This window comes from Botrytis byssoidea, assembly GCF_014898295.1.
Source record: "Botrytis byssoidea strain MUCL 94 chromosome Unknown BBYS_002, whole genome shotgun sequence".
NCBI classification, from domain to species: domain Eukaryota; kingdom Fungi; phylum Ascomycota; class Leotiomycetes; order Helotiales; family Sclerotiniaceae; genus Botrytis; species Botrytis byssoidea.
In genome coordinates, this window is record NW_024065843.1 from 1,532,662 (window position 1) to 1,673,564 (window position 140,903).

Sequence of the window (140,903 nt, forward strand, 5' to 3'; positions counted from 1 at the left end):
AAATCTTTATTTGATATTTAGTTTGCGCGGTTGGAATAGAGATATAAATGGAATGGAATGGAATGGAATCGACAGATAGATAGATAGGGGTAATTATTTTCTGGGTTCTTGGTCACGGATTGCTAGGTGCATTGTAGATTAGGCAGGGTGTCTGGGGTGGTAGGCGGCTTGTCTCTTGATTTTCGTGGATTCTCTTTGTGGTACGGAATCAGATGAGTGTTTCTGGTGTGTTGTGTTTGCTTGGTTTGGGGATTGTGGGGATGGGGAATGATAGCTGGATCTGTGAACTTGCATACGAGGTTTTCGAAATCGTTTTTGGGGGACGCCAAAGATTTGGCTGTGTGGAGTTTGCTTGCGCTTCAGTGGGATTCCTCAATACGTGGTTATGGTTTTTCTTTAACGCTTGTCCGTACTAGATAGATTGCTACCGGTTTCTTGAAGGATGCTTTGCATTCTTATGTTCTACTTAAAACGAATTGTGAAGATTAAGTATGCTGGCATGTAATTTATAGGACCTAGTTCATCGTAATTTTGACGTGGGCTGCGCGGCCAGATTTCTACGCTTGTAATCACTACTTGTCGGGGTTGGAATGGGTACGTAGTGGTGAGCTTAAATGTCGTGGAGTAGCTATAGCTTGGATGTTTCAATGTACAACCGAGATGTACTGTGCTAAATGGGTGCGTAGACTTATATGGTTGTGTGTACTAGATCATTCCGAATGATGGATATAGATCTTCGATGAATGATTGTAAGTTTTGAGGGGTAGTGAGGGGGGCTTATGTCTTTAATGTAGGGGGATGTCTTTTGTAGGGGAATCTGAATCAAGTTTATGTGCTTTGATATTATGTTACTGATACAAATAACTCGCTTTATTTTGATATTGTAATTACTCGCCGAAGCATGCAGTCTCGTTTGCGCGTGTTGGTATAGAATGGCTTATTAAATGACACATGGCAGATAATTACTCCAAATAGAGCATGGAGCGAGCCATCTCGTTGGTAGATGAACTTCATCTGTAACGAGCCATGGACCGCGTTTAAAACATAGGTTATGTCTGCTATTGAGCCTCGTACTCAAGACTGCGCAGATAGTGGACGTAGACTCTAGTACTAAATAGTCATGTAACTCACCCTCCATAGACTTTGTGGGCTTCATGATCGCTGAGCGACCATTCTTACTTTTGATGCCCCTTATGGTTGGATCTTTTTATTGTGTAGCGTGTATTGAGAGGTCTTCATTGGGCTATACTATGTCGACTAACTATCCCTATCTGGTTTATATGGACTGGCCCCTGGGCTTAAACGCCAGCTAGAGTATGCAACATACCACATCCGGAAGAGGAGGATTGAGTAAGTATATTCCTCGCATCCCTCTGAACTCCCAGCATCGTGAGGGGAGAAAGTACATTTGAGCATATAGATGGATGGTTGAATTGGATTGATTGATCGATGTCTCGCTGCCGCTCCGGTATATCTGCATACCTATTATGGGTGGACTACCAATACCGCATTGGTCTAGAGTACGTCAGTCGGATTTAAGTAGCGAGTTCAATATTGTGGGTAATGGTACATATTGTTTTGTTGATTGGATTTGAAGGATACTCTACTAGTAGTCGAGATTCGGAATTGTATAGGAATGATTGCTTGTTAAAATTCTCTAGTTGATGTAGGTAAATGTGAGGAAATCTTGGCCCAGGTAAATAGACCTTAGATACTTTAATAGTCCTGCTTCGCTCCCATCGAAACTCGCAAAAAGTGATTGATGGTAGATGGCTCTTACCAATGGATATTTGAAACATGAATTCATTTTTACTCGTCAGACAGTAACTTCTAGCTAATAGCGTCCAGATTTAGATCTAAACAAACGTAGATGTGAATATCAAGATTCCAAGGAGTTGGCCGAGTGTCGTCCAAGGCTCTAAGTTCTTCACTTCACTCTGTGTTCACATCTCGGGACCCCTACCATTTCAAACCCAATAGACCAGGAATTTGAGGTGTTCTTGTTCGAGGAAACGTGATGCAATGAAGTAATAAAGCGTTGTCGAATGGTATGAATTTCCCCGTTCCAATATAGCTTTGGATAAATATGGACTTCATTCATGAAAGGTTGGAGTTATCTTAGTGCTTCTTTCCCCAGAATGCACGACTGTAGTGCAGATTTTAGACGAGTCTCTATATATAGTACCAGGCTACTGAACTTGCAAAGCCCGCGGAAAATGAAGCATTGAAGGGCTACTGCCTGAGATAAACATTAAATAGAAGACTACAAGACTACTGAACGCTTGCATTTTCAATACTTTCTACTTGACAATGACACTTGTGGGGGAGAGCCCCAGTCAACCACTCAACGCATGTCAGAATAGATCCATTGACATACAAACCATGATAATATATGCCAATAAGATCACGCTATACAGGTCACCAATGTCATTGTCTCGTGCCATTCACAAGTTAATCTATTCGCGAATTGCTCACAGCCTGCTCAGCTGGTCAATGCTAGTCATCTACCAACAAAACTGCAAGAACGGCCTTAATTTGATTCACTTGTACTGAAAAGCCCTCTTTACCTCGATTATCCAAGAGCCATGCCTTTCCATTTTGGGACTGTCAGTGGAAAGATCGAATCCTCGACTTTGGAACACGAAGCAAGAAGGTCATTGGATCGAATGTTGTTTGTGGGTGCGAGGCATTAGCATCTACAAGAGTTTTGACACCCGCCACGTCAACATTCATAGAGGCGTTGTCTTGTAGCAGAGTACGCGCAAACTATTGATTTGTATATTGAGCAGAGTGTAGGTAGCTAAGTAGATTGTGCAAGGTTGCGAACATTGTGGCACTGCTGAGAGTGTAAATAGTCACAAATAACAGAACCGCATTTGGCCTCCATACCGAATGATCGCCGAACTTATGTAGCTTATGGATAGTTCCTCAATAGCGAAACTTGACGGCATTGAATGTACTTCACTAATGCCGTCGATTTCTTGATCTCTGCTGCTCTTTTCGGCCTCGGGAACTCGCTTGAATTCTTTCTCCCTTCCGAGTTTAGATTCAACAATAACGATCAAGCATTACAATATTATTGTATGCATATTTGAATACAGGCAGATGGTACCACTGGCTTCTTTCACGCTGTAGCTTGTACCGGTATATGCAAGCTCGATAAAATTATGGATATGATGTGAGGAGGGCCCTTTCCCCGCCCCACTTTCTGGAAAATTTCTTCTTCCCTAAGACCCTCTTTCCTCAATCCCAGGTCAGATTTTAGATATATATCTAAAACTCTGACTTACCTACATCGATAACTAATCATCTACAAGCGTTTGTGGTTTAGTGGTAAAATCCATCGTTGCCATCAAACTCCTTCTTCTCATCTGAGAACTAGGGTTGAAACAACCTCGATGGGCCCCGGGTTCGATTCCCGGCGAACGCATCTTGCTTTTTCGCTTTGCTTGTGATCGCTCTGCTCGTACTCTTTTTGATATTTGAATGGCGGTAAAATAATGAGTCGTTATTTCGTAGTGAATTTTTGTAGTTGTGATTGGTACTGAGTGGAGAGAAGGGGAGTTGAGAGGTAGGCGAGTCTTGCTCGCTTCTTCGGAGGAATTGTGATGTATGCTTGAACTATGCTTGTATCCAAATGCAGTATGCTCAATTAGACAATATATCTGTTTGAATGTGAGTATTAAATGAAAAAGAATTTTGGTACGCCTTACTTTTGGCTTTTTGTAAGCCTCGATTTAAAATGTATACGTAAGAGGCGCAGATTAGATTAGATCTTCTAACTGTTTGGAGCAGTGCTGAATAGGAAGGCGGAATAGACAAATATACGCGCTCTGATCGGAAATTCGAGAGTTCATGATTCACGATTAAAAAACGTGTGTCGGTGAAATTTATCTTTTGTCCAGCGTTGAATGGAAGTCTCGTTCAAATCGAGGCATTTATTGAGCCTCATCATGAAGTAGTTATGTCCTCTACTGACTTGCAGCCAATTTTTTTGGGATCCATTGACGTCTTGTGGTTCAAGAACATGCTGAGCATGAGTAAGTTTCTAGATCAGCTATCACATCTTACAGCAGTGCCAAACTCTTAGTCCAAATGTTCATGGAGAAGTCTTGCAACCACATAAGGTGTCAATATTGACAGTATCGAAGCTGATAAATAGAATTCGAAGAGTTTCTCAAAGAAGCCCGAGGCTTGCTATTTGCACATGACCGATATTAGTTCATTCCACCATCTTCAGTACCTACTTGAAAGCTTCGACCACATCCAAGTCGATCGATCATGCATGATCTGCACCACAAACGCCATTCCAAAGCCTCACAATATTAACTACCCGATTCGTTGTGTTGTGCACTTATTGTTAGTGCCGAGAAGGAGAATTTACTATTAGAAGCTGAAGACATAAGATTAAGAACTCGGTCCAAATTGAGATATCGGTACATTGTCTTCCGTGAAAATGCTTTGACCTCTTTTGGGTATTAATCAGATCATTGCAAACCCGGATAGATTGCCCCGAGAGATATCACAGACAAGAAGCCAGGCCCGAGTCTACTGCTGACGTGAGAGAAGGTAGGAGGAAATAGAGTTCCGAATTGCACGGGTGGACACATGAGCCGACGCGACGAGAACATTCGAGGAAACTGGTCGGGTTGGGCTGAGAGAAGCTGGAAGAATTGTGATGGTGATATGTAGCGTCGATAGATGTGATACGACATCTGGGGAGATAAGTCTAACAAGAACAAGGGGTGGTCCCAAATCCACGATTCACAATCTCTTGGAAAATGAGGCAGTACTAGAAAAGTGTAAGTAGAAACGCTATGAATTCAAGACACAAATGGAAAGGAGTCGGCGATCGCGGCTGGTTGAAATGAAGTATTTGAGTACTGTAAATATGAATAGAGAAAGAGAGTTGAGGTCCAGGTTCACTTTTGGTGCTTTACTTGAGTCTAGATCTATGAAACCGCGCGGAATAATTGAACCTTATGAGGAAGGAAACAAGGCGAACGGATCAACAATTATACAAAAGCAACCTATAACAGGGCGATCGCATCAATCTAGACTGCGATAATGATGCTTGGAAGTTTGAATCTCTGAAATGCTTTTCTTGATACAATCACGTCGCGACTACGGTTAGACCTTTTGGTGTCTAATTAGAGTTTAGATAAGAAGACATTGTCGAATTCTTGTCTTACAGTAGTCATGTGTCTACTCGCATATACCTATGTATGTAATGTACAGACTGCATGCAGTGACGAGACAAGGTAACATCACCATTACAAAGCGGCTAGTTCTGCGGGGTGCAGGAGATCACGAAGCAAGAGGGGCAAATAAGCAAGACGATTTGAGTGAGGAAAAGTCCCGAATCATAATCAAGTGAAAAAAGGGAGTTGTGGGGCTGAACCCTTACCGAGTACGTATGTAGACAAGTATCGTTCTACCACAGAGCTGGATGCCAAGGCATTAAATGCAAGGCTGTGTGAGACAGAAATGAATATTGCGCGGTGGATATAGTGTAACCCTATGAAAAAGTTACAAATTAGTTACTGACTCGGGATCCTTGTATTGCGTGGCCATTGGCCTCTGGTGGGTTGGACCGTATTGCTATCGGAGCTGAACGTTGATATAGTTTGGTTTGAAGAAAGTTTCCTTTTCTCTCTTTTAGTGATTACTGAATTGATTCAACACGGACTGCCGGCCAGTAAACCTATAAGATGATTTTGTGTGCAAAAATAGCAACAACAGAAAACAGGACCCCTCCCACCAACCAAGATTATTAACATCACGGCCTCAAGACTATCTTACAATTCTCATTCTACCCAACCCGATTGAGCCGATATTATTCATAGGCGGAAGAAGAGGATCATGGGATTGTTCGAACTGAGAGGATAGGAGCAAATTCTAACTTGCAGATTCCGAATACCAAATTCAAGAACTCTTTTGCCATCTCCTACTCCGTGCAACAATTGTGGAGACAATGATTTACTTACCTCTGGAGATGGGGCGGGTCTTTACAGTGCAAAGATCATGCTATCGAACGATCTTATTGTTCCTTCGGATTCCGTGATATTCCTCTAGTTCTATATTGTGATTTTGTGTCGTTGTCTCTTGTTGATAAAGCGCGACTATTTCCCACGTGGTTGTTTATGTGTGCAATTCTGCCTACGTACTCAGCGCCTAAATCCGAAGCGTCTACGGGCTAGAACAACATCATCACACTTTCAGGCAGATGCTTCTTGATGACATATCATACCTTGAGAATATTGCCACTGTCTAATCTCCGGAGAAATTTGATATTGAGACGGCGGCAATCAGGTTTTGTCGCTCCACCTAGGGCGGTAGTTGACCGCAAGCTATCCTTCGTTGATCTTGTTGAAGGGTTCTGTTGTGTAACTGTGAACCTGGGTAGATTTCCTATGATCTCCACACCGGTTCCTCGTATTGCATCTGAAAGATTGGTACTGAGTGCGAGTCGGTGGTTCATTTCTGGAGGGGTATAGACAGACGCGTCTTTGCCAGATCAACGGGTTCATCTCTGAGCTTTTCAAGGAATGCGGGAATTATTGGCTCTGTTTCATATGCTTCTAAAGCAGTATTAGGAACGAAATTTTCCTATTGATAATAGGACCAGAGAAGTGGAAATCCTGTTTTTTGCCATCGCTCTGAGTGTCTGACGTGTCTGTACTCGGTCATGTCTGTGATCAGAGTTTGGTTTCTGGTACAGTACAATGCAGGGCGAATCGTAAGATACAGGAGGTGGGAAAACTCCAGGCAAACCCGAATCTTAAGAACCGCATGGTTCAAGCTTCATGAAATGTCCGAGTTTATTTGATTGTATTGTTTGTGTTACATCGGCGGTAGATTGTGATACCAGTGCCACGGTGATACTTTTAGAATCGGGATCAAAATGAAACCCGAAAGTCAACTCCGCTGTCATAAGGTTCAGTCACTAGTAGGGTTCAGGCTCATTGACTTTAGGTTTTGTAGCTGATTAAGGGATGTAGATGCCAACTTAGGCATTTAGCTGCGTGTATGATAAGGTTAACCGATAGCTATTCATTTTTGGATGAGGCCAACTCAGCTAAAATTGCTTCCAAGGAAACTCAAAATCTACCTAGATGACTAAGTACAGTGTGTTAATTTGTGTTTTAGTTGGTCTGTCCTAGCTCACACATATTTTTGAGGTATACTGCCATACCGGTGATACCGTATGGCAAGCATCCCCACTCTGATTCTTCTAGCTTGAATCACCCCTTGCAGGTTTATGAAATGCTCCGAATTCAAAACTATGCCGTCGGAGACGGCATATGATTTTCGCCAATATTTCGATTTTAATGTGTAAAAAAAGAAATACGAAGCATACATAATCTAGAAACAATGCTGGACCCTCCCATGGAACAATAGAATCTTCTATATGCCCTATGAGGTTTCGATGACGGCTGGATAGAAATGAGAAAAAGAATACCCGTGACGCTAATTTCCTTAGCTTGATGCCGCTACAATAAAGCGGTGGAGCAATGCGCTGATCGACTTACAAGTTCCATCAGTGCCTGACCTCAACACCTCTGTGAATTCGTAGTTGTGTCTTCAATAGAAGATCCCTTTCAGCAAGCCTAGTAGAGCATGCAACGCTACGGATACTGTACATGTAAGCGCTTGACCAACTTGTAATATTATGAGCATTTGATCTACGATCAGCATCTAACTACCGACAGGAAAGTACTTGGCTACGTCAAGACTGTGCCGCTGCTCAGACTCCCAAACTAATGTGGACTTCCTACCTGAACAAGATGTTGTTAGTCGGGCACATTCCTCACGCGTATCGGTGATAGCGATGCGAAGGTGTAAATTATCAACATCTCCTGAGAAAAGAGATTATGGTTGGTTTCCTCACTGGAACCCTCATTTGTTTGTGTCTCTAGGTTTAGAAGCCCGGTCCTTTCACGGGGTCTAAACTCTAAAGACCCAGCAACGTGGTAATGGTCCGACATATCCTCCACACCCCCCTAGCAACTTAGCAACTCACTTCGCAAGTCATTCATCACGCCAGTTCTGATAGCGCTTCATACCCTTGCGACACTTTCTTGAAAACAGCAATTTTCCAACATGAATGCCGCCAAACTACTGAGCTGGAACTTCTGAGCATCATACCTCTAAAGGGTTTGTTTGGTTGCTTTTTGAGATAGTAGGCGACACAATTTTCGCAACAATATCCAGAACAAATCTTAGGCTATATTTGTCTTTTAGAGGATTCTTGACTCCTGCCGTGAGATTTCTGTTTGCTAAAGTATCCACTTCCACTGGCCAAGCAAGCGACTTTGAATTCTACTGACCCCGTCTTTCAACGTTCACTTGCCATTTTTCAACACTGTTTTATAATTTTTGTAACAGGTACTCGGCGCTTGCAGAATCTGTCACCGAAAATCTCTGAAATGGGCCCTGAAGCCCTTGATGCCAAATGAGATATCCACTTACTATTCTGAGACAAAGCCAAAGAGGATTCTCAAAAGCACCTTTAGCATTGTTCGGTTAGCACCGCAAATCCATGCTGCTGTTAGTTAATTAATAGTTAAGGATTCCACGTGTTATGAAAATCGCTAGAATGGCCTGCTAGAAGAGTTGACCAGTAAGTTGACCTTGTTCTTTCATCCAGTTGACTCTTCTACCCCCTGAAATCTGATTGTCGACCCGGCATTCGCTCGTCCCCTGCACACCTACACTGTACCAATGGTTCTGAAACCTTGTTCTACTCTTTTGAAAGTCTTGAAAAAGTTGAAAAGCCACTTGTATTACCTTGTCAATTTTGATTAATTAACCGTCATTTTAAAAATAAAAAATGAGGCTTTTCCAGAATTATACTCGATCGAGTTAAGAGCTAAATGGTAGGAAAAAGCTAAAAATTCATTATAACATAGAATGTACCCAGGTATCCTACAATATCGAATCTACCCCGGAGGACCACACCGTGAATCTTTTGATCCTAAATGGACCGAATCAACCGGGTGGAACCTTAGATCGAGGGGTGCATGTTCTGGTGAGCTTTTTGTACATATGTAGTCGCTCATCGTTCTCGATCTTGACCTCGAAACTTTTCTTGAAAGAAGGAAAAAAAGAAACATCAGACTTTCTTCTACTTCAACCCAACTACTTCCCCTCTTCGACCCGATCTCCACAACTATAACTACATAACAAACAAGATCGACTTCTACTTTCACACTTTATCCATTCATAAAAAGAGAACCTCGTGCACCCGAACCTTTTCCGTCATTCGTTTTCTTTCTGACTTCGGTTCACAATATAAGATAAGAGAAAACGCATATCCCAGTCCGAGGCTGAGATAAATCTTTCAACTACCCCCTCGTCTCCTCTAAGCACTTTCACTTTCTGAACGTTGGAAATGTGCGATTATACTCAAGTTGAGTTTCGGTGTGGTTAGTGATTCTTTTCCCTTTCACGGTTGGAAGTCTGTTTGTGATCTATTTACGTATTGACAAATTAGACTAACAAAGGTTTTATTTGCTTTATAGGTCACGTTCGGTATACTGTGCGGGCATGGTGCATCAATTATGAGACGACACATCGCCGGTGCCCACCTAATGTTGTGGCCGTCGAGTTTAGGTACTTCCATTTCAGCTCTTTCAACATATACCGTGTACCAATTTTTCCCGAATCAAATGTACTAATTGTGGATTTTTATAGGTTAGGTGAATCGGAAATGTGCGGTTAGTAGAACCCCTCCTTCACTTCCGTCGAATCTAGACCGTTCGGACCGAACACGAAATAATATGATATTTCTAACATTTGCTAACATGTCATTAGGCGACTGTAAACATGTGGGAGAAATGCCAGAATGGTATTCTCGAATCACCAAAAAGACGGCTCGCATTCACCTATGATAAATAATTTGACTCGCTCATGTCCGGGACTTGTGCTCATTCATCTATTATATATGACGACGAAACTCGGGAACGACACCAGGAACAAACGAAAAAGGAAGAGACTAAAAGAACGAAAAGAAGAAGAACGACATCGGATCAATTGGAACCAGGATGAAGGAGGCGAAGACTTTCCTGGACCATCACTGGCCTGGCATACTTCTTACTTTACCACATGTTTGTATAGTATACTGGACATAAACGTTTCCAACACAAGGATTTTTGGGCAAAGCAAAGAATAACACTGGGATGGAGCAAGGGAATGGATGGCTTATGTTATGGGTATGGATATGGGTATGGGTATGGAGTAGGAAATCTTTTTTATACATTACATATCCAGCAACGGACGGGGAATTGGGAAATTATCAAGAAGGACAGACCAGGCAAGGAATGGAATGGAATGGGACGGCGTTCTCTCTATGAATCGTGTGGTGCATTTGGGAAGGGTGTCACTTTTTCACTGGAAATTTACTCGTTGGATAAGGGACTTTCATTTTTTCTACGAGTATCAAGATTCATATGAATGATAATGGATCATTGAGAATGAGATGTATGTATTCCACATACAACATTTTTACAAACCAAACAAAAGCGCATTCGCAAACCAAAGATGTATTCCTCTCTTCTTTTTTGTTTTCGCTCTACCACTTCCAGGACTCGGGAATGATCCAGGCCCGAAATTTTGCCAGAAACTAGAGCAATCCGTATTTCACGCCCCAAAAACACAAGAAAGAAAGACATTCGTTAGGCATCCAAGATCTTCCAATATCTCGGGGAAGACAATCCCATCCACTGGCCATGGTAACACACACATCTCACATCTTATGTCCAGCTCTTAGCTTCTAGCTTTCCTCCTCTCATCTCCCAAGACCCGGAAAAAAAGAGTCATGATAAAAGTCAACTTGCCGCAAAAACCGGCCGTAAACCTTCCTCTCCCCTTTTCCCCAGACCTGGAACTTCACTACCGGCCCGCGTTCAAGACAGGGGAAACCCTCAGCATCACTCCTCGAAAAGTATTGGATGATGGGGAAGTACAGATTATGCAGCCAGGGGCCCTCTACATGTATTTTTCTTATTATTAAAGTTTTTCACATGAACGCTTGGACGAGTGGAGCGGCTTGCGAGGACGGGAGATTCGATGCAGAAGATGGTTATCGACAGGTAGAGATACCTGTGCATAGCCGTCGCGTCCGCTTTGATCTGTTTCGTTTCGTCTCAGGGAGTCATGTCATTTTATGCATGGGTCATGACGGTGGTGGTGCGGGATGAAAATTCATTGCATGTGGATAGTTGGAGGGGTATATCGAATATTCAACAATTTGATGCATTATTTCTACTATCACTTCTCGAAAGGTCTCTAATTCGACTCGGTATATTCTTTTCGTATCAGACTCTGATGAAAAAGGTGGTGTGGTGACCGACTGGCTAAGGAAGTGAGAGATCTAGGTGTGTTTCGGAAGGCAATTTGCATACTTAGATATGTGGACTTGTGTACCCTTTGGTTGCTGAGTCGATATACTGTGCATCATTATGCACGAAAAAAGATCAAATGTAACTACAGAAAAGACATTGGATCAAATATATTCTATGGATATCATTTGTCTAATCGATTATTTACCATCATTTCTGGGCGATAATAGATGGAATGGGATTGCAGTACAATGTGTAGCTTATGTAGCGCGCCAAGAAGCTGGGGAGAAGATTTTGAAAGTTTGCAAAAATTTAGAAGAGGGGTTGAAAATAAGATTTGGTCGGTGGTTAGTCGTGTGTACAGACAAATTTGTATGTATGTATGTATGTATATCTGTACGTATGTGCTGGCTACCGGCGTAGTACGCAGATCTAAAGGGTGTTGTGTTGATCATTATGATTTGGGGATTCCCAGTATCCGGGTTAAAGGACGGTGTGGGGGTTTTGAGTGTAGGATTGAGATTTGCACGCAAGATAGATACATATCTGAAAGAAAAAGGAAAAGCAAAGGAACGATCAAAAAAGCGAGAAGTGATAAAAATAAGGAGGTGAGGCAAGAAAAGTGTCATCGACGGTGAAGAGCGTCGGGATTATTTTACGATATCATTAGATCAAGTAGGCATCTAGGTAAGGTAAGTGATTTGTGCCGAGATCCAGCTGTGACAGGTGAATAATTACCGAGTTCGGGTACACGTTTGCACGGAGAGATATATACGGATGGGATTCTAGCACATAAAGGAAAAGGAAACGAAGAGATGAGATGTTTATACCCTATGTGATGATACGTGAAAGATGCGGTCCAATACCATGGTTAACCTAGATGCGATGCGTTGTTGTGTGCGGGGTCTAGGATCGTAGAGTGTGGGATGTAGAATGTGGGATGTTTGTGGACGTGTGAGGTTAGGAATATGATAGATGATAGCTAATTGATGGTTTGATGTTTGAGCTTGTTGAATATGATAGTCGTGGTGGTTGCGTACAACATGTGGTGAATTATTTTCGTATGTAGTGTTACTGTATGGATGTCTATTAGTTGACCTCTTTCTTGGTACTGGTCAGCTAGGTTAGAGAGGTTGGTTGGTTTTTTGTTGAGTATGCGGTGAAGGTTATGATTGATGTAATCGATGTATTAATGATATGATGTAACATAGAAATCAAGATTTGAATATCGCTTCGCTTCGTTGCTATCAACAGTGAGAATGTACTTCCGGATGATTCTTCGTGTGTTTACCCCCCTTTTTGGTTGAAAATTTCTGCGCAATACAGTCATCTTGCAACCAATTGTTCTCATCAGCATCATTTGTACAATGCGTTCGCTCACAGAGGCTGATTTACTGTATCATTTAGTGAAATAATCGCAAACACTTCCTATTTTTGAATACGAACATGTTTTGTTATCCTTACTCCGAGGTATTTTTTAGCCACTTCAGTACATTCTTCGTAATCAATACTAATTTCGCTTCTTGTAATTTCTCATTGCGTCAATCACAATAAGACAACTTCTATCTGGGTAGCCTTCCTTGCTTATTGTATCATTTATAATACTTCCGTAGACCTCGATGAGCACGATTACATAGCTTTTAGACGCTATTGTTACAAGCGAGCAAAAAACTACTCAGCATACAAGAAGATGTGTTGCACTGCAGAGACTCCAGTTTTTTAATTCTGTAATTCAACATACTAACCAGTTCTTCGGGCTCTCTGGATCCCTTTTATATATAGAAAAAGAGCGGGGTGTGTTTTGATTTTGGTACCGAGACGATTGAATTTTGGACTATTTGATCTATCACATTTTTCTGTTGTCTGTTTTGTTTTTATTCCCATCTGTTTGGGACGATCAGCCCTTGGCCACGCGAAATGGATAACTAATTTTCCATATGTAATGTACTAGTGACTTACTGTAAGCAAAATTTGCCATGTATTTGACTGGGTACCCGCGTGGGAATGTACCGAGTAGAAATTCTAGAATTCACATCGCCTAGGTCTAGACAGGGTATTACATCCTGTCATTCTTCCAAACGGTCGTAGAAGACGTGGGGTTTGGTGGGGGTGAACTGCGGGATGCAGCTGTCGTTCAATCATGGTCGGAAAAAGGATAAGAATCCATGAAGAGGTCATCTCATATGAGAACTAGGAGATATTGTATGTTGAATAAATACCCGATTAGGCAAGGCACTATCAATCACCTCATGTCGCAATATCTTCAATGATCCTGATATACTTTCATACTTACTAGGGATGTTGATGTGGACGGATATCGGTACTCAATTCTATTAGAATACGATGTGGATAGATGTGATTAGAAACCCGGGTAAGCAAAGAGATTCGTAACGGCGTCGGAGGTAAGCATTGTTTTCCAGATAGCAGCAATACGTGCCCAATACCCAAGACATATAATACCGGCTCTCACCGGAGCCACTCATAAAGAAGCGCCTCGTTCACGTGCGGAGTATATTATATTACAAACTTCCTTTTCTCCTATTACAACCGTATTCATTCCGTCCGAGACGAGACAAGATAAGACATGGAAAGTTAGCAAACGGCTGCAACTGCAATGGCAAATACCGATGAGAATCAATATACAAGAAAAGAGCCGATGAACCGGATGCGAGCAGTCGAAGCAGTAAAAGACAAGGGTTAAAGAGAGTTTGGATGGATGGTTGGTGGCTTGCGGGAAATAATCCTGCTTGTAGCACCTTACGGGGATTCGGAAGTATGGATTTGTAGATGAGCGAGATTGGAGAGAATTCGAGAGCTGATAGATATTGACGTACACAAGCCATGTCGTGCCAGGTTAACATTTCTATGGTGTTTCGAGTGATTGATTCTTAACGGGCTAGAAAGATTGAACGGAGATGCAGATACCTGAGGTCCTGAGCAGACGGGATCGAAAGAGGAGAGGAGTAATCTCGGCAGATGGTAAAGGGGTATTTTGGCTTTTGGTCAAGACTTCACTAGCAATTCATCAGCCGGTGTTGCATCTGTAAAGTCTTGATTTCCACTTAGATGTCAACTAATGAAAGGTGTTAGGTTATAGTGAGAAAGACATAAGCGGAAAACTCATCGTATCACATTGGATATATTGTGATCACAGCATACGCTGGTTTTGAGTACAGCATGGAGATCTTCCCCATAGACCTCGGACATCCTTCTACCGAATTAGTTCAGTATGCCCATATCCCTTGATTGCCATTGCCATTGCAGTGACAGACTCGAGAACAAAATACAAAGAAGAATGGATAATTACAGCCGATCCCGTCCTTCCACAACATATGTACGCACTATCATTATCTTTACCTGCCCGTCAAGCCCGTTTTAACGGTTTTTCTTTCGAAACCTGGTTTATCAATTGGGAGAAAAATACAATGATATCCAATATATAGCTGCAGTCAGGGTGCTATAACATGTTTACCGGATTCTGATTTATTGCAGTATACATACATATAGTCGTCCAGCATGAAAGATGGTCAAATTTTACAAATCTATTCCCATTAACCTGGCCATATCTGATCATATGGTTCCTGCATATCGTATGTAGCTGTAGATTCATGTCTACTACGTGTACGACAGCCCAAGAAAGGCATTGAGGCAGTGGTTGTAAATTAATAGCAAGATCAATAATTTTTTCGCGACTTTTATTTATTTTAGCTTTCAACGGATTACCCTCAACACACCTGAGTAGTGCAATTCCAACAGAGGAGCTCGTTAGACATTTGTTTCTCCGCTCACTCCGAAGCCAGCCATATTCTATGAAGTTGTATGGATGATATGCTAGAGTCCTTCAACGATTATTCATTACTCATCATCATCAGCGTCATTTGCTACGAAGTTCTTACTCGGCGCGCGCGACTTCATCCATTTACTACTCGCTATAGATATACGATAGAAGGTGTATCATTCGTGTAACCCCCACCTGCCTTATTCATCCTTTCGACCACTGAAGATGATCTTCTCGATAGTCTGACTTCCATATCATCAATCAATTAATAACAAATTCAAAGCCATGTATCTCAAAAGAAGTCACAAGCTCACCATTTTCCTTATCCATCATTGAATGATAAGTAAAGCTGCCCAAATTCTCACCCCATCTCTAGTTCCATCCGAGTCCGACCTCTCATCTTAGCAATACCGGTTTGTTTACAAGCAAATGAATAATCAATCTAATCTCACTCGTCTTCACTCACATATTTTCTTACCAATGAAACAAGGGCATACCCCTCACCCACATATCCCCTTTGAATACTACCCCGAATATGCAGCGCTCATCATCTATTCCCTTCTCAGCTGCGCATACATTCGCTACCAAACTTGCTTGGACCACCTGTTCAACGTCTTCCATGTTCTCATTCCCATTCCCAGGTACCCACGGTATCCAATTCCCTTTTGCTATTTTTGCTGTATCGGATTGTTATGGTGCAGATTGTTTGGTTATTTTCAATCCATCACATAGATCGTATGATCACGAAACCAAATTCTGCGTAGCTAAAGATATTCGTGAGTATATGTGTATGCATGCTGGTAAGGCTTGGTGTGGATATCAATAGCGATATACATACCTACATCAAGTAATACCCCTTCATTTTCGTTTACCATAATTAATCAACAACATTGCAAAGCCCACTGCTCGGCACGGTACCGTAGCTCACGTGCCTCAAAGCACTCCAATGTAAGCACCCCAACGCAACCATCTATTCTCCCTCCTCCGACATCAAATCCATCCAATGCCCATACAAACACCCAATACAACACCGTTATAACATTTGAAATAATATCCGTGCCGCATCATACCATCCACCATCCATCACCACTCATATCTCTCCACCCCACCCGTATCTCATCTGACAAGCATAGGTATACAGGATATCATGTGCGCGCGTCCAATTCAACCCCAGCGTCCCATTCATCCATCCCAAACCCATCTTGGGAAATGTAAGAAGACCCCTTGGCTCACCCTTAACCCTACCAATGTCATGTCCGACCGTTGTGATATGATGTGATGTGACGTCCTGCACATCACTCACACAGACCGGTCTACCTTACCTAAATTAGAACTTCTGGAAGACCAAAAGATTAGATTAAATTTTTTCTGCCCCCAAAAAAAAATCAAAAATTTAATCACTGCTGTTAAATCTCCTTTGGGAAATTATCCAACGTTTTCAAAGTGGTGAGAATTGTTGTTTGGGAAAATGATATGTCACCCAAGCTATTTTCTTCTCCCTTTGAGGAGAAAGAAGTGGACGAGAAGATTCATCATACGTAAATCGCAAACTCAGGTCTCCAACATCGCGTGCCAACCATCTCGAAGGATTCACTTCTCCAAAGCTTCTAGAACACGTCTCCATCCCATCTGCCCCCATCTCGGCATCCCACTCTTTCCTACCTGTTCTTCAAAGGATTTTATATTCCGAGATAATTCAATTCGAGTGATCTTTTGTGACGTAGAACCTAAATACTCAATTTCATATCACTTCTTTCTCATAGGTAGGTAGGTATTCTCTCGCCAATTAGCGAGCTCGGAACTTGTAGTCGCTTGATGGGAAAGGAAGTCGCATAATATACAACTAATACACTAAATTCTTTTATACACTTAATTTACTCTCAATCTACCAATCCAATCGTCAAAATTTAAGATTCCCATAAACACTGATCCCGCTTCGACAATCCAAGAATCAAGCAATTTCTCCTCTCCCCTCGATAGATATCGAAAAAATGCAAGATTTTCCTCCCATGCCATGCCATGCGATGCTTCAACACAATGCAATACACTAAATACTCCATCCATATTTCTCCCACGATCCATCGCGTGCCCGTCCATTCACGCACTCCCAATATATAGCAAATACTCATCAAGCAAACCCATCTCCATCTATCTATCTTCATTCCTCACTCCTCACATATGAACTATCCATCGAACCCCCATCCCGCGCCCCCATATTCAATATTCCACATGCCAATTCCGCATGCACCATCCAATCTCAACACTCCCCTCTCCCGACCCCTATTCCCTATCCACCCTCCCAACCTCCGGCACGGATAATATTTCAACTCCCAGCATCACATACATGATACATGATACATAAAACCTAGCACCTACATGTGTCAAAATCTTTCCTTTCCTTCCTTCCCGCCTGCCTGATTGCCTTCCCGTTTATTTTGGTACGAAAAAAAAAAATCTCCGATGCAAGAGGACCCGGACCTAGACATAGGGGTCATTTTCTCAATAGCTATTGTGACCTCGTTTCTTTCGTAGATGTACATGCAAATATGCATATATACATGCATACAAGATAGAAATACATTGTCCCATTCCACATTCTACTTCCCTATGAAAGAAACATTTCCTTAACAAAACAATAAAAACTTCAATCCGTACCCAAATCAAGCATCTTACATAAAACGTACATCTCACTACCATCTCCAACCTCCCATACAAGCACATGCGCACATAAAGAAAAACATTGAAAAAGCAATGTATCACCAAAGCAGACCCTTGAAACACAAAAAGCATCATCCATACCTCTCCATAAACCTGACATCGTCATCCACATGCCGTGTAATCCATTACCGTCGCACAACAGCTCACCCCCTACTCACCACCACCATTAATTTCAGGGGTCCTTCTCCCTCTCCCTTCTCCGCATCCCAAATATCAACATAAACATATAGGTACATAAACGGCACGATGGACTGATTTCAAATACTCGTAACGATAAGCGTAGATTTTCATTTCCATGGTATCATTAAAGAAAGAGAAATACAATACCCCTACGCAGCTACGCGATTACGCATCAAGCAAGCGGGCATCCATCCCTAACCTATACTTCGTAAACATGTGTATATCCCTACGCACATGACATCCTTTCCCCTCAAACAAATGTGTTGCGCTCGTACAATAAAGTACAATATAGTACAATCAACGCCAGCCACGACCACATACGCATATCGAACACGGCATGTGAGCATAATCATCGTCTCATTTCGCCTCACATTCATTTGCATTCGCCTCGCCCTCGTCTACGACGACGAATAAAACCCCTTATATGCACCAAGACAGAAGATGCTACCTCAAACCACAAGGGAAAAAAATACCAAGCACGACCGCAACACCGTTTGATCGGTGCCAAATAAACCTTTCCTTTCCTATCCTTTCCCTTCCGTTTCGCCATCTACCCGATGCTCTCAATGCCTATTCTATCCTGGGTCCATTAAATATTTGATTTTCATATGCTTAGTGTTTGGATATGTTTTGTCGTGCCTATAAACGAATTATGATTAGTACCTTGAAAATGGCATGTAAAAGCATGTACAAAAATCTTACCTTCATAAGCTCTATTTTTGCCTTCAAAGCACTTGTGACCTCGGCAGCCCTCTTCCAGCTTTCTACACCTGTTCCATTGCCACTAGGAATACTACCAGTTCTAGACATGCGATCGCTTGTGTAAGATAGTGGTGCTGGGCTAGCCCTGCCACTACCACTAGCAGCACTTGATCTTCCATTACTTGTAGGTTCCAAATCAGGACTTAACATGTTTCGACCATAAAGACCAGCCCCGTTTGAATTATCTTCTCCAATTGAAGATGTGATAGACATACGAGGGCGACTTCTATAGTCTGGGCGTCCATTGTCTGAAGGAGCGCCATACATAGATTCGCGGTGGTTGCTAACTTCATCATGTGCTCCGTCACGTCCGGGGCTCGATAATCCTCTCGATGGGCTGTGGTTACTGGCTCTTTCGGCGGCTGATAAAGCATGCTTTAACCTATTTTGCTCCCTCCTTAATTGTGCACACATTGCTTCCGCCGTTTCGGCATCTGCTCTCGAACGAACAAGTTGGGTTTCCTTTGCTTTGATTGACAGAACGTCTCGTGTATGATCCTCTATTAGCTGTGCATTTTGATTCTTTAATTCTTGAATCTCTGAATATAGTCTCGAGCGTTCTTGGCGCATTTCGTCAGCTTGGCGTAATAATCGATCTTTGTCCAATCGCAGTTCTTCCAGCTCAGCTTTCTCCAAAGCAGTCAGACCGGCATTCGGTGGAGGTGACATTGAGGACATGGGAGGAGCTGCATTAGCGGATGGTGTTTTTGCCAATGATCGACCAGCTGGTCCACGACCTAAACCTACACGAGGTGGAGGTGGAGCTTCTTCTTCAATCGGAACTGGCGATGGGGCGTTACGTTTAGGTGAAGCAAGTGCTGGTGGTACCACTTTTTTCCCTGGTGGTTTCAGTCCAAGACCACCTGGCTTCTTTAATCCAGCGGCACTTCTTGCTGTAGGCTGGGCCTCTAATGGAGCTTGTTGGGCATAAGCACTTGGTGGCGGAGGCGGTTTCTTTGCGACTGTCTTCTTTACCATTTTCTTAGGGCCTGCTGCTGGGGCAGCTTTAGGAGCTGCAGGGGCGGGAGGAGGCTTAGGCTTATCCTTTGCCTTGACTTCTGCAATGTCAAAGAATTCCTTGATTTTAGTTTTCCGAATTTCATCCAGTCCTTCAAGGTGTGGTCCCATTGCACGCTCGCCCATAATCTTCATTATCGTACCCAATACTTCAGCTCCACTAGATCTCAGCACTTCACTCGATTCCGCGAGCAACTTCTTTGCAGCTTCTGAAATCTGAGTTACTTCAGCTTTGGAGGGAGCTTCTCGAGTTGTCCTGAGCGATCTAATTAAAAACTTAACGGTTCCTTCTTTAACTTGAGGATTCTTGTGTTTCAAGAACTCAATAGTTTCCTCTAAACACTCTGTCAAACTCGTTGCTGCAAATACCTGATCAAGTGCTGCACCTAAAGCATCTGAAACAGATGCCTTCTTCTCTTTTAATCTCTCCATAATGGGGCTTTGAATGACGGATCTATATTTGGCGAACCCCTTTCGTAAACCTTGAGCTAAAACTTCAACGCACTGTGCAGCTTGAGTGACAACTGCAATATTAGCGTCTTTCATGCATTTTGCCAGACCGTGAACTATCAAGCCAAAATCGGCGTCTTTAATTCTAGGAACATTGACACAGGTGTATAGAGCCTCCAGCGCTTCCTTTCGCTCTTTCCATTTTGACGAAGCTAACTGATCGTGGAAATTTGCAGGGACCTTGGATAATACATCTTGTGGTTCAGCTAAGTCAAATGCATCAATCTCGACACCTTCAGCCTCTAACTCATCCTCCTCTTCTACACCACCTTCACCTGGGGGAGGTGCCCTAGACATTGCTGCTTGTTGTGATCTGAGAAATCGTTCTTGTTTTGGCGCTGGCTCCCCCTTGATCTTTTCAAATTGAGCTTCCATATCGGTCTGTTGTGTAGGTTTGAGGTCTCCCCAGAACATTGGCTTCATGGCCTCTCGTAACCATCTATAAAACTCGATAGCCAATTTTGTAGCTTCCGCACGTACATTCTTATCTGCATGACCGAATGGTTTTGGTAAAACTTTAAGAACGGGCTTGGGATCCACTGTCTTGCATCCATATTCATGATATATGGCGGTTATTGCAGTTACTGTTGCTGCGACAATTTTTGGTTGTTTATGCGACAATGCAGGAAGAAGCTCTTCGATGACAGGGGCAGCTACATCCAATTCGACATATAACAATAGGGCTTCGAGCGCAGAGGCTTTGGTAGCAGCTCTTGTTGAACTCAATCCCTTCTCGACCAAGGAAGTTAATGTATGACTTCGTGTCCTGGTACAATGTTCGCGCCCACCAAACTTTAAGAAAGCGCATAATGCCGCGATACCATCTTGTTGTGCCGCAACGTTTGAATCTGCCACCGCTCCCTTCCATAGCCCGGGGTCGTTAAGAAATGGCTTGAACACTGGGTCGTGTTCATCTGGCGTGATTTCGAATTGTTTTGCTGCATCTTCATATGCAGCCTTTCTCACTTTCCATATCTATCACCAAGCATAAGTATTAGTCTACGTTTGCTGCCATTTGAAAGCGATTGATAGCGCAAAGGAGCGAAATAGATGTAATGGAGTTTCAGCAGAGAAATCATACCTTGTGTTGAAATCTATCTGGGAGGGGTAGAGAACTGAAATCTTCTTCTTGCTCTGCCATCTTGGCTCCTGTAACCTTTTTAGGACTCTGTGGTAGCTTTCCAGTCGCTATCCGTTTGGTTAGCTTTAACTTTGATAAAGACATGGGTAATGGAGGGGGATGCATTTCCAGTCCCATGTAGAGAATGGAGAAGTGGATTGACGGTGTCGCAGATTAGGAAGAGCCATCATTATTGCATATGGGAAAGAGCAACGGAAGACACCTACCAAATTGATGTTGTATGCAAATTTGAGAAAGAGTTTATGGTCGTGGGGTAAATTTTTGGGGAGAGGAAAGCACCGGTCGGTATTTAGATAGATAGGATGGATTGTTTTGGTTGAAATGTGAATGATGTTTCTGATATGGATAGAATTATCTCATGTGAAAGTGGAAGGGAAAAAAGTGTTTGGATGTTGACAAAATCTTGTGTATATTCAGATAGTAAACAATACACTTTATTCCTAATAAGTACTGAGTCTGTAATATCAAAATATAGAGTACGGCTTCGGAAGAATTGAATTGAATTGAATTTAATTGAATTGAATTGATGCGTTGTGTTGTGTTGTTGACTTTACCGCAAAATTGAAGAGAGGGTACTCCCGTCACCGTAACCGTAACCGTAACGACCGATATCAATAAATCCCTGCCAAATTGGCGCGTGCACTCTTTTCATAATAAAGTTGGGCGTCCAAAATGTATCAGGGGATGAACCTTTTTGGCCTAACACGTGCCTGATGAGAAGGAGAATCAAATAATAAACGCGTAGTCTAGTCTGTAAGTCTGTCTGGAGTGAAAGTCAACAGAAGAAAGAAATATCAAATCAAATTGTTTCCAAAATACCTAGGTACCTACCTAGGTAGATACTATTAGATACCTCCTCATCGTATAACAACAATAACAAAACATCATGAATCTTCCATGGATTCTAGAATTCATGGCATAATAATTGATTCTTGCATAATGTTGTTTCATATCATCTCATAAATAAAAATCCTCATCAATTGACCAAAAGTATTCATTTGGTCTCAGTAGAACACAAAGAAAGAACTTCTGCCCTACCGCCTATCGTCAAAACAAAAGTTGTGGACACCCCGCGCTTCTGAGCATAAATAAAGTAGGAATAGCCAGCCAGCCAGCAAGCCAGCTATCTATCTATCTACATTGTAGCCATCCATACCCAACCTTAACTCTTTACCGGTACGTGTGAAGGAACGTGTGCAAAGCGTGTGTGCATACTTGCGCTTCGAAAAGTTAAAAGGCATAAAATCACAACAAATTACCCATCCACGAGCAGAAAACCGGCAAGAGAGATCACTATCAGATATCGGAGACAAGAATCGAACCGTTTAATAGTTCGCTTGCCAGGCGCTTCAGCCTTGGAGGAAATTAATATCAAAGTCCCATTCAACTTCATGTATCGCATACAATTGTCGTCATGAGCCAATATCTGACGTCGCGGCAGGCCGAGGAGCTGTGAGTTGAACATATCTTCTTCATCACATCCTCATGATGGCTAATATTACTCTCGCAGGCACAAGTCTATGATAGCATACCTTACCTCGACGAATCTTTTACATAGTGCCGCGACGTTACGTGAGGAACTTGATATCGGTGAAAGCTTCGATTCTGCCACGAGTAAGAAGTATGAAGGTCTGCTGGAGAAGAAATGGACAAGTGTGGTGCGGTTGCAGAAGAAGGTGAGAATCCTCAACATCAAACTCAACAAGAGTTGTATACTGATTATTGGGAAATAGATAATGGACCTCGAAGCGAGAAATGCGGCTTTACAAAGTGAAATCGATAATGCAACACCTACATCTCTGTCAAATCGAAATACCGATCCTACGGCGTGGTTACCAAAATCACCAGCGAGGCATAATCTTCAGTCGCACAGGGAAGCAATTACCTGTGTTGCGTTTCATCCAGTTTTTTCATCGTTGGCATCGGGTTCGGAGGACTGCACAATCAAAATTTGGGATTGGGAGCTTGGAGAATTAGAACTCACTGTCAAAGGCCACACAAGAGCAGTACTGGATGTTGATTTCGGTGGCCCCAGAGGAGGAACCTTACTGGCATCGTGTTCTAGTGATCTTACCATCAAATTATGGGACCCAAGCGATCAGTATAAAAATATTCGCACATTACCTGGACACGATCATTCTGTTTCAGCCGTACGATTTATACCTAGTGGCGCAGCTGGATCACCTTCATCTGGAAACCTTTTGGTATCAGCAAGTCGAGACAAAACTTTACGCATATGGGATGTTTCCACGGGATATTGTGTGAAAACTATTCGAGGACATGCGGACTGGGTTCGTGATGTGGCACCTTCTTTTGACGGTCGATGGCTTCTATCTGCTGGGGTGGATCAAACCGCAAGAATATGGGATGCATCATCAGGAGAACCAAAGGCAACTTTATTAGGTCATGAAAATACGATCGAATGTTGTGTATTTGCACCACCAGCAAGTTACCCTCATCTGGCTGCCATGGCAGGGTTAAAGAAACCACCTGCAGCGAGCAGTTCCGCTGAATACGTCGCTACCGGAGCTCGAGACAAGAGTATTCGAATATGGGATGCTAGAGGTACATTGATCAAGACACTCATTGGTCATGATAATTGGATTAGAGCTCTTGTCTTTCATCCTGGTGGAAAATATTTGTTAAGTGTGGCAGATGATAGGACATTAAGGTGTTGGGATCTTGCGCAAGAAGGAAAATGTGTAAAGACAATAAGTGATTCGCATGGTCATTTCGTCAGTTGTATGAGATGGGCCCCAAGTGTTATTAAGGATGTTCCTATTCTCAATGGAGAAAATGGAGTGGCAATTCCGACCAAGAATGGGAATGGGACAGCGAAAAAAGAGGATGCGAAAGTAAGCATCAGATGTGTTATTGCGACAGGGTGTGTAGACCAAGTTGTCCGAGTGTTTGCATCATGACCACATGTAAAGCATGTGCTATCAATAGGAGAATCGCCAAGAGAGAACTTTGATATCAGAGCAGCAGGAGTTCGTGGAGTTCGCTCATACCAGAAGAATAAATTCCTTGCTCCGACTTGGCTATTGGAGAAATATGTCACGAACTTTATGCTTAGAATGTGTATAGGAGGAGCTGCATTGACTAGCTTCTCTCAATTACAATTCAATTTAATATGAAGAATAATTGACTTCAGAACAGAGAATCTACACTCTCACAACAATCAATGATGTTCTAGAAATATGAGATCGAATTAACAAGTAGAATCCCCAGCTCGTTGGCCCTAATGAAGGGGGGTAATATATCATACATGGTAAGTGATTATGCGAGGTAAGCACATGACATGAATGGGCAATCTGGTGTTCAGTAACTTTGAAGCACTTCTTTTTCCCTTCCCGCATAGTCATGCAATGCAATGCGCAAAAGTACACGATCCAAGCTTTTATTCCAACTTCAGTGACCTACCTTTTTCTAAATTTCATTGTACTGCCTATGCACTTCTTGAATTGCTTCTCATAAGTTCTCACCAATCGGCGCTTTATAATCAATTCTCAATCAGAACTCCGCTGTCAGAAGAGCTGTGAAATCCGTCATCCTGGTGCTTGAGAGTTATGTTCATCTCCAGGCTTCAAGATATTGAGAATGGTATTGTTTCTATGTTCGGTTGAGATTGTATCAATATCAATCGATATAGCGCGAATGAAGCTTGAGAGGATCTGTTTCAAGAGAGAGGATACTTCCGGTCCTATTTTTGAAGAGGAATGGTTCAAAACTATAGGTATCTGTAAGGCTATTATTATCTTTGGGGATAACAAGTGACAACTAACGGCCCAGTGACGAAAATTAACAGATTGACAATAAGCTAGGCGTCAGAATTTCTATGATCAAACATCATTGGGTGTGATAATTGACCGAAATCAACTCGTACCGCCAGGAAGGATGCAAAAAATGGAGACGCAGTGCAAGCACACGAGCCTTTCAAGTAGTCAGGGTACGTGCAGGGAAATTATCATGTCATGCCTGTTCAGTGCGAAGCATTTCCTCGTCTATAATTTATGGGGCATGAAGTAGACATTCTTCACATACTGCGGTACAATCGCCAATATGGCAATCGTCGTGCATGTCAGCGCCAATGAACAATACAAGTTGGGGGCTTGAAAAGGGTTTGTATCGAATATTGCCGCTTGGAGACTATCTCTCCTTTAGTGCGTTTAGACTTGGCATATAGTATGCATTCAAGCAGTCTATGATATCAGGAAATATGCGTTCGGGGGCTTTCTTAGTGGGTTGGATTCGTAAGTCTTTGTTCTTTCAAACCATGGTAGACTAGTTTTTTCTCTCTTTCCTCTGTTGTTTTTTTTAGGATGTCCCTCGCGATTAAACTGCCTGGGATTTGTTTGCTATTTGATGTTGTCTTTTTCTGATCGTTCATAATCGCTGTGTTGGCATGCTTCTATTTCATCACATTCCGATCATTTCTATTCCTTCCATTCCATAAGTAGATTGCAGATAATGATGTCAATCTCTTTACGCCAGCGCTATATGCTACTTAGCGTATTCGTAGCTTCGACTATACTTCTTACTGGTTTCTATCTCCGAAATAGTATAAGACCACTCACATCTTTTGTTCCTCCACCCGAACCAATCGAGACTGGACCAAAGCATCCGAAATATAAACCCTTCAAGTCTCCGAAAAGCTATCCTATAGTTGATAATTTCCCTCTTGCTTTGAACGCACATTCAGCTTCAGAGCTTCCGCCAATTCCAAAATGGAATCAACCTCCTAATCCGCATGTCCCCGAAAAAACCCCTCTACTTATTGGGTTTACAAGGAATTGGCGTCTTCTTCAACAAGTTGTAGTTTCTTATGTCACTGCAGGATGGCCTCCTTCGGATATATACGTCGTCGAGAATACAGGTGTCATGAATTCAAATAAAGATGGGCAACTATCACTTCAAAATCCTTTCTTTCTCAATCATACTCGATTAAATATGCTTGGTGTGAATGTACTCATAGCACCTACTCTACTCACCTTCTCTCAAGTACAAAACTATTTCTTATGGACAGCTATTGAGAACAAATGGCCAACCTATTTCTGGAGTCATATGGATCTCGCCATTCTGTCATTCGAGGATCGGTGGATAGATGCTCATCCAGATATTGTCAATCCCCCACCCAAAGAATTTCAATCTCTTTACGATAATTGTGTCTCGGCTCTCCGTAATGTAACAACTCCAAACCCTGAAACAGGAGTCGTAAAACCATGGGCCCTCGAATTCTTCTCCTACGATCGTCTCGCTCTCGTCAATACGGAATCATATCAGAAAGTCGGAGGTTGGGATACCTTAATACCTTTCTACGGTACCGATTGCGACATGCATGAAAGACTCGCCATGGAAGGATTCGAAATGAGAGACTGGCCTGCAGGTGCTATCTGGGATGTAGCGAGTAGTCTGGATGATCTCGAAGTTTTGTATCGAAAGAAAGAGGGTCCAGATCCTTCTTTCATTGATCCGAATGCCGTCGAAGAAGAACTCGCTAAAGCAGATTCGAACTCAACTGCCGATGTTTCTCTTCCCTCTGAGAAACAGCCCCGCGATCTAGGCCCGGGAAATCTTCTCTCGGATAAAAATCAGAGAGAATGGACCGATGAGCCCGTAGCCCAGGAATCTTGGCGCAAACTTTTAGATGTATTGGGTCACATGGGAAATTCCAAGGTCGCGAATAAAAACGGACGAAATACGTGGCAGGGAAGACAGGTTGGCGGACAAAATGATCCTTACTATAGGGACTCTGAGGGTTTCGAGATAGGTATTCAGATGTCGATTGAACATGGGAGGAGAGTGTTTGCGGAGAAATGGGGACACAGAGATTGTGATTTGAGGGCTCAGGGCTTGGTGCCTGGTGATGCTTGGAGGGTAGAACGGGATTGGTAAGTTTTAGGGAGCGGGTGAGGCGTGCTTGGCTTCTGGCGGTCGGGTTTGAATATTAATGGTATTTGGAAGTTGAAGAAGTTCGCAGCAATGAATAGCGAAGTCGCTGTGTACATCGGAAGAGACGGACGGTAAAATAAATAAATAAATAGGAATGGGTATGCGAATAGGAGAAGGGAAGGCGAAGATCCATTAAAAGATTTGAATCAGCACACCCAAGAGGATTCACATATGGATCGTGGGCTGCGAGATACGAGCCCTTATCAATGCGAGTATTCGAGCGAACGAGATACTGGGGATCTGTATATTTATATTACATGGAGTGCGTGTTTTAATGGCGTTTATGGCGGGGTGGGCATGGAATAGCTAGATTGGTTATGTATGTACTCGAGTAGGAGAAAATGTAATGTATTATGATTCTGGTTTCATGGTGTATTTTTGTTATATTTGTATGATTTGTTCTTGGCCGGCGAGTGAAGATGTAATAGGTGATGAAGCTATGTGAGATATGTAAGGAATAGGTACTATGTAGATAGATGTTTAGGTATGGAATATTCATACTATGTATACATTAGTATCTAGATAGGTGTGTAGTACCAAATTAGTTATGGCAAGAGTGTTTGGTATCAAGATTAAAATGGACAGTGTAGAAGTGATTGATTGATTGATTGTATTTCAAGATCCCTATGCAACTCTCTCGCCCCGTGATTCAAGAATTCCAAGTCTCCAAACACGAACACCAAACCAATCCAAAACCCATTTCCATATCCTAAATCCAATATGCAAATAAATAGATACCTAGCGAACCCAAAACCAAAGAACCCTCTCTTACTCCCCCGTCAAATCCAAAACTTCCACCTCCTCCGCCCTCCACGCTCTACTCCTCCCCTCCACCAACTCCTCCCTCCCCACTTCCCTCCACGACCCAGGTAACGATTCGCGCAGCATAATATATCTCCTCGTATTTTTCTCCCTTTTCCCTCTATCAAACGATACATTTTCCTCGACTATTTCCGTTTCGATTGTTTGTTCCCTTATCGTTTCAATTTCGTTGATTTGTTCTCCTTCTTTTTCTTCTTCTCCTTGCGGGGTTCGTCGCGAAAGGAATTTGAGAGATTTAGGTTTGAGGGGTGAATGGGAGGGGGAATTGGTGATGTTGTAGATTGTAGTGTTGATGTTGATGGTGGTGTGGTATGTGGGTGTGTAAGTGTTATTATGATCATGGCTATGTTCGTAATCGTAAGCGTAATCGTGATTGTTATATTGCGGACTCATTTTCATTGGCAGGGGAGAACTAGATGGAATAACAAGTTTGGGATATCTGGGAGAGTCATCGAAATCTTGGATCAATGGTTCGGGAAAGGCGGATGGGGTTCCGGGAGGGGAGGAAGTGAGGTCGATGATTCTTCCTGGTGAGTAATTTTGCGAAGGAGCAGTTTTGTAGGAAGACTTGGAGATGGATGAGCAGCCCGAGGAAGAAGATTTATTGCTTGAAGAGTGTAGTGAAAAATTGATTTTACGGTTTGTGGGTTGGGGAGTGAGTGGTGGGCGGGTGCTCGGATTCGTATGGAGAGCTGCTAGAGGTGAAGAGAGGCCTGATCTTGTGTTTGTTGGGGGTGAAGACCGCCTTTTCTGTGGAGAGGGTCGATCGCTGTAGACTGGAGTTCTGTTAAGTGGGAGAGATGGCTCATCCGCTTCGTCATCACTTAAGGAAACATGTTGTTGTCGATGCTTTTGTCTGGAGAGTGGTGAAGGGATGTATTGAGGTTTGGGACTTGGACTCATCGAGCCATAGGGTTGAAATGTTTTAGTTGGAGTTGAGGGTTTTCGAAGACGTGAGGCCTTTGTAATTTGAGGTAAAGGTTGAGAAAATGATGATTGAGATGTAGCCCATGGATTCAACCTTGGGTTTTCCTTCTCTTTGACAGCAGCGGGTTTATGACCGCGTATGAGTCGTTTCTTTGTCACTACTGGTACTGGTGACTTAGGACTTCTAATACTTGGAGCCAAGAATTGAGGTGGTAGGTCATCTTCCGATAGTTCGATATTTTGGGTAGGCTGACTCAGTGCTTTGGCTGTAGGCCTGATGCCTCTTTCTGATCTCTCGACAAAACGATCCATTGCACTCTTAGACATGCCACCGGTACTTTGACTTGATGCTCTAGGCTTGGTGGTTTTAGTTGCTGCTCTTTTTGCAGCAGCCTTTTGTTTCAAGGCCTTTTTAGGGTCTCGAAGAGCTTCTTCATAGTCCTCTACAGTAAGTGGTACGCCAACCTTAACAATAGACTCAAATATCCATAATTTATCCGCTTTTGTGGGATCATATGGAGAAGGACCACGTTTTCGTGGAGTATCAGTTGGTGCCGCATCATCCGATGCGTACGCCTGAATTTGATCATCCTCAAGAAGAGGGGCCAATCCATCTCTTCCGTAGTCTTCAACCTCATCGTCTTCTTCATCTAGATCAATATTAACGATTTCAAGAGGCTGGTAGATGACTCTCAATTCTGGAACTTCATCCGTAGTGACATGTCTTCTTTGGCCGCAGATAGACTTTACCAATTTCATCTCGTTAATTTTTGTAAGCATAGGGTCATCGTATCCGGAATCTTGACGATCTCCACGTTGACGAAGTTTTGTGAGCAACAAAACTGGTGCTAAACCTCGTACAAACTTTTTTGCCCCCTCTTTCCCTTTCCATTCAAATGCATCGCCGACGAAATTTTGAAGTCTTGGAATATTAATCTCTCCTTCCCATACAATCTGGTCCCGAAGCCTTTCAATCTTGGCCAAAGATGAAACAACAGGATGTGTATAGTAACCCAGAACTTTACGATCCGGGAAATCTTCAGGGATTTGTAGAGCCTTTCGTTTAGTTCTAAAGAACTTGCTTTCGTTTGTGAATAATTCGTGAGCCAAATCTGCTCTCCATTTATCATACGCGGCTACGTCCTCTCTTCGAATCTGACACAACCTCTTTCCAAAGCCGGCTCTAGCAGCTTCACAAGCAACCTTCACACCACATCCAGGAATTCCTTCGGTTTTATAATCGCCACCACTCATCAAAGCTACTAGAATCATCCCTTCACGATCCAGTCCTGATTTACCGGCTTTAGTAGCTTTAGCATCATAAACATTAACATGTGTTGGTGAACCAGCACCACTCTTCTTCTCCGTTGCTCCAGCAGACCAGCTTCGGAATGTCAGCCCACTTCCAAACATAAGTGTATCGACATCTTCACTCAGCACAGCATCTACAACCCCTTCACGCTGTAGAAGAGCACACTCTGCTTCAGCTTCTCCAGGAGCAATATGATATGCAAACCCGAATAATTTAAGTAGTTCTTTAGTCATCAAATCCGGGATGGAAGCACCGCCGCGCCCCGTTTGCTTGTTACGCTTGACGGGTGGTTTGTGAGGCCCATCAAAGACAAACAATGGCTGTACGGAAATAGAAAGAAGGCGAAGAAGTCGATAGTACAGTGTTCGCAGCGCCGGATTCGTACCACCTATGACCGATGAGTCGTACATTCCCATGATCATGTGCTAATCAGCTTACCTTGACCAGACTGAATTTGGAAGTTCCATATCGAGATATCGATTGCTATCCGCAAAGGAATTCCAGTTTTCTCATATTTCTCGATCGAGATTTTCGAAAGAGCTACTCTTTCTCCGGGTCCAATCTCCCCGTAAATTCTGAAACTTTGATCAGTATATAGAGCTTGTGTTGTGGAAAATATCGTCACTCACCCCTTGATACCCATGATGGCAAACGTAATTCTTCAAATCTAATTCCAAAAATTATACATAATAATAGCACTGCTATTAAGAAACGATAACTTTACAAGGTAAAAGCAAAAGGGTCTGGTTTGAACGATAATGCTCGTGAATGAAGTTGAAGAAAATCGATAAGAATAGTTTCATCGATATCTTTGTTGACAGTTTCTCGTTGCCACAGCAATAAAGGTCAACCCTCCAAAAACCAGCTAAAAGAACTATGGATACCTACTAGCAATGGGTAATTGATTACAACCCCGGTCTCCAAGCTTGCATGCCGAGTTAGGATCGAAATGGAAGCATAGCAAAAATGTCACATTCATCCGGCCCAGCTCATCGCAGCGTATCGAATATTCGTCCATCTATAAATCCACAGGGTGGTAGTGGTGCGCCTTCAACACCGCATACGCCTATTCGACAACTCTCAAACTCATTTGGTTCGCCCTCTACTCTGCGCGCAGAAGAAGAATGTATAGTGATTGAAATCGGATGTCGATATGTAAAGGTCGGTTTCGCAGGCGATGCAGGACCTAAAGCAGTCATAAATTTTGGACCAGAAGAACAGAGAAGAGTGGGGGATTTTAGGAGATGGCAGCCAGGATACGATAAAGCTTGGAGGGAGAGGATACATGGGAAGAAATGGGGGGAGGCACATGAGCTCTGGAAGTTAGATTTGAGGGACGTGGATTTGGGACTAGTGGGTGATAAGATTGAGAGGGCTGTGAGGGATGCTTATACAAAGTTTGTAGAGCCTCTTCTAGTCTGAAGAGGACGTTACTGACCATGGCTTCGCAGATTCCTACTGATCGATTCGAGGCCGAGAAAAGTGACTTTGGCACTCCCGTCTATATTACCATCACCTCTTCTCTCTACAATTTTAGATACGATGTTTACGAATTTCCAGTCTCCGAATATATCTTTACATTCCACACCAGCACTCACGACGGTAGCCGCAGGTCTTCGAGCCGCTATGATCGTAGATATTGGTTGGAACGAAACCATAGTAACTGGAATATATGAGTTCCGAGAAGTATCGAGCCACAGATCTATAAGGGCGACGAAGTTACTAGGACAAGCGATGCGCACACTGTTGGCCGAATCTTTCGACCCGAAAATATTGATGCAGGAGTCAATAGACGGCCAAGAAAATGTGGCCTTGGAAGAATTTATAAGTTTCGAAGAGTGCGAAGAAATAGTCAATCGAATGGCATGGTGCAAGCCATCTCGAAATTTCGTCCCCAAACCCGCACCCGAAAGTGGTCTCGCGCCATTAGAAGAAGAAGAAACCGAATTACAAGCCGGTATGCGGTCGCTAAACATCACCAAAGTCCCAGAATCCAACGATATAGTCACAATTCCACTGAAATCCACCCTCCCACCACGCAAACTCCGCATTCCCTTTTCCCAACTTGCTCAACCCTGCGAAGAAGCACTCCTCGCAACCCATCTCCCCACCCCCGAGCTCGACGATGAAGAACTCCCCATACATCTCCTCCTCTACCAAGCTCTCCTACGTCTTCCCGTCGACCTCCGCTCTGTTTGCATGTCCCGAATCGTTTTTGTGGGCGGCGGCTCCAGTATCATTGGTTTGAAAGCCCGAATTCTGGAAGAACTTAATACGCTTGTCGAAGAACGAGGCTGGGATCCCGTCCAAGGAAAGGCAGTTTCGCAATACAAAAGCAATCCCAAACTTACTCGTTATCGCCAATCACAAACACCCACTTCCCCCATCGAAACCCCCTCATCACCTCCTCCCTCCTCTCCCTCCTCTCCTTCCTCTCCCTCCTCTCCCTCCTCTTCCATCTCCCCAACCACACCCCATCCTCCACGTATCATCCCCGCCGCCCATCAATCCCCCGAACCCGACTCCATCGCCGCAACTATCTATGCCAGATCAGACAAATTCACCATCCCCGAGGAAAAAGGCATCATACGAGCCGTCGAAAGTCTCGGCGCCTGGTCCGGCGCATCTCTACTATCGCAACTTAAGATCCCCGCTGTAAGTTCCATCGATAGAGAAGCATGGATGCTGCATGGTCTTTCCGGAGCAAATCGTAATGCGGAGGTGAGTGTAGCTGCGGGTGCAGGAAATAGAGGTAGCATGGGACCCGGAGCTTTCAAGGGTGGCGTCGGGGAGAAGGGGAGCTGGACCTTGGGATTGTGGGGGTCGTAGATGGATGGGAGAGCGAGGGAATAATGGGTTTATGAATCATGATTAGAGAGATATTAATGATTATGAGATATCGCTATGGTTGAGCATTTAGGATGCATGTATCACCTATTGCAGTAAGTGTATGACTCAAAATGCAAAAAGAACCAGAGAGAGTACAGCGTGCATGTTTTCTAAGAGCACGTTCTCCTATGCATGTACAAAAAGCCTTGTCTTCTCTATTCATCGAATATCTATTAAGGGGTAAAGGCGGTACCGTATAGCAGACGAAATTTGGCGAATAGTTTGATAGATGATACTGTGCTTGCAAGTAGATCCCATCTTCAATTTTTTTCACGTCATAAATCAATCAACCAAACATTGTATAAAGTAATTAACTTTTGGATTTGCAAGTTAATGCCGCTAAACTTCAAAATTTACACCAGAAGATGCAAATAAAAGCTATATACAAGAAGCGAATGCATCCGCTGGTATCCCGAAGCTACAAAGGACAATATAGACAGGGACAGCAAGTTAGTGTCCCATCGTGTAATGTGTGAAAATGATTGGGTATCTGATGAATCTGAAAAAGACTCCAATAGTATACCGAAACTCCTAAGCCTTACTGATCATCTCGAGCGCCCCCGAAGCCAGCCATGTGTAAAGAGTATTAAGTGCGCCCAATCCCAATCCCATTCCCATGCAAAAAAATGCTGTTATTTAGCGCCCAATATTCATGTCCTCGTGGTCGTTCATTTTATATAATTTGTTCGGTCAAACAGCAGTGCACGACCTATCATAACTCGGGATGAGAATGAATATAATAAGGCATCTCCGTGTGAGTGAACAAGTCCATATCTGCATCAAGATTTGGCGCCTCTGTGTGCGTATATAAAGACATCTCTGTATCAGGTTGTGGCGCATATACTGCATGAAGTTGTGCTATGTGTGCAGCATCCTCAATTGTAATACCTACTGGAGGGTGTGTAAGTTGGCTTTCCTCAAGTTGTGCCTCGGGCTGTATGCTTTCTGGCTCGTCGTCCAATTCCGATACTGTAGATCTATAGTCTTCGTCCTCATCTTCATCCTCACTTCCAGAATTCATCACTTCGTCTTCATCCTCACTCTCAGAGTTCATCACATCATCTTCGTCTTCTGAACCGTGTTCCAGGTCTGGTTCAGTGATAGTATCACTAATTATGGAGGCACGAGATACTGGACGTGGGATTGATCCTGCTGTTGGTTGACTTGGAGAATATATATCGTTCCTGAGAAACGTAGCAGTATTGGCTGCTTCCTGAGTATCGGTAGTAGCTCTTTCTGATAAAAAGTCCCAGTCTTTTTGATCCAAAACATGTTTTATCAGTCGACTTTGTTCAGGATCTGCAAGAGCATCTCTTAGATGCCAGATTGGTTTGCCGTAACTTGGAATCCAGAATCTGCAGTCGCGAATCGAAAGTACACGAAGGTTGGGTCCCATCTTTCGAGAAATTTTCTCTGCAAGTTCTTTATTCTCACATTCGGATTCTGCGAAATGCTTCATGCCCAGAAGGTGATCATGAACCAATGAATTAAGTCGAGGGCTAGACTGATCGTGTGGATCGGGGAGAAGGCCATAATTCCATAATAACTTAGGATTCAGTACTAGAACTTTGATATTATGCCATGCGCGGTATGATTTAAAGCCAACGTCTATGTTAGTAATGTTAAAGCGATCAAGTCTAGCACGGCGAAGATCTTCGCCCCAATAGCCTCCACCATCAACGGACAGGAAATCTGCAGGTCGAGTCCACTCTTGTCCTCTAGGAACATTGGCATAGTGATCAGGAGTATGTTCTGAATCCAGTCGAATTTCTTTGATTGACATCCATCCTTTAAGCGCTTTATTCAATGGATTTTCATACTTCAATAGTCGGTTATCTTCAGCTGCATTCAGGAGTTGAAAACTTTGAAGGGTAGGTTTGTGTGATTCGATAAAGGCGAGCATAATTTTGGTCATGGTGCGAGGGTGTTCGAATGAGTGTTTCTCAGACTCGGGCCATTGTAAATGAAGATGATTTAGGCGAGGAAAGAGGGGGGCTTGCTCGGAAGAACTTTTGAGAATGAAGGAAAGTAATGTTTCATCTAAAAAGTCGAAGTAGAATCTGGTCAAATTGTGTCTGCATCTGCGGAATGATTGTAGGACAATTTTTGGAGGAGCAATAACACTATAATTTAAAATCAGTATAGAAGAGTACTAAAACGGAAGTTGAACTGACAGGTGTGCATCGTCTTCAAGAACTAGCTCACGCATGGAGGCGGGGAAGCCAACGTTGTAATTTTGAATCAATGGTGAACTTTCATCAATCTCATTGGGTACAAGGCTCGCCCAGAATCTCGCCAAAGTATACTGTCCTTGATTGTGAAAGGATCTATTATCACGAGTCACGGCAATGTGAAGGACTTCGAGGTTGCTTTCTCGCACCTCAGCACCTAGAGCTGCTGATTCCAAAGGTGATAGCAAACCAATCTCGAATGTTGTTAGTCTTGATAACCCTCGGAAATTCAATACCATGTTATCAACCAGGTCTTGTTTCTCGTTATGGGAAAGCTGACTAATAGCTTCTGCCGAATGGTTTCTGTCTAGAAGAGCCTGGGAGTCAACTGTCGTTGTTCGCCATATCCGTAGTTCTCGAAGCGATGGTAATGCGAGTAGTAAATCCCAGGTTTTTCTGTTAACTTCACCATCGATTCGAAGGGTGTAAAGGTTCTCCATCATAGGAAATAAGTCCCCATAAACCTCTCGAATCGTCCAATCTTCTCTCGAACCTCCTTGGGGTAGATCTCTCGAGTCGACATCCCATACTGTTCTGAGGGCAAAGTTTTTGACCTTCGGTAGCCTCGAAACGATTGAAGGCACTCGGTGCTCTCCTCGTCCCATTCTCATCCATGGAGGTCGTAGATGTGTGTCGTTTCGTCTTTCGTGACTTTCATGGCGTAAGATTCGAAGAGGATCTTGTCCATCTGAGGGGTAGGATGGATCGTAGAATTGAGCGGTATTGATGGTGATATTTGACCACAGGATTCGTTCGGCAATATCATTGTATGCCCAGCTAACTAGCGCCCAGTTCTTCAATGATTCCAAGTCGTCAGTCCGAGATATAATGTGGTTGATAATTTCCGTGGGGAGATATGGGATTGTTATCGGTTTCGCGGATCGTGGTGTGACGTGGTTAGCGATACCTGCGATAACGTTAATGAGATGGCAGGGCGTAGAGGGGAGAATACATACTTGGCCAGGATACCATATTGTTACCTGTTGAGATATTTGAATGTTCATCATGGAGGATAGAACCATCGGCTGGCAAGCAGTTTTTGAGAGCCGCCGACTGCCAATTACCATCTCTCTTACTTTTGGACAGGGTAATCGGTTCACAAGTAGCTTTACCATAGGTGGAATGCCGTTTGAACTTTTCCATTGTTACTAAATATTGTGGTGTAGATATATTGTATATGAGATGATTTAAAGAACGATAGATATCAAGTATCTATATTAATATTGATTTGAATTTGCAGTTGCGGAAGTTGAATGTTTAAAAAAGGTGAGGAGGTGAGATGGTTATATCTATGATCGGTAGTAGAAGTATCGCAGGTGTACCTGGTACGTTCCGGTGCATGAGATGGCTATTTCAGTCTTAACTCGATGATAGCCGAGCCCAGAGATATCCACCACCTCTTTTTTTTTGAGGGGGCGCGGAAGAGTTTCAAGGGTTATGACATTTCTTAACCTTGCGTTGAATCCCAAGTAGTGCTACTATTGTAACCATGGAGGAGATGTCCTAATCGTTGTACCGCCCGCCACATTGGATGATGAGAGGAGAAGTACACTTGACTTGAAAGGCTTCATGTTTTTCATTCTTGAGTGGATAGATTTTACAGTATTACTCATGTGTATGACCGTATAAGGAGCCAAAAGGATCGATTGCACTACCTCGACTACCTACCTAGGTAGATATCGTTCTCAGCTCAGCTCAGGTACTGGGAGTCTCTCTATTTGCCTTTGAATGCATTTTCTTTGAGTTATCAAAATATGAACCTTGTACGGTGGCATGAATCCATTATACATGTCATGATACCACTATGAGATGAAGATTAACTTCTAACAGTTGGTAAGCATGGGCAAGTTGAGTATGTTAGGCGCGAATACATTTATTGCCCAGTCATCATTTCATGTTTCCGATTTACCATTTTGGATTGTCAAAACGTCTCACAACCCTTCAAAATTCTTCCTTGGATCTGTTCCCCCATTTCATCGATTGGGTATAAAATCCCCGAATGCTACTCGGTCGGGTACTATAAACAGTGGATTTCTCTTGCCAGCGGCGGCCGTACACGTTGACCTCGAGAATTTTTCAAAGCACACGTTCTTCCAATACTTTCAATCCTACAGCCACAAAATGGCCTCGACCTTGTCTTTTATTTGAGGAATTCTGAGAGTGGTGGAGGCAATGCGTTTTCAATCGACTGATCACCAGAAGAGGAGAATTTGTGAATATTCCTCATGACAAGATGACTGCTTGGGAATGGACTACAGTATTGACATCATGACAAAGGGATTGATCATTGATCAGCTACCTACCCTCTCTTCTCTATTTGATATGGAGTAAAAGAGGACCCTTTCAGATACCGCCTCAATGCAGGCCCATCCATTTTCAGTTATGATATCTGCCAGTGCTAGTATCAGGAACTTAATAATAGCTTGAGGGAAATTATCAATGTATCCACTGTGGAGGAAGGGCAAATCTATGGAGTGGTAAATTTATGGAGTGGTTCTAGAATTCAGCCATTTCACTTATTTCTCTACTTACATCTACACCTACTCGTAAGGTTACAGCTTCCATCTAGCTTTCCGTCTCTTTCTATCATTCGGCTTCCTCCTTTGTTTCTCATCTGCTATTCTGCTACATAGGTACAACTCTTTCTTGAGATGACTCTCAAATGTACACGGTGAAGGGCCTCTGCTACATATTTCAGCTCAGAGGCTTGAACATGGCCATGATCTGGGTCTTCAGGATCATTTATTATGGGACAGATGGGGAATCTTTCCACTCTTTTGCTCTTCATTCCAAGAGTATCCTGCTGTTCCACTTGACGAGGCATCAATTCAAACACCCAGCTGATATTCTCGAATAACTTCCAAATCCTTCCGCCTATCAGGTAATGAGAAGTCAATCCCGTTGCGCCTCATAGATGCATCTTAGATGTCTCGCTCTTATCGTGGCGGGGAGCGTACAAGATCGAGAAATCACGATCATCGGGTACAAATGATATCATGTTTGTCCTCTTATGCTTACGCCATGAGGTTACGATCTGTACTGTTTCCATCGATTCGATCTCCTCACGATGAGAAAATTCCATTCTTCGAAATGAACGTTACAGAGATCATATATGTAAGACATATTTGCTATAGATTCCTACATGAGTATTTCGCGGCGCACACTTCAAAGTACTTACGGAGAGAGAACGAAAAGTGATTAAACTCACATAGTTATAAAACTTGACCCAAAAGGAACTCACCTGATGATCCTACCACGTCTGGAAGAGAATATTTTGGAATTTGGGCAATCCCAAATCACGTTCTTTGAGCTCTAAGATTAATTTTATTGATTATTCCAGAATTTTAGAACAATACAAACTCCGAGCAAGCAGTCTGTACCATCTATCTCACACGATGTACTTTGTACCCTCACGTTACGAGAAAGAAAGAAGGCATTCGTCAGCCTTGCTACGATGATTTAGCCTTGCATAAGGGTCCAACAATACCCAGGTGATCCCTTGAAGCTCAATCAATCAATCTGAGATCCTGCATGATTCTTGATGCTGCCAACGTTTCGAATTTACCTTCTCCATTACCTAGCATCTCCATCTCCATCACATTGCCGACTTTGATTGGTCTAGAATGTGAGAAGCACGGCATTCACGAATTCCCAATATTATTTGATAATCGATTCCAATTGGAGATTCGGGGATAATGTTCGATGATAGATATGGGGATTTGATTGGTATTTGTCTTATGCTTATCGATTATTCAGCCGTGCTTTGGATACCCTGGTTGTATCTTTTCCCACTCTTCGAGGACCGGAGTACAAACGAATATGATGACTGGAAATTGGTACCAAGTTCCAACATACTACTGTTCTGTAACTTCTTTTCTACCCGAATCACATCATAGCATAGACATTGAATTGATGTGGTCTAAAGCGCGTTTGGAACCCATTCATTTTTCTGTTTTGGTTAAAGTATCGAATAATTATATTATCATTATCATCTAGTTTCATCTCTCCTATCCCTCCCCCCACAGACTTTGATTCACTACCTACTTTCCCAAGTACTAAGCGCTCTCTCCATATGACGTACCGGCCGTGTAATTTTGCATGCAATTTTCAATCTTAAAAGTCAAGACCCAATTTTCCATTCATCGCAGACCACTCACCAAACTTTAACCATTGGAATTAGGTCAATCCGTGGCTCGAGGGTTGGTAGCTCAATTATCATAACTTGATTCTTGGCTCACCTGCTCAAGAGGAAAAGCTTCGGCAGAAGGAAAAGAAACCGAATTCTAGATTTCTCAATTTACATCTCTTTAGTATCTTATTGTTCCGATAGTCCCCTAAAATATTTCTCGATCCTTTCTATTTACAAGATTTTAGACTTGTCCTTAGTATCAATCAAAGGGACCTTGATATATAAGCAGAAAGAAAACAAAACAGAGAACGAAATCCCCCTGGGATACATTTGTGTTTTCGGCCTCGAATTCTTTTGTTTACAAAAGATAAGCAAAAATGCAATCGCGGCGGGAATCTGCGATTGAAGATCCAAACTTCTTAACAACAACGGGGGCAGAATTACCAGCATTATCGACATCCGGAATTTCTGGAAATAGTGCAAGAAGGAACAGTAGAAGAGGCAGTATTGGGGCATCTACAGCGCGTACATCGGCGAATTCACTGGCACAACAAAACACACTGAATTCTCAAGGAACAACCGGACAACCACAACGACCTCCACCAGCGGTCTGGCGACCAACTATTCGAATCAGACGAATACCATCATCGGCCAATCTTCCTGCTGGAAATTCGCAGGCCAATCAACCTTATGATAATACATCCCGGAGAGATTGGCAGACCCGCAATAACTCAACTCCACATGTTGACAATCATCTCACATCGGTCGACGATACTATTGATACATCAAACAGGCGTCGAAGTAGTTCTGAACCACAGCGCCCAGCATGGTTAACCTCCCAATCGGCTACAGCTGCAGGTCCCCCACGGGTTAGGGCGGGTTCATATATCCCATCTACCATTGAAGAAACTTCCGCAACAAAACAAGAAGGTCCAATTTTTGCTTCAATCAATACCGGTGGAAATAATACGACAAATGAAGTCCCTCCTCCTCTACAACATTCTCATACTCATAGTGAAGGGGTCCCAAGAACACAAGATGAATACGACACTGATCTTGTTGATTTCCTTGATCTAGTTGGTTTGTCACCCCTCAATGTTGTTATAGGAATTTCTTGAATATCTCTAACCATTTTCCAGATCCCGAAATTTCTACACTGACAAGTCTTACTAATATTCAGAACTCTTTATTTATTCCATCACTTGGAAACCTATTTAACCGTAATCCAACATATAATCTTACCCGAAATGAACTTGTTCGTCGACCAACCAATGATCTCACTCGTCAGCAAACAAATCTTTCCCGTCGTCCAACAAACTTGGGGGATCTTCCAACAATAGAAGAGCCTGGGCCGAATGACGAATTAGGACAAACCCTCCCTCGCCCAGAAAGGCCTCGACTTCAAAGCAGAGATACTGGTGCTTTTACTCTCACTGAATCCATATCGCATCCAGATGAGGAACATCCTCATTATGCCGTAGTCCCGGAAGGCATTAATTTGGACGGCTGGTCACCAGAGGATAAAGAAGAACTTAATGATCATGTGCGTCATCTATTACACTCAAGAAGAGAAGGATTCAAGCGAGCAATGAAAGGATTTGGACAATATGTTAGACAGCGTAAGTTTTCTGCAATCATCTATGGCAGACATGAGACTAATATTTTTAGCTCTCGGATTCTTCGTTACCCTTTATGCAACCCTTATTACTCTATTTGGATTAGCATGGGTTCTTTTCCTGATCGGTTGGGTAAATGTTGGAAGTAAACGTCTTTATGTGATCAACGTTATTGACAATGTTCTTGTTGCCCTTTTTGCTATTATGGGTGATGGACTTGCTCCATTTCGGGCTATCGACACTTACCATATGATATACATAGCTCACTATCATCACTTAACATGGCGACTCCGCAAAGAAAAGGCTCTACCAAAATTAGAAGATCACAACGATTTACCAGCCATATTACCGGAAGATCTAGAAGATCAGATTGTCGAAGATGAAGTATCAGTCCTTAATCCAGCTCAACAAAAGAAACTTCAACATCATCAAAAGAAATTCAACCGATCTCATACGTTCTATAAGCCTCACGAAACTAATACGCATCACGCATTTCCTCTCAGATTACTTGTCGCCGTTGTCGTTCTTCTGGATTGCCATTCTCTTCTTCAAATAGCTCTTGGTACATGTACTTGGGCAATTAGTTACAAGACCAGACCATTTGCATTGACTACAGTAATTCTATGCTGTAGTATCACAGTGAATATAACAGCTGGTGTACTTATCAGTATCGGAGATCATAGGACTAGAAAGAAGGATGTTTTGGAAAGAATTTTTAAGCAAGATTTGACCAAGGAGGCTATACATAAGATGGAGAAGGCTAGGGAAAAGGAAAAGGAAAGAAATGGTGAATTGGAGGCTGAAAATAAAGCAGAAGTTGATTTCCTAAGGGACAACAGACACAATACTAAAAGGGAAAAGAAGGGAACAGGAATCGAAGTTCAGGATGAAAACGGACAAAGTGACGCTACTACTTCGACTGAAGCTAGTACTTCGAAAGATCTATAAAGTCGTGTAGGGAAGATATGAGGGATGTGTTGAATGAATTCTTAATAGGATATTTGGGATATGAGTTTGAGAATTGCATGGGTGTGGGTGCGCGCTGATGAGTGATGGATAGATGGTAATTTTATATAATAGATACCAGAGGCTTCTTCATGGCCATTTTACTATTCTTTTTAATTACTTCGATGAGTTTTGAAACAATTTACAATACAAGGCAATTCGGCTTTTTGCCCTTGTCTCTCAAACTCTTTTTTTCGTTCTAGCATTTCGGTTCAATGGATGAACGGAATTTGATATGCAACCTTTCCAAGTGCCGAAGAGATAAACAGCCACTGCGAGTAGTTATTGGATCGGACATCTGCAATCCACCTCCACCTCCACTCACCACTTTTTGCGCACATACATCACTTACTTGATTATATCAGCCACGAAAAAGATTCCATCCGTGTTAACCTATCGAGCCTGTAACCCCACCCTCCTATCGTGAACATCCAACCAAATCCATTCATTGATTCATAACCCTACCCCACCACGTCATACAGTAATAATTTATATACAAATTGTAGTACCGCATGTATCAAAAAAGGCCGGATGGTGTAGTTGGTTATCACGTGTCCTTAACAATTTCACGATTTCTGAAAGGTGATTGTGAGCTGTTACGTTCGGACAAGGTCCTGGGATCGTGCCCCAGTCTGGTCAATTGTTTTGCCGTATTTTTTTCTTCTTTTGAAATGGGGGGGAGGCCGGAAGAAAAAGAGTGTGAGTGGGATGTGGAAGATAGCTCGGATGGGTAGGTAGGTAGATAGGTACTGCGTAGACTTGTATATTTGAATTATCTAAAGGTGTAATCAATGGTTGGTTGGTATTTTGGTCTCTCTTCTTCTCCTGTCGGGGGCTCGTTCTTTTGTTCTGTGGTATTTGTATCTTTACGTACCTAGGTAGGTAGGCAGTTTCTACATTTTATGTTTTGTGTCTTATATTTGTTGATTTTCTGTGTTTGAAATCGGGGATAGCAGGCAGTAATGGGGGTAGGTTTGGGTTTACGATTGCGAGTTGAGATGGGGTAATTATCAATCTGTGGATGGGTCAAGAGACTTCTGAAGTTGAACAAGAGAAATTGTCTCGAACAGAATTAATACGGTGGTTGCGTTGCATCGATTCCATAACATAAAATTGATACCTCATTGCAATGATAAGAGATCCCTAGTCGTATGGTTGGATCTCCTAATCGAACATGACGAATTTGTGATTATAGATTGCTTCAATTTTCTGAAAAGTTCTGTAGGGGCATCGATTACAAATTTGCTTATGGGATTGCTCTAGGTGAGGTGATCACGAGTGATCAAGCCCCCATTCTTGTTTGAGACCTCACACGTTCACGGTCAGTTCACTTCATCACTACTATTAATCGAAATATTCAAGATGACAATCCTCTCACTTCCTCCCCCCTTACTCATCAATGAACTCTCATACATCCCACCCCCATCCGCAAAAGCATTCGAAGAAGAATTCGCCGGTATCCTTCCCCCGGGAAAAGATATCCAATCATCTCGAGGAACAATCCATTACTATGATTTCAATCCCTCCTCATCAAATACCAAAAAAGTTCTCCTAATCCACGGTATTGGAACAAGTGCTATTGGTATCACGTCTCTTGCCCGTCAACTCGCGGCCTCGGGATCTCATGTTGTGATTTATGATCTCTGGGGCCATGGAAATTCTTCGACTCCTTTGGAAGCACATACGCCGGCGTTGATGCATCTGCAGATTTTTGAAGTTCTCTCGCATTTGGGATGGAACAGGGCGCATTTTGTGGGGTTTAGTTTGGGCGGGAGTATTGTGGCTACTTTCGCGGCGGTGTATCCACAGCTTGTGGAGAGCGCGGCGGTTGTAGCTGGAGCGGGTCTTTGGAGGAAGAAGAATAGTGGATGGTGGAATAAGGTGCAGAAGGATGGAGATTGGATGGTAGATGGAGAGAGTGATCATATTATCATTGAGGAATTAGTGGGCTTCGCTCCATCGGATAGAACCTGGAAAGAAGCAATTCATCGAGGAGAACTTGTATCCCAGCCGATCGATCAATGGCAGAGAGAAAATCATAAAGGTCATATAGCGAGTGTGGTTAGTATTTTCAGATATGGGAATGTTTTTGATCAACATGAGAGTTATAGGAGGTTGATTAAGAGTGGGATCAAGATTTTGGTAATCGTGGGGGAATTTGATACTTCATTTCCACCGGAATTTGTGAAGAGAGAGTTGGGGGAGTTGGAGTGGGAGAAAGAGATAGTGCAGGTGGATGGAGCGGGGCTTGTTTTGGTGAGGACGCATGAGGAGGTGGTGGGGAAATTTATTGAGGAGTTTTGGGAGAGAGAATTTGGGATGTGAAAGGGGGTGGGTTTGTGTTTAAGGAAGATTACGGGAGGGAGAGGGTAGGATTTTGGGTGTTGGTTCTTGGTAGATGGATAAATTGATGGATGTGTAAAGACACGAAAGTAGAAGAATGTTCATACGATCATAAATTATGAAGAACTGCGGGGATGTTGGTCGAGGTGTTGCCATTGAGAAGGGTACTAAGAATTGTAATCTTACAGTTTTTTAGAAGCTGTGAGTGCTAGTCTATGTTCAACGTCTCATCTGAGTTTCTTTGTGGCTCCTTAATCGCTGGGACATCTGATTTGTAGGATGAGTGAACTCGGGAATTCTATTTTTCGAGAGAAGAAGCTGACTGCTAGCTTATTTCTATCTCCATAGACAAAGAGGGAAGTACATTGCATGGGCGTCTCAAATGTATTTAAGAATGGAGACTTCAACACTCTAGCACTATGTCTTTCAAGTCTTCTAAACAAGGGGTAAATTTCTTTAACGAAGTGTGCAAGATTACCCAAAATGGGAAATCACTCGGTACAATGAATTCACAATGATTCTCTCATCAATTGTTTTGGATATCTTGTCATTAATCATATATTCTAATAATAGTATGTAAGTCGCATGCTATACTTTTACATCCTCTATGGATCCCATGCTGAAACGCCTTGCTGTAGAAAAAGCTGTAAAAACGAAAAAGAAAACCACCCTTGCCGACCGTAGTTGGCAGTCCCACGCATATGGTATTAGATTGAGAAACCTCTCCCGTAACATTTTTGCCTTCTGAACAGAAATGTTACTCATGTCCTCCCTTCATTATCCCGTGTAGTCCCAGATGCTAGTAATACCCTCCCTTCATCATTCCATTCTATGCCGATCTAGACGGATTCTCTCGCATAGCCATGACCTTGGTACTTGGTCGCAGATGGAACTCTATCATCCATCGGATATCCATCTCTGCTTCCTGTCGCAACTGGAGTCGAATATTGTTGTCCCTTTCCTTGGATAATGGCACTTGGATGTCTCACGTTGAAAATTACCATAACCAAGAACATAAGCGAAGCGTCAAAGACGTAGATGTAGGTTTCGGTCGACAAAAGAGTACCATCAGATCCTTGTACATACTCTGCGATACGGAATATCGATCGAATCATGATAAAAGTACTGGCGACGTAAAGAATGTATAGATATTGTTGCCATGGTACGGCAGAAGCATGAAGTCCGCCTTGTGCTTTTACGATTCTCATGTGGAAAATGCCGGTCGTGACGATGAAGAAAGCGAAGAAAACAACTTGGACGACGAGACCACCCGTGATAATATTTTCTCCCAACTTGACGTTTGAAGGGGTACTGGCTTTAGCGAGCATTCCACCACCACTGGATTGCATCAGGAAAGAAAGAACATCGCCGGCGACGAATATTTTGGTGAGCCAGCGCGCGCGAATGATGGAATAGTTTTCGCCGTCGGTGAGCACGATGATACGTCCGAGGACCATGTAGATGGATGCTGCGAAAAAGGCGGGGGCGATGAGGATGAGAAGTGTTTGCATGATGTAGGGTCCGAGTGTCCAATCACCGTAGTCCTCGCGAGAGGATAGGAGACGCCCGACGTAACCAATGGCTTCAACTGTAGAGTTGTTTAGTGTAAGTTAAGAAATGTGAAAGAGGTAGGTTATCGACAGCGTTCAGATCATGTGAAATGAAGCTGTGAAGATTTGTGGAAGAGTACACTTACATAAACCTCCGATAACGAAGGGAATGAAATACCATGTTCGCTTGGAAATTAATTGGTAGATGTGGAGGATGGCTGAGATGCCAAATAGGACTACGAAAACGCAAGCCGCGGCTGTTGATGGCTCATAGTGATAGAGCATATATTTTTCTCCATTGACCGACATGATGATTGGTGTGTGATGGGTGTATCACGTTCGTCTAATCGTTAAATATCAATTCGAAGCTCGGGGGACAGGAGGGAGAGGAATATATCGGAACTCGAGATTTTGAATGGTTTGTTTGTGGTCTTTCAAGAGGATAGAAAGAAGCTTGAAGATGGGAATGAGATGGAATAGAATGCTCCATTTTGAAAACAGGAAGAGAGCTATATAATACGTGATTTTTTTGGATAAATGCAAAGTAGATGAAAAGTCACATCTTCGTACTGAGAAGCTCTTCATTGGAGACGCATTGGCGCACTCGTACATCGCTTTCTCGCTTTCTCGCATTCGGAAGGGCTCGCATAGAATGCGAGGAGGGCGGAGCTTGAAAGTGGGTACAACTAGGCGGTAGACTCTTCCAATCCCTGCCTTATGTAAGAAGCTTGAGTAGGATAGGATTGGCATCTCAAGATTGGAAAGAGGCTCTAGAAATGTGATTTTGGGAGGACGATACTTTGAAGTGTTTTTGTTCTGCAAGTCGTGTTTGCTAATGTTTTCAAAGAATTGTTACTTCCTGGAGTACAGCACAATCTCGTAGATTGAATACAAACAGATCTTTTGGTCTGCTCCCTTCACCGAATCTCAATACTCGCTCGAGACTCGCAATCAACAAGCTAGATAATCGTAATTGCCATGATACGAACTTTGATTGGGGAAGTGTGAGGTTTTGTGTGCGGAATAAAAGATGTAGAATTAGAATGGTGCCAAGGATCAAGATATTAGTTCAGAATTAGCTAATTTAAGCTAAATTAATGTTACGTAAGCAGATACAATAGGAGTGGTAAAGCTTACAACTCCTATTGTATCTGCTTACGTAACAATTAATTTAGTAATTATATATGATAAAAGTATAACGAATACTATAAATAAATAAAATGCTTTATTCTAAAGTAAAAATATATTTAGTTTTTGTATTCCTTTTTAAGTTTATATATAATTATTTTTTAAAAACTTTAATTAGTTTTATTGATACTCTTTTATTTAATATCTATTTATTTTATTTTGCTTTTTTTTTCTAAAAAATAAATTAGATATTTAGTTATTTCTTTTTCTTTTCTCCTATATTATATTCTTTTATATAAAATCCGCTTTGAAGTCAGTTTTGAGTTTTATAGAATTTCTGTCACGGTCATGGACTAAAGGGCTCCATTAGGCACGTGATAGTAAGCCCTCGGGCCTACCATATGCCAAAGGAAGCTCGCATATACATATAAATTGTATAATTTTCATAAATTTAGAAGAATTAATAAAAAATCTTAGTGCTACATTTTATCTAATTGATTTATTACTAGTATTTATTTTAACAATTTTTTTCATTCTTTAATAGAATAATTTATCAATTAATATCTATCGAAAAACTATTAATATTAATATGATCTTTATAAAAAGAATGCTTGGAGATTATAATTTGTATAATATAATCTTAAATTAATTGGATAGAAATACTAATTAATTTCTTAAGAAAATCAATATTAATATATAAATAATCCAATTACAATAACCTTCTGACAATAAGGATCTACCACTAATTTAATAATTTCAAGAAATAAAAGAAAAAATGGCTGCTATAAGAAAAGCTTATAAAATAACGATAAACCACCTATTATATATAATCATTCTAGTTAATTATAATAGCTCTGTAGTTATAATGTATATAGCTCTTAGAGTTACTATTTCAAATCAAGAAAAACCTTTTAAACTATAGAGACTAAAATAATATAAAAGGAAAAACATTAATAAAGCTAAAGACTTTTTTTTTTAAGTAGAGATTATATTTCGAAATAATAATGAATATCATTTTTCAACAAATAAAAAAAAAATAAATTATATTATTTAATATTTTAAAAAGCAACCCCTAGTGGTTTAGTATCAATATGAAAATGAGTTATTAAATGAAATAATGAAATGGGGAAATTTTAAAGAATATATATACAATATAATTATAAACAAAGAAAACTAATAGCAACAAATAATTCAAAAAATTGTGTATATAAAACAAAAAAAAAGCGAAACCATAAATACCTTTATAATATACTTAAAAAACCTCAAAGAAAATATCGAGTAAAAACCGGATAGTATTCGGAAAAAAAGGCTATTAGCAAATCTTTTGTTTAGTTTAACTTGGAGAATATCTGAGTCACCCTAACAATCTGAATCTTGCCTCGAATTTATTAAGTATACCTACAGATTAGAAAATATTAATAAATTATATCCAAATAGAGATACTAGAGAGTTGCAATGAGTGTGTAAGTATATCTATTTCCCTTTATAATCAGATTTTCTTTTAAAATGTTTTTATATATAGAATAATATATTTATAAATATTATTCTTTAGGGTTGAGAATCAAACCAATTAACAAGAAACTCAACAATCAAATTAGAAAAGCCTTCTATTGAAATATTATATATAAATTGTATCCAAAATATTATTTACTATAAATATTAATAGAAAGGGTATTATATTATTATATATCAAAATCCTATTATATATAGATGTTGTAGAAAAAAGTACAAAGATTTTATTTATCCAAACAATATATTTAATGCTCTTTGTTTGGAAAACATTTAGACCTAGTTATCATAATGAGTGTTCCTTTGATACTAGGCTCATAAAAAAAAGAAAAAGCAATTTGTATAATTGTTGCGTTTTTCAATACAAACAAGAAACTAATAGCTCTCCAATGCCTTATCAATTTAGGAGTACAAGCCAATGTTATTCAACAAAGTAAATATATAAAATAGGATTGAGTATCAAATAAGAAGGGTACCTCACTTGTATCTACGAATAATACCACTATCGTCTTATATAGAGATCACAAATTTACTATAGAAATGAAAAACGATAAAAGGGAAAAAAAAACTTATACCCATAACTTTACCTCTACTATATTAGATTTACCAAAGATAGATGTTATCCTAGGTCTACCTTAACTATAAATAGTAAACCTAGATATCAACTAAAAATCAATATCTCTTTAATATTGTTCTAGTCTTAATAACCTTAAGATAATTCCGATAAAGGAATTTTATTGAAAAATAAAATAAGATAATTAAATCTTTATAATATTTCTAAATAATAGTATATTTTATTAATTAAAGATATGGGATTATATAATATTTATATTAAAATCACTTATTATACCAAAAGAATTCAAAAAATATAAAATAGTATTTTTAAAGAACAAAAATAGTTTTTTACTTAATTATTATTTGATAAAGCATTGTATTAACCTCGAATTTGATTTAATCTCTCCTTAGAGTTCTATCTATTTTTTATTAGAGAAGAAATCCCTAATATTATAAGAGTATTTTGAAGAGTATTAGAAAAAAGGGTGGATTAAAAGATTGATTAATTTAACAAGCACTCTAATTATATTTATATCTAAAAAGGGGGGAGGCTATTAATTATGTATTGATTATTGTGGGTTAAATTAAATTATAAAGAAAGATAAAATTTTATTATTCTTTATTAATAAATTCTTAAATCAATTGCGGTAAGGTATTATTTTTATAAAACTAGATTTAAAAGATATATATTATTATATTTATATACGAGTAGGAGACAAATAGAAAACAGCATTTCGCACATAATATAATCAATACAAATATAAAGTAATACTATTCAATCTCACTAATGCTCTAATAATATTTTAGATATATATCAATTAAACACTAGCGGGCTTAATAAATAATATTTATATAATATACTTAAACAATATCCTAATTTATTTAAAGAATAAAGCTACATATATAATAAATATTTAAAGAGTTCTCAAATATTTTATTGAATATAAACTCTATGTTAAATTAAAGAAATACATTTTTTATATAAGCGAAGTTAAATTCTTGGGTTTTATTATTTTGACTACAGGAGTTACAATAAAATCAGAATATATTTAGATTATAATAAAATAATCTATACCTAATAATCTCCAGGATATATAGATATTCTTTAGCTTTGTGAACTTTTACTAATGTTTTATCAAAATCTATTTGGCTATAATTTATAGTATAATCATATTAATAAAAGAAACAAAAAAAAAAGAGAGTATAACTAAGTTCAAATGGATTAACAAAGCCCAAAAGGTTTTTGAAGTTTTAAAAAAGATTTTCATTTTAGTATTAATCCTTTAACACTTCAACCCCCTACTTTATATAATAATCAAAATCAATGCATCAATATTTGCATTAGGGTGTATATTGTTACAACTATTCCCTGTAGGCATAAAGGTATCACCTACACAATAGTAACACCCTATCACATTCTACTCAAAGAAACTAAATCCTATGGAATAATAGTATTTCATTTATAATTAAGAGTTACTTGTAATATACAATGCTTTCGTATAATAGCACTATTATACAATAGGTAGTCGATATACAATCGTAATTATGTTTGATTATAATAACCTTCAATATTTTATGACAAAGAAAAACCTAAACAGTAGGCAAATTAGATAGACAGAGGTTCTAATTGTATATAATTTCAAAATAGTATACAGATTAAGAAAGCTAAACTCTACCGATAAACCATCACACCACTCTAACTATATAATAGAAATAAAGGATATTAATAATATATTTTTAATCTTATAGAACAAATTAAAAAACAAATCAATAATCATAGAATTATTCTATAATATACCCATTAAAAAAGCGGAATCCCTATATAATATCATAAATCTTTTATAATAAAAAGAATGTAATTTACCATTTCATAAATAATTAGTTTTATTAATTGAAATTGATTGCAAATAGTTAATATCTCATTAAATAACTTGTATTTTAATAAAAAACAAAATAGTATATAAACTAATATCGGAGATAATAAAAAATGTTTTATTATACCTTCAATAAAATAATAAATTTATAAAGAATAAAGAATATTTGAATTAAAGACTACATTTCACTAGAATCATCTCATTATAACAGATAAGTGTCAAAGGGCTTTTTAAATATAATAGGAATATTTATATACCGCCAGACTCTACTTTAAGAATAGAAATCCTAGAAGTTTATTATAATAATTCTATAAATAAATATTGGGATATTACAAAAACCCTCAAAATCCTGAAATCAAAGTATTTCTAATCTTCAATAAAAAAAAATATTAAGAATTATATCAAGATTTATATAATATATTAGTAAACTACTATGAAAAGATATAAATTCTATAACAAATTATAGATTTTTCCTATATCTTATAAACCATAAAAAGAAATAATTATAAATTTCATTATAAATTTGCCCCCTTCAAAATTAAATAAATATATCTATAATATAGTTTTAATAATTATTAATAGATTTATAAAATTTACCCAATATATTCTTATAAATAAAATAATTATATTACCCAAACTCACACAGAAATTAATACAAAATATATTTAAGGATTTTGGAATACTAGAGAGTATTATTTCAAATAAAAAACCACAATTCACAAACAAATTTTGGAATAGTTTTTTATTTTATATATAGATTTGCCAAAAACTTTCAATAGTATTTCACCCACAGATCGATAAATAGACTGAAAGACAAAATCAAAATCTGATCTATTATATCATTTATTATACAAATTACCAGCAAAACGACTAAGTATTACTACTATCCTTTGCAAAATTTATATATAATGTTATATAGTATAATATAATAAAAATCATCTTTTTCTAAGCAATATATAAATATCAACCTACCTTTTATTACATCGGCGAGGATGTTGATACTATAGGGAGGGCGCCAGTGGCACACAAGCGAATTGTTTTTTTTAATAAAGAAAGGAAAAAACTGAAAGAATTCTAACAAACCACAATTAAGCAAAAAACAGTAAAAATAAAAAATACAATTCTGCAATAATACAATATCGGGGATAAGGTAATATTAAATATACAAAACATTAAGCAATTTTGATTAAAAAAGAAATTTTTAGATCAATTTATAAATCCTTTTATAATAATAAATATAAAAAGTAATGATTAAGTATACAAACTTAAACTACCATTTATATATAAAATTTATAATATTTTTCATATTTCCCTATTAAAATTATAATATAAATAATTGGATATTGTAGATTCACTATTATTAAAAGAAATAGATGGATATTTAGAATATAAGATAAAGAAAATTATAATATACAAAAAAAGAGAAAAAAGTATTTAATATTTAATTTAATAAAAGAGCTATTAGTTAATAGAAAATATATAAAAGACCTTCCACAATCTTGAAAATGCAAAATGGGTATTAAAAGAATACAACAAAAAAGAAGAATTATTAATATAAACTTCAAAAAAAAGAAAAAAGAATATTACAAAATAATAGGGTTATACTATATACTTATCTAAGGGTTATTATTATTATATAATTGTTAAAGTTTTTTCTCCCTCCACTATCTTCTACTCTAACAAAAATAAGAATGTAATCCTTTATTCACTAATATACTATATATAATTATCAAATAAATTATTTCCTTTTAACATTTTTTAACAACCTCCAGTTTCAACTTATAAATCTCGGAATCAATATTGATTGAATTCTTATTAAAATTAAATTAACAAAATTAATATTAAGCTTTCTATAACATTTTATTTTGTATAAAAGTTTGTTTATAATTAATATAAATATAATATTATAAAATCACTATTATAATAGATTAACAATAAAATCCTATAACAAAAAATTAGATTTTTGATATTATATCCCCAAAATATTAATCAAAGAGAAAAGAATCTTAAAGTAAATATTACTTATATTATTATTATATCGCTTTTCTGTATCTATTAGTATATCAACCTTATCTTTATCAACCTATCCTTCCCCCTCTTCAGAAATATTGTTGACAGATTAATCCTCTAGTAATTCAATGGTGGTATTTTATTATCTTTTATAAAATCAATCAATATCCTTATTCTTTTATTAAGATTTTCTAGGGGAGCCTACTTGATTATCAAATTCTTTTATATAAACCTTTTGATTCAAATTCAATATTTTCGAAATAGGTAAAAAATCTTTTATAATGTTTAAATCCCAATAACTAAATATAGATAAAACTTTAAAAATAAAAAGTGAGATCTTTTGCTTAAAAAACTTCTAAGGAGTTTTGCGGATAAAAGAAGGGGGAATAAGGGAAGTGAAATAATGAGATATAAATGGCAGATTAATAATAGTATTATGATATATTAAATATAAAGTATTATAAATATTATTTAAAATTTTGAAAAAAATAATGATATACTACAAAATTCTTAAAGTTTAATAAAGAATCTGGATATCCTTATTATTCTCCTTATTATTTTTATCAATATAAAACTCATTCTCGCTAAATTCGAAAAAGGAAAAAGATTCTTTGAAGAATTGAATCCTATATCATTTATGCTTTGCATAATCCTTAAAAGTAAATACATCTAATATTTTGATAGTGGATTAATAGTAAATATAACCTTTTAAATCAGCTATCATATATAATACACCAAATTGAGAAGCTACAAATAAAGCAATTAATTATACAAACACTATAAGAAATACTAATTTAAAAACTGGATTTGATAATAGCAATATGTTTATAAAAATCATATAGTTGTAAGTAATAAAAGCTACAAATTCACCTTTATAATTAAAATCGGCTATGGAAATAAACTTTGTAATAGAATTCGGTATAATAATATTCAAGAAAGACAAGGTATTCTATATATTCAATAAATTAGTTTTATAAATCCAATATTTAAACAAAGGGGAATTAATTATAAATCAATAAGAATTCATAAAGTATTTTATTAAATTACTAAATCAATCTAATTTATTCATCATTAAAAAATCTAATTCTTTTATTAATTAGGGTTTATAAATATCCTTATATTTAATCTCTTTTCACAAAAAAACCTTCATACTCTTTATATATTATTCTCCTCATTGGATTATAATTATATTATCTGTAGCTTTTTTTATATTATAAATCAAAATATTATTATAATAAGTATATATTTGATATATAAAATTAATATCAAGAATATATTAGGGAGGTACTAGGATATAGATTTTCTTTTAATAATGGTAATAGCTATAAAAAGTATGAGAACTATTATCGAAATAATAAAAATTATTAAAAGAAATATTAGTAATATATTTGAAGTAACAAAAGCAAATGGGAATAATTAACTCTGCCGAGCTGGTGGCTAAATACGATATAATAAATATAATATCACCAGATTGAAAAACAGTTATTATAGAATAAATAAAAGCTAAAAAAGATTATATTATTTAAACAAATATATTTTCTAAAAAAAAGAGACTTTTTTTATAAAGAAATATAATAATCTATTAATAAAATGGTGAAATGCGTAAAGACTATTTATTATATATATTGAATTATTTATAGCATATAGAAATATTGGAATTTTCTTTTGGGAATGTGATAAAGATATAAATACATTGTGATGCAATTACACACCGTCCAGGCAGTCTTAGAAAGTAAATAATTATTTTTTGGGATATAAAGTATAAAAAAGGAGAGTTCTATTATAATCATGAACTAAAGAACTTTATTAGATATGTGATAATAAGTTTTCAGGCTTATCATATACTGAAGGGAATCTGTATATATATATAAATTGTATAATTTTCATAAATTTAGAAGAATTAATGAAAAGTCTTGGTACTACATCTCACCTAGTTGATTCATTGCTAGTATCTACTCTAACAATTTCTTATACAAAAAGGTAATAGTAAGAATTTTATATAGAATCTAGTGTATCACGATTATATACTAGAGTATCTTATAGAGATTAAATAACTAGAATAAGAAAGTTAAAGAGGAAAGAGATTCTTAGGGGATCTCTTTATCTCTTATATAGTAACAATCGTCTTAGTTCAAGCTAGTCTTGAACTAAGATGTCACGTGATATTCATCACATAGTATGGGTTTAAGATATATAATATTAATAACTAAATATATTCTTATAAATTTGAGTAATTTAATTTGATAAATTAAATATTCAATTTTTTTTAATATTTTGAATAAATTTGCGAGTTATTATTTAATCTTTATATTTCTATTTATAATATTAGTATTAAAAGCTAAGATATTGGCCCAGGATTAGCTAATCTAAGCTAAGCTAATTTAGTAACTACACGTGATAAAAGTATAACAGGAAGAGATTCAATTAAAAAAGTCTAATTGGATCGCTTGGCAGCTTTCTTGCTAGCTCAAGCCACTCGCACATCGCTCTCGCACTCGTACACCTCTCGCAACTCTCTCGCACTTCTCGTATACGACTTCGCTCTCAATCTCACAACCTCATTCCATCAAACCGCAGCCCCAACAACACGGAGAATCTGACCTTGGCTCCACGGTAACTTCCTTCGGCCTATCAATCACTGGCCATCTTGTTATTTCCGCCATATCTTCATTGCGCCTGTAAAAATAACTGATAGCTGACAAAAGGCTCATAAGGCTTCGGTATTACGGAATATTCTCCCATCGTCGTGTCCGGACTTCTCTCGTTCCTTTGGCCACTCCACGGGTCTTGCAAACACGATAAGATAAGATCTCGTGAAAATTGGATCATGCAAGGGACGTCTCGTAAACCGCATCGAAAAGTCCGAACTGGCTGTCGCGTTTGCAAAAGTAGGAAAATTAAGGTGCGGCTACTGATGTTTTCTTTGCATGGGGAATGCATGATTAATGATTTCTACTTTAGTGCGATGAAAATAAGCCGTCATGTAAGACACTCAAGATAATGTGTTTAGTAGTCCGGATTGCAGTCTCTTCTTGAAAATTTTCAAGACATGTTGAATTGATCATGCCTCATTTGATTATATCTTGGGAGATGATAACAAAACTTAAAATTTTCTTGGGTTGGATTGCAATCTAGAATGTTGAGCTCACGATGACTGGTCTTTTCGAATTCTAACAACCACGTAGGCAACAATTGCATCAGGCATTCCGTACAATGCGATATTATGATCACAAGTGCGGCAGTCACACCTGCTGTATCGGTCCCGTCGCCTAGCCCTAGCTTCAATGGCGCCGGTATTCCCATGAATACGTTCAGCCCTATGAGTACTACTGGGTCATCAGTTTCTACCCACCAAATGCCATTACCTTCCATTTCTATGCTCGACAGTCAAGCACCAAACTTTACTCTCCTCGACATGGAACTACTTCATCATTATACAATGTCTACGTCAATGACTTTGGCTTCGTGTCCTTCGATAAAAACATTATGGCGAATCAACGTTCCGCAGCTTTCATACTCTCATGAATTTTTGATGCGAAGTCTTATGGCACTTGCGGCCCTGCATATTGCTTATTATAAACCAGAGAAAAGAGATCTTTACGTCGCGAGAGCTGTGTTTCATCATCAAAAGGCATTAAACGATGCAATTCCCATGATGAGTGACATCAACGATGAAAATTGTACTCCCCTATATGTATTCACTTCCCTCATCTTAATGTACTCGATAGCAAGTCCTCGCAAACATTTGGATCTCTTGATTGTCGACGACGATGATGTATCGGATTGGGTTACTCTTTTGAGAGGAGTCAGAGCCTTGACAGATCATGCCCCAGATTTAATTTACAGTGGAAGTCTAAAACCTATTTTTACGGCTGGAGGGAGACGTGATCAATTGAGAAATGATCAGGCTACCCCCCCAAACGAAGATCTCATTCATCTAGCCAAATTTCTATCTGAATCAACGACTGATCCACAGGATTTGGAAGCATATATTCAAAGCATAGATGAGCTCCAGAAGTCTTTCATCGTTCTTGCAAATAGGGATCGTCATAGTTTCGAGGCGACTGATGTGTTTATATGGCCGTATCGAGTACACGATCATTATCTAGTACTTCTTCGACAAAGGAATGCGGGGGCTCTCACAATTTTTGCATATTTTGCCGTATTGTTGAAGTATCTGGATGCAAACTGGTGGATAAACGGCTGGTCGCAGTATCTGATTGCTCAAATTTGGGGTTTATTGGACAATGAACATCGGCTGTGGATTAGAGGACCTATTGAAGAAATTGGATGGGTTCCTTGATAGTTATTCAAGATTGATATGGAGCTTGTACGATTGGAGATGGTTCTGACTTTATCAAATACTGCTAGTCAACAGTTTTGACACCAGATCAAGAGAGGAGAAATGGACGATTGCAGTTTGCGGTACATGCCATGTATTGTGATGGCGACCACGAATTTGCGGAATCACCGTTACACCGCTCCCTCTGTTGGTGATGACTATCGCATAATTTGCGAGTTGAGATCACGAGGCTTCGAAAATTGTCTATAAAACCATTCGTTCACAAGATTCATGGCAGACATCCCAGTGGAGGAATTTTTATCCTCTTGGAGGAGCATTTTCAGACACTCAGTTGCAAATTCGAACAGATACAGGGGCTCTAGATACCTTTCTCAAGGGAAATACTTTATACGAGCCTTCGTGAGTGGGTTTACAAATTACTTTCAGTATCTAGGTCGCAAGTTTAGCCCGCAAGAATTTATAATTAATCATTTAATTTTCCTACTTCACCTTCCCTAGGTACTCAAACCAAACATAAAACAATTTTCCTCCTATTCCAATAAAAGAACAAAACAGCTTCCAACACATTCAACATCATTAACATCCTAATCAAGATCTTCTTATCAAAGCTTCAATTCGTCATTGTCGGCCATGCATTCTCCAGAATGACATATCAATCCATGACAGCATTTATCATGTTGCATCATACATGATTCTACTCTCACATTAACGTTCCCGTCTCACAGAGATAGAAAAAAAAAAGGTTACTCACCTCCTTGCGGTAAACAATATTTCTTCTCGATTTTCTCAACAAACCCATGGAACATCCCTTTCAATGCGTATAGACGAGAGTGTTCTTCCTGATCGTCGGGTGTCATACAATATGACACACCCGATTTCGAGATACCTGTACAACTTTGACCTCCGCAGCAGCTATTATGCTGATCTTTTTTACATGGACCTTTTTCGTGTCAGGTCTACTATTGTATGAGGAGAAATGGGGGTTCTTACATCCAAAGGGTGAGCACCCAGTGGGCTCTTGTGGTGCGCAATTTTCGGTCATCAATTCGTTCTCCTTCTTTGACATGGCAGGTTTCTTCGAGGAAGTGATTTCGGTATTTTCATTCGAATCGGACATAGAAACACAGAAGGAATCATGATGAGAATCTACGTATGCGCATTGGAAATCCGGACAGCATGGAGCAGGTGGACACTTGGAATTTTGTCTGTGGCGATGACACATACCTGTATCATTGAATTAGCTCTTTTCCACAAATTGGACTTAAAATGGGGGCGGGGACGTACGGCCTCCTTCAACACACATATTTCTGTCACAATCTTCTTCAAAGATATTTTTGTCTTTTGATGAGAAGAGTGGTTGTTGATCTTGGGAAGAAGAAGTTGAAACGTCGTCATCATCAGAGCCCTTTGCACACATAAAGTTTTCACCTCTGACATTCTTACAACTCGATCCAGGGCAACATTCCATGCCGGATATGTTGCAGTGGTGTGCTATCGAGGTATCAGTTACTATTCTAAGATGAATGTGATTTGAAAGAGTACAACATACCTCCAGGGGCCAAACACTGTTTCTTATCGTCGTCATCAGACTCCTTTTCGCACATAAACATATTACTGTCAGACTTTCCAATCTTGTTGCATTTTGATCCGCTGCAACATTTTGGGGAGCCAAGGTAATTGCAATGCATTGCTAGCGAAGAATAAGTATTGATGCAGATAGTGAGGAGGGGTACCCATACAACCAGGTTTCAAACACTTATCATCACCGTCTTGATCCTTATCGTCGGATTCTTTTTCGCACATAAACATTTGGCTATCGGATCTTCCAACCTTGTTACATTTTGCTCCGGAGCAACAGGGTGGTGCGCCTAGCAAATTACAATGCATGGCTTGATGGTCTTCAGTAATGAACTGCAATATAGCAAAGGAGTGGAAAAAAACATACCGCCCGATTTTAAACATTTTTCCGCATCTCCGATTTTTTTGAATGGATTCTTCGACTCGTGCGAAGGTTTACATTTTCCGTAATCGCCATTGGGGTTATTGGTCATATCACAATAGAGACCGAAACAGCAATTGATGTCGGATTTTGGATGACACACATCTGGAATATATGGTGAGTTCTATGGATAGAAATTTAGAATCGGAATTCTTACCATCAGACATGGAACACATGCATTTCTCATCCTTCTTACGATCATCCGACGCGCGACAAATACCATAATCCCCATTGGGATTGTCCATCATTTCGCAGGAGAATCCATTGCAGCAGTTGATATAGGATGCTTTATGGCAGACGGCTGGATTTGTTAGTTTGATTTTATCTAGGAGTGTATAGGTATGGGAGGAGTAACATACATCCCATAGCAGAACATTGGCAACCCTCTTCAAATTCATTCAATCCACGATCGAGAGCTGCAGATCTCGGAGCCGCAAGCGCAGAGATCGTAGAAGAGAGCGAAAGAATCGCGAGGATAATACTGGGTGTACGCATGGTTACTAATACGCAATTGATGATGTGATATTGGTAAAAGTGATGCAATACTTCGTATTGTTTTGGGGATAGTAGCAAGGAAATTGGAAGATATATGTTAAGACGGGGAATGTGGAATTGAGATACGTGGTTTCTGAGGTAATGGGGAGGTGAGGTGAGGAGTGTACATTCCTGGAACTCTGACGATTACGCTCCATTTTTTGATGACGTGAAAAACGTGGGTTGGTACCGGTATGATGGTTGTACCCAGAGCTATCTTGGGATAATTAGATCTATAAATAACCAGCGCATACTGTCGTTCCATCTTTGGAAAGTAAGTATATTGGATCATGGGTGAAGAGAGAGTTCATACAAAGGAACCTGGTGTTCCATCTCTCGAGTTAGCCAGCCCAGAAATTGAAAATTCTCTCTTCTGTAATCTTTCGATCTCTCGAGTTCAAAGAGAGATCTCATGGGATGCAAACTCATCTATTCCTGTCAGAACGCTCTATCACATGTAGGGGACATTAGCAAGTACGGAGATTTCTTCATGTATAAGTTCTTATAAAGATTACATAGAATCTCACAAAACGTAGTTAAGGCTATTCTAAACAGAAGTGCGATCTGCTGGTCTGTTGCGTACAAGGCTTAATCAAAGGTCTCCTGAAGCTTCGACTAATGGAATACTTGTTTGCTTCCTCGTGTCGGCGGAGAAGCATACAAGAAGGCAGCTACTTGCGCGGTAGTCTAATCTCCAGATACTCGCTGAAGTTGTGATGGATGGGCTTTCCATCATTACTATCCCGTCGACCGAAACTATTCGAGTTTTTACCAAAGAGTCCTTGATGCATGGGCACTTCAAGATGCACTGGCATTGAAAGGTATAGATTCACCGTTAATGTGAAATTATTTGCTATCCGTAATAATTACAAACGCTGGAGGGATTATGCATAAGCCTATGCAACAAGCTAAGATATACTAGTACTATGGCACATACAATGCTGTGGTAATGAATCATCTACCATTTCTCTCATCGCCGCCATTAGAAGACTTGAAGCCCAACTCCTTTTCCGTTCCCATCCATGCAACCCATGATTCAACGCTAACCCAGCAAAACATAAACTTCAAATGTATGAACCACTTGTTGACTAGCTTTTTGACCGTAGACAAATGCAAATGTACCAATTGTGTCCATTCAAAGGACCATCCAGACTTCATTATGATTACCCATCCAAGTTCTCTCCATATGCAAAAGTATGTGGGCAGGCTACGGGAGATTCGATGGCGGTGAAATTGCTCAGGAAAACTGATGTCGACTAACTCCAAGAGTAAGTTCTTCAATTTGATCCTCAATCATGAATAGTTCCTTAAACCTCTTTTGTCTTTCTTTTGTTCTCTTCATATGTTGCCATTTCTTCTCTCTCCCCCTTTGCAATTGTCGACGCCTAGCGGAGTAATCTAGTAGTCTTGGGTCTCCCACAGTAACTTTTGCGAGGTCTGGATGATCACCAGCACATGAAGAGGCAACCCAGCTTGCATAAATCCGATTCATGTCCTTCAGACTGTTGGGATTATCCTTGATGAATTGATCCCAATACTGAATAAAGTTGATGGCGAGTGCGAGCAATCTGTGACCATCTTTTTCGTTTGCCTGAAAATCTTCCCAATCAAGCGGGTGAACCGTGATAATGTGTCCTTTACACTTAGATTTAATCCTAACCATCAACCGATTCTGTGCATTTAATACAGATGTGCGCGACAGCTTAAATGATGCTCCCGCTTTATAAGTGTACTGAGGATATTTTGTTTCCCAATTGGGCGGCAAGGAGACGCCAACTTCTCTCTGTAATGCCTGTCCATGAAGGTCTTGGGCTCTTCTGGACTTGGTTTTGCGTCGACGATCTTTGCGAGAAGCTTTGAAGCGTGGGTAGGGGATTTCCTCGTCCCATTTCAATTGGGGTTTTAAGGGTTTGCTGCTTTTCCCATGAGATACCTGCCTTGAGACTGATGTCTTGCACCCTTGACCCTTTCTTTGGGATTCGGTAGCCAATGTAACTTGCGCAGTGTTATCTGAATTTATAGGGTTGGAACGACCTTGTACGACGTTAGTTAAATGAGAAGAACTTTCCGTGAGGTTCTCGTTGGCGTTCATCATGGAAAATCGGATTTTTTTCGTAGTGGCTGAGGTAGGAGAGCAAGTTCAAAGAAGAATGTATGTATGATTGAGTAAACAATAAATAATGGTCCAAAAAGTACTGAAAATATTGAATTTGGGTTTTAGATTATGTATGCTGTTCTCAATGAGTTTAAAGGTGGTTTTCTTTGAAAGAGTGAAGGATTAAATATATCACTTCCTACAAACAAACTTCACGAGGGAGGAGCGTAGAACTTTTTACCACCTAGCGGTAAAAGCAAGGGCAAGTCTGATAGCAGAAGAGGACCAAATAGGAAACTCCACGAATCTTGAGGGGTTCCTAAGATAATTATACGATCCTTCCAAATGAGAATGAACAACCGAAAGATTCCCTGGTTTGACCTGTACTTCCGAATATCGGGAATCTTGTTCTTGTCAAGAGAGGGGCAATTCGAGTTCATAGTGACCAAAAATAAGGAAACTGCCAACATAAAAACCCTACCAAGTAACGTGTCCCTCAAAAAAAGATAATGATGAGCAAGAACTTCTTGAAAAGTGGTATTGCTATTTAGATGATAACGCAAAGAAAATGAAGACTATGGAGATAGTGATAATCTAGGTTTGGATGTGAAACTCAATAATTCCCCATGTGTTCCCTTAGAAAGGAGAAGAATAGAGCAGACGCAAAGCAACATGATCTGGAGATCAGGAAATCGCATAGCCGCCAGATAATCATTGACCACCACCTAAGCATGAGCTAGATTTCCGCATAAAGTCTGGCTATCTCACACGTTACCATTATTGTTGGCTAAGTTACAAATTTGTGTTCAATACTGGCATAATTTTGATATACCAATGTATAGATAGCAATTGGACCATTTGTAGCACAGCTAATGGACATGTACGAAACTTGCCCGATTCAGATGCCAGGCCGAAATAGCATCTTTGAGGAGTTGATAGCCACCCGGCAGCTCCAAGGTACTGACTTCATTTGAGAAAAAATCAAACGAAGATAAGTACAACTTGCTATGCTTTTAGTGGTTGTTGCGTATTACTTCCTGTCCAGAGATAGCCAGATATTTCCTTTTGTGATTTTGAGATCGAATGATTCTATTTTGCGTTGTTATCTTTTCTCTCGAAGCAGTCCAGAGCGGACATTGCTAATGTCAGTTCATGAGCTACGCACTTAGCACGTGCTTTAGCTTGTAGCTTGACTCCTACCTCACAGCGCGATATCTACTACAGTGTTAGCTCCTCCTCTCCTTGAATGTAAAAATAGACAAAATAGATAACATTAGCTAGCTATAGGCAGTACATGCGAGCACAATGCAGATCGCCTGACTACGTGTACATCAAAACACGTGATTCTCGAAACATCGAACGTCCGAGCGAGTAGCAAATATCACCACCGATTATGCATCTCGTCCCGCGTTTGTTTCTTCGCACCATCCCAAACCCTAGCAATCGCGTTTCGGATGGAATTTGACAGCCGTGAACTTTCAACGTACTGGGAAGTGCTCTATCTGGAATCTTCGCAGTTTGATGAGCAAATAACATCCGTTGAGGTACAGATTGTTAACAGGGACAGCCAGTTCTCTTCGGACATGAAGACGACGAGATGGTATCTGGAATTTGATGATGAGAAATCAAAATTGTCATGTTGAATAAGCAAAAGTTCAATCCACTAGTGGGTGTACAGACTCACGGGACAGTACAAAAATAAACTTGTGAATATCTTTTGATATATTGAATCATTTATTTTAGGAATTGTTACAATTCTTGAATAGAGATGAAACAATCAAAATACGAATTCTGATATCAAACAATTGAAGAATGAATTTATGAAAAATATTGAAAATTGGGAAGTGTCCCGTCAGTCCATGCACCCACTGGTGATCTTAATAAGATGCTTAACAACTCATATGAATTGGCGGTCAGCTAGGCAACTTTAGGGTGGTCTAGTTTTATTCAAAGCACTGAATTCTCCGAAGGGCTCAGATCCGCGGCGCTAAGACCTCTCATTGGTTGTTCACCTGCGGCTCGTTCACAGACTTCCTCAATATACCAAAATCCAAAATTAATTCACAAAGCACTGTTCTTTTAACTCTAGGTCGAATATGAGAAAGGTATATAGAGTCTCAGATCATAGGTGATCAATTTTATTCAATATTATAATACTTTCATCATTTCACTCTCAATTTTCAATACACTCCCATACCCCCTTCATTTCTATCCTCATACAAATCAGTTATTGTTTTCTGATATTTGAAACCAATTGAGACTACCACATCACGAGATAATGGCGAACCTTCTCAAGAACATTCTCATCCTAGGTGGATCATATGCTGGAGTCAGTACAGCACATAGAATACTAAAGCAATCAGCCAAAGCTGGACTAGCCATCAAGATCACCTTGGTTTCACCAAACACCCATGTATACTGGAATCTTGCAGCCACACGAGCAATTGTACCTGGAGGAATGCCAGATGAGAAAGTTTTCGCATCCATAGCTACAGGATTCAAGCAATACACTGCTGATAAATTCGAATTTGTTGTCGGTACCGCTGAGGGATTGGACGTAGAGAACAAAACAGTTGTTGTTTCGGGAGATAGTGGGAGATCGACTTTGAATTATGACATTCTTATTCTCGCCACAGGCTCAAGACCAAAAGAAGAATCACCCTTCAAGGGCAAGGGTTCATATCAAGAGTCACTTGACTTGTTACACGAATGGCAAGCTAAGGTCAAGGATGCATCTTCCATCTATGTAGCTGGAGCTGGAGCGACAGGTATGTGCTTTGTCGACGATCAACCACGAACCTCAATGCTCATATATTGAATTAGGTGTCGAAACGGCAGGCGAGTTAGGGTTTGCATATGGTTCTTCCAAACAGATCACTCTGGTAAGCACTTAAACGTAGATTAATTTAATTTCGAGCCTATTTACTAAGCCCCATTTCCAGATTGCAAGTGGCCCTGTTATACTTGAAGGCACTCCCGCAAGTGTCTCCAAAACAGCCACTAAACAACTTGAAAATCTCCAAGTCAAGATCAAGGTATCCACCAAGGTTTCCGGCACAGCAAAGACACCTGATGGAAAAACCGAAATCACTTTATCGAACGGCGAGAAAACCATTGTCGACTTGTATATTCCGACCATGGGTCTCATCCCAAACTCTTCATACATTCCAGAGAAACATCTCAACCCAGCCGGTTTTGCAATTGTGGACCAGTTCTTGAGATTGAAGGATGCTGAAAATGTGTGGGTCGTGGGTGATGTGTCGGCTGTTGAACGTCCACAATATGTGAATACCGACAAACAAAGCACTCATGTTGCAAAGAACATTGCATTGATATTGAAGAATTCCGAGCCATTAAGCTACAAGGTTGCGGATAAAAGTCAGTTGACCCCTTCCCCTCTCCAGCCCCCCTTTACTCTTATCTCTAATCGTGTAATTATCCTGGTAAACTAACTCAACTATAGATATGTTGGCAGTTCCAGTTGGCAAAAAGGTTGGCACAGGCCATATGGGGGGAATGAAATTCCCTAGCTTCGTAGTCAATATGGTGAAGGGGAAGACTTTATTCACTGAGAAGTTGACGCCTATGGTTAATGGATCTGCTTTTTAGAATGGTTGTATCGGCGTTCCTCTCGCAGAGGAGATGGGTTCTGAGGCGTTGTGGAAAATAGGAAAGGAAGATACCCTTTCTTTCTTCTTCCTAGTCATTAATATCTAATTACATTGTTCGTTCCGCTATGATATCATGGCTCTATGAATTAGTACTGCTGTGGCTCGAATGATAAGATCTATGGTGTGTTCAAATTTTAAGTCGCCCAGGCCGTATCCCCCAGCTTCCTTGAGGCTTATATATGCATGACACACTGGCAAAATCCTGCTTTAAAGGGGCTTGTAGAAATATTGAACGAACATGAATTTTCTTTAATTTAGTGGCAATGATACACGGCCTCGAGATGGCCAGGCTCTACTTATCGATAAAAACAACATCACGTGGTGTCTCTGATAGCCCCACTGTATTGGCCCAAATATTGCGTTTGGAGGATCTTAAATAGATGGTAATCTGAGCTGAGTCGCAACATACACAAATTTTGCAACACTTCAATCGCAAACCACATCCTTCAAGCTTATCATTAAAGCTTCCTGAGAGATCCTAGCATTGAGTAAGATATCATTTATTAACTGGTGCTGTCGGATACTCAAATTAGACAATCGTGCATATCTTCCATTCACGCATTACTCTACACCGTAGAACTATCCTTTGGATTACGCACATACACACACTGTCCGAATTTTCATCCGACGAGCGAGAATGTTGCCATCGAGCGATGCGCCCAAAATATCCATGAAAGGTTTCTCCTTGGGCGCAGGATCTAAAAATGGCTCGGTGAAAACAAATGGTAAGCCGCAGCCTCCTAAATCGGGTTTGGGAAAGCGGCCTAGAAGCACCTTTGCGCACGATGACGAAGATTCAGATAATTCAGACAATGGCACAAGCGCGAGGAGGATAAGGCATGAGGCCGTTACTGGGTTTGCGGATGGAGGCGTTATTAGAGAAGGAGATGAGAAGAGAGTGGCTGCGCCACTGGTTATTCCGAAACAAGAGAATAGGGATTGGAAGGGAGAAGCTAGAGAGAGGAAAGGAAGAGGGAGAAATTTGTTGCCAGAGGAGGAGCAGAGGAGGAGGGCTGGAGAAGAAAAAGAAGAAAAGGCAGACGTTGTGAATGGGAACGATGGGGAGATAAAATGGGGATTGACTGTGAAGACTCAAGTCAAGGAGGACTTGGTCGATAGCGAACGAACTATTGAACAGACTATACAAGTTGAGGAAGTGGAAGATAAGCCAAAGATAAAAACGGAAGATGAGCTGGCAATCGAGGCATTGATGGGGGTGGAGTCGAAACGAAATGGGCCAGACTTGATCATTGCTTCTGTTAATGAAAATGGAAATGATCTGGTCACAGAAGAAGATGCCTACAAGAGAGCTATTGCATCAGCACCGGATATTTCGACATTAGAAGATTATAATGCGGTACCGGTGGAAGAATTCGGTGCCGCGCTATTAAGAGGAATGGGATGGGATGGCAAAGAAAGAAAAGGCGGTGGAAAGGAGGTCAAGAGGAGGCAGAATCTATTAGGCTTAGGAGCCAAGGAGCTGAAAGACGCAGAGGAATTAGGGGCCTGGGTTCAGAAGGCCGATGCTAAAAGGTTACGACCTGGGGGGTCGTCTCATTCACATAGAAGTGATAGGGATAAGAAGAAAATGGGTGATTACGCTAGGGAGAGAGATGAGAGAAGTTATCGTAGAGATAGAGATGAGGGTCGTGACCGGGAAAGGGAAAGAGAAAGAGATCGCCATCATGATCGCGACAGGTCGTATAGGAGGGACAGAGATGATCACAGAGAGCGCAGGAGTCGATGAATCGTTTGGACGAAGTGCACGGAAGAACGAATATTTTTACATCATCGGCGCCACACAAAAATCGTATCTTGTAGTAGCCTATGGTAGGCGTCAAAGAATTAATATTGATCATCAATGACGCAATGTAAGGATGCATCATAGAACTGTGTTCCGACATTTGAGGGCAGCAGATTCGGGGACATCTCGATAAGCCTGTTCTGCCAATGTTACATATTGTTCTCCATCGAAAGATGACATATTACAATTTGCTACACCAATGACCTCTTCAAGAACTTGCGATCGGATATTAAATCTTACGTCCGTATCTGTCGGCAGTAAGCACGCATACTAGGTAATCCTTATGCTTATATTCCACTGGTGTATCCGAGATGGCACAGGAATAAGTACCGGATTGTCGTACAAAAAGTGTCTCCGGAATCAAGACGTGGACCGGAATTCCGTAATCGTATCATTTTCTCGAAAATCAAGGCAGTCGATCGAGACTTCTAGTAAGGGGATCTCAAGGATTCAAGATGGAGAATGGAATATTCTGTCTAACCTCATCCCATGCGAGGATGGTTGCACAAACAGCAAGAGACGGTTGGTAGTACCTTCCGTTTCTACTAAGTCTTTTTATCCGCCATGGTAGTTCTACAGGCTCATGCAGGGTGTTATTAGCCATTTTTGCGAACTCACATATCGATCAGCATCTCCGTTCCTTCAATCGTCACTAGCTCCGTTGACTATCGTACAAGTGTCTCGGGGCTGAGCGACACCACATGTTACATAAATACAGGGAAATTGACCCTTATTGATCTCTCTCTTACAGCTTCGAACCTCAAGCTTTGCAGTCAGTTTCATCGACCATGGACTATTCCACGGATACAATCGTGGGGTATTCTACCAAATCGGCAGTTATAGCTGTCTTGGGTTCTTATATCATCTATGCCATTGTCAACAGTCTAATACAATTACAGCGTCGTCGTAGTAAAGCTAGGAAGCTTGATTGCGAAAGTCCACCTGCCCAAAAGAATAATCTTCCTTTAGGTATCGATCAAGTGACTCGAGCTCTTAACTCTCTCGCGGCGAAGACTTTTCCTCTTGACACTCAAAAGAAATTCGAAGAAGTGAATGCTCTTACTTACAGCAATTCGATTCTCGGTAACGATGGCTTCGCAACTATTGACGAGAACAACATCAAAGCAATGCTAGGAACTCAATTTCCAGACTTCGATTTGGGTGCTCAAAGGATCGATAATTTCAAGGCATTCCTGGGGCCTGGTATATTCGCACAAGATGGAAAAGATTGGGAACGATCGAGGGCACTTATGAGGCCACAATTTGCAAGGGAAAATTTGAGTGATTTGGAAATGGAAGAAAGACATGTCCAGATCTTGCTGAAGGCTCTACCTGAAATTGAAAAAGATGGCTGGTCGGGCGAGATAGATATTCAACCGTTACTATTCCGATTCACATTAGATACGGCAACGGAATTTCTTTTGGGTCAGAGTGTTGATAGTCAACTTGCGGGAATACAAACTGCCCTTGGTATAAAGGGCGAGGAGACAGATGCCGACGCCTTTGCAAGAGAATTCGATATTGGCAACATGGGCTTGACAAAGAGGTCGAAATTTGCTCCCTATAGTGTGAGTACACTTCACTTCTTTGAATCTACATCTCCAACCCCTAGAGCGGGTTAAATGTTAATGTTTTGGATCCATTTTATTTCTCATGTAACCCAAACTATCTACCTGTCCTCATCCAAGCTCCCCTACGACAGCCTTACTGACTACCTCAAATTCTAGTGGCTGGTGTGGCCAAGTGGTTTCAGGAAGGCGATCAAAACTTGCCATCGAATCATTGATCGAATTATTGCCGAAAATCTCCAGAAGATGAAAGCAGCCAGAGAGGTCAGCGATCCAGACCGCTACGTCTTTTTCGAAGCCTTAGCAGAGCAAACCCGGGATCCAATAGAACTTCGTGTACAGGTTATGAACATCCTCCTCGCAGGTCGGGATACCACAGCATCTCTTCTTGGATTTACTATACTCAGACTAGCCCGAGATGCTGAACGCTACCGAAAATTGCGAGGGATAGTCCTAGAAGAATTCGGCACTTTCAATGAGCCGAAAAATATCACGTTTATGCATATCAAGAATTGTAAATATCTTCAGTGGGTTCTGAACGAAACTTTAAGATTGTATCCGCTAGTGCCATGGAACTTCAGAGTGGCGAATAAAGATACCACGTTGCCACATGGTGGTGGTAAGGATGGAAAGAGCAAAGTTTTTGTAAAAAAAGGTACAGTGGTGGAGTACAGTGTTTTTGCATTGCATAGACGAAAGGAGCTTTGGGGTCAGGATGCGGATGAGTTCAAACCGGAGAGATGGGAGGGAAGAAAGGGGGGTTGGGACTATTTACCGGTATGTTCATTATGTCGCTTTTTTCACTATCTTTTACCTCCTCTCCCTCTATCTTCCACTTCTGAAGCGACTTTGAGTTTCTCCGGACAATTAAACGCTCTATTAAGCTTGCAAAACCCCCTTGACAGGGATGAATCATCTTCAATCCTCCCTAAATCATGAGCCCACACTAACACAGGACTACAGTTTAATGGCGGCCCTCGCATCTGCCTAGGCCAACAATATGCACTCACAGAAACCGGTTTCTTCATCATTAGATTACTGCAGAAATTTGATCAGATGGAAAGTGTGGATAAGACGGACGTCACGTTTAATTTGACGTTGACGATGTGTAGTGGGAATGGGGTTAAAATTAAGTTGCATGAGGCTGGGATGTGAAGGCGGGGCTGTTGTTACGGGGAAGAGTGGGGATATAGATATCCAGCACGGAAAGAAAGGGGAAAGTGTAGCTACTGTTGATGCAGCAATTATTGATATCAAAATTGTAGGACTTTGAAGAGGGGTTGAAACTTTGGCAACTGTCTCTCAAATTTTATTAATATAGGGTATCTTTAGTTCAGCTGAGTGTAGGTTGATTTGTACACCATCTTATTATTGACACACTACTAGTACATCTGCAAACAGCCAATACTTTAAATTCGAAGTATATATTTCCCTATATCAAACATTAAGTGGATTAGACATACTCCGTTGACCATATAAATCAAGTGAAGCGTTAAACTGATCTCATTTAACATGGTGAAAGGAACCATTTTTTGATGAAATTGCCCTTGCAGCAGTGCAACCAATAATACAAATTTTTCCCGCCTTGAAAATTGTCATTATATAGTACAGTATAGTCAGAACACGGCGACTTCATCATTTTCATTAAATGAATCTAATCGTCCATTTTAAGCACCCATATTCTTAGCTGCATCGAATGCATGGCCCAATGATGTTTTATTTTCAACCTTACCCGCCCCAGGCCCATCCAACAACTTTCTAGCTCTCAACTCAAACGCTTCAATCATCTTCGGTGCTACCTGGGGCGCAACCGCCTTACTCAACGCTGTGTATAACGGATTCGCAAACTGAAACTCGATAACTAAGTTCACCTCCGTTTGTTCTCTCGCATCGTGTTCCGTCTTATCAGTTTGTGGTTGTCCACTCGGTGGTTTATAGTGGAAAGGTTTCAATGACCAGCGCGTATTGAGACTCTGGAATATACTGTTGGCAAAAGCGGATTTATGGTATGTTTCCGAATGATGGGGAACTTTGGATTCAGGAATCGAAGTTGCAGCATCCCCACCAAGTGCTTCGACGATAGTGCCGGGAACACAGAGAAGCTTGGAGGTAAAGGTTTCTTCCACGCCGGCCCAGCCGACGGTGAGATTTGCTTCAGCGGGCCATGTTTTGCCTGTGGAATCGGGTGCGGACCATTTTGTTACAACGGAGGAGGTGCAGTAGGGAACGAAGGTCGAGTAGCTGTCTACGTCGGCGATTAGACTGTAGAGGGATGAGGATTTATAGGGCAGAATTCGCTTTTCGGTCAGAATCTGCGGTTCGCTGCCAGGGAGGGTTATGAATGTTCGATTGGTTGAGGGGACAATTGTGCGAAAAGCGGATGTTGGACGTAGGGTGCGAAGCATGCCTCTTATTGGAGTCGACATTTTGATGTGAGGGTAATTGATATGGCTGCGGGGTAGGAGGAAAGCAATTGAGAGGATTATGGATGAATTGTTGATTTCAATTGAGGTTATATGATTTCGAACTTCATAATTTATCAATCGGCCACAAGAATTGAAGTAACCTGAAAAGTTGGGAGCTGATTTAGCTCTGGTAGTACTTAGGTCCTACGGCTTTGACGACCTCCAATTATCATAAGCGTCATTGAAAAATTCTGCCAGAATAAGTATTCACCGCCTTTCGCAATGTAGAATTGGAGTTAATGGATTGTCTTGTTTTCTTGTTTTTGGAGAGTAAACTCGAAGAACTTGTACATTTTATTTAATTGGATTTTTAAATGTTTACCTTCACATATCTCCCATAATTACCACATTCTCTAACCATGACTTCCCCTTCTTCCACTTCGAGCTCGTTCAATAATTCAATCGATAATGTAACAACGAAAAGTTACAGGATCGGATATACCATGTTGTGTGATACTGCTGTGTCGACTTATATTCCAGCACTTAGTTCTTGGACAACTTTCACTCCGGCAACATGTTCATATAATAGATCCCTCACTGCTGCTGCTTCTACGACTTTTTCATTGTCTATCACTGCCACAGGAATTACAACTCCATCGCCTCAAGAAACACCCTTTAGTGATGTATCCACCGTCACTGAATTCAGTAGTACCATGTCAACTACGACTGTCACCGGTAGTCTGAGTACAAGTTCCCAAACGAGCAATGCACCAAAAGAGACCTTTGGATTCGGAATGTCTGGCTTCACGAGTCTGGCTTGGATACTTTACTTCAGCTACAAATTCCTTCATCGATGAGTGAAAGGCGTGATATATTCCATACCGGTGAAGGATCTCATTCATCATCGACCATGACGTCAGTCGAGCGAAAACCAAATTCCCATTGAAGTCAACTTTTGAATATACAGAAGGATATCGATCAAGCAACCAATACATCAACGAGCGCATATAACTTCATTGTCGCATAACTTCTCAATATATTTGAGGCTCTCGTCGTACCTTCCCGCCGAGTTCACGGGATATTCGGATTACTTTCTTCCATGCCATCATATCATCTGATTGGAGCGGATAAACATGGATAAATCGTCGCGGGGTCAATGCCAGAGTGGGGTGATATGACAGACCCATTCAACAGCTTGAAACTACTCAAGTACACATCTCTTTTTCAACCCTTCAATTCACAAAACAAAAAGAACTGAAATTTGACAATTACCTGGTGTAATAATCCTCAGAAACAATGGCAGATATATCAGGAAAAAGCGTAAGAAATGCAAAATATCTCCCTCCGTTATCCAAAGCTTCTTTCTAACGTTCTCGTCTCTTGTAGAACAAATCATTCGTTCTCGAAAAGCCTTTCTCTGTTAAATTCGAAGAGAGACCACTTCCCAAGCTCGAATCTGAACATGATGTCCTCATTGCCATAAACTATACCGGTATCTGTGGATCTGATGTTCACTATTGGGTTGAAGGAGCTATCGGTCCCTATGTTGTGAAAGATCCCATGATTCTTGGCCACGAATCTGCTGGTACAATTGTTAGTGTTGGTTCCGCAGTCAAAAGTCTGAAGGTTGGAGATCGTATTGCCCTTGAGCCTGGTTATCCATGTCGTCGTTGTCCAGCTTGTCTTTCGGGTCATTACAATCTGTGCCCCGACATGCACTTTGCAGCTACCCCTCCCATCGATGGTACCCTCACAGGATTCTATTCTTCTCCAGCGGATTTCTGTTACAAACTTCCTGAACATGTATCGCTTCAAGAAGGTGCTTTACTTGAGCCTCTCGCTGTCGCAGTCCACATTTGCAAACAAGCCGTTATTACCCCAGGACAATCTGTCGTGGTAATGGGAGCAGGTCCAGTTGGTCTATTATGTATGGCAGTTGCTCGTGCATACGGAGCATCCATCATCGTCGCAGCAGATATCCAACCTAGCCGTCTCGAATTCGCGAAATCATATGCCGCTACCCACACTTTTACTCCTCAACGCGTCTCCGCTGCAGAGAACGCCGCAAACTTGAAATCTGAAATTGGACTTCCAGAGGGCGCAGATGTTGTTATAGATGCCAGTGGAGCAGAGCCCTCCATTCAAACCTCTATAAATGTCGTACGTCGCGGAGGAACATATGTTCAAGGAGGAATGGGCAAAGCAGACATCAATTTCCCAATCATGGAATTGTGCACCAAGGAAATCGCTGCAAAGGGAAGTTTCAGATATGGAAGTGGTGATTATACATTGGCTCTTCAACTAGTTAGTACAGGGAAGGTAGATGTCAAGAAGTTGATCACTGGCGAAGTGCAATTTGAGGATGCGGAGCAGGCTTTCAAGAGTGTAAAGGAAGGAAAGGGAATAAAAGTCTTGATTAAGGGTCCCAATGAAAAGTAAATGTTATGGATTGAGCATATTGTAGCGTAGGAGTCGGAGTACGAAGAGTGTAAGTGTTTTGGGAAATGAAGGAGCATAGACGATGAGGGGTCAGGATATCCCGTCTGAAGTGCCAAAAATGAAAATAGGGGGAATCTTGTTCTTGGAAAGTGTATCTATTGTATATAATTAACTGAATGAATATATGTCCTCTGTAAGATTACTAGTATGGCTGTTCATCTAAACTTCTCTTGGGCTGCGTTGTGAATGCTTAGGGTGTTTGGATGGGGCTCAGGTACAACTGTCCGAAAACAATACTTCACGCTTTCAGCTTACGAGGGATGAATGTACTTGCATTATTTGAATGCATCTACTACCAAGAACTAAGATATAAGATTATGGGAAGACAGATCTTTGAATTTAATCTATTTCATAAACGAATTCCTACCTTGCGCCGATTCATCATAAAAATCCTCATATGATCATCACTGCGATGCTAGGAAACAACATTTACACATCCTCTCAGCAGAAAAGCAGAAAGAAACCTCGCAGAAGAAACCCAGAAAAAGGGTCTCCCCAAACCCCTTAAATCATCCCCAAATACCTGACTCCAATCTTCGTATCCGCCTTCGCACCCTTAACTCCCACTTTAACCATCTCACCCGGCACCACATCCACCAGATTATCCTCAAACACCACCTCTTCATCTTCACACTCGAGCGCTACCCCCTTCACCGGAACCTCGCTGCTAATCTCCACCGTCTTCACATCTTCCGACAACTCAGCCCGCAAATCCGTGGGTTTTTGCAAATGTACGTATTTTAGCGGTTCGGGCCAATTGATGTAGCGAGCGATTTGCACACCGTCTTGGATGAGATATGCGGCGACCACGGTGCGTGATTCTTCGTCCGAATTGGGGGTTTGCACGGGGACATCCATGGCGATGATTTCTGTAGAGCGATTTTCGGGTAGGAGGAGAGAGGAGGCGATGGTTTTGGAGTAGGTTTCTTGACCGGTGATCACGTCGAATGCTTTGACGAGGACGTCTGCTGTGATGTCTTCGAGAACTAGGTTTGAGCCCCAGATTTCGATTTGGGTTTTCTTGGTGAGATGGGCACGGGTGTATTTATCCTTGGGGGTGATATGTTCTTTGCGCGTGATACCTAGAGAAATCGGTGCCATTTCACGTTTGACGGTATAGTAGGCATGTTTTGGACGGAGATAGTAGTCGACAATTGCCCAGGATGTGACCGGCCAGCAATCATTGATTTGCCATACTAATGCACCCCCGCAGTATTCCCTACTAGGACCTTTCCATTGGCGTTTCCACAATCGATAGGCACTAGCTAGACACTCAGCTTGCATGAGCTGGGTGGAGTAGATGAATTGCTCGAGGGGGTCAGGAGCGTAGCGGAAATTCTCGACGAGATAAAGAGCGATACGGCGCTCGTGGCCGTCGGCTTTGTTGTGGAAATCGACGGTGGAGGATTGGGCGAAACGGTCGGGATCGTCTTTTCCCAGTGGAAGAAATGCTTCGATAGTTTTGATATTTGGGAATGCTTCCATGCCGAATTCTGAGACGAAGCGTCCAACGAGCTTATCGAAATTCTGATACTTTTCTTGAGAACCATGCCATACATTCCACTGATGTAAATCACCAACGGTAGGATCAGTGGTTTGTTTTCCACCCCATGGACTACCATAGTGATAGTATGTGTCTGGAATTAGTTCGGTGCAGGCATCGACTAAAATCTTCTCATATATATACCTTGCTGGAAAATTGGTCTTCAACCAACTCTCGGAATCCTTGTTGTCAAAGTCGTAAGTGAGACCTTCCGATTCTTGGTATTGGTAATCTTCATTATTACCAGCCCAGATAACGATAGATGGATGATGTCGAAGGAGCCTGACATTCTCCTCGGCTTCTCTCTTGACGGAAGTGAGGAAGTCTGGGAAAGCAGGATAGTTTCCACAACCGAACATGAAATCTTGCCATACCAGAATGCCTAATTCATCGCATGCATCATAAAAGGCTTGCTCCTCAAATATTCCACCGCCCCAAACTCGAATCATGAACTGATTTCCGTCTGCTACCAGCTTAACCCAATCATAATACTTTTCTTTGCTGATGCGGGGAATGAAGTTGTCGGCTGGAATCCAGTCACTGCCACCGCAGAATATTGGGATGTTATTGATTCTGAAAAAGAACGATGTTCCTGGCTGGTCTTTCAGAGGGTCTTGCACTAGCTCTGCTCTACGCAAGCCAAACTTCTTACTTTGCGTTGATATACTCTTGTCATTGTGAATTAAAGTTGCCGTAAGGTCATACAATGGCTGTTTACCATATCTGATCGGAAACCATAATGCTGGATCTTTGATAGTAAAGGCATGGGTAGCATGTCCTTCAGAAGAAGCAACTGTCTTACTTGCAACAAGCTCGCCGTCTAATGTAATATCGAACTTAACTTGTGATGCTTCACCCTGAACATCCGCCTTCGCAACTAGTTCAGCAGTTTTCAAGGATTTGTCAACATTACTTGTGAAATAGACGTCCGAGATGCGGGATGTGAAAATTTCAAGGTTTATTGGTCGCCAAGGCCCACAAGTCATAAGGGTTGGGCCCCAATCCCATCCCTATATGAGGTCAAATATTAGCGATTTATAATTCTTCTCCATACAAGGAGACATTTACATACCCAGTGATATTGTGCTTTCCGAACAGCAAGTCTAGAAGTGTCTCCGTTCCAACAGCCCCAATGATGATCCGGATATTTCTCCACTATGGCACATCCTTTGAGATATGCGCTCTCGAATGTGATTTCTAGTTCATTTTCTCCCCCATCTTTTAGGTGAGATGTGATATCAATTCTTTCAGGTATGAACATGTTATCCGTCTTGAGAATCTCCTTTCCATTCAATAGAACGGTGGCATAAGTATCTAATCCATCGAATGCCAGGACTGCTTGGGTGCCAGATTTGTCTTCCGATGATATCGCGGGCGATGAAAATGTTGTTCTGTATATCCAGACAGTCTCACCAATCCATTGGACGTCGTTTTCGTTCTTTCCCATGAAAGGATCTTCTATGATGCCATTGGAAATGAGATCCAAATGAACATTCGTGGGAAACTGTGCGACAGGGAGAAATTTGGAATCTTCATTGTCCGCCTGTTTAAAGGTCCAATTCTTATCGATTGGAATTATGGTATGCTCAGGCATACTCGATGAAGTTGATGTAGATGCAGTTTGATGTGAATTGATATTAGAAAAGGTATGGTCTGTACGCATTGTCGAAGGGGGGCATAAGTATGTTATAGAGGAGTTGGCATGCGGATGAAATGATCTTTCAGCAACATCAAAGGAATAAGGCACTTCTTATATCTGAGCCTTGGTTAGTTCATTGGTTTAGGTAGCAAGTAGCAAGTCCAAGAAGTATTGTAAATCCATGGATCCCATATGTGAGGTTTCGGAGCTCCAAAATGGGATTATTACATGCGGGGTCTTCATCCCGCGTTTGACAAAGATTGGGTACTAAGTTGTCTTCTAGGATAAGAAGGAAGGGATGATAGCTCTTGCGGCCAATACTGCCCAATCTGATTGGTCGTCTTCACACTTTTGCAACATCTTCGCAGAACTAGGGACACTTGGGGAATCCATTTATTCTGCATGTACGGAGAAGAAACGAGCAGTTGTGATCATTCAACAATGTTAGATTGACGATTGGTAATTAAGTTGACGAATCAAGGAAGCCATTCGGACTAACTTCGGAACATAACCTCGGAAGGAGCAAAACAACTTGGAAGTTATTCTAGAATGCCGAGCATCATGACATCCGTGTCGATAAAACATACTATAGTCGAATATCTGCGATGCCACAACTCCTGGTAGATTCCTCGATGTCGCTGTCGCTCAGCCAAATACCTAGGTAGGTATGTACTGTAACAAGCACCTCGGCAGGGCTTTCCAAGGACGACTTTCCAGGATACTGCAACATCAAACCCCAAGCATTAAAACGCCGTACCTGCAGAACGACGCTGGACTTGTCAGAAAGTTTTGGAAATTGTGATGTTGATTGGCGATAGCATCAAGAGCACATGGCAGCCTCAAGAAACTACTAGTGTAACCTCAACCTTAAACGTTTGATAAGCCATTCATCTACTTTACCCGTTTTGCTTTCTGGGTCCTGATGTGATGTAGTGAAATATCACAATCTCAAAGTTTATACTGTAGAGGCTTTTGCACTTCCCAATATATCTGTTTACATCCAATTTTCTTGTACTAATCGTCCAAATATGATCCTATCGGACAGTTTCGGCAAAGTACCCTTGTAACAGGGCTCGTCGGCTGTCCAAAATAAGGGTTCGGAAGCAGTCCCTCCGCATTTTGCATGGGAAGAGAACCTATGCAACAGCTCAAAGTGGTGATGGTAAATAATGCACGTCACAAGTATGGGCAAGAATTTTGTTCAGGTAGCTCAGATTTGCCGGTGCCCCTTGAATCTAATTAAATCTCAAGGGCTTAAAAACGACTCTATTCCCCGACTCGTGACGGTGCCTATCTATATCTGCCGCAACCGGCGTACTACGGAGTATATATATGCGCGACATGCAATGAGGTTTCATTCATTATTGAACGTGTTTAACCCGACGGATCTATGCACCGCTTCCGCATCGATGGAACCACATATCTTGCATTCACTTGTTGACAAAACAGTTTCATTGTTGCATCGGTTTTACTACGCATGCATGCCATAAAGATTGCCATTTTCAGAGAGCACTTTCAACGGCAATTACATAATCTTCCCTGACTATAACAGTGCCTTTCTATTCTCTCCATATTTTTCTTTTGCCAGTTCTTAGCCTGAATTCGTCGGATCCATCATAAGTTAGTCCCCGAAGTTTCGGATCTAGTTTATCAAATAGGTACTATCCACTCGTATATCAAACGGCAGAAATTACTCCCTTTGCATGCAATGTCTCCTCAATATTCTATTTTGTTTTGTAAACCACATTCGGCAACTTCTTTCTAAGATGATTGTACAAAATGGTTTAGGGTGACCACTATCACAAGCGTTTAAGGCTATGGCGGATGCTATGTAGCATTGTTTAATACGAGATATGTATGACTTGCCTTAAATGTCCCGCATCAGACCCTCAGAAACAGGTTGTATGCTTACTCTGTTGCCATTCTGAGGTAATAGACTAACACCTATTGCTTCTTGCTGGGATATTTGCGCTCTATCAACCGAGAATGGTGCTCATGTGGTCTCTATACTACCATTTCTAGGAGGGAGGAGAGTAGCAAAGAAAGATTGGAATTTGTCAACCCCCCCTCCCCCCTAATAATATTCTATCTCATGCTCTGAGAAAAACGACATTATGTTATTTCCCGATCAACCCCCTCTATCTATTTGATTGTTCACTGTTGGCGACGACCATTTCTCATGGATGAAAGACTCTTGACTCAATATTGTATGCACCTTTCTTTACTTCTGGTTCTTAAGAATAAGGAAAACGAACAACCTCGGTAAATCTCAAGAAGTATACTATCGAAGCCAAAACTCGACTTACTAAGTCAAGATCCGATACCCAACAAGAAGCAGTGAAGCCATCATCTTCAAACGGGTTTCCATGTGATATAGTAAATCCTATTTCAGTTCTAATCACAGTTGCAGTAGATAAAATCAAAGAAGAGCTGTTCTTCCGGCCTTCTTCAAACATCTCTCGTTGTGTTGACTGACCATCATCAGTCAAGAATATGAGATCCACCGTGATTGTGCCAACATGTACAATTTCGAAATAATAACCCTGAACCAAACACTCTGTCAGCAGTTAAACGTATCGGTTTGCTTCTCTTTTACTCCAATGGAAATCACCTGCGATCATAATACTCAAACAGCCTACCAGTGATAAGCAAGCATTCTAGATAAATTCATCAGTCCGATCAGTCGAACTCAAGATGAACTTACCTTGAAACATGGGTTTAGTTCCTTGGGTGTACTATCTATTTGGGAGCTGATAGACATTTACCTACTTGTCAAGAGCGTAGCAAAGATAAAGTATAGGCTAAATAAGTTTGACGATTTTCTTTTGCCTGTCCTTTCCAGGATATGATATGAATGTGATAACATCTTACCAGTACTTCTGAACATAGATCTGTAGAATTAATTGTCGATCTTTAAGTATACTAAGATTCACAATCTGCAGATGATGAATATTCATGAGGCATGTTATTCAATTCTAACTAACCTTCAATTCTTAAAAGAATGAAGAGAATCTTCCACCTCAACACTCTTACCAAGCAACAAACCAACCACCTACTTGTCTTGTGTCTGCGTCAGAGATGGGCCCCTGCCAGAAACCTCCCCTCCATACTAGGTATCTTCTTTGCTCAACTGACATTGACAGGGTATATCATCTTCGCTCTCTGAATCTGAAGAAGGATAGATATAACTATCGTCATCACTATCGAGGCCACGAGAAGCACAACACGTTACACAGAGACAACTGCAGTCATCCGCAGGAACCTTAGGCGTCGCCATCTCACTAGCACTATAGGTCGTCGTGGCGTACGTGGAATCCTCGTTTCCAACTGCAGGACCATTCTTCCATGGATTCGTTGTTGTCCCACATGCGAGGTATTCGGTGCCGGTATTAGGGTGAACTGGACAGTGTCAGAGGTCTTCACTCTCATCTTCCTCGCTACTCTCGTCGCAATTAGGACAATACACCTCCCGGATTTCGGGAGTTTCCTCGTCAGAATCCTCATAGCCATCAAGTTCCATACGAATTTGGCTTTTTCTTTCTTGCATCGCAACAAAAGCTACCATCAAGTTCATATCTAGCATGTAAAGACAATCAAGTTGAGTACGTAAAACGTCGCTTTTGTCGACACAGATTTCAGACCAGATGCTTAGATATTCATCGAGAATGGAGGACATAGTGTGCATTTTATTCTCCTCAAATGGAAAGACTGCGCGGCGGAGAAAATTAAGTGTAGCTGCCATAAACATAACCAATTTTTCGGGATCATCGCGAAGAACTGGGAATTGACATTGACGATTTTGTGCATCAGAGTTTGGATCCTCGGAATCTGATACTCTTTTTTCCATGATTGTGACGGGAAGTGTGACGCTCGAGGTTGTGTATTTGGGTCTCTGTTGGGTTTCCATGGCGGGTTGAACATTGTCAAGAGTCTGGATTTATTTCCGTATGGAGGCTGATGGGTAATGGCAATGACCAAAGCAACAAATTATATGATTGGAAGACGTCAAGCATATTTATCCTGGGATAAAAGCTTGGAAACTTCTACTAAACATCAACAATTCTCTAGACGCGCCTCAATATGACCAGCAAGCAGAAAACAATCTCGTAGAATGTAGATTTGACTTCCGCCATTTGGTTTTGAATCCGCACAAAGCTATTGAAACACCATGGACAACCTCAAAGTTACAAGACGTGAATGGAAAAGACTCGAATTCACGGAAATGAAACAAGTCAGTGCTATAAAAGGGCTCGAAGGGAGAGTGCGTGCAGAGTTTGTCCTCAAGGTTGCGTTGATATGACTGTTCGCTTTACACTTATTATGAAGTTTGCAACTCCGCTACCACAGATGCGACATTAAAGATAGTTTTCAAGAAGCTCACTGTGCTATCTACATGAAGGTAAATGCCCCTGTTTCAACTTTAAACAAACGGATATATGATTGCATTCCTCAGGGTAGAGATGCCGATGTGAATAATGTTTCAGATACCGCGAGAAGATCGTTGTGCCGAGGTTCTTGCGAAAGGATTTTGCAGGAGGTCTTTGTTGTACTTAGTTGGTCTATATAATCACATGCTCATTGTGATGTTAGCGTGATACAGTTTTTTCGATACTTTTGACGATGGGGGGGCTTTTCGCTCCCTTCCTCTCGTGAAGGAAAGAAAATGATGAGAAAAAAAGTAGGAAAAGAAAGGGAACGGATTCTAGAACAATATATAAAGTGCATACAGCATAATCATATACTAAATCAGATTGTAAATTTATATTGCGCAATGTAGTTCTGTATAGCGTATTGGTGCTGTACAAATACATTACTTAAGGCTCTTTGATATCAGAGGAGAGAGTATTATCCCGCCCTTTTCTCCTAGCGAATCAAAGAGGTAATGAATGCAAGAAGAGAAGAGAAAGAAGCGGGGGGATTATACTAAAGATATGCTATTAATCTACGTACGCGACGCGCATTACAATGGTCCAAAAGCGCCAGTCTTTGTGCTCACATAGTCTATTGCGTAAAGGAAGTGATTGACTGACCCAAATATCGTAGGTAGAGTCTGAGTACTCAAGTAGCTTGATTGTCCGATTCATTGTGAAAATTGGAATGATGTGTGTTCAACACTTTGAAGTGACCAGATTCCCCATCTTTGACCGAACTTGGTCTAGAGATCCAATAAGCACCTTGCCAAATCAACAAGATCATTCAATTCAATCATCGATCCGTAAACGTAAGATCTCGACCCACACGAGATTGAGTTATTCCCGACGTTGTGGTTTGATTTGGATTATATCCATGTATGCTTCCCCTGCTTATCATCCTGATAGACATATTGAATCTAGTTCAATTTCAGGGATTCTTAATCCATGGATGCCATGCGATAAAATGGGGTCGATTAAGAACAAACTATTGTCCAAAATCTCCACCGTGATAGGATTCGACAGCCTTTACGAGTGCAATTGCGAGCTCAAGCCGTGCAAGTGCAACTTCGTATCTTTGTCATTGACTGAGCATGAAATATACTTCAGAAAGAGATTGAAAGATCGAGGCAAGTTCAGGGACCGCTGTACTTCCCGAAAAGCTGATGTTGTCGAATTTTTCGGTCCTTGGTCTCGAGAAATATTGGAGAGTCCGTTATTCCCTCACTTGGCACATGATAATATGAGGTCACACACCTAAGCGGTGATAAGGTCGATTGGAGAAGTAAATGCAAAGGCAAGGGCGAGAAACAAGGGTTGATGACTTGGATGCATCTGGCATTCTCGTGTTTGTTCCGCTACTGCGAGTAACGAGAGTGAGCTCATGTAGGTTAATGTACCTACCTAGGCAAGAGTTAGCTGATGGGCTGAAATGCGTACCGCGGAGTGAAAAAAGAATCGATCACGTGTCAGAGCAAGATTTGCCGATTAACCATGAGCTCATCTTCCCTCCAATCACGAATCTTCAATTTTCACAACGATGCCATTCACGGACAAACATTTGTTACATTAACCCCACAAACATTCGAGCCCCAGCAAAAGATGCCTGACTGTACTCGTTGCCTGCTTCTGTGCCACCGGAGAATTTTGTCGTTAGGCAGAAGTCAATATCACAGATAGCACGCTACTGATTATATCGTTCATTTCCATTCGTTGATTCGGTCCCATCACTATCTTCTCACTAGATTGTTAGAGATATCACAGCCCGCGATTAACCATCCGAGCCATCATGTAGGTGTGAATATCGATGTCCTCTATATTCTCGATACTCTACCACTATCGAATTCAAATCAGATACAGTCAGATCTTAGAGCCCGCTCTTGCCTGACTTCCGCTACATCGAAATGCTCGGTGCTTACAACGTTGCACTCATGAATTGTAAGACATTGCGACATGCCAAGCACATGCGATCGGTAGTCGGAAGTTAGAACAAGCTTTTCCAAGCCTTTTCTACAAGTTGTAGATAACTTTTTGGCTGGCGCGCGCAGAAAAGAACGAAACTTAAGATGACCAGGTCGAAGGAATGGTAAGTGGTGATATCAGCATGCAGTTTGATGAGACTTATCTCCCGTTAGAAGCCACCGTCTTGAATAGGAAGGTGTGCATGCCGCCATGCTTTGACCCCGGAAAGTATTATCAACATGATAAACTATTGGCCGCTTTCCGAAGCTTTCAAACTTTATTTACGAAATTGTGTCAAATCATCAAGTTTTGGCGAACTTCATCAATCATTCTAGAAAGCGAGTTATCCAATGGTAATTCATTGCGATCGCAATTCTTGGCCTTTCTTCAAACCCTTGGGTATTATGGTCCTTGTCGTTGGTGGAATACTTACTGGTTGCATCAAATGCAGTAATAATTTAGTTGATACTTGTCTGCATGATCATCATGTTAGCTACTTGAAGAAGGTGTGAACGAAGCGCCACTTCTACCCCTCCCATGCATGTTTTTCGATTGAGTTATTTGATATTTATATACTCTCTCTTCCCGTCACATTGGGCTAATTCTCGTTCATTCATTATTTTAATTTTACAGCAAGTCTTGGAGAAGATCCGCTTGACTCGATCTCCTCATATATTGCCCAGCATGACTACACCCATGGCAAATCTCGCCTTGGAAGGTGGTGATCCGCGAGATCCTCATCATCCCATGACAGGTGATGCGAAGGCCACGGAACTGGCGTTGCCTTCAATCCACGACCCCAGTATTACTTTTGAAGAATATGTATATTGGGCCGAAATCACTCGTGCTGAGGAGAAAATTGCAAATGAGAGGTTTGTTGCGGCTCAAGGACCGAGAAATTGGAAATCCACGATCACAAATCGATTCTCCACAGGAAAGGGTGCAAAAGATTCATTTGACACCCCGCCTACAACAACCTTAGCTTCCAATGAAAAGGACGGCCTCGACGAGAAGTCTGCGGTTCCTGGTGGACCAGTACAATCGGCTGTTTCGGAGGCTGAGTGGAAGACAGCGAGTCGTGCTGTCCGTACCGCTGGTTGGTCAGGTGTCTTTTATCTCATCACGACTGATATCCTTGGACCTTTCAGTGTTCCTTGGGCCTTTGCTCAAATGGGCTGTAAGTTCATAAATATCCAAGCATTAAGAACAGTACTAATACAAGTCCAGATGGACCAGGAATTGCTCTCTATACTGTGTTCGGCGGATTTGCTTTATACTCCGGCTGGCAAATCTTCAACATCTTTCTTGCTCTTGACTCGGATAAATATCCTGCAAAGTCGTATGCTGACCTATTCTTCCGTGTTTTTGGCACTTGGGCACGTCATGGTATCAATGTCGCCCAGTGTATCCAACTGTTGTTCACTGTATCTATCCTTATTCTCTCCAACGGTCAATCCATTTCACAAATCGCCAAAGGAAATCTATGCTTTATTGTTTGTCTGATAGTTTTCATGGCTGCTGGTATGATCTTAGGACAAATTCGTACGCTTCAAAGATTCGGCTGGCTCGCAAACTTCGCAGTTTGGATCAACATCCTCATCATTTTCATCTGTATGGGTGTCGTAGCCAATTCGCCTCCTAATTATGCTACAGTTCAAGCTAGTTTTGGAGATTCATTCACGGGTCCTGTCGTGAGGTACGGTGGTACTCCGCCCAGTGGTAAAGCAACAGGAGGAGATGGATTCACCGGCTCTCTGAATGGACTTAACCAAGCTGTCTACTCATATGGTGGTGCTATGCTTTTCGTTGCTTTCCTTGCCGAAATGCGACATCCAATGGATTTCTGGAAAGGTCTTATCTGTGCTGATCTATTCATCTACCTTGTGTACATGTTCTTCGGTATCTTCGTTTATTCTTACCAAGGTCAATATTCGTACAATCCCGTCATCCAAGGTCTCTCGCCCTACAACTGGCAAACCGCAGCAAACATCATGAATCTGATCACTGGTCTTATTGCCGCCGTACTTTACGGTAACATTGGTATTAAAGTGGCATACATTGAAGTTTTTCAAGGTCTTTTCAACGCACCACCTTTGACCACGAAATCCGGTAAAATTCTTTGGATTACAATGGTGCCTCTATACTGGGTAATCGCTTTCGTTGTCTGCGCTGCCATCCCTCAATTCTCTTACATTTCTGGTCTCGTGGGTGCGCTCTTTATCCTCCAATTCACATACACATTCCCCGCTATTCTCGGGTTTGGATATCAGATTCAAAAAGATGCTATGCTTCCAGGAGAAGAGTCATTTGATCCTACAACTGGAACGTATAATTATATTGATACAGGTGTCAAGAGATGGATTAGAGGATTCAAGGCTAATTGGTTGTTCAACACCTTTAACCTCATTTACTTCCTTGGGGCTTTGACAACCGCGGCATTAGGTATATATACTAGTTGTCTTGGCTTGATGAGTGCTTTTAATGGGGATAGTGTCGCAACTAGTTTTGGTTGCACACCACCTGTTTAGGTGCGTGGAATCTTTGATTAACGAATAGAGTTGGTGGTTGGAGTTGCGCAGGTAGATCAACTTGAAGCGGGAAAGCATGGTGAAATCAAGACGTGTGACGCCCAAGGGTGGAAAGGGAATCTAAAGTGTCTATGAGAGGCATTGAGTCATATTCTGCTGTAAGAGCAATTCTTCAGGGACAAGTGATGTTAGTCGTATGAAGATCTAGTGGAGCTAGGTACTTTTGTTTAATCCTACCATCACATTTTAATACATTAATTTTGCTATATGACAAGTCAACGTAGTACGTTTAAATTCATCTCGACACTCTGATTTATTTCAATGTTCAACTACAGGTCAACATTTCAATTTATCTCAGCATATCAATTCATTTCAATGTTCAAATCTGATTCAGTATTCTAGTTCAGCTCAATATTTGAATTTGTTTCAATGTCTGAATTCATTTCTATATTCCCATTCATTTCAGCACTCAAATTCAATTTAGTATTTCATTTCATTTAAGATTTGAATTCATTTCAGCATTCAAACTCATTTCAGTATTTGAATTATTTTCGATCTCTTGGAAATCAAGAAGTTTAGATTCGGTCTACGAGAGACTTGCTTATACACCATTCAACTCGATCGAAATTTGCCCTCTGCTTGTGATGATTTAAGAATTTTGTGACTGGTTCCATGAGATGTGCATCGTGGGTGTCATGGTAATACCACCACTATATCTCTTCCAAGCCACGATAAACAATACATCTGTTCAAGGCCTCCCATCCTTCTACACTCCCACTCCCATTATATTATCCACCTTTTCATCCCCATTCATAAGCCTTAAAGTAGATTACTCCACTGTTCCCACTAAAACAGAAACTAAATTCCCCCGTCAAAGTCCCACTATTTGGACGATCTACTCCACATTGCAAACCTTATGTTCACTGCTCACTATTTACCATTTGCATCTCCAGACTTTAGACTGCAATATGAATATGTAGCTGACAGTACAAGTAAGAGGAAAGCGAGTGGGGAGATAGAGTGAGGTGTGAGACTGATTAATTCATGGTATGGTATTGTTTGGAGGGAAGAAAGTGAGGAAAGAAAGGAGGAAATCTAGAAATCGAAGAGATAATGTATTACATATAACGACTACACATAGGAAACAAAACTGAATGATAGACTGGTAATTGTAAGTTCAAAAAGCACCTGGGCATCAAAGATGATACTTATTAGTATATATAAATCACATGACGAAATATGGTTATTGACGAATTCGGCTTAGTGGAACATTCGAGAACCAACACATTATATCGATATCTTCGTCGACGGAATTTCCTTTCTTCCTTAGGCGTTACCAAAATCAAATTTCCCACCTAACTCTTCTTCATTATATTATTATCGTCTCTATTCTTATCATTTCAATCTTTCAATCAATCGCTATTGTATTTACTGGCCGAGTCTACAGTAGAATCGTAGTTAATAGTGAAAAGCCCCAAAGTATTTAGGGGAACTTTCACGCGCGCCTCCTACGATGGATCTACAATTACGAGGCAGTAATTTTATATGTAGCATCGAGTTTACTTTCATTCGAAAATGTTTAAACTCTCTCACCATGATTCTCAAGCTCTCGGCTTTGCTAGTATTTTGAAAGTCACTTTTGGCGTGCCTTTGAGATCAATTATCCTGTCTGGAGCTTCCCTAGTTCATTGATCTGATTTGAATCAAAAACAAAACACAGTCGTCGCCTTAGTTTCTCCTCACAAACTTCTCACAAAGTCCACAAAGTTCAAGTTCGACATACTTGATTTCTTCTCATTCGTTACCTACATTTCCACAATTAAAAGACCTGGTACCTGCAATCTCTTGATTTGGCAATCAAAATGTCGGATATCATCGAGAACGAAGAGCCCATCGAAGAAAAACAACAAGTTGGCATTAAGCTTAAGGAGCCTAGAGGGAAAGTCCGAATCGATCCATTCCAACAGAAATTGAAGGAGATCGTAGTATGGGGTAAGTCAAGAATCTGTTCCTTTCAATCTTAATCTTTGATTTTCGAAACAAATGCTGACAATTCTTCGATCTAGCTATGTACAATGATGGCGCTGTCGGCGATCTTGCTCGATCAAATTTGAAGGGATACGACGGATTGAGCTCTGCGACACAGACTTTACAATTGCGAGTTGAAGAATCAAGCATTCTTTCAAGTCGTAAGTACTCTCATCTAAATTGTGTTTGATTGTGGTGGCTAATAGTTTTTCAGTCGTTTTCCATCAAAGTATCGCAATCTCGAAGAATCCAGGTAGTCCTTCTTTTACACTACGTACATCCATTCCGATGACGGCAATCACAGACTACAAATTCAGAGTCGCAGATGTGAAGAACATTTCAGAAGCCATGGTCAAGGCTGTACCAAATGACTGGTATTACAAAGGCTACGGCATTATTTCATTCAATGCAAATTACGTTCATCTAAGCGTATTCGAAGATGAAATACCTCCAACTGTGGTTCCAAATGCTGCAGAAGAGCTCAAGAAATATGCAAGACGCATGCAATCTGCTAAAACTACTCTTCACTACTTCGAGTTCATTGTTAAGTCCAAATATGTTGAAGATATGCACTTTCTTAAGCGGGTACATGCAGCTTGGGAGACGGAAAACGAATCAAATCCATATTACAAATGGATCAGAAACAATTCTCAACAACAGCAATTGGGACATGGAAATTTGCTTGCTCCTGGTGATCGACCAGCTTTTTCAAAAGCCGGCTTAGTTTTGGCACTAGCTGATTTTTGGCAATCCAAACTGCAATACCAAGTTCATTTGACCTATGGTTACACTATTGAGAATGCATTTGAGATGGCCAATGTGGAAGCTTGGCAGAGAACAGTCCTTCATGCATCTATGATTGACTTACCCGGCTCTCAAAATTACAAAGACAACGATAATGATAATGACTTGCCGAAGTTATACTCATTAACAATGGCTATTCATAACATGGAGGTAGATATGCCGAGCATTGGTGAGGTATATAGTATCAAATTTTTGGATTTGATTTCCACCACCATGTCATGTGGCCGACGTTGAAGTTGTTGACGAATCCGACAATGCAGATACCGATTCGGAGGATGATGGTGATGATTACTTCAAGCCTAGAAAATCCGTCAAGCAAAACCGTACTGACAGTCAAGAGCAACTCGAGGAAATGGTGGAGGAGCAAGCAAGAGTATGGCGTGGACAAGTCGTCTCGGTTTTGGACGGTTTGATTGAAATTGTCATCACCAGGCCTTCCGATTCTAGATGGAAGGGATCAAAAGACTTACAACAACGAGTCAACACACAAATTCCGACGCACCCCCACCGTTTGAGATATACCTCTCACTACAAGGAAGAATTTGAAGTTGCAGCCAAACATCGAGTAAAGGTGGTACCACAGCTATCATCCAGGGTTTACAAGGACTGTAAGTTTTCCCACATGACATATTGAGCGTTACACTGACGAATTGATTCTAGTGATCAAGGGAATTCAAGCTTTCTGTAATGTTAAGCATACACCTGAATTTATCTCCAGTGATGTTCATGCACATTTGTGTGAAGTGTTGGTCACTAGAACGCACAGAACTACTTTCTATGGGAAGAAGTTGAAACAAGACATCTTTGGACCAAATTACAAAGAATTCATTGGCCACATGAGTACTGCTCAAAAAGCCGCTTTTGAGGAGCTCGAGATTGTGGATGGATTGGTTGTCATCAACGGATTTACCGCATCTGGTAAAACCATGTCGGCAGTATGTGTATCAGTTTGCACCGTCAATAACACTAGCTCTGAACGAAAGCAATGTGTGTTAGCGATCTCTGAGACAAACAGTGCAGTCGATTGGTTGGCTCAAGAGTTTCACCAACTTATCACAAATCCCAAAGAGCCAGTCGAAGGTCAACAACACTTAATTATTCGTTTACTTCCGCTGGAAGAAGAGATAAATGCTGTCAAGACGCTCATGATACCTAGGGGGAAATATCTCAATATTTTGGCAGACGACGAACTATTTGCTGGGTTTCTGGGACAAGTTGACGAAAATCTTTACAGACATGGTCAAAATGTTGAAGCTGCTTGTATTCAATGGAATAAGCGAAAGACAACGATGATAAAGACGCTGAATTTGACCCTTGAACAAGCCATGTGGAGAGAACTCAACAAGAGCAGAGATGTCGAAGATGGAGACTTCAAGAAGATTTTGTCACTTTTACGTCGGATTCAAAATCAACAAAAGCTTGAATTCAAGGAGAAAGCTGTCCTGAAAGATCTTCTCCAGCGCTTATGTTTGTTGACTATCAGCAAAGCGGATGTTTTTGTCTGCACTATCGCAATGGCTATCAGACCTAAGATTGCCAAGCTTCTAGGAAAGCAAGTAACACATATATTGATGAATGATGGTGCGAAGATTGGATCCGGTCACTTAATTTCAATCATAGCAAAATATCCTAAGCTCGATTTTTTGATAGTTGAGGGCGACAGATTTCAACAGATACCGTACACCAGAACCCACTTGAACCCTGAATACCCCAACCCCTTCTCCCACGCCCTCAAGGAATCCGCTTTGGAAATAGCTATGCAAATAACCTCACATAATGCTTGCTTGGTTCATCAGCATCGCATGTGGACTCGAGAACTGTGCGTTTTCTTATCTTGTCACTTTTATTCGGGGAAACTCAAAGATGGCAATGAGAAGAGGGAGAAGCCTATTGAGTTCATGTTTTGCAGTGCATTCATAAAAGACACTCTCAAGGTCCCAACCGACGATAACTTTGTCATGTTCCATATGGAGAGCAAGGATACTATCCAAAAAGTTGATACTTCACGAACAAATTAGCACCACCAAAAGGCTGCTGTGGATCTCATCAAAAAACTGATTCTCGCCGTTGATACAAGTAAATTTGCATTTGATAAGGCCAGTTTCAGCATAGAGTACCTGAGTCCATACAAAGCTCAAGTACACGAGATGAAAGTTCTTATCAAGACCTTGAGAGATGACTGAGTCAACGCAAGCACCTTCAAAACTGCCCAAGGTATCGGAAGAAATGTAGTCATCGTCGACTTTACGGGTCCAGATCGCTTGACTGATTTTGCGGATGACACGAGAGATAGTTTGGTATCTTTATCACGTCACAAACACGCACTTTTCATGATTTGCAACAGAAAATCCACATCTCCTAATTCTTATGCCACAATGCTAGAAAAGCAATTCAGCTCAAAGGTGTCGGACGAAACATCTGCTCTCTTGCCGAGTTTGCATCGGAACTAGGCGTTCTCTTCAAGATTCCAACACCAGATATTGGAAGTTGTTCCAAATGCAAAGGAGTTGGACATAACGCAAATGAATGTAAATCAAACACCACTTTCGTTTCGAAGTGCCGCAATTGTAAGTTATAATTCACTGCATGCCTTACTCAATACTAATTCGTCCATTCAGGCAACGGAGCTCACCATTACAATCACTGCCCGGATGAATCTGTTCGTCTTAACAACGTTGTCTGCAGGAGATGCCATGAAGTTGGTCATAAGGCAGTCAAGTGCGAAGCTCCCTGGTGTCCTAAGTGCTGCGTTATTGGACATGACAAGGAAGACTGTCCCCAAAAGTTATGTGTCAAGTGCAAGAAAACTGATCATTGGTTCGGTGAGAAATGTTCTCGCTATGTGGTCAAATATTGTGCCTCGTGTGGTGGTAACGATCATATGGAGAGAAATTGTCGTCAAGGCAAGACCAAAACCACTTTGCCAAAGCAGACAGGTCAATAATACTATCAGAATTAGCATTGAACTTGATGCAGTCTACCATGACGCAGATCTCTAAGATAGAGAGGAAGCTATCGAAGGTGTGGCTGTTGGTGAAGAAGTAGATGACAGCGAATTTAATGATAATACCTGCTGGCGAGGCCAATGGTGGCGGATGGAACACTGAGACTGATGTTGGCGGCAATCCTAGCACAGATTCCGCATCGTATTAACTGATCTCGAACGTTTCATTAAAGACAGTTTAGAATTTCAATTGGCTATCTTCCACAGAAAATTAAAACAACAACTTTCCCTCTAGATAGCTAGCTTAGTAGTTTCAAACAAGAAAGTTATCTTCTATACTCTTCATCCTATCTCTGGAACATCTGACAACATGTACGAAATTCAAACGCCGACATTGAAATAGCAGCTTCTCAATTCCCATCCAGAAACAGAAGAGCGAACGATGTGTAAGTACCTACCTATCGGATATTACACTCAGCCCTCCACAAGTACTACAGAATACCTAGGTAATTTCAGTTTCATGCGAGCTTGACATCTATGAGGTCTAGTATACGTACCCAATACTATCCACCAGCATTAGCAATGCAAATTCCTTCTCACCCCACCTCACCCCAACATCTACCTCTCTCCTAAACCCCCCGCTCGACTCTTCATATATATATTCAACGATCTTCAAAACCCCAGCATCAAGCTTTCCACCCCTCCGCCCTAACCCCCTCGCCCATCCATTTCCCCAACTGCCGGTCCCCAAGTCTCTAACCCGTCACCATTCATCAATAAAATCTCCACCGATAGGTATGCATACCTCAACATTCAACATGTAACATGAACGAACCGCTGAGGTGGAAACGGTCACCATACAAATCATATCCAATACAGTGCATAACGACGAGAGTTATGAAAAAGCCTACTTCCTTGTCCTACTCTACTAATGCATCCCATTGTGGGAGAAGAAGTATTTACTTCTTTACCTGATGTTACGGTATTAGTAATGTATAGGGAGCGAAAGCTTTTTCGGAGGTATGAAGACCTGTCCTGGAAATGATGTAAAGGTAGCTGCACGATTCAATGATGTAATAACGAGTTTTAAATTAGAAATTGCGTGCACGAGAAAAAAGTAATGTGAAATGCGTGCGGGATGTTTGGCTACACGAGGGAAACTCTTCAGCTTGTGTATCGGAGAAAAGAAGTGTTTGAATGAAGGATTTTGGTGCAAGATAACCCTGGTTATGGTTGGGTGTTAAAGCTGGACATAAGAAAAAGCATCATATTAGTGAAGTAAGTTGCACCACATTCAGTAGACTACTACCAAGCGTAGACCCATGGATTATGTGGCATTTGAGTAGTGGTACCCCAGAAAACATCCTAGACTTGATTTGATGATTGTTAATATGTTTCATTTATTGACATCTTAAAGATATCAATCTGCTATTTTCATCGACTCTCTCCTCCCTCCAGTAAGCGAGTCAGTCGTTTTTCAGCTAGACAGCTTCCCGCCCTTCCACTTCCCACTCCCCAGTCCCCTGACCTCGAACCTTCTAGCCGCGCTTCGTCCTCTGGCCCATCGTCATAATTTGCCAATATCTATCTGCCCCAATTTATACTTTTCTCCAATCAGTCATGCATCTTCCTACACATCCTAGTCCCGCAACATCCACAACCTTCTCATGCCAACTGAGCAACACACTCATTGAAGAACCGCTACTTTCATTCTGTGCTCCTGGTCTTCCACCTCCAATTTGTGAGAAGCCACCAGTACTTTGAGGTGTAAGTTTACTCGAGCTTGCATTTGCCTTGGATTCCATTCCCTTATATCTACCATCAAATCAAATCATTAGCATATTCTCCAAATAGTTTCCCAGCCCTACAAGGATCAAGAATGACGCACAAATATTTCATCAAACAATCCAACGCATCTCCACCCCCCTCACTAGCCATAACTCTCTTCAACAATGGCGTCATCTCGCTCGCTTTGATACTCTGCAAAACTTCCATCACAGTACCCAAATGCACCTCCTTCACGGAATCACTACTTCCATATGGAGCATTTTCAAGCGCGCCCCGAAGAGCACCCTCTGCATCTCCTCCTCGAAGCAATTGGCGTACCTGCTGAGCTAGATTACGGATATCGGCATCGGAGACAGGGGGAAACTGGGCGGAGAGAGTGGAGATATCGAAGTTGGTGGAGGAATCGGGATCAAGAGCGTCGATGTTGATGGTGCGCCAATTGTCGGAGAGAGTGGCGTTGGATACTTGCTGGATGATAGACATGGCGGAGGGATTGACGAGGGAGTATGATGGGAATGGGTTTGTGGTATTGAAGTAGCGGGGTTGTGAGCTTTGAGTGAGTTGGCGGTTTGAGGAGCTGTTGATTCCGCTAGTTGATTCTTTCGTAAGCTGTAGAGTGAAGATGAATTGCCTCTTGTTAATTCCGCTCTTCAGATTTGTGAGTCTTGAATCGTGGTCGAGTGATTGTTCTTGTAGTGAGTGTTGATTTCAATATACTTATTACTATAATGGATGGACAACGGTAAGCTCCTGAAGCCTCGCTGGAATTACATAACGCATCGGTGTTCTACGGTAGCCTCTTGGAGACCCCAATTCCCATCTACGTTCTAATTTTCAAACCACAAACGCATTTCTACCCCCTTCATCCTTCTTTGCATATTCCAGAATCGCGTTCGTTCGTTTGTCCTTACCATCCCATCTCCCTATTTATCCGCTGCAGATCTCATCACATTATTATTCAAACCCAGATCGTTATCGCGCAGAGATGCGTACCTACATGCTCCATACATATATATCACATAACACGTAAGATTTCTATCTGACTTATTACAATTCCCACACAGCTACTTACATTCCGTCCACTTCCAAGAGAAAGTAAAAATGTATATTTGGAATTTTTACCAATATATTGATTGTAGGGGAGGGATATATTTGCGAGGAGGGTATGATCGTATCTCGAACCTTTGCTTTTGCATTTATTGTTTGTACTCACTTGCTTTTTCCAAGGACAAACATTATATATATCTTGATTCGGGAGAGCTGACTCGGATACGGGAAAGTTTGTTTGTCTGAGTTTCATGAACCCTTCCCGATGAAATGTGATATATTACTTTTGGTCGAAGAGTAGTTCTAGACTTGTGTAGATCGATATGGGGAGATGAGAAAGAGGACTTGTTTTAGTTATCTTATTCTTCGCTCATTTGGTTACGTAGCTGCTGAGATCTATATCGAAGTTGGCACATGTCAACGTCATTAAGCAGAATTGGGACGGTACAAAACTCAAAGTTTTAAAGTGGTGATTTTGATTACTAAAGTTTTAATTATGAAAGACCCTAAAGCCAAAGTTTGCTCGATTGCTCCTCTGAACTCCTCGCAGAGATATCTCTTGTACAGTTCTAGGTTGGGTATATGGGTTCCACCTCCACATCACTCGTTCGTCGATCAGGAACCAGTCCGTGAAAGTAGGATGGAGAGAGCGGAGACCAATCTATCTCTTATTGCAAACAAAATAAGTCGCTGCGCAAGTACAAGCAATAGAAGTGCAAAAGCTTTGAAAGAATAATATAGAATACAAGATAATAGTGTAAGTCTTTCTTCCAAGGTACAAAGCATACAAGTCCCACCAGTTCATCAAAATTCCAAAATATTCCCATCGTGTACAAAATTCCCACGAGGCGTGCCCAATCCGCGAGGAAGATAGCAACAGACCCTTTCTTTCCAAAAACAAGTGTAACGCACCAAACGACCCAAGGAAATGGAAAATAGTACAACCAGCAAGTCTATATGCAAACCCTCGCAGAAATACCAAAGATAAAACACACAGGAGTTCTCCTAACCAACCAAACGTTTTTAATATCCCGAGCGATTCCCAATTTTTTGTCCGAACCAGTTGAAAAATAATAAAAATACAGTGCAAGTCTAAAAACGCCGAAAACCAAAGAAAACTGCCGCAGCGAAAAAGGGAAATGTAAATGTGTTGAATGAACAACGAGCCCAAGTCTAGATGCAACGCCTTCCCTATCTCCCAAAAATTTGTGTATCTGCATGTAATTCCGGAAAACTCGCAAGAAATCAGACTCCGAAGAAAAGGCTTTTTGATGGGCAGTGTGTACTGTGGATCGAGACCGCCATCCTTTCTTCCGAGCGAACTTTTGAATGTAAGGAGTGCGATTGAGGTGTCTCAGAGTCGGATAGGATTATCGAAGTCTGGAATGTAGATAAAATCGTGTGGAGAATGGATTTGGGGAGGGGTCAAAGTCGCACGCAGCACGAAAAAGGAAATTCGTCGCGAATCGTAGGCAAAATTATTATACAGAAGGGTATTGTTGACTAATATTAAAAGCATGATTTTTTCGAATAGTGTATGTTGAGAATGTTAATCAGAGTAAGAGATGTGTGAGAGCTATGTGAGAGCTATGTCGAGAATCGTGAGGTTCGAGATAGACGAAGCTGGAATCTGGGGAAGTGTAAAGGGTAACGAGTTGATGTGGAGATATCCTCTATCGGACCTAGATCCTGCGTCTCCACGAGGTCCTCTGATGGTCGTGAGCCATTTCGTGGACAATCGTGAAAGGGATGAAGGTTCATCAAGGCCATTTATTTAGGCTTTGGTGGAGGAGGGTTTGGTGAAGGTAGACCAGTAGTATCATATGCGCCGCGACCCATGTTGGAAGATGCGTTGATCCTGGTAATCATTATTATGGTGTATGTGGTTGAAGAAGGTCTAATAGCAAAAACATTCTAATTAGCATGATGGTTGAATGATATTTATATATGTATATAAAAAAGAGACGGAAGAAAATAAGATTGCCAATTCAAAAGCATGTTAAGAGACGGCCGCCATTGCGTAGTAAGAAATAAAGTATATTTTGATAAATATAGTTTTTGGGAAGTATGAGAATGAACATGGATTATATCTGACTCACGTTGCTTTTTTTGGGCTTGCGTTAACAAGGCTGTCTGTCTCCTTTAGAAGAAAAGGAGGTTAACTGGTGGACGGTTCCGTTGATGGTGTGAAGAGCTTCTTGGGTAAGCTATAAAGCTACAAAGCTATTTCCAGGGGTAAATCGCCGAGGATAAGAATCAATGTGGATGAAGATAGATGAGTGGATAAGATGACCAAAATGGCTAAATGTCGTATCGTAAATAGACTTTTCGATTTCCGAAGATGGAAGAAGAGGAATTGAAGTGATTGGAGTTCGATTGAATGAAAGTGTTATGAAAGAACTGAATGGAAATGATCGACTTGAAGTTCAAAGAGAGATGGGCGAATTGGCTGGGTATTATTGAATACTGTTCTGGTGATGTTACTCTGGGAGATGTTCGTGTTGCTTTGACTATCTGAGAACTTTGCGACGAAATCTGCGACGGTGCGGATGGGTAAGATGCTGAAGCGTTGAATCGGATAGCTGTGACTTTAATGCACAGGGTTCGTGGTCAAGTACCTAGCCGATAGGGATCTTGCGTGAACTGATGAGCCGCCGGATATCGACCTTTTGACGCCGATGAAAGCAGTGCCAATGGATGTGAGGAGGAGTAGTGTGGTAGAAGTAGTCGTCGTTCGTTCGGTGGGATTTTGTATGTATGGTACGCTGCCAAAAGTGGATAACACGAATGGAGGAATTATTATCAAAAGTAGATAGGATTGGTAGTAGTTGACAGTTGAATCGATTCAAGTCTCAAGCTGAAGGAAGAGGAGTAGTTTCTTGAGCAGGATGAGGGAGGAATCTACAGGATATTTCAATATTAATATTTTTTGATTTCTTGTGCGAAGGGGGCTTTAAGTTTGTCTTATATGATCAAAGTGATTACATGCCAGAGAGACAGGGAGTAGATCTTCTTCGGGCTCCGCCCTGGCTCAAAAGATGCTTGACGGCTGCGGGACTATGGGACCAGGGGAATACGGAAGAAAAAAAGACAAATCGAAATGAGCAAGACGCATCCCTTCCTTTGGAAAATGGGACAAAAAATGGAAAAATCAAATTTATGAAATTATGATTATGTTTCCGATTATTATGACTATGACTATGACTATGACTATAGTCTACTATACTATATTATTCGGCTATTATACTTTTCCAAACCAGCTGGGGTTCGGGGAGCGTCAACCTTGGTATGCCTAGAAGCAGGAAGGGTAATTTAGTGTCAAAGCAAGCAAGTAAAGTAACACATTAGACAGCTTAGACAGCTTAGACGAGCGTTAAAATGAACCAGAGTGAAAAAAAAAGTATGTCAATCTCGATTCTCGATATTTCGACTCTAGATGGATGTTGACCTACCTACCTATTCAAGCATTGGTATGGTTCAGACACCACAGAGCTACAAACTATCTGACACCAGTGAAGTTGAAATCAGAAAAGAAAAATATGGGGACCAAGTCAGTCAAAACTAGATCGGTCAAACTCTATGGGCATTCAGGATCATCTATTCATCTATTCATCTATTTGTCAATTTGTCATGCAAAATTCCATGCATGTTTCTGGAAGAATACGTATGTGATGGTAAGTTATTTTAACTTCGTGTTCTATGACCTCCCCGCCCCCCTTTCATGGCCGAAAAAAGCATGTTTCTATCCTTGGATAACCCTCTCGAATGCCCCCCTGCTTTAACGATCATGGTGCCTATCGAGCCTATGTACATCATCTTATTTGCTATTCCGGTGTTTATGGATAGGTACCATACATACATCGTACATATACTTACTTGTTGTACTGCAGCGGAAAAGTATAGCTGCAATGCAGCATAAGGAAGGACAATTGCAATGTAAATATGTGTGTGAGTGCACAAGGCAGACCGAATTTAGTTATTCCGAGCGAGCTCTGGGGGGAATTTCAGTTACAGTCTGTTCAATAAATCCCCGACTCGGAGCTGAATCTCTTTCCACGAGTCGTTCGATGCGTGGTAGTATTATATGTCGTAGAGTAATATTGTCAAGAAAGAAAAAGCCATTGAATTGCATAATGTCCCAGTGGTGATTCCCGAGCCCGAGGTCAAGCACCCAGCTTTTCATTTTGAGCTACACATCCGTTGCCCCCTGTGCCTCTGTGCTATCCTAGAGGCAGCACAATTTCTAGAGCCAAAGTTTTAAGGCTGTCTGGTTGTTGAAATGATTTTGGACTGAATTTCCCAGGTACCCATGACAGGTTGGAATGTTCGATGGTAGGTTGGCATGGATATGGGACCCTCGTTTTCTGCCCTGAATATTGTCCAGGTTTATACAAGGTTGGGAACGAATCGCTGGGAACTGTGACCTGCTCTTGGAAAGAATTTCGAACAAAGTGGATTACGATGAACATTCTAAAGCTAGACAGGGCATACTCAGGATGTTTGGAAGACCGACTCAAGATGTTTCAGCAACGGTTGGCGACCATATACATGGATGGCATGGCATAGCATCAGGATGATCACATGGCATTTCTAAAATGATCATTACAGAACCTGGATTGGTCAAAATCGAGGTGGAATGGATGCGAAGCCACTGTAAAAGCATGGTGAGCTCATGGTAGAAACTCGGCTGAAAACATTTCACCTCATTGGATCATACCGACCGATTTCGCGGGTCGTCTCGCTCGAGAATCTTCAATCAGAATCGAACACAGCAGATATTTTGTTGTTCGTTGGGCCTTCATGTTGCTCTGACGCCGCATTGCGTTGACTACTGGGGGGGATTGTCACTATGTATGTACCTGTGCTTTACTTTTGGCCAGCAAACAAACATCACACTCGTACATATTTGCATTCACAAACTTGAATGCAGCCAGTGATTGAGCAAAGAATTGACGCCTCAGCTGTGCATGATTGACTACTCTTGGAGGGGGGGAAGTTTGGTGGTTCAAGTGTATCAATAATTCATTATTAATGCAATTCAAACGAGTCAATCCTCACACATACACGAAAGGAATCAATCAGTACGTCAACAGACTCAACACGATTTTTCGAAAGAATGGGATTTTCACTACCCATATCCCACCTACTTGACTCTTGAGTCTAAAAAGGCTGGACGCTGGTTGCTGGCTGGCTTTGCGTGCACTGGGCAGACATTTATTGATGGCTATCGAATCTATCAAATAATTTCTTATGATTGATCTACAAATACGGGACAGCTTGGGTAACATAACTTCAGTGGATCACCGTCCATTAATTTGACTCTCATCTTAGACTCCAATTGGATACTTCCAAGCATGATAAACTGATTGATCTCCCCTTAGAACATTAGAACAATTCGAAGCGTGTTTGGATTTAAAAGAGTTTCCATTTGGAACCTTGGAAAGTGGGCTAATCTAGAGAAAGAACCAGCCTAGAAGGATTTTATGGTCAAAGTGGTTACGGTTACGCTCTGCCATGACAAGGTAGTTCAAATTATTTTTCAGGGGTAATTAAAGCCAATCAAAACATGGCAAAAAGGAAGTGAATCCGGATTACCAGAACCACTTCAGATCATTATTTCCCTTTTCCACCAATTAAGCCAGCTGGCATTATCTAGTATGAGGTAGATGATTATTCATTCATTTTGACTCTCGACCTACCTATTGACTGCCATCTACTGGTATTGAAACCATATCGCAAGGACAGTAGCAGTTTGGGACTGTGAAGCTCGGAAAGCTTTTACAAACCACCACGGTGCGGCCCGGAATAGAGTCTAAAACTGTTCCTAAGTTTCGTTAGTAGCCAGATGTGGCAGACTAGATGCTGCAAAAGCCGTCGTAATGAAACTTCCAGGTTTCCTTTTCGCACTTATAAGCAACGACTATTAATCTATCCTTCCTTTCTAACGATGTCAGCGAAAAAACGACTGGGTACTAGCATGGCAATAGCATGGTTCTATGCAACCTTCCCGGTGGCCCGACCGACCAAGAAATGATCGAAAGTCTTTCCGTTTTATTGAGAATCCCTGTTGTAACCTTACTGAAGGACCACGGCCGACCGCCGGCTACCAATTCTACTTTGCTTCTTTCGACTCTAGTTTCTTTACCGTTCCGGCTCCATACACAACAAAGCCGGTTGCTAGACCAAACAACGATTTGGCGATTCAGTGGATAGACATCCTTGATCCCAACCCAGCACTGCAACAGTTCGTTGTTGGTTCGTACCTGACATTAGCGTATACTCTTCTACTGCGCGATGATCGTAGTTGACAGCGGTTAGGGGCAGATTGCAGTAGCTTCTAAGTTCTCACTGGGTTATAGCTGTATCTGTATCGATATCTGCTCGATGGAGAATTATTATCATCTTAAACACGACATAGGTATATAGAATAAGACGATATCGACAATTGTATCATGATCATCATGATAAAACGTACTGCAATTTAACATGGAATTAGTTCCCGAGTAAGAAAGGATCCAAGATGACGATATATTTGATACGATCCAGCTATCTTGTGTGCTCCAGCTTCAAGTAGAGTAAGTGGTAAGGTTCAATACGTGCGTATGCTAAAGTACCAGTCTAGATAAGATGCTTTAATATCAGCGCAACGTATCGTCAATCGGTGCGGGCAAAAAAGTAATGTATGTACGCTGTGCAGCGGACGATGACACTACCATAAGCTTCAGAAAACGTTCAGCCCCAATCATCCTGCATGACGAGGAGATAGAAATGTATGGTCAATTGACACAAATAGATACAAATTAGGGAGGTGAGTTTAACATTTTGTTCAGCTCACGTTTTCATCTAATAACCTTACCCGGGGAACAGTCCCCGATTTTGCCAAAGCCGTAATATGTAATCATACATAATATATACCTAGCATCCTAGATAGATGTGGGCCACGAATGGTATCGGTCTCTTATTTGCGCGCGGCTCTGCTTCATATTAGGGACTTAGTTATGTCTCGGGGTTCAAGCAAACCCTGATCAATCACCCGGAGAAGCTTTCGAATGCTTCCAAATGAATTCTAGCCATGTTTTGGGGTCCGCTAGCAATCATAAATGTCTCAAGGGATAATATGTCCACCCAATCTTGGGTCAAGACCGATGAACCAACCCAAAACTCAAAACTTAAGAAAGAATAATGTCCACATTTTCTCTGACTTACCATGGATAAGATGTTCTTCATTTAATCTAGTAAAGCTTAAATTTAATCGTCATGTTGTTGCTAATTATCGCCTCCATCTTTCAGCTGGCCTCGCGTTTTCCGTACTGAGCACCTCGCCGGTTTCATCGATTCTACCGATTCTTACAATTAACGTATTGATTGACTACCGGCTACCGAATATTGGCTATTTACAAAGGACGAATGACAGAATTGGATGCTTTCGCTTTGCCTCTCCGCAAGATGAAGTAATCGGTCCTATCTCATCTATTTTATCAAACAGCCATGAATGATCACTTGTGCCTGACATTGGCATTGACACTGACACTGCCTGTGCCTCTTCATTCAATGTCCATCAAAACACGAATTAGGCAGCTCCATTTTGAAGGATAGCGATCCTCGTTGTATACGACAGCGTAAGCTTTACTCAAGCGAGCTGTATCTTACTTTCGTAGTCATTTGACATTCTACCATTCCAAGAATCTCACCATTCTTACACACACCCTTCATACCATGTCTATTAAGTTGAGTTTGAATAATAATCTATTCAGAATTTCGATCTCGAACGGACGAAATACTGTCCAGGTATTCTAATGAGACCATAACATACCAACCGATTATGTAACCATCCTCCCGTCAGCCCCCTAAAGGGCTAACCTTGTCCCCACGCTTTTCACGATCTCATATCCCCTACCTCTCGCATGGAAGTGTGGATGTCACTTAACTCTACCGGAAGCAGCCATACTTCCCCTTGACTTCCACAGCTCTCAAAACTCCCCACCTGCGTCCCACGAAGGCATCAATGAAAGGATCCACAAATATTACCTTCCAGCGGTGCATGAATGAGAAGCGCGAACGCGCGACCGTTTGCACTACCCGCTCGCCGTTGCTTGCAAACCACCAGGATGCAGTGGAACAAATGGAACATTGAGAAACATTTGAGAGAACCAGGAAGTTCCCAACTTCCTGATTCATCTGCAGTATCGCCCCACAAATTGAATAAAAGAAGTTTGAAAAGTGTTCTATCGGAGCCCGGGTCCCTGCATACTGCAGCCCCTTCATCTCAAACATCTTGGACACCCATGCGTGGTTACTCAGGAGTACCATATTCTGTGCCATGTCACTCTAATGCCCTGTAAATGCCCCGTCGGCAACGCTTCCTTGCCTTCCATATGTGTTCTACCGAGGTTTCTAGAAGGAATGGATGGTTCTAAATTCTTTTCCAATTGGATACCATACGAAATCTTACCTTATATAATATTGTACGACACGTTGGGGAACAAGTTCATCTCATGCACCAAGGTTCCCGACCTGTTGGGCGACATGCAATGCAGCAGCAATCTCCGCTAAGCCGTACCGTTCAGACGGGATCTCCTCCCCGTTAGGATCCAGTTATTTTTCTTGGTCACAGAGTTCTCGATTTCGATCTCAATTCAATGGGAAGAGGATTTGGGAATTCTAATACATTGTCAACCTTGAGGATCATAAAAAGTTTGCCTTTCATTTCATATCACGATTCAATATGGCACGTCGATTATAGACCAACTCCTCTGATTGAGGCGTGAAAATTTTTCCTCATGACGAGGATCCGAGCCAGCATCGTACACGGAGAATATGATGAGCCAGCCTGAGCCTCATCGGCGTTCGTATCAATTTACTTATCAACTAATGATAGGGATCGGTATATCTGATGTGGATATGGATGGCAGTGAACTCATAAATCCCCTAGTACTCCTCTACCCAATCGAGAAATACTTTCCCCGAGACTTTGGTAGCTGGTCTCATTTTTCTTGTTGGGTACTAGGTAGTCATGGAGCCTTCCGAGACTTATCAATGCGTGTGATAGATGGGCCCTCAAAGCAAGATACATGAGTAGCTGCAAGATGAACTATGATCTCCTGTCTTTCCTTCTGTCTTTCCTTCTGTCGCTCACACGTGGGAATGACTAAGATTTTCGGGAGACAGGGACTTTTGAGGGCTGGAACTTGAGTAAGTTTGAGACAAACTATATCCAAAATGGTAGAGGTGATTCCACCCCTTTCTTTTTCCACATTTCAATCTTCTGGATCATCTCATGGATTGATGTTGAGTGCCGTAATCTCGGGTTTTAGGTCAAGCCCCTAATAAACCAGGCTTACATGTGATCTTCACGTGCTTAGGCCATCAAGGAAGAACACGTCGATCTTCATTTCATAATTCCAAGAATTATGTCAAGTAACAAGGCAATCTTTTTAGATGGTACTGTGCCTTGCTTGGGCCTCGAGACCCTTCCTCGAGACCCTTACAATATTGCATCACTGAGTTCCGGGAATCACTTCCGAGTTTCCACTGCGATTTGGGAAAAAACTTTAAACTCCCAATTTCATTTCAATTTATTTCGCTCATGGCCGAAAGCATATTTCCTGCCGTAGTCCACACCCTCAAAACAGTTATCTATTCCTGGAAAGGATATCAGATTTACGAATAAGGGTTGAGATGAACCCACGTTCCTCGCGCAAAAGGTACGTGAGTTATTCTCCGACCCTCGTTTCATCCAAAACTACACTGAGGTTATCCGAGTTTCTAAACACAGTAGCAAGTGCCGCATATGGATTTGGTGAAATGCAATAAAGTACCGGTATGCTAGTCACTTGCGCTTTGCTATGGTCTATATAAAGACCGACGTTTTCATCTCAAGTTGAAGTTCATGCAGCGAGTGCATGTTTCGTTTTGGAAGCAAATGTTGCGGAAATACGAGAAACGGGAAAGACATGCGGAATCTGGGATTATGCTTGTTCGAAAAGTAGTATGCAAATAGTCTTTCCTGGTGATAATAATGACTTGTGAGGAAATTTGCATACAAAGTTCTAATATCTCTGGTCTGATTCAGTATCAGATATCATATCTCCTTTGCATACCCTGTTTGATCTTGTGCATTCCTCATTATCTGATTATATTTCTTAGAAGGCTTAGGTTGACGCTAAATTTCAACAGAATCTCATCCAGATTGCCCTCCTTTGCAAAACGGTGGGAAGACGATCTCTAATGACGTGTCGATTTTCGTAGAACACCAATGCGTGCATGGGCGGACGGGACAGTCTTCAACTTTCGAATTCTTCAACAAATTCATTCTTCAATGTTTTGGTATCGGAATCTATTCGTTTTGTTGTTCAATTTCTAATAAATCATTCTGATCGTTCTTGTCAATATCTATTGAAATATTCATTGGGATATCTCAAGTCCATTTTTGCAGTTGAATCAGAATAACTGCAAAAGGTTTTCAAGCCGTCCCGTTAGCCTGTACACTCACGAGTGGACACACTCTTTACATTTTGGCTTTTTGAAATATTTGTTTGAGTTTCTCGCTGATCAGGGTAGTTTCCGAAGTTCGAATTTGGTTATACTGAGTATCGACTTGCTAATCCGGAGAACCCGAATTGAGGTGTACTCTTCCAGGGCAATTTATAGTTCAACTTCTATGCAACGGCTTCCTCCCGTGTCTCTCTCACGGAAAGTACATGAGTGGACGGCTCGTGTCTCTATAATCTATCATCTAATAAAGTTAAAACCTAGAAAGAAATGTCACTTGATTAGTTTTCAACGCATACATCTTACCAATCTATTCGTGGGGTTATAGCAACCTTCCCAATCAAATCAAACTACAATCCTCATTATTTTGCGAATCTCACACTTTCCAGCTGTATGTCTCCTCATACCTTTCTTTACTTTTTCTCAAATAATACGTTGGCACGCTGAGAGACGAATGTCCCCCCGCGTATTCGAAACCTGATCGTTGTGAGACTGAACTCGGGTCCCATGCGTTCCTTCTTACCCCGACATACAACAGTTCTGACAGTCGCATGACAATTATGTTTCAATACACCTACCATATTCTATTCATGTCATTTCTGGACCCAGACAGGTACCCGTGGTGGAAGTTTGCTTGACGTACATCTATCTGTGAGATTGAAGCTGCAAGTGTCATAAACGGGTAGCAAATATACTTCTCACGTCTCTCTTCACTTCCGATAGATCACTCATTCTAACAAGTCATACATGAATCTTTTTGCGCTGAACTGTGCGTTCACCTATGACAAACAACAATCCGCTTATTAACTCCGAGCAAATATCCTCCATGACCTCCCCCTTGCTCAGTTTCCCCAGCATTCAAATCCCCTCGCCCCTCCCCCTGGAAAAATTCCTCTCTCCATAATATTCCTACCAATAATAATCCCAACATCACAATATCTCACACATCTTTGTTGCATATCTACAACCTCTCCGAAACCGGCCTGGAATTTGACCCTCAAGACCGGGTTTTTGCTAGCGCAATTTTCTCTCCTCAGGTTGGGATTTTGGGTTCTTACACTATACCTACTGCATTCTTTTTACAGCAGTGTAATCACTCTTTCTATTATCTCTTCTCATGTTTATATATTTCTGGATATATGTAGAGGGGAGTTCCCAGTCACTTTCATACTAATTGCTTCGAGAGAATTTTGAGGGGGTATGGAAATGAATGGTCTTATTCTCGTTTGTAGTTGTTGAGCTATGAAGTTTTTCTGGGAGCATCACCAGCGATAACTTACATGCTACTCGGTCGTTGTTCGACAGTCGCACGGCTACTGAAGATTATCTATCGTCAGCTGTTGATGGTCACAATCCGCGAACAAGTTTACGTACAATACAGGATGTGCATGTTTGGATAGCTAGTAGGGGCGTGGGCATGGTGAAGTATTTCATGGGTGAAAATGAGTTTGCGAGGATTATAAATGTTATGAAAGACTTTTACTCTATGTATAGTAATTGTGTAGATTAGATAGAGTATGTCGTTTGAGCGTCATACTTTGTTCTTGAAATGTTGAATAGATGTTGTGAAGTTCGACGGGTGAATGTGATGTGATATGATTGATTTTGTGGAAATCCCCGCGTCGTGGTAACTTGTAAGATGAGATGTGATGGAAGGTGTTTCGATAAGGTGATGAAGATGTGACTGGAAATGTGGAAAAGGGCGTTCATCTAGTCAAATCTCGAGTTCTGGAGTTTACGTGAAGTGTGTTCTTTCGTCGAGACTTCTGGAGTTATATATCTTAACTGTCTGATTTGCTACTTGGTTAGTTGATTGGTTAGTTGTTCCATCACTCCGTTTATATACGAGATTCCCTTCCTGCGAAAAAGTTGGATGCGAATATGATGTTGGGTTTGGTATACTTACTTACTACTGCTCAAGTATGAATTTCTCTGAGCGTTTTTGAGTAATGTGTACTGTGTGCTGTGTATTTCTGTTTTTGTTTTTGATTGTGTTTGTCTCCTGTTTGTTTGTTGAGGATATCTAGTTTCTACGATTTGTGTATATTACAATGGGAATAAAAATATTGGGATGATGTGATGATGTGATATGAAGAAGAGAGGGATGAATTGAAAAGAAATTTCAATCGTGATTTGGAGGTTGGGAGGTAGAGGATATGGAGGTGAACTATTTGGGAGGGGAAGAGGGAGAGGAAAGGAGGTTAGTATCGATAGAATATAGGAGATTAGACGAAATGATATTAATGCCTATGTATAAATAATCAACTATCTCTTCCTCCTTATCACTCCTTCTATTTGTATCTCCAATCAACAATTTACATTCTCGTATTCCCAACATTTCTACAGAAAAATAAGTAATCCCACAACCATCACCCCCTCCCAACTAATAGCCACCTTCAAACCCCCCTTTCCTCACCCCTCCACATCCTCACCCCCTCCCAAACTCTAAACTTCTATCGTTTCCATATCAACATCAAGATATCACATATCAAAAAACATAAACTCATAACTCCCAATCCACCACACAAAAGAAAATCCGATCGTTCATTTCCTTCCAACATTGAATAGATACTCTCATTCGCAGTTTTAGAGTTGGTAGATTATACAGGTAGTTAATTGCTATGTACCTACCTATTAGTTTCGAATATATTTGCTTGATACTCTGTTTCTTCTACTCTAGCAATGCTAGCTGTGTTATCGATTATATCTGTATCTGCATCCTTCTATCTAATCCATTTTCCATCTCTATACCTATCTCCTTCCTATATCCTATATCCTAAATCCTGATCTTCACTATCAATCCCGTCTTATCATCTTCATTAGTATACTCATCCCGCACCCAGTCTTAGCTATTTGACATCCAGTCTCAAAAATCCAAATCCATCCTGGATATCTATTTCTCTCCCAGAAAACTATAGTCCTCTCTCTCTTCCACTCCCCTACGCCTTCAATCCTCTTTCCATATCATTAATTCTCCTCTCTTAATCTACACCCTCCTGCAAATCATCACATTATATTCTCACTTGCTTGCTCCCCTCATCTTTCAGACTCTTTGTCAAGAGCGTTTAATTATCCAGTTATATAAATACATATATATATACACACATATACACACATATATATAACACCTATCTTCATACTTCATGAAATGTCCCATTTCTATCCATCTGTCCATCTCTCCATCTCACTTCCCTATATACTCAAAAGAATCTCATTACTACTTCTCACCACTTCTTTTCCTTTCCCATCTCCCCATTTACTCATTTACTCATCCATCTCCTCATCTCCACAATCTATCCATCTCCCCTCCAATCCTCCATTCCCTCTTCTTTCCACCCCATCCATTGACCATTCACCCATCTGCCAATCATCAATCTACCATCCATCGATCCATTATCCATCTCCACCCACACATCTCCACCACTCTTTCTCCTTTCCATTCCAATTCCAATTCCAATTCATACATCCGACTCTATCCCCTCCAACTCATTTCTTATCCTTATTTTCTCGTTTCTATTCAATAAACTTACTCTTCTCACTATGTGCATCCATCCAACCACTACCCAGCCAACCCTCATTATATCATCACATCATGAAAATCATCAAAATCATCAAAACCATCAACACCATCAAAACCATCAACACACCTATCAAAAAATCTCCAATTTATCACAATTCCATTCATTCATCCATTTATACCCCTGATACAACAATTGCCTTACCTCACCTCACCTCACCTCACTACAATCAATACAAACCTCCATATCCATATCCACATCCCCATCCATAATCAGAACAATACATCTATCTATCTATCTAACCAACTCTCTCATCCCCTCCACTCCACTCCATATACTCACATACCTACTCACACCCATTCGCATATCCCATTCGCATATCCATTAACTGCCTACCTACTCATACCCATCTCCTTACCTATTCCTCTCCTCTTCCATCTATCTCCATCTATTAGCGAATCTACAACTCCTCTTTTTCCAATCCATCACAAAACCACACCCACACTCACTCTCATACACACATAAAATCATTACAGAAAAAACAAAAGAAGACAAAACAAAACAAAGAGTTACCATAAACTTATCATTCTATAAATATATAATCTACCCATATATATATCTATTCATCTCCCTCCAGCGACCCCTTTAATCATTCCTTTACCATTCTGTCACTCACTCCTCCTTATACAACTGTCCTCTCATATGACCCCTCCTCATACACTCCCCTCATCTACCCCCCTTATACACCTCACAATATCATATACAGACACCTAATCCATCATAAAAAAGCACCCACTTTTTCCTTTCCTTTCCTTTCCTTTCCTTCCTTCCATTTCATTCCCTATCACCAATCCCCAAGAATTTACTACTCATAATTTACCAACAATAAATATTCCATTCCCTTCCCTTTCCTTATTCCTCAACCTATCTCAATAAAAAAATAAAATATCCCAAGGCTGCCGTTTGTCTCATAAATATATATACGCAACGAAAAAAACACTCCCTTAACGCCTTCGCCCAACTTTCTACTTTGTCTTGCTTTCGCAAACTACTTTAATTTTCTTCGTTAAAAAAATAACGAAATTTATACCCCTTGAAACCAGATTTCGTACGATGTAAAAAAATAAATCATATCGCCCAACTGCCCCTTCTAGCTCTTACACCCCAAGCACTAGGTGCTGATGCACCATTCGACATGGAAGGATGTTGTCTTGCCCATTCCAGAATATATATTCGTAACGCTTTCCATCTAGCACCATAACCCCCTTCACTTCTTTCCCCCTTGAGAGATCTTCCCTTCTTTTCCTCTACATGACCATCAACTGCCACTAAACCAATATGTCCTTTGATATTCTGACTCTTGTCATCTACTCTCAATTCCTCTTCCGGAATCTGAGAGATCTTTGCCAATTCTTCGTCATACTGCCGAGCTAAAGATGGATATCCGAGGGAAAGGTAATTGTAAACTTGTGTAACAAACGTATCATCAAACTCCTCCAACAACATATCTTCCGATTTTGACCTCGCAACCTCGGCTTTTAACCTATCATCGAGTCCACTGAGCATATGAACACCACCCTTGTTTCTTTCAGATGATTTGGCAGGAACATGTGGCGCTGCATTTGAAAATGCGGAAGAAAACGGATCATCCATTTCTAGATGCGGGGTTGCAATCATTTGTGGTCTTTTGACAACATCCGGACTGAGATATTGTTCATTTTCCTCGGCAACACAATAACCACCCCATAAACCTCCTCCATCTTCGACTCGATGTGGTTGTACGTCATGTCGTTGATCGGATTCGAATTTGGTCGCCTTTGGCGAAGGACACATGCGAAAGACTAAATCACCACCAAGCATTGGAGGAGAGGCTGCGTTACGCATGCGAACCAATTCAGCTTCCTTTTGTTTATCTTGAGGAGTACCACTTGGTCGAGTTTTATCCGTCATTCCATTTGTCCAAAAGGGATCGTGAAATGTTGGGGCGGTGGCTTCCTCAGCTACCTTCTTATTGGTCTCCTCTTCTCTCAACCGATTCAAATTCTCCTGATGTTGTTGCATTTCTTTCGCTGCCCACCCAACCTCTGTAGATTTTCTACGAAGTTCCTGAATGTGAGCATCATCCACCAGCATGCCTACACCTTCCACGGAATCTTCTTCGGAAGCTGTGTCGATCTCCCTATCGTAGAAATGCTCTACAATTTCGTAAGCAGACTCGTTGGGGAATGCCGCTAATGCTTGTTCCATGAGTTGTTTCTCGGCAGCTTTAGCAGCTAGTGCCAGGAGGTAACCCGCAAATCTCTCATCACAACTTTCTCGTGTTCGTGCCATTTGCATCTTCAACATGGAGTCTTCCGAAGATCCCAATGAACCAGATAAAGACGGTGTGGACTCGGCATCTTCACCTTCGTTCTCCGAATTTTCCTGTGAATTCTCATCCGAGTCTATTGGGTCCAATTCTGGTTGGTAAGAATTTGATCGCGTGCTTTTTCTAGTATTATTGTGAGGGCGCATTGAGGGTTGCCGACGCGGTAGTGAAAGTGGAACGTGAGAATGGATATCTGCAGAAGATGAAACGGGCGTATTGTCGGGTGCTAAAGGAACGGGTATGGGACGTATATATTTTCGTTTTTTCTCCGCATAGATATGATTTGTACCCTAGAAACATTAGACACCGAGTAATCAGAGGAAATTTAACTGCAAAACATACCGGTGTTATATCAGTCTTATCAGTAGGTAAGGTAGCCGGGCCAGGAGTGGTAGATCTCTTGAACCTCTTTGTCGTTTCTATTAATTGAGGTGTAAACCTTCTTCTTGGGGCTGATGCATCTGCGGTAGCTGGAGCTTGTGATTTGGACTCGGGAGCAAGCTCTGGAGTTGACAGAGGACTTGGTGATTTTGCTTTGCTTGACTTTTGTGTCGTTTCCACGGGTTGAGGCAGGAAGCGTCTCTTGGGCGGGGCATCGGCAAAGTCCTTCTTTTCTACAGCATTCTCGACTTGCTCTATATTTTCTTTCTTATTACTTCTCGTCGTCGTTTCGACCGGTTCGACGGCAAACTTTCTCACTTTCTTCACCGTCTCCTCAATCGGAGTGGGATCGAATCGAGTTCGTGGTGGGGGTGACGTAGCTGACATGATTTGGAAGAGAATTGAGTATTACGAGGAAGAAACGGAAATGATGAATGTCTAATTTTGTTATTATATCGATGCATACCAGAGTTCACGAGAAAAAGATTGAAAAGATTGAAAAGATTGAAGGGATTGAAGTTGTGATGGAAAGTTAAATGGGAGATTGTGTGTTGTAGTGGTTTGTGGTTGTCATGTATTAGTAGATTTTATTATGGCCCTGGTCTATTATCCAGCTCGTGAATGGCATTGCATACTAAGTAGGAATTTTGGGTTTGAGATGGGAAGAATGGGTATGAGATAGGATGCCCAGTCAGTACTAGGGAGAATGAAGAATCACAGAGGACTGACATAAGTCGGTCTAAGAAGGAAAGTTGATTGGATTGATTGAGTTTTGAGTGGGGAGGGGAAGGGAAGGGAGGGGTGGGGGAGGAATTAATCCTTGGTTTCTTCGTTCTAGAAGCGAAAATGTTGAAGAATGAGTGGAGTCGAGTTTATGATTTGAGTGAAGGGAGGGTGAGGGTGAGGGTGAAGGTGAAGGTGAAGGTGAAGGTTTACATTGGTAGTTTGATAGAGTGAAAGAGAGGAAGGAATTAAATGAGTGAAGATTGATATTGAAGGTTGATATTGAAGGTTGAATATTGAAGGTTGAATATCTGGCTAATAACTAGGTATTGTATAAGTACCAAGTATTTTGAAAGGGATCAAGTGGAGAATCATCGGCTTTTCATAGGTATAAGTGAATAGATTCGTGGACCTAGGTAGATAGATAGATGACCGGATGGATGTACGAGTAGTTTTTAGACGGTAATACAATAAGTTCAGGACGTAAACCCCCGCCATGACCAGGGGATTATGTATGTGTGAGTGAGTACGATGTAGGTAGATAGTATTTTGTAAAGGTATGACTGGGTAAGAAGGTCACATGTGACATTTAACAGCTCATGAGATTTACTAGTGTCGTTTTATGTGATATACGGTTTCATATAGAAATCTAGGTAGGTATCTCAATTCTCGATTCTCAAGTATATTTTATATTTTATATTTATATTTCATTTATACTTGTATTATACAACACATCATAATATCTAGATATATATCAAAATAATCATCAAACTAAAAGAAACATCTATAAACTAAGGGGCTCAGATATAGATATCAACCTAGATAGTACCTACCTACCTACCTACCTACCTACCTACTCAAATAACTCCTCCTCAATGATTTCCCCATCGTATCTATGAATAGAATCATCTCCCAAATACTCACTCGTAAACCTTTATTAATCATTTCCTCGTTTACTCATTTACTGACCCATCTCTTCAATCAATTATCAATTAATCTATCAATCATTCCACCCACTCCATCCATTCCACTAATATTCCAATTCCCTATAAAGTTACGAGACCAGGATGAACGATACCAAATAATTCAATACTCGGAATCCCTATGTAGTACACACCAACCCCTTTTAGACTCATAAAACCCCTCTCAACCCAATCCATTCATTCAACAATTTACAATTGGATCATCCATGAATGTAAGAAGAACTTTCCACGATGAATTTGATAAGAATAAGATATAAGATAGATAGGTGATCAATATCCGTATTGTAGATTTCAATACAACCTTGGAATTGGATATCCAGATCTAATATCTATCTAATATCCATCTCCTCCATCTACATCTATCCTCCATATACATCTCCATCTCCATCTACATCTATCCTCCATATACATCTCCATCTCCATCTACATCTACATCTACATCTCCATCTCCATCTCCATCTCCATCTCCATCTCCATCTCCATCTACATCTACATCTACCCATCTCTTTTCCATATACTATCTACCTAGTACTACCTATCCATCCATTTCTCGTCTTTCCCAAATCAGATATCCGGTTTAGTCATTCCGACAGACAATCAGTCAGTCAGTTAGTATACCTACCTAGTAGACATTTTTCAGAGTTCAGTTAGTAAGTTTATCTAGATAGGTACCTAGTGAGTGGTAGTTAGTTTGTTTCTATCAATCTCTCAATTTATCAATCAATCTATCAATCTTTTCTATAGTTACCATACTTACTAATAAATAGATAGATATAATATCTCACTCTACCTAGGTATCTCATCTCATTCCGATACCTACCTACAATAAGTAAACATCAAACATCAAATCCAAAATTCAAAAAGCATTCTTCAATACCTTCTTCTATACCTATCTCTCTACACCTACTTCTACACCTACTTCTACACCTTCTTCTCCACCTACCCCATATCTACTCCCATCCATCCATCCATCTTATCCCTATCCAAACTCTCAAGTCTCACGCGACCATCATCTCAAATCCAGACTCCATCCAAATTCTCCATTCAAATTCTCCATCCATCCATCCAAACACCAATAAACATTATACATACATATCGTTCACCGTTTCTTTACAATCCATCCATCTATACATACTGCATACATAGCTAACCTACCTACTCCACACAATCGCCTCGTTTCAATCCGTTCTATTCATTCCCTCCTACCATAACATCTATTCGTACCGGTACATCAATTGATTCACCTAGAGCGTGCATATATGCATGTCTCACAATTTCTTTTCCCACCTTCTTGACTTTACTACAATCACACAAACATACATTGTCAATCACTTCACATGAATATCTGAATCCACCTTAGTGATTCTCACACACAAGCCCATACATACATTGAACAATCCAAAATCAGTTGAATATTATTATTATATTGAATATCATTCAATTCCCATTACAGACCCAACTTCACATGCCTATCAATCATAGAAGACTTAGATGGCTGCAAATGAATCCCAACGCCATTTCCTCTTCTACCTTATGCTCCCTATTTGTATGATATCAAAATAAATATAACGAATGAATGAACAAACAGTCAATCAAATAGATGAATGAATGCAAAAACCCGGCACTATACATGAGCCAAAATATCTGATACAACTACACATGCAAAGTGTAGATTTGTGCAAAGAGAACCTTGAAAGGTCCAGATACACAAATGAGTCGGAAAGACTCGAACAGAATAAATCTAACAAAGATTGAGAAAAGGAAAAAAAAAAAAAAGATCACCTGCCACAAGGTCAATCATTTCTCCTTTATCTGTCTTGGTAATCCAGCTGCTCTCCTCATTTGAATATCTCCCTCGGCCAACCATCGACTAGCTTTGACCAATTGTACGACATTGATGATTTGTTTTCCTGCCATGATGGGGAATGAGATTCCCGCAATGATCCATGGCCAGGTTGAATCCATCTTATTTGCGCGTGCGAGTTCCAATGCGCCGGCGCTGTAGGGATTAGCGAAAAGGGATGCGGCAGATGGATTGGAGGGGCTTCCAGGGACGAGTGTGCTTGCTGCTTCGCCATTGTTGGTAACTTGGAGGAGAGATGGGGAGAGCAGAGGAGAGGAGAAGGAGAGGAGGTAGAGGGCGATGAAGAAAACTTCGTTGAGAGCACAGAAGAGGAAGAGGACAGTCTACCATCTTTTGTTAGTTTAAATAGTAGAGATTCATACACAGGTGTACGTACCTTGTTTGTGTAATACAAGTTCAAAATCCAACTTCGAGATTTATCGACTTGCTTGTGACTGGTATCTCCGCCTCCCATCACAAGAGTCGCATACATGTGAATGTAATGACTAGCCAAATCCAACGAGATGAGTCCTTGGAAAAGAAGAGCCCATCGGGGCCAGGCTGAAGACAGGAAGACCAGCAAACAGGCAGTAGTACAACGATCGGTCACCATATCCAATACCGCACCAAATTTTGTAGATTGTTCAAAGTAGCGGGCAGCGTACCCATCGAGAGCATCGAGAAGGCAGGAGATACTGTAGAGAAGAGTACAGGTACGTGGATGAAGGGGCATGTAGTATAGAGATACTAATGCGAGAACGATTCGAAAGTATCCTATGAAGGGTTAGCATGCGCCATCCTATTCGCATATAGATTTGAGGAAGCTTACCGATAACATTGGGCCAGAAGAGAAAGATGTTTTCTTTAACATACACAGCCTCTTCAGACTTATGTGCCGAACCATTCCCATTGCCATTCATGATGGCTTGTTCACGAGCTGCGGGCGTGGGAGTTGATGGTGTAGAAGCGGCCGCTGTTTGTCGTCTAGTCTTAACGCTAGACATTGTTTGTTATTGATTGAGAAGCTTCCAGCTCAATGATATTATGTGCTCCTCAAAAACTTTGTGGTGTGAACAGCAATGTTGTGTTGAGTTAGCTTCGAGGAAATGGTTGATGTGGAAGTTTTTGAGAAGCTGTTTCGAGGGAGGTAAAATTTGTGAACTCGGTAGGTACCAAAGCTTCGATTAATACTCGTAGAACCTTTTTAATTGATTACAAGATGATGTAATAAAGATTTTGGAATATGGGAATGAAATACTCGTAGAAGCTTCAAAGGAGAATGTGGAAAAGGGAAGACAGTTAATGGGAGTAAAGTAGGTATGATTGATTATCTTGAAAGGAATGTTAAGATAGAGAATTTAGAGAATGGGTGAAATGGGTAGAAGGTCAAGAATCAAGTGAATTCCTTATCACACGCAGGTTTATTTATTAAAAGATTCCAGGTTTGTATCACCAGTATAGAACTTCTTCTCTCACATGCATGCAAGCAAGCCAAAATAATAAAAGGATATCTACTGGTATCGTAGGGCAATCAATGAAAATGTGTGTGTTTGCAGCTGCCAGCATCAAATACTAGAAATACTAGTAGTATCCGACCGGTATTATTATAAAATTCAATGACATGGATTAAAACCCCCTTAACCTTACACTCGGAAGTGTCGGGTCTTAGAAAAAACGGTTCATTGTTATATTATAGTATTGTTCGTACCATATCGTACAGACTTTCAAACGAGGGGCTACGGGTACGGTGACCCAAATTACGGAAATCATCTGATCCTCGATTATTCATTGATAGCTGTAAAAGCTTCATGTTGTCAATATCAACCAATACTTCTCATCTCTGATTGCTTGAATTATTTGAGTCAATCTTGGATACCTATATAAGCTTCCATATAACTTCAACAACCAACGACACATCACACAGCCATCTCCAAAATGTTAATCCAAGAAACTCACTATGATGTTCCAACGAAAGCTGGAGGAAAAGAAGGATCTATGAGTACAGCTTGATTCCCCCCCCTCCTCAACACAAATCGATCCCCGCTAATCATATCTAGGAATCTTTCTCTTCCATCCTACCATTCCAAACTACCCTCAAGCGTGTGTAGTACAATCTATTCTACTATCTAATAAGGTTCAAAGCTGAAGCATTGTATCATATATAGACGATTTCCCGGTGTTGTTGTTTTCAGTGAGATTTATCAAGGTTAGTGGGGCTCTGGTGGGGTGTTTCAACTTTCTTAATCTGTTTATTTCTTCATGTCATATCATTGGTCTCCATTGAGCTTCTCATATCCTTATCAGAGTGATAGATTTCCAAGTGACAACTCATCGGTTGGAGTCCCATGGGACTTGCTCAAGGGAAATCACAATACCCGTGTCTTCCTGCTTCCTTATCTTACAACCCCGCACTCACGTGCTACATATAAATATACAAGAGTACATGCTGACACTCTCCTCATAAAAGTCACTGGACCAGTTGCCCGATTTGCAAGACAGATCGCTGGACAAGGTTACATTGTTGCAGCACCCTCATCATACCATGAGTTTACCGGCCCCGAACCGCTCGCTTATGATGTTCCTGGAACTGATGCTGGCAATGAATATAAGATCACCAAGGTATGTTCTTTCCAACATCAGATGTCGACTACACTTTTAAGCCCCCCTTTATGTCCGAGATCCATATCTCCTATATCATTCTCTAAACCTTCATCCATTTCTTACCGCATACCCCCACAGACCCTCGAAGCCTACGATGAAGACTCCACCTTAACAATTGACTACCTTCTCTCCCTCCCTACCTGCAATGGCCGCATCGGCAGCACAGGAATGTGTCTCGGCGGTCATCTTGCCTACCGCTGTGCTCTCGACCCTCGTGTCGCCGCAACAGTAACATACTTCGCCACCGATCTCCACAGCGCAACTCTCGGTCTCGGCAAAAAAGACGACAGTCTCGCTCGTGCCTCGGAAATCAAGGGTGAACTGGCCATGATTCATGGATGTAAGGATAATCATGTGCCTCCTGAGGGAAGAGATCTTATCAGACAAACATTGAGAGAAAAGGGAATTGTATTCAGTTGGTATGAGGTTGCGTGGGCTCAGCGTAAGTTTTTATTCCTCAATATCAAATACCGCTTAATGCTAACACAAAACACAAGACGCATTCATCCGCGACGAGCTATCAAAAGGTCGCTATGACCCCGCCATCTCTAAGATCTGTTTCGAGATCCTCCTTGAACTTTTCGGACGAACCCTCAAATTAGATCTCGGACCTCATGATGGAAAAGAGCAGAAAATAGAAGATATCTGTTAGTTATCGTATACACTTAGCTGTATTGACATCCAAGCGATGAGATATACAATACATGAATTTTCTTCTTAAAATCTTGATTGAAGAAACGTATCCACTCCATTGCTGTGACTCAATCCTTTTTGATCATTCAAATAGCTAGCATCTACCAAGTATTCAGATATCTACCTATTCACCCCATTCCATCCCTTCGATCTCATTATGCATCACCATCTAGATTTGAGATGTATGATAATGTAACATAATCCACTCTCTCACAGTGTTACTCGGAGTCAGGATATCCATCCTATCGTCCAATAGTCCAGATTATAATCCATCAATACAATAACATAAAAAAGTGAATATCCATTCAAAAGCAATTAGAGATTCAAAAATCGTTTAATACTCAGTGAAATTCAATATCTCAAATGATTTGAAGATCCAAATGCACTTAGAAATCTGAAAAGAATCCAATGTTCTAATCGAATTCAACATCTCAATATCTCACCATCCCACACATCTCAAACATCCAAACCATCCAAATCATTAAACTCGAATAGAATAGAATAGAATATCTAACTCTTTTCAAAGTTTTTTTCTTCTAGTTGCTTACAGACATGATGTGACATGACATGACATGATATGATATTCAAAACCATGGGATGTGTACTCTTCCTCACTCACACACACACACACACACACACACACACACTCTCTCTCTCTCTCTCTCTCTCTCTCTCTCTCTCTCTTCCTCTCTCTTCCTCTTCCTCTTCCTCTATATAATCTCCATCATCTCTCCATCATCTCTCACTCTCGAGATCTCTATAAAAATTCACTCCGCCACTCAACTCAACTCAAATATAGACATCTGAATTTACATTTCACGATATCATACTATTACCATGAGTACCTGGTGGTACACAGGATTAAGCCACCTACCCACCTACCCACCTACCCACCTACCCACCTCTATCTACCTGCATATCTTCGTACCACAAAGAACTTTTACACATCTCATATACATACACATATACATACACATACATCTCACAAAACATGACCACCAAACAACCCTGCACATCCAACCATAAAGTATTAAATCTCTCTATTAAATAGGTAATAATCCACTCACTACCTACGAATCCACATCCACTATATGTATAGATACCTAGGTACGTATATAAACCCATCGCCATCGCCATTGCAATCTCCTCATCTCACTAGCTCACCCCGTCCCCAGTGCCGGATACTTATTTCAAAGCCCTAACCAACCAACAAGGCAGTCAAGTATCTAAATAACCCCATTCCATGCCGTCCCACCCTATCCTAATCTCTCCATCCCAAATTCCAATTCCAATTCCCTCTAATTTCCCGTTCCCAAGATTAAAGAACTGACACAATCAATCGACTAACTAACCCTATACGCCACAAAATGCACGTCCCATATCCTACGCTATGCTTTCCACCCACATTCAATCTTGCAAATCCTCCTCCCTCCTCCCCCGAGAAATCTCAAGCGAAGGCAAAAAAAGAAGGGGCTCAAAACAGGTATATCTCGCAACTATCAATCGAACGCTAGATGATTTGCAAAAATCCAAAGTCCAGATTCAAACTTGATTCAAAAAATCCAAGAAAAATTCAAAAGCAGTAATGAAACGCCCACTATAGATGCTGCATCCATGTGTATCTATCTATAAAATTCCATCCATCCCTAGGTGGTTGTTTTGTATCCATCCTTGCATTCCCCGGAAACCAAAGCTGAAAGCCGAAATATGGTGAAAGAAGAACATCGAGATGTGAAACAAATGAAAAATATCGGCTTGATCAAATAGTGTATCTGACTTAATGCATAACGCTTTGTCTCCATCGCTCTACCATATCAACTTGCCCCTGATTAAGCGGTTCACCACCAGGTCCTGTAGCCAAGCCAGTAATAGGATTTGTGTGAATATTCTGCATTTGCATCATGTTATTATAGCCGCCCATGGGCATGTTGTTTTGATAGCCCATGTTGGGATGTGCATTTCCATATTGTGTCATGGAGTTATTGAAGTTATTGTAGTTCATAGTTGGTTGAGCGAATTGTGGGTAGCCGCTATTGGGAAGTGCGCTGTTGTGAAGGTTGTAGTTGGAAGTATTTGGTGGCCGGATTGTATTAAGTTGCCCATGAGATTGCGGGTCATTGTATGTGCCACTTTTAACACGAGTAACACGGGGAGCCATATTTTGTTGAGTGACAAGGTTAGTCATTGTGCTAGCTCTTCGCTGAGTTTGCTTCTCGTGCAAGCCGAGGAGACCAGTAGCTGGTCGGGATGGTTTGGCAAATGATGAATTTCGACTTGCGCCAGCGGCTGGGTGAGCCGAAAGAATGTCAGCCATACTGTTCATCTTGTTTATGACCAAAGGTTCTGGAGTCGCTTCAGCATCACCGGCCGTGCCGACTTCTTTTTCACGAGCTTCCTTTTCTGCCTGAAGACGTTTACGTCTCTGGCCCAAGGTTTCCTCTTCTTCATTGACTGGAGTTGTAGAAACTTCCTTTCCTTTGCCCTTGCCACCATCAACATTCAAAATGTCTCCACCGAATTGACTCATCATCTCAGATGCAAAATCACCACTAACAGGTCTCGTAGCTGGAAGGCCAGTTGCTGTTCCTCCTTGTTCTTTCAGACGTCGGATGCGTTGTGCAAGTGTCTCTCCTTCATCTTCTTCCACAACAGGAATGCCTGTAGGAATGTGCATCATGGTAGTAGCTCGAGGCATTGGCATAGGTTGGCCAGTTAATCGAGCTCTGCGTCTACTGAGTGGCTCATTGTCTTCTAATTCACGTCTTTCCATCAAACCAAGGGGTCTGCGTGTATCTTGAACATGAGCTCTTGCTACATTTAACATAGCCAAGGGAACATCTTCATCTTCTTCGGCATCAGGATCCTCATTATCTCCAAGTTGCCATGCTAGATTAACCCGTTTTTGTTTCCTGGTTTGTTGTTGCCTTTGTAGAACTGTGTCCATCTCGAGTAATGTTGACTGCATGCCATTAACACTAAGAGGTGGTCTAGTTCGAATTTTCTGTTGTTGCTTGCGCAACTGTAGCTCGGCAAGAAGTGTGGTTGGTGGGCCGTGGTAAATTTCATCGTCCCTTTGACCCTCATCCTCTTCACTTTCTACTTCACCTTCCTCGGCGCGTATGAGATCAGTGGCACCACTAACCCCACGTGTGTGTCGTAAAGGCGTTGTATCTTTGTTATTGATGTCATCTTCGTCATCTTCAATAGGAGACCTGGTCGCCTTTCTCTCAACCTGAATATTGGACATTGTAGAAGCACGCTTGCCATCATCTCCAAGGAGATTATTGCTACTTGACCGACGGCCCAATAGAAAGTTGAATGAGCTTGTTCGTTTCTTTGAAATATCTGGCTTCTCCGGTGTCGGTGTCAGTAATTGAGCACTACTCTTGTTGCGTTGGTGTGTTTTTCCGTACACCTCGTTTCCAAGATGCCCAGCAATTGCATGATCAACGAACGCGGTGACAGGAGCATGAGCAGATGCATCCAAGATACTATCCAGAGTAGCAACAGCCGATTGATCTTTTAACTCCATAGCCTCGGTTTGCCCCGGTGGGAGCTCAAAGAATGCGTTTGCTCTCAGGTGGGGAGGCATATGCGACAAATCCTGTGTATTTCTTCGTCCACCCATACTCATTCTCTGATGCTGAGGAACATATTCTAAATTTTGCGCATCGTCATTTTCATGTAGAGGCTCGCCATTCATCTCCAACACATCGGGTAACCAAATAGCTGATTGCCGAGCAGCAGCTGGAATATTGCTGAGAACTTGCGATCTCCTCTTATTCCTTGCCATAGAAGATGGATTCTTGGAGAGTTTCTGAGGCAAATTGAGCATCATGGGAACTCGTGCTGGGTAGTAAACCATCTGCTGGCCAGTACTTGGATCAGCATACGTCTGCGGCCTAGCCATCGACTGCCGATCACCAGATACTACTCTTCTCTGATCATTGTCCCCTTGCAAAAGCTGTGTACCAGATGAGTATCTCCTCTGATCATCATGTAGCTCCTCAGGCATTCCGGGTGTAGCTTTATTTTGTTCTTCCATGATAAATTCGTGATCAAATGACGTTCTCAAAGGTGCAGAGTGGACCCCATCGAAATCCGCAAACATTCGCTCTGCCTGGTCAAATGTGTTGGTTGATGTTGAGGTTTGAGGTCGAGCTTCATCAACCTGGCCTGCCATATTCTCCGCCGTATTTTCTGTACCGATATTGTCAACTGTTGGCCGTGTCAAGGTCGCAGAGCGTTCATCTTGCTCCGCGATTGAAGGCGTTCGATGGTCGACCAGTGAGGGAAAGGACATATTGACAAACGAATCCAACGGTCTTCCTTCTAACTCTGGTTCTGGTCGATTTCCAAATCTCGAGCCCTTCGACGCAGATCTCCCTCGCGTAGTGGTAGAAAAGGAACCCTTCGGAGACATCATATACCCTGCAGGTGAATACCCCCCAGATCTTGCAGCATTGTTCAATTCGATGATGGAGCCGGGGTTGGAGACTTCTCTTGAGACTTGTGGCATTTCGTTAAGCTGTGACAGAATGGATGACCGGCGACTATCAGAACGCTTCTGCTCCATGTGGAGTTCCCGAATCGCATCATCGATGGAGGAGGTCATACTCAATCGCTCTGCTGTCTTTTCCAATTTGTCAATATTCCCTACATAAGCTCCTTGCAGCGTTTGTAAATCGGGTGTCGGGTGCCGTAACGCAATGCTGTGACCTGATGCTGTACGAACAATCGGCGCACGTTCTTTCGATAATATTGCACGAGGTGATATAGGAGAAGTTGTATTGTTGGACGACCCTGTAGCTGTATTATTTCGGGGAAGGGGCCGTGGAATGCTCAAAACTAGGGGTTTCTCCGGTGTGGTTCCCTCTCGCGATGTGACGTTCTTCCTTTCTGGTGACAGCGGCAGTGAAGGAGGGGACGTTGGCTCTCGTTCTACCTCGTGCTCTTCGTAATCGTCGTCTTCTACAATATCATAGCTCCCGCTCGTTTTTGTACTCTTCGAAGTAATCGATTGTACCATCTGGCTGAGACTCGGTGTATTTTCTGGAGAATATGCTTGCCCGTGGCTCGTATCGCTATTTTGCGCATCTAAAAATAGATGATTTGATGACAATCGTTGGAATGGAGAATTGGAAGAAGTAGAGTTTATTTCATGATCCCCATCATGGTCCCCATCAAAATCATTTTGATCAAGAGCATTATAAGCCATAATGGGCAAAAATAATGGATGTTTGTCTCGAGGTTGTTGGTGATTGAGGAAGTAGAAGGGCAGATGACAAGCAACTACCAGGTAATAAACAAGCACACGAGCTAGAAACCAAGTAAATAACGAAAAAGTTTACAGTAGCTTGTAAAAGCAAAAGCAAAAGCAAAAGCCAAGTTCAAGTCCCCCCGCCGCTACCAGGAATGACTTTGGAATTGGAATTGGGGGAGTTTTTATTTGTTTGAATCCTTGATAGGGATACGAAGCTTTGAATCTGTTTATCGCGACTTTCCGTTAATTCCCCCAAATCATTTCAGGTGTGACGACTTGGAGGTATAATGAAAGAAGCAAAGATGGATGATCTTATTAACGTCTCCGGGGTCCTCATGTAAACAAAATGGGAAGGAAAAATAGATAAGATGGACAAAAGTTTATGAATTCGACGAATTCTATGGATTGGTTGCCATAAGTAAGATTATATCGAAGAAGGGAAAAAGCTAATCAGTATCCTTGACCTTGTGTGATTGATTATGAAAACGTCGACGAACGGGGTTGATGGGTTGATGATATCGATATATGTTGGTGTATCAAGAGTATGGATGTATGTAGGTATCTATGTGGTAGATATCCCAAACACTATATATTCTATTCACCCAGAGAGGTTCATTATATATATATTAATATTATGTTGGTTACCCTAGAGCTTCCCCTGAGGACAGTGATTGACGATCGCAGTGAATCAAAAGACATCATAGGATCTAATTATTGAACTTCATACATGAAAAAGGAGGATTCCAACACAAACATCAAACGGTATCTACAACCGTGAAGGCGCGCAAACCTTGAAAGCTTATCTACCGAGCCAAGGGGGTCGACAGGAACATTACATATTTATCTGCGGCTGCTATCTATTCCTGGACGCCATCTTTCAGCTTCTTCCAACAGGATAAGTAGAACCCTTGATATCAATAAAACGAGGAAATTGTTTTACCGGGTAGGTCTTGAGCACAGCATTGGAAGGAAATTAAGAAACAAAGAAACTAGAAAATACTAGCGAACCAAAAAGCGTATATATACGACATGTCAAGAGGCTGATGATATCGTATGGTGGAATAGAGATCTGAACCTCGAACTCAACGTCAGAATATTTGAGGCTAGAAGGAGTATGTATGAATATCGGTGTCTTGAACACACATTCATGTTCAAGACATCGGTTTCGTGCAGACTGCAGTACAGCTTTACAGGCCACCAGTTCATTAAGATAGGAAATTGGCAACAACCATCCTCATGTTGGAAATATGCATTATCACGTGCAAGCCAGCAAGACTCGAATCGATTGAGGCTCTTTGGTGAGGTGATCCTCATTCTATATTCATGATCGTCCGAATGTTTTAGATCTGGCGAGAAAATCATATTTGCCAAGGTTTTGGCGGCAGGGTCTAGTATACTATAAGGGGTCATGTTTTTTATACTAGGTTGTATTATATGGTAATATGTAGCGTTGTATTATGAGATGATTCAAGACCTTTTGACGCTGAAGGGAGAGGGTCTGAAAGGAGAGGGGACCATCCACCCCTCCCCTCAGTGAATCAAGAGGGAGAAAGAGAGTAAGAGGAATTTAAATAATGCAAGTTCTAAGATAAAGTGTGTACCAGTATCCATTGAATCTACTCGATTGTATATTATATGGTCTCCGATCAAGTAATGGTAATTGGGAGCAAGTCTCAATCAAGTAGACCATTTCCGAGAAGTATACACATTCCGAATGCCCGTACCAGAACAATATAAACCGAGAGATCCTCTTCGGGCAACGGAAGAATCAGGAACCAAAAGAACTCCAAACCACCATTATGCTGTTTTATTTTTGATGTACAGACATGGTTCTACGAGTACAAGAAAAATTGTATCAGGATATGTGCACACGCACTCCAATCTCACCATCCGCAGCTTCTCATACCACGGTCGAGAAAGAATGCTACGCCCTTTTCGTCCATCCCACCGATAGTTCCATCCACGTTCTACGCAGCTCCATTATCACTGTCCGCTCAGTGATGAGCTCCAGTGTCCCCTCTGTATCCTACCAACTTCATTCTACCGATCATCTCACCAACTGTGAAGAATCCCAAAACCTCAGCAACTATAACACCACCCGAGACCATCTGAGCTGTGCTGATATTTCGGATCTGTTCGAGCAAACCAGTAGGTGTTGCTTTGTTGGAGTTTGCTGCTGAATTGAAAGCAGAGCTTGGATTTCCGGATTTGACACCCTGTACAATCTTTTGAAAGTATGATTGAAATGTTGAGGCTGGTCTGCAAGCCAAAAATCAGCTCAAAATCTGGTAAAAAGCATTTCATCGTTAAACTTACGGAGGTGCCATCTTTTGACCTTGAATAACTAATTTGGAGAGCTCTAATCCAACACGAGCATAGTAGACGGTTGGTGGGATTTGTCCTATGAGCACAAAATTAGCCATTGACTTGTAAAACCACCAGAAAATCATCTCTGCACGCAGACGCAAAATGAAACTTACGTTCAATGAAGGCAATGAATCTTCCGGTTCTTCCTCCAATTTTCCCTAAGGCATTTCCAAGGTTTTTGGCAGCACCCGAGATAGCAGGTCCTGCGGATGAAGTGACACGGGAAAGACCTTCGCTAGCTTTCGACTGGAAATCCGATGCTTTCTCTGATGCCTTTGCGGCGGTATCTTTGGCTGCTTCGGTGGCCTTAGTGGAGGTAGATTCAAATCTTCGTACTGCCCTTGCAGGAGCCTTCATAGATTGCCGCAGCACGGTGCGGGAGATATGTAATGACATTATGGAATCTATGCGCCGATAAACAGAAAGAAAAGGACTCTCGCGTTACTCGAGGTGTCGATTATCGAGAAGTGCGTGGTGGTGGAGTGTAATCGCGAGAGAAATGCTTGTCGACTTTTTTGCCGACGCCGGGAAGCTTAGGAACGTTCCGTGGTGTGGAAATTGCAGATTACTAAGCAAAAGTCGACCTATTATTTTCAAGCTGGAGTTTTATATCTCCAATTTATCTTTACATTTCACATTTCGCCCAACTTGAAGAAAGCTTTTTATTATATTCAATTGAACTGTCTACACTATACTATCGCGACAAATTGCATTAAATTTCATCTAAATCGACCCTATTCGTCGTTCTTGATCTGAACTTTTATAGCACCAGTCTTTGGATTTGCTGCTGTCTCGAAAGCTTTAATCGCATCTTCCAGTGGGAAACGATGAGTTACCAGCTTCTTCATATCAATGATACCACTCTCGACTAGTCGAATAGCTCTTGGCCATGTGTTACAGTATCTGTACTGAAATTGTAGGTCCACCTCGCGGGTACTCAATCTCATAAATGGTAGTGTCATCTCATCTTTGCCTACACCGACCACAAACACCTTTCCACCAAATTTGACTGCCCAACAAGCTGCTGCTACACTGCTTTCAACTCCAGTACACTCCATAGCAACTGCTGGCTCAATACCCCCAAAGGATTTTACGATAGATTTAGCACCCTCTTCCGCGGATAATCTCTCGACTTTGTGCGTAGTAACTGAAGGAACAAGCTCCTTGGCGAAAGCAAGTCTTCCCTCATCGATATCTGTGATAACAATCGGGCAAGCTCCAGCAGCTCGAGCACAAAGGAGGGTAATAAGACCGATGGGGCCAGCTCCGCAGATGAGAACTGGATCTCCCAACTTAACATTTGCTCTTTCTAAACCAGCCAATGCGACGCTCAAAGGTTCTAGCATTGCTCCATCCTCGAATGACATGTTTCCAATCTTGTAACACCAAGTTGCAGGGTGGTTGACATATCTGCGAAGAAGACCCGGAACTGGTGGTGTCGACAAGAACAAGACCTTCTCACATCCGTTGTATCTACCAGTGAGACATCGCTCGCAGACACCACAAATAATATTTGGCTCAACAGCAACACGATCGCCGACTTTCAGACTATCAACCGATGGATGGACTGCGAGGACAACACCAGCTGATTCGTGTCCAAGTATGTGTGTATCTTCGACAATCATTGGGCCTATACACCCAGCGTGCCAAAAGTGTACATCCGACCTGGAATGACTATTAGAATGAATATGTGCCAGAGAATAGATTGAAACTCACCCGCAGATACCGACACTTCTAATTCCCACTGTAACTTCTCCTGGCTTTAATGAATCGCCCTTCTCAATGCTTTCTAACGATGGTTCCGCTTCTGCAACCCACAATTCATGTGCTGGATTGGTATAAACACCAATGTTAGACTTGGTAGGCTTTGCCATGGTGGTCTGTGAGATTTCTGTTGCTGAAGGGCTCATTGTTACTGCTTTTTTGTCTTTGAGGGAAGTATATTCTTGGAGGATAGAGGAAGTTAAAGTATTTAGGATTTACCTGTGGTAATTACAATATTTGTCAAGTGACCCACGGTTCCAATAGCGTGCAGCAGAATTATCCGCGACCACCCACCCTTTGAGCCTTTCCAATGAGATGAGGCAGTTCTGTCAGAAGTTCTCCACGAATTATACGTGTTCAAGTCATCAACCCAATTCCCAATGCATACAAAACGAGGTACATACTGAGATATACTATCATATCCCCGCCAAAAATAGTGGTGGGGCAAGACAAGTTATCGGCGGAAGAGAGCCCGACCAAGAGAAGTAAAAAAGAGGATTGAATGTTCATGCGCTCCAATCATATGTTACCGACTTTTGCGCAATTCTCGGTTTTGTACGGTGTGAGAGTGTACCCAGGTTAAATTGGCCAAAGGAACCCGTGCTCTTGTCCTGGTCGAAGATAACAATCTTTTGTGTACACTTGGTTCTTATTGATCTAGTAGTAACCCCACTGACACTCTCCAGTCAATTTACAAAGCGGATTATCGTGGGGTTTGAAGCGACGTCCTCCATTCATCATCTCGTGTGGATACTTGCTTCCGACCTCGGATATGCAGACCTCACTCTTTTTACTTCCACCAGTGTTCCAAGTCCTCTCGGAAACTTAAGGCTTGTTCTTGATTCTATCATTGATTGGTAAATCTTACACATATTGCCTCGCCGAGAAGGGGTCTTGAATAACTTCATCTAAAGCAATACTTCTGCTAGTCCTCTTCCCCCTGCTTTTGACATATTGTTTGATCCTTCATACCAGTATCACCCCACATTTTACCCCGCATTGCTTCATTTTTTGATAACTCAATACCTGTCATCCATTTATATCACTATGCCTCCTGTACCTCGGCCACTCATCAGATTGGCTATTCTTGATGATTATCAAGGGATTGCTTCTAAACATTTCGAATCACTCAAATCGACCTTTGAGATTACCACTTTTCCAAATACCCTGTTACCTTACAATGACCCTTCAACTCCGGAAGATGTCAAAAATCAACTGGTGGAGAGGCTCAAGCCATTCACAATCATCTCATCCATGAGAGAAAGGACTCCCTTTCCCGGTTCACTTCTTGAAAAGCTTCCCAATCTCAAACTCCTCCTTAATGCAGCAAGCAGAAATAAGGGTATTGATATGGAAGCCGCCAAGAAACTTGGAATTACTGTCACCGGTGCCTCGGGAAAACCAAAGAGAGGTCCAGATAGCACCACGCAACATACTGTTGCCTTAATTTTAGGAATTGCGAGAAATGTAGCCTGGGATGATAAAGTAGTCAAGGGAGGTGGTTGGCAGACAACGTTAGCGACTGGATTGAGTGGAAAGACTTTTGGAACTTTGGGACTAGGTAGATTGGGCACAAATGTAGCCAAGATCATGTATTCAGCATTTGGTATGAAGATTATAGCATGGAGCTCGAATTTGACTCAAGAAACTGCGGATCAACAGGCTAGAGACAGTGGCTTTGATACTGAGGATGAGAATGGAGAGAAGGTGTTCAAGGTTGTGAGTAAGGAAGAGTTGTTCTCAACGGCCGACGTGGTTAGCGTCCATTTGGTGTTGAGTGATCGTTCCAAAGGAATAGTAGGCGAAAAGGACTTGGATTTAATGAAGAAGAGTGCTTTGTTTGTCAATACATCACGAGGTCCCCTTGTTCAACAGGAAGCCTTACTGAACGTTTTGCAAAAGGGAAAGATTCGTGGGGCTGCGCTGGATGTGTTTGATCTAGAGCCTTTGCCAGAAGATAGTCAATGGAGAAGCACAAAATGGGGAGAGGATGGAAGCAGCAAAGTCTTGTTGAGTCCGCATATGGGTTACGTGGAAGAAGGTACCATGAATGATTGGTATGAGGTACAAGCTGAGAATGTTCAGAGATGGCATGAGGGGAAAGAGTTGACCCATGTACTGGCTTAGGAAACAGATAGTCTCATCTAGAAATAAACAATCTTCCTAAAACCGCTAGTGCGATATGGTGGTGAATTGAAGCGGAATCTTTCGTGCAAGTGTCGCTCCTCGCCGTAGTCAATTTTCCCCGTTCCTACATGGGTCTGCCTAGTAATTAACCATCACAAAATTTGGACACGATTAATTTTCTCTTCCATCTGATCACATTATAAATCAGCTTCTTTTATACAGACAGCTGCTATCAACTGAAGCACAATAATGATGTCAGAATAAAAGGCACAAAGGTTTGAAGAATCTCATGCCCGCTTCCCTCCATAGACGACAAGCATTCGATTCTTCTAGCTGTCCCTCAACCAAAACTTCCATAAATCTTCAATGCACACATATGTTATTGAACATGAATATATGCTCAACACTACATGTGATTGATAGAACATTCTGACTCGAAAAAATTGCAACTTTTGGACCGCTAAGAATTGAGAAAGAAGTACAGCGGGCATGAAAATGGAAATGGAGGGAAGAGAAAATCAGACGGAGAGTATGTTGCGAGAAAAAGTTTCACGAATTCTCCAGCTGAAAAGACCCGATCTAGTCTGGGGTTGGTACCTGATACCGAATTTGAAGGCTAACGTTTTGGCTGCAGTGCTCATGGTATTTTTGGTACTGAAACTCAGCTTCTTAAACTGCAGATACTTAGAAGCTCTTTCAGGGATTCCATGACCGGGATTCTTTCGCTTTCAAATCGTAGATTCAAATGGAATTGAACTATCCGTGTTATTTCACAACCAGCTAAAACTCGTCTCTTTACGACTGTCATGATAAATCATAATATATGCATCTCTCTCAATATGTCAGAAGCTAGCTGGGAATACTCGTAAATGATACATTTTCCTGGGTGTAGTGTTGATATTAGTACGTATGATTGCAGTAGTTGGTGCTGTATCTCTTCTCGATATTGGGGTTATGGTTTAAGACGGGGTCAGCAAGGTGGATTCATTTGATTGGGGAGATCGTATGTGTAGAGAGTCGCTCTGATTGTACGGATGGATTAATGTGCGCTAGGAGTTCTTGATATCCGGATGTCGTCGTTTTGGAGGATTGGGGAAGTTTGATTGGTCTTTTTGGGTGATAGAGAGATAGAAAGAGGTAGATGGTGAGGGTACCATCATAATGTATTTGAGAATACATGTCTGGAACACATCACATGGCAACATATGATGGTACTCTCTCTCGTAAGCAGATTCTAACATTGTATATCTAGACACACGCCCTTGCATTGTTAATACATAGAATTTCTGAATTTGTGACTTAGCTGAGAAGCTTATTTTCGGTGCTTGATCACACAGTCATGGGTACTGAACCTAGTTGTGCTACGAAGGAGAATTCTAGAGATCAGGTACTTCAATTTTTTTAACCTTCCTTTTTAACTTTGGGATAATTTTTGGGCATACTCTGGCCTGACTTGTCATTCATTTCTTGCAATTGGAACTCGAATAAGAATGAAACGTCATGGATTCTTATTAGCCTAATCGTCGCTTGTCGCTACAACGAAGCGAAAGAGAATCCAGGCGAAGAAACCTCAGAATGTATCCCGTAACTTGAATTACGATCTGATGGCCAATATTTTCATTGGGTCAAGTAGACCATCATATGAAATTGCCAGTGAGAAACTGTGGTGAACCATGGATGTGGATCAACGGCAGTAGATCAGTGCACGTGAAGTATTCCTTTTTGCCCTCGGTAACGTCATTTTCGCCCACGACAGATCCATGTCCAACCACAACGCGGAGATTCTCCAAGTTTTATCTGCTACCTCGATCATTCCTAGCACCGCCTCTCTATTTCAATGGAAAACAGAAATCATGGCGGAGAACCAGACTAACGCGTCAAGCCCCTATCTTCTGCCTGAAAAGTTCTTCACAGAATCCCCGGATAACACTCCAGGAACTTGAGGTCGGATCATAAATAATGGAACGAATAGAGTTTTCAATGGCCGATTACCCCAAATTATATATAGTGCTGATATTGGAATCGTAGAGCACGTATAAACCGACACCGTATCAGGAGGTAATGACCATATACGCGTCAAGTTTCTCAGTGAGGGATACCAGCTCAAAACAGATGCCATTAATGGCATTTGCTATCGCGTGGTTCAACGTAGGTTCTACTATATTCTAAAACTGTGTTCGAGACCAACAATGTACGAATAGAATGCGGTCTTTGAAAAAGATGCTAAGAACGCACGAACTGGTAACTATTCATAGTGGATAAAGATGCATATCGCTATCTTCGGCAGTTTCAGTTCTTCCGATTGGATACCAAGATCTTCTTCTCATCTCGCTCAAGGAAAGTCGATGAATTACTTGATCCAGACAGGGCGCAGGTGATCCGTTGCTGAACGTCTCGGGTATCTGACAAGTGAGAATAGCTTCATTTTAGCTATGTCTTGATTTTTCTTTTAATATGATGGATTTTCTCTGAGGACATCAGATCATAGTCTCCACGGTTTCCAAAATGGCAACGTCCAATGAGTCTATGTGAATTAGTAGGCGTGAACTGATGGTCGTGAATCTGTAGGTGAAATGGAATCTACTCAAAACTCACATAACGGCATTTCTAGCCGGTTATTAACGGTCAAATCCAAGAGTAGCTGACACTTTTATTAAAACTATTGGCAATATTTGGCCGTTAAAAAAAATTCACTCATATCTACCATTTCGCGCCTGGTCGCGCGGCAACAAAAGCCGCAGCACTTTTGTGTTTTATGTAACATATCTTAACGGTATTGTCTCCCGTGATAGACTGAAAGCGAGGTCGGAGAAATTTACAAGCTTTTGGTTCGACAATCCAATACAGGCCACTTCATACTCTTTACTTCTATTACATAGCTATTCAGGGAATACAAAGCTGCGCCTGAACGAACATGAATTTACACCCAGATGGGAAGGCCTCGCGGGAGTCCCAGACTGCATTAGAAAGGGCAGAATCAAAATTAAAATATGCCTATTCTCAGAATACTGTTTTGAGGACACTTGATCGAAAGGTCTTGGACAAAGGCCTTCAAGCGCAATGGAATTTTTTCTCTGAGGATGACGTAATGTTTGGTTCATTGAGTATTCGAGGTGGCTACGTCGCCCATGATATGCTCACCCGGCGCAAAGACATTTCATCGTCCAGCCCCAAAGACATCCTGAATCTGAAGCAATGTCTAGCCGAAAAGGCACTGAGCTTCTGGGAAGTAAGTTCTGTATGGCATCGTGATGCAGAGAAGATACAAGCTAACATAGTTGCTTGCAGAAAATTCCAGACCCAGCATGGATTCCGAGCGCGAAAGAAGAACAAGCGTTTGTGGAGGCTTACGAAAATATGGTTAAGATTGTTCAAGGTGTGCGTACAGAAGAGGCCGACAACTACTCTGCTTATATGGAGCATCGCTTGCGCTTGGCAACGTCAACTGATGGTGGAAAGACCCTTGGTCCTGTAAGCCTCGAGCGTGTCAACCAAGACTTGACAACAATACTGATCAAATATATCCTTAGCTTTTACTTGAAGTACTTTCCAATAAAGTGGGTAACCCTGGAATGAGAATTGCTGCGGTAAGTGCTCCCAAACTTTCACTTGTTCAAATGACACAGCCTTAATTCCCAGGAACTCAAGTTTCAAGCAGCACAAGCTCTCCACCCTGAAAGATATGCCAAACTCGATGCCAATGATGAGCTGGATGTCGATTATTCTCGAAAGAAGGAGGGGAGGAACTCGAAAGTAGTGACAGCAAAGAGCTTGATCGGTAGAAGCCTCGCGCTGTTGGTAAATAAATCCTTGGGCAAGAGAAAGAGACTTTCAGGCGACGAAGAAGAAGACAAACATTTGACCAACAAATTGCCACCTGGTAGAAGAAGAAAAATAATGGTATCTGATAACTTTCAGACGTATCGGGCGAAAGCGATTAAAGACGTGTGACCCTATTGACACTTGCATTTCCGCTCGCACCTCTGGTCTTGGTACTACGACTTTTGGCATATGAACTTCTGGTCTCCGCACTTCTCGACTTCAGATGAAATGTTTCAAAGGCAAGGAAGCTGACCATCAATTGTAGTGACTTTCAATGACTGAAGCTCTGATCACATAACCAAAGATTATATGATCGAAAAGGTGCCGGGCGAGGGGGCAGATGGAGTATGCGGGGCACGCTCTTTTGTCGTCTAGCGGGCCACCCCGAGTCCCAGAAACTGCACACATATGACTTTAGTCATCAATGAACCCCGAATTGTAAAAATCTATACACGCGAAAACGTTTCATAGAAGGCCCTCTCAGGCTAAGTATCATGTAACCGCGCTCGCGCAAGCGCTAGACCTCGGGACTATAACTACCTACTACATCAATCAAGTTTCATCCTTTTAACTATTAGTTTCTTAAGCAATGCAACGGTAGTCATGGTACTGTACTAAGTTCCCCATCTATATGGCGACAGGAAAGAGAACAAATCTGACATTTCGTGATGTGATCGCACGAACATCACTGCTTGATGATTTCGTAAGCAACCGGAGGTACGATGTTTAGTCTAGATGCTACGGTGTCAAAGATAAATAAATACTACGGTCATGATCATTGATATGTAATCAAATAACCTGATGCTGTTTTAGGAACCATCGAGCCAGAGATCTTCAATACGCTTTGGTACGATCATCCATCTTTTTTCACATGACGGGCAGAAATCTGTGTAATAGTTTTACTAGTTTGCTCTCAGCAAGGCATTTTTGTCGTCGATTATGTGAGGCAGCGTGAGAATACAGAGAAGCCAGCGAGATGAAGTCTCTGAGATGCTTTAAACGATCATTGAACACCAAGGTAGTGATACTATCCATTTATGGGCATGGATAATAAGTATGTAAGAATCAAGGGAAAAGTGCAATAGATGTGGAAATTATGAGACGAGAACTGGAAACCACAAAATCCACAACGAGTTAACAGAAGTAAAAAAATATTGAAGCACAGATTGAAAGCAAGCTAAACAAACTGAACACTGCAAGGGAAAGAGAAGCATGCATCGTGAGATGAAAGCACAACGCGAGCAAACCAGGAAAATTCGCTCTCCAAAGGGGCCGATGGCCTTGATGCAAGGTACTAGACCATTGCATCATACTACTTCTATACTACTTGATGAATATCGTTTTCCAAGGTTACTTTTGGTACATGTATCACTAACAGGCGAACTCGCTTGAATCCATCTTCATACAATGTCGAGGAACATGCCGTTCACTGATAAAATGTTGGACCAGATACTCTACGCACATGAGCTTTCTCGCTGTAAGTGGCTTCTTAGAATAGAAACACAATATAATAATGATTGTCTCATATGCTATATGATTCTTTGGTGGGCAACGCGAATGAAGACTTTTCCGCTGACCGATGTCGTTGTTCTCGTCTCGTCCACACTCGCTTATAACCTAGCCCCATTTTAATTACCCCGCAATTTGACGACTATGAAGTCGAGTAACACAACAGAAGTTCACTATAATGCAGGATATAAACAAGACGTTACTACGGGACTCGATTGAAATTTCGAAACAAGACCAAAAGGTAGTTCCTAAGTCAATTCTGATTGCTGGCCGATTCAAATGAGTACATATTCCGTGAGGGGTCTAGCAAGAAGGTTTTGAGGCACACAGTGGCGATGATATCCAGGTATATTCTGATCCGATTATATGATTGAAATTTCTTGGCTAGTTCAAGTAGATTTGCTATCCCGCTACCAAATCCAGAGCTTCATTTGTCTCTCATGTGGTAGCTCATTTACCCAGCATCACGAAAATGACGAAGACATTGACATCGACACTCCAAACATATCTCATGATGTGAATGTCCTTGCTTGGATTTCGGTCAAGATACAAAATATTTATTGAAGTGTGAATCAACGAGAGCGCAATACTGTATACTCAAGATTCTTAGTACGGCCATACCGCACGAAGATGATTCATACTCATCTCATTTGGCCGTACCTTTGTCAATCTTTGTAATCTGATACGATTTGCGTGTAGATACGGCGCTGGCTCAGTTTTCATCAGTTTGAAAGCCCCTTCTACTGAGTACTTAAGTATCCAACGGTGCTGCTCTCCAACATCTTCTAAATCTTGTATCTTGCAGTTTACTTCTCCATCCAACTTCTAAAGACATCGAGAATCCAAATTCATCAAATAAATTACCTCTCCACCAAATCACTACTTCGAACCTTCAAACAGTTTTCATCATCCCACAACTGCAAATATGATGTGCCCAATCTCTTACAAAAACTTGCTTAGAGAAGAAGACTACTTTCGCTCTCATTACAGAATCGTCATTCTTCTCAAGCTCACTGATGCTCCGGACACTATCCATTACACCGATCGAAACATTCACACAGCCATCATGAGTGTCCACGGTAGCCTCTCTATTTTTGAAGACGGTCCTGAATTTAGAAGCGATGAGAATGGCGCTTTCTATAGACAAAACGATGCAATTGTCAACGCTCGTGTCAAGCTTGTTGAATGGTTCAAGGCAAGATTCCACAATCCACAGCTTGAAATGTAACATTACACTAACATAGACACATGTAGGATATGGAAGCCAAAGATCTCTTGCAATAAGCCAATCAACAAGTCTACATTACTCGTAGTGATGTAGAGGATCATACTCATAGCCGAAGCTCAACTTTCGGAGAAGCTCGGGGCTACAACTATTGGTTTCTGGAGCCATGTAGCGGGGTTTGAGGAAATCCAGTCGACATATTGATGTTTGGTCTGAGGGGAAGGGTTTACGAGTTGAAATCAATCAAGATTTTAACTATCATCGTTGAGTGACGGGATCTCATAGTCTACTTGGTTGAGAGACTTTTGTTAGGATAACAGGAATATCAATACTACCCAACTAAAGAATTTATCTGTGATTTTCTATCCCACGTGAAAAGTAACTGTGCATGCTCTTGTAGATTATTTCCCGTGCTGTGACAAAATTACCTTGTGATTCAATATAATGATTTCCGTCTTTCAGACTCTTCCGATGCCCAATTGATAAAATGAACCAAGCTCAGCATAATATCAGTATTTTTATCCCGTTCACATTCGCACTTTTCCCGAGAATAGCATCCAGAGATGGAAGAAAAATCTGGATCTCAAGTCTTGAATTAGCAACTTTAACAAAGATTATACACAGGATGTACTTACATGGAACATAAAACCATTCGAGTGCACATAAATCACGGGTAAACTCCTGATTGGATATTATCCGAAATATGAAAGGGGATATATCCTAATTCATGGAGAACACCACAGAGATAAGATTAATGAAGAGAACGGGCTTGTGTTTGATACAGAAGTAGATACTTATTAGACCTAACATAATTAAAGTCACGTATTGTTCAAAAAAGGGATATGATAGAATATTGAAGTATATGGACGAATGTGGTGATCCTCGCTGCCCGCTGCTCAACCTTGAACTTGCAAAGTCCATTACCATCTCAAGAGGACTACTGATCGTTAAACATCATTTTAGTTATGAAACCATCAATCCTGAACTCAGTAGCAGCTCAGAGACCGAAAGGATATCAATTATCCCCAGCTAACAGCAAAATCACACTAAGAGATCCGGAGATCCTGATGCCAAACCTCACGATGATTTTTGCGTGGACTAATCTTGGGAATCTGCCACGACCGCGATTACTTTCGCTCTTCTTGCTGCCCTCTTTCTTCCTTGTTTGCTTAGCTTTCGTGGTACTTCCACATCGCCATCAGCCATATCCGCGTCTTCCTCTCTATCTCTCTTCATTCCCCGTCCATGATTGTTGTCGGTGGGATCGAGCTAAAACAAATTCGTGCAACTTATTAGCCTTGCATAGCATATAATGAGAAATCTAATACTGAGAGTAATGAAATTACCTGTGCTATATTACTAGAGTTACTAGACTCCAATTTGGTCTCAGGAACAACGACCCCGACACGATCCTGCGACGCAATGTGAACGCGGATTTTAGCTTCGCCGTTGAGAAAAGCTTCATATTCTTCCGCAAATTGCTGATCTTGAGACTCCGAGGATTTTATCTTCGCCTTTAAAGTAATATAAAGTTTTTCGTCCTTGTAACTCATGGGTAGCCTCGCGCGGTTGTCCTAAAAATCATCCGTCAGCATGAGGTTATAATCTCACAGTACTTCTCCAACTACTTCTTCGACATACCTGAAACCATATAATGATCTGAGAATATAGATCAGCTTTCGATCCCCGTCTCCCAAGCAGGTCAACCCGATTCTTGAACACTGGACAGCCCCTAAGTCCAAAGCAGCCACCTTTCAACCCCATGTGTGCGCTAACTCCGCAATCACTACTTTCCTGGTCGGACAAACGCATAAAAACATCTTCGTTGGGCGGAGATGTGAAATATTTGACCGTTTCGAAGCCGTAGAGGCCACGAAGTTGGTTGACCTTGCCAGCTAGAGTTTCGATGGCTTTCTCGGGCGAAGACATTGCGAATTTTGTCCGTCGTAAATGTTGACAGAGATGGCTTTATTGATACTACAGTACTAGGCCACTTATATCCGCCCCCCCGCTTATTTTATAATATCACATATTACACTACCCTTTTTCAATATTAAATATTAAATTAATCAAGAATTATAAAATTATTAAATTTGAATAAATAAATAATATATTCTTATATTATTAATATATATAAAAATTATTCTATTATTGATTTTCAATCTATTAATATTTAATATATCAGTTATTCACTATAATATAAGCCTTAATTTTAAAAGATATATTAATTCTCAAATTATTAAATAATTCTTTATTTAATATATTCCAAATTGCCTATAAACAATTCTTTAGTTTTTAATAAATATATTCTAATTCGCTTTTATTAATAATAATATTAGATAATATTTTATATGCTCTTATCTTTAGAATCTATTATATATACTCTATAGAATTAAAATTAAAAGAATAAGAAAACTAATTCTTTAATAAAGAAATCTTCTTTTTTTTAAAACAATTTTATATTTTATAAATATAATAAATAAAAATATTATTCTATATAAATTTATAATTTAGATTAAACTTTTCGAAAATAAAATCTATTTCAATTTCAAGAATCTTAAAATAAAATTTAATATTATATTTATATTTTGTATTTTCAAAATCTCTATCTATTATATATAGATTATTTTTCCTAATATTCCAAAAGCTTTTTCAATATATAATTTTTATATTCTTATTTGTATTATATATTTTAATTATTTTTGAATCCTATTTCTGAAAATTAATATAAAAATATTATTCTGATCTTTTTTCTTTTTCTTATTTTATAAAGCATTTATCTAATTATACAATTAGATTCTATTTTTCAATTATCAACTTTCTATAAGCTAAATATTATTTAAACTATTTAATAATATATATTAATATAAACTTTAATCTTTTCTTATACCTCCAATTAATTATATTATATTTAATCAAAATCCTTTTAATAGTTTTAATATTACAATCAAGTCTAATCTCTTAAATAATTTATTTATATATAGCTTTCAAAAACAATTGTATATATTATAATAATATTTGTTTAATTTGTTTAATATATAATTTAGATTGATTAATATATAGTAGATATATCATTATTATATATTAGATCTTACAAAAAAGTATATTATATAATTCTATAAAAGAGTTCAAGGCTTTTCACAATTCAATAGGAACTAAAACCTTCTTTATTTTACTAATTATTTTACTATATATATATAAAATAAAATATTTATAAGAATCATTTTATATACCTTCAATATATTATACATTATAAATTGAAAGTATAATTAAAATAATAAAATGTAATTGTGGGAGTATAATGCATGAAAAAACGCGTTTTGTGGAGTTTCGGCTAATAGAAGTGCACAGTGACTGTACAAGAAGGTGTTATGGGCTCTTCCGAGTGCGCCAAACCAGGTGACGGGAATTGTGAAATAAGTCTCATCGGCTTGTTCCATAGATAATTCTTCTTTTCAATATCCATTGGTGAATCGATACAAGACTGTAAGGAATGTTTGTAAGAATACAACGCTCATAGATTTAGCCTCGTCGTCCTCAACTCACTCACTCAATCAATCATCAAAATTATATCTAATCCAAGATTCTTATATCCGGTAGAACGATCACAAGGTTCACTTGGGATACCTAGGGTGATACCGTAAAGTACCATAACGTCCAATAGCAGAGCAATCCAGCATGTCAACAACAAAGTGCCGAAGAATAATCTACTCACCAATCCCTTTTCACCATTCTCCAATCACTCAAAATTTGTCCGCCCAAAAGAATTCGACAAAATCACCATGAACCCGGGCAAAAGAGCCGCCGCCTGCATGGATAAAATAACACCAAGCCCTGGAAGCACAAGAATTTCTGTATCGGCCACACAATTCTCAGATATCTTCACAGTTGTCAATAGAATAACCGAGTTCCTCAAGCGACATCCGGGCCACAAGCTGAGTAGCAGGGCTCTCACTACTATTTAATTTAGCTTCTGTCCAAGGAAAAACCTCATCCAGCACTCAACCCGAATTCAATCCCATGAGCCACAAATCCCGAAATAAATCTGCCCCCCCCTCCCTCCTCCTTCTGAAGAAAGAAAAACGAATTTCCAAACACCCACCCAACCCGACCGATAAGCGAAAACCCCCAGCACGGCAAATCGAGAACCACATCCTCTCCTTGAAGTACCCGGGGTTCTCAAGCCCATCTACACATACACATGTACATCCGCGAAGACCCCCGAACAACCGTCGCTTCATCCGCGAAACATACGAACTGGAACCAAAAAAACTTCTCAGTCTGCAGATTTAGTT

At 41.0% G+C, this 140,903-nt stretch overlaps 36 protein-coding genes across 36 annotated transcripts; 19 read left to right on the forward strand and 17 right to left on the reverse strand.

The window, feature by feature from the left end:
- Positions 1–9,394: 9,394 nt before the first annotated feature.
- On the forward strand, positions 9,395–9,893 carry EAE97_001236 (uncharacterized protein; the record flags this gene model as incomplete). Its single annotated transcript, XM_038871746.1, has 4 exons — positions 9,395–9,428; positions 9,525–9,615; positions 9,697–9,719; positions 9,817–9,893. The coding sequence occupies 4 exons, from the start codon at positions 9,395–9,397 to the stop codon at positions 9,891–9,893; spliced, it is 225 nt and encodes a 74-aa protein (XP_038737647.1).
- A 7,866-nt stretch (positions 9,894–17,759) lies between these two features.
- Positions 17,760–21,532, reverse strand: EAE97_001237 (uncharacterized protein; the record flags this gene model as incomplete). Its single annotated transcript, XM_038871747.1, has 3 exons — positions 17,760–18,657; positions 18,721–21,282; positions 21,389–21,532. The coding sequence occupies 3 exons, from the start codon at positions 21,530–21,532 to the stop codon at positions 18,631–18,633; spliced, it is 2,733 nt and encodes a 910-aa protein (XP_038737648.1). The 3' UTR covers positions 17,760–18,630.
- A 1,330-nt stretch (positions 21,533–22,862) lies between these two features.
- Positions 22,863–24,369, forward strand: EAE97_001238 (uncharacterized protein; the record flags this gene model as incomplete). The annotated part of the gene is made up of 3 exons (XM_038871748.1): positions 22,863–22,900; positions 22,959–23,124; positions 23,182–24,369. 3 exons carry the CDS (start codon positions 22,863–22,865, stop codon positions 24,367–24,369), a joined length of 1,392 nt encoding a protein of 463 aa, XP_038737649.1.
- Positions 24,370–25,918: 1,549 nt separating this feature from the next.
- EAE97_001239 (uncharacterized protein) lies at positions 25,919–27,343 on the forward strand (the record flags this gene model as incomplete). Its single annotated transcript, XM_038871749.1, has 1 exon — positions 25,919–27,343. The coding sequence occupies one exon, from the start codon at positions 25,919–25,921 to the stop codon at positions 27,341–27,343; it is 1,425 nt and encodes a 474-aa protein (XP_038737650.1).
- Positions 27,344–28,168: 825 nt separating this feature from the next.
- Positions 28,169–31,104, reverse strand: EAE97_001240 (uncharacterized protein; the record flags this gene model as incomplete). Its single annotated transcript, XM_038871750.1, has 3 exons — positions 28,169–30,849; positions 30,900–31,036; positions 31,091–31,104. The coding sequence occupies 3 exons, from the start codon at positions 31,102–31,104 to the stop codon at positions 28,169–28,171; spliced, it is 2,832 nt and encodes a 943-aa protein (XP_038737651.1).
- A 280-nt stretch (positions 31,105–31,384) lies between these two features.
- EAE97_001241 (uncharacterized protein) lies at positions 31,385–33,647 on the forward strand. Its single transcript, XM_038871751.1, has 2 exons — positions 31,385–31,858; positions 31,913–33,647. The coding sequence occupies exons 1-2, from the start codon at positions 31,428–31,430 to the stop codon at positions 33,288–33,290; spliced, it is 1,809 nt and encodes a 602-aa protein (XP_038737652.1). The 5' UTR covers positions 31,385–31,427; the 3' UTR covers positions 33,291–33,647.
- Positions 33,648–34,062: 415 nt separating this feature from the next.
- On the reverse strand, positions 34,063–36,724 carry EAE97_001242 (uncharacterized protein; the record flags this gene model as incomplete). Its single annotated transcript, XM_038871752.1, has 3 exons — positions 34,063–35,473; positions 35,525–36,488; positions 36,538–36,724. The coding sequence occupies 3 exons, from the start codon at positions 36,722–36,724 to the stop codon at positions 34,063–34,065; spliced, it is 2,562 nt and encodes an 853-aa protein (XP_038737653.1).
- A 3,363-nt stretch (positions 36,725–40,087) lies between these two features.
- On the forward strand, positions 40,088–42,274 carry EAE97_001243 (uncharacterized protein; the record flags this gene model as incomplete). The annotated part of the gene is made up of 3 exons (XM_038871753.1): positions 40,088–40,790; positions 40,850–41,329; positions 41,379–42,274. 3 exons carry the CDS (start codon positions 40,088–40,090, stop codon positions 42,272–42,274), a joined length of 2,079 nt encoding a protein of 692 aa, XP_038737654.1.
- Positions 42,275–43,693: 1,419 nt separating this feature from the next.
- On the forward strand, positions 43,694–44,656 carry EAE97_001244 (uncharacterized protein; the record flags this gene model as incomplete). Its single annotated transcript, XM_038871754.1, has 1 exon — positions 43,694–44,656. One exon carries the CDS (start codon positions 43,694–43,696, stop codon positions 44,654–44,656), a length of 963 nt encoding a protein of 320 aa, XP_038737655.1.
- Positions 44,657–45,218: 562 nt separating this feature from the next.
- On the reverse strand, positions 45,219–47,229 carry EAE97_001245 (uncharacterized protein). Its single transcript, XM_038871755.1, has 2 exons — positions 46,371–47,229; positions 45,219–46,262 (listed from the first exon to the last, which is right to left on the reverse strand). The coding sequence occupies exons 1-2, from the start codon at positions 46,531–46,533 to the stop codon at positions 45,514–45,516; spliced, it is 912 nt and encodes a 303-aa protein (XP_038737656.1). The 5' UTR covers positions 46,534–47,229; the 3' UTR covers positions 45,219–45,513.
- An 8,898-nt stretch (positions 47,230–56,127) lies between these two features.
- On the forward strand, positions 56,128–57,603 carry EAE97_001246 (uncharacterized protein; the record flags this gene model as incomplete). Its single annotated transcript, XM_038871756.1, has 3 exons — positions 56,128–56,202; positions 56,262–56,283; positions 56,486–57,603. The coding sequence occupies 3 exons, from the start codon at positions 56,128–56,130 to the stop codon at positions 57,601–57,603; spliced, it is 1,215 nt and encodes a 404-aa protein (XP_038737657.1).
- A 602-nt stretch (positions 57,604–58,205) lies between these two features.
- EAE97_001247 (uncharacterized protein) lies at positions 58,206–59,213 on the reverse strand (the record flags this gene model as incomplete). The annotated part of the gene is made up of 5 exons (XM_038871757.1): positions 58,206–58,321; positions 58,355–58,442; positions 58,490–58,827; positions 58,888–59,112; positions 59,153–59,213. 5 exons carry the CDS (start codon positions 59,211–59,213, stop codon positions 58,206–58,208), a joined length of 828 nt encoding a protein of 275 aa, XP_038737658.1.
- A 7-nt stretch (positions 59,214–59,220) lies between these two features.
- EAE97_001248 (uncharacterized protein) lies at positions 59,221–60,097 on the reverse strand (the record flags this gene model as incomplete). The annotated part of the gene is made up of 4 exons (XM_038871758.1): positions 59,221–59,501; positions 59,549–59,707; positions 59,760–59,903; positions 59,962–60,097. 4 exons carry the CDS (start codon positions 60,095–60,097, stop codon positions 59,221–59,223), a joined length of 720 nt encoding a protein of 239 aa, XP_038737659.1.
- Positions 60,098–61,373: 1,276 nt separating this feature from the next.
- On the reverse strand, positions 61,374–62,231 carry EAE97_001249 (uncharacterized protein; the record flags this gene model as incomplete). The annotated part of the gene is made up of 1 exon (XM_038871759.1): positions 61,374–62,231. One exon carries the CDS (start codon positions 62,229–62,231, stop codon positions 61,374–61,376), a length of 858 nt encoding a protein of 285 aa, XP_038737660.1.
- Positions 62,232–64,509: 2,278 nt separating this feature from the next.
- Positions 64,510–65,840, forward strand: EAE97_001250 (uncharacterized protein; the record flags this gene model as incomplete). The annotated part of the gene is made up of 4 exons (XM_038871760.1): positions 64,510–64,999; positions 65,055–65,113; positions 65,174–65,609; positions 65,695–65,840. 4 exons carry the CDS (start codon positions 64,510–64,512, stop codon positions 65,838–65,840), a joined length of 1,131 nt encoding a protein of 376 aa, XP_038737661.1.
- A 699-nt stretch (positions 65,841–66,539) lies between these two features.
- EAE97_001251 (uncharacterized protein) lies at positions 66,540–67,649 on the forward strand (the record flags this gene model as incomplete). Its single annotated transcript, XM_038871761.1, has 1 exon — positions 66,540–67,649. One exon carries the CDS (start codon positions 66,540–66,542, stop codon positions 67,647–67,649), a length of 1,110 nt encoding a protein of 369 aa, XP_038737662.1.
- An 845-nt stretch (positions 67,650–68,494) lies between these two features.
- On the forward strand, positions 68,495–70,665 carry EAE97_001252 (uncharacterized protein; the record flags this gene model as incomplete). The annotated part of the gene is made up of 3 exons (XM_038871762.1): positions 68,495–69,274; positions 69,434–70,051; positions 70,238–70,665. 3 exons carry the CDS (start codon positions 68,495–68,497, stop codon positions 70,427–70,429), a joined length of 1,590 nt encoding a protein of 529 aa, XP_038737663.1. The 3' UTR covers positions 70,430–70,665.
- Positions 70,666–70,941: 276 nt separating this feature from the next.
- Positions 70,942–71,700, reverse strand: EAE97_001253 (uncharacterized protein; the record flags this gene model as incomplete). Its single annotated transcript, XM_038871763.1, has 1 exon — positions 70,942–71,700. The coding sequence occupies one exon, from the start codon at positions 71,698–71,700 to the stop codon at positions 70,942–70,944; it is 759 nt and encodes a 252-aa protein (XP_038737664.1).
- Positions 71,701–72,098: 398 nt separating this feature from the next.
- EAE97_001254 (uncharacterized protein) lies at positions 72,099–72,536 on the forward strand (the record flags this gene model as incomplete). The annotated part of the gene is made up of 1 exon (XM_038871764.1): positions 72,099–72,536. One exon carries the CDS (start codon positions 72,099–72,101, stop codon positions 72,534–72,536), a length of 438 nt encoding a protein of 145 aa, XP_038737665.1.
- Positions 72,537–72,975: 439 nt separating this feature from the next.
- EAE97_001255 (uncharacterized protein) lies at positions 72,976–74,326 on the forward strand (the record flags this gene model as incomplete). Its single annotated transcript, XM_038871765.1, has 2 exons — positions 72,976–72,999; positions 73,066–74,326. 2 exons carry the CDS (start codon positions 72,976–72,978, stop codon positions 74,116–74,118), a joined length of 1,077 nt encoding a protein of 358 aa, XP_038737666.1. The 3' UTR covers positions 74,119–74,326.
- Positions 74,327–74,682: 356 nt separating this feature from the next.
- On the reverse strand, positions 74,683–77,384 carry EAE97_001256 (uncharacterized protein; the record flags this gene model as incomplete). The annotated part of the gene is made up of 2 exons (XM_038871766.1): positions 74,683–76,731; positions 76,794–77,384. The coding sequence occupies 2 exons, from the start codon at positions 77,382–77,384 to the stop codon at positions 74,683–74,685; spliced, it is 2,640 nt and encodes an 879-aa protein (XP_038737667.1).
- A 3,028-nt stretch (positions 77,385–80,412) lies between these two features.
- Positions 80,413–81,267, reverse strand: EAE97_001257 (uncharacterized protein; the record flags this gene model as incomplete). Its single annotated transcript, XM_038871767.1, has 3 exons — positions 80,413–80,420; positions 80,496–80,759; positions 80,784–81,267. 3 exons carry the CDS (start codon positions 81,265–81,267, stop codon positions 80,413–80,415), a joined length of 756 nt encoding a protein of 251 aa, XP_038737668.1.
- Positions 81,268–84,415: 3,148 nt separating this feature from the next.
- Positions 84,416–86,259, forward strand: EAE97_001258 (uncharacterized protein; the record flags this gene model as incomplete). Its single annotated transcript, XM_038871768.1, has 2 exons — positions 84,416–84,908; positions 84,959–86,259. 2 exons carry the CDS (start codon positions 84,416–84,418, stop codon positions 86,257–86,259), a joined length of 1,794 nt encoding a protein of 597 aa, XP_038737669.1.
- Positions 86,260–87,610: 1,351 nt separating this feature from the next.
- Positions 87,611–91,109, forward strand: EAE97_001259 (uncharacterized protein; the record flags this gene model as incomplete). Its single annotated transcript, XM_038871769.1, has 5 exons — positions 87,611–88,251; positions 88,326–88,448; positions 88,502–89,260; positions 89,328–89,699; positions 89,752–91,109. The coding sequence occupies exons 1-5, from the start codon at positions 88,122–88,124 to the stop codon at positions 91,107–91,109; spliced, it is 2,742 nt and encodes a 913-aa protein (XP_038737670.1). The 5' UTR covers positions 87,611–88,121.
- A 504-nt stretch (positions 91,110–91,613) lies between these two features.
- On the forward strand, positions 91,614–92,090 carry EAE97_001260 (uncharacterized protein; the record flags this gene model as incomplete). The annotated part of the gene is made up of 2 exons (XM_038871770.1): positions 91,614–91,658; positions 91,710–92,090. The coding sequence occupies 2 exons, from the start codon at positions 91,614–91,616 to the stop codon at positions 92,088–92,090; spliced, it is 426 nt and encodes a 141-aa protein (XP_038737671.1).
- Positions 92,091–93,633: 1,543 nt separating this feature from the next.
- On the reverse strand, positions 93,634–94,306 carry EAE97_001261 (uncharacterized protein; the record flags this gene model as incomplete). The annotated part of the gene is made up of 2 exons (XM_038871771.1): positions 93,634–93,850; positions 93,924–94,306. 2 exons carry the CDS (start codon positions 94,304–94,306, stop codon positions 93,634–93,636), a joined length of 600 nt encoding a protein of 199 aa, XP_038737672.1.
- A 15,701-nt stretch (positions 94,307–110,007) lies between these two features.
- Positions 110,008–112,015, reverse strand: EAE97_001262 (uncharacterized protein; the record flags this gene model as incomplete). The annotated part of the gene is made up of 2 exons (XM_038871772.1): positions 110,008–111,537; positions 111,590–112,015. 2 exons carry the CDS (start codon positions 112,013–112,015, stop codon positions 110,008–110,010), a joined length of 1,956 nt encoding a protein of 651 aa, XP_038737673.1.
- A 2,175-nt stretch (positions 112,016–114,190) lies between these two features.
- On the reverse strand, positions 114,191–116,731 carry EAE97_001263 (uncharacterized protein). The gene is made up of 3 exons (XM_038871773.1): positions 116,007–116,731; positions 115,575–115,951; positions 114,191–115,521 (listed from the first exon to the last, which is right to left on the reverse strand). The coding sequence occupies exons 1-3, from the start codon at positions 116,179–116,181 to the stop codon at positions 115,132–115,134; spliced, it is 942 nt and encodes a 313-aa protein (XP_038737674.1). The 5' UTR covers positions 116,182–116,731; the 3' UTR covers positions 114,191–115,131.
- Positions 116,732–117,112: 381 nt separating this feature from the next.
- On the forward strand, positions 117,113–118,490 carry EAE97_001264 (uncharacterized protein; the record flags this gene model as incomplete). The annotated part of the gene is made up of 6 exons (XM_038871774.1): positions 117,113–117,176; positions 117,235–117,277; positions 117,343–117,383; positions 117,645–117,796; positions 117,917–118,280; positions 118,336–118,490. The coding sequence occupies 6 exons, from the start codon at positions 117,113–117,115 to the stop codon at positions 118,488–118,490; spliced, it is 819 nt and encodes a 272-aa protein (XP_038737675.1).
- A 1,818-nt stretch (positions 118,491–120,308) lies between these two features.
- On the reverse strand, positions 120,309–123,749 carry EAE97_001265 (uncharacterized protein; the record flags this gene model as incomplete). Its single annotated transcript, XM_038871775.1, has 1 exon — positions 120,309–123,749. One exon carries the CDS (start codon positions 123,747–123,749, stop codon positions 120,309–120,311), a length of 3,441 nt encoding a protein of 1,146 aa, XP_038737676.1.
- Positions 123,750–125,788: 2,039 nt separating this feature from the next.
- Positions 125,789–126,557, reverse strand: EAE97_001266 (uncharacterized protein; the record flags this gene model as incomplete). The annotated part of the gene is made up of 3 exons (XM_038871776.1): positions 125,789–126,053; positions 126,111–126,195; positions 126,275–126,557. The coding sequence occupies 3 exons, from the start codon at positions 126,555–126,557 to the stop codon at positions 125,789–125,791; spliced, it is 633 nt and encodes a 210-aa protein (XP_038737677.1).
- A 338-nt stretch (positions 126,558–126,895) lies between these two features.
- Positions 126,896–128,071, reverse strand: EAE97_001267 (uncharacterized protein; the record flags this gene model as incomplete). Its single annotated transcript, XM_038871777.1, has 2 exons — positions 126,896–127,826; positions 127,878–128,071. The coding sequence occupies 2 exons, from the start codon at positions 128,069–128,071 to the stop codon at positions 126,896–126,898; spliced, it is 1,125 nt and encodes a 374-aa protein (XP_038737678.1).
- Positions 128,072–128,972: 901 nt separating this feature from the next.
- Positions 128,973–130,052, forward strand: EAE97_001268 (uncharacterized protein; the record flags this gene model as incomplete). The annotated part of the gene is made up of 1 exon (XM_038871778.1): positions 128,973–130,052. The coding sequence occupies one exon, from the start codon at positions 128,973–128,975 to the stop codon at positions 130,050–130,052; it is 1,080 nt and encodes a 359-aa protein (XP_038737679.1).
- A 2,914-nt stretch (positions 130,053–132,966) lies between these two features.
- Positions 132,967–134,003, forward strand: EAE97_001269 (uncharacterized protein; the record flags this gene model as incomplete). Its single annotated transcript, XM_038871779.1, has 4 exons — positions 132,967–133,281; positions 133,341–133,523; positions 133,583–133,639; positions 133,692–134,003. The coding sequence occupies 4 exons, from the start codon at positions 132,967–132,969 to the stop codon at positions 134,001–134,003; spliced, it is 867 nt and encodes a 288-aa protein (XP_038737680.1).
- A 2,305-nt stretch (positions 134,004–136,308) lies between these two features.
- EAE97_001270 (uncharacterized protein) lies at positions 136,309–136,611 on the forward strand (the record flags this gene model as incomplete). The annotated part of the gene is made up of 1 exon (XM_038871780.1): positions 136,309–136,611. The coding sequence occupies one exon, from the start codon at positions 136,309–136,311 to the stop codon at positions 136,609–136,611; it is 303 nt and encodes a 100-aa protein (XP_038737681.1).
- An 842-nt stretch (positions 136,612–137,453) lies between these two features.
- On the reverse strand, positions 137,454–138,537 carry EAE97_001271 (uncharacterized protein; the record flags this gene model as incomplete). The annotated part of the gene is made up of 3 exons (XM_038871781.1): positions 137,454–137,877; positions 137,955–138,182; positions 138,250–138,537. 3 exons carry the CDS (start codon positions 138,535–138,537, stop codon positions 137,707–137,709), a joined length of 687 nt encoding a protein of 228 aa, XP_038737682.1. The 3' UTR covers positions 137,454–137,706.
- Between the last annotated feature and the right edge of the window lie 2,366 nt (positions 138,538–140,903).

Coding starts and splice junctions, on each gene's coding strand:
- EAE97_001241 (XM_038871751.1), top strand. CDS start 31,428: ATGTCACATTCATCCGGCCCAGCTCATCGCAGCGTATCGAATATTCGT. Junction 31,859..31,912: donor GTGAGGGATGCTTATACAAA/GTTTGTAGAGCC, acceptor ATGGCTTCGCAG/ATTCCTACTGATCGATTCGA.
- EAE97_001245 (XM_038871755.1), bottom strand. CDS start 46,533: ATGTCGGTCAATGGAGAAAAATATATGCTCTATCACTATGAGCCATCA. Junction 46,263..46,370: donor CTTCGTTATCGGAGGTTTAT/GTAAGTGTACTC, acceptor ACAACTCTACAG/TTGAAGCCATTGGTTACGTC.
- EAE97_001263 (XM_038871773.1), bottom strand. CDS start 116,181: ATGTCTAGCGTTAAGACTAGACGACAAACAGCGGCCGCTTCTACACCA. Junction 115,952..116,006: donor CTTCTGGCCCAATGTTATCG/GTAAGCTTCCTC, acceptor AACCCTTCATAG/GATACTTTCGAATCGTTCTC. Junction 115,522..115,574: donor ACTTGTATTACACAAACAAG/GTACGTACACCT, acceptor AAAAGATGGTAG/ACTGTCCTCTTCCTCTTCTG.